The sequence below is a fragment of the Syngnathus acus genome, chromosome 19 (genome assembly GCF_901709675.1).
Source record: "Syngnathus acus chromosome 19, fSynAcu1.2, whole genome shotgun sequence".
Taxonomy (NCBI): Eukaryota; Metazoa; Chordata; class Actinopteri; order Syngnathiformes; family Syngnathidae; genus Syngnathus; species Syngnathus acus.
In genome coordinates, this window is record NC_051103.1 from 3,615,439 (window position 1) to 3,735,783 (window position 120,345).

The window sequence follows — 120,345 nt, forward strand, 5'->3', positions numbered from 1 at the left end:
TTGATAGCTTATTTTATTGTTAGATTACGTTTGTACATTTTAAATGTCAGGGATACAACTTTTAAAGCGGAATAAAGCACATCAGAGAAAGGGAAAAACATTGAAAAATGTCAGATATTCACTTATTCAACAAGTGAATGGGGTTAACATTGATTAGAAATAAAAATCAGCCAGCCCAAGTTGGTCAGATAAGCTAAGTGTTAGCTCATTTATCGTCCTTCAGCATTAGCAATGGCGTTTAAACTCCAAAGAGGTGACACATGAAATGTCACCACGCTTGAGGAAGTCCACTCACTCTCCATGAATCGCCTTCTTGTTCCACAACAGCACCCCCTGCCCCTCCACCAACTGCACCAAATGACCTCTGCACGGTGAAGTTTTACGCAGCTGCCCTTTGACTCTCACGTCTCCGCATTTACGCGTGAGAAACTAGCGAAATTATGACTACTTAACATTGGTCGCCATGCGTCTGGGGCTTTTGGCCAATGACGCCCCCATAATGAACCCTTTCACACGGGCCCGTTGTTACACAATAAAAAGCATATAGTGACAACATTGAAACTGATTCCAAGGTTATGCTTCAGTCGATCTGTCGAAAAATGCAAATAGAGTTATCAGACTTGGTAATGGAGTCAAGGCTTTAAGGCCTGCGGAGGTCAAGCTGTAGCTAAAGCTGGACCCCTGGTGGACAATGTATGAAAGACACTTCAAGCTGGGGTGTAATGAAATCTGCAATGTCACGTGTTTAGTAATATTTTACCTTCTGATGCAGCCTTCTTCAAAATTAGGTGTGGGCTAAAAACGAAGCCTTCAGATGCAACCCGCTGACCCTGACAAATGCCACCTTCGAATGCGTGCTGACTTGACAAGAGATTTGTTGGTCAAAGCTTGCCACTGACACAGCGTGACCAAAAACGGGGGGAACAATTAATTTGACAAATGAACTGTGATGCAAATGTACGACGCCTTTGAAGACGAGGACAGAAACGGTCCTTTTTTGATCCTGTGACCCTTAAGACCTCACCTGTCAATTCTGTCAAACTTTTGCCTCATGCATACATAAAATCAGAGCCTTCTTTTCTTACGAGGATTTTGCACTCTATTATCCACGGACAAGAGCCTTTATACCTTCGTTCTTTGTTGTTCCCAGCTGTTCCGATGCTGTCAATGCAAAGGGGGTTGTGGGGGCCTTCCACCCTTGATCCTCAAGTCTAATGACGCCCCGGAGGCAGTGGGCCAAGAGGGCAGTATGGTGGAGAGGGAGGGAAGGGTGGGGTATAGGTCGCCCCATCCCTCTGATGATGACTTCACTTCATCTTCCACCAGAAGCTGAACAGGAATGACTTGTAAGGAATGACTGAGAACTTTGTGGTTCAGACGGTGGGAGCTCGTTGGCCGAGACTAATGATTATAAATTATTTTGAACTGCTGGCTTTCTATCTCAACTACCCATGAAAATGGGAATGGATATGGTATGATGGGGGGGTGATATGGAAAAAAAAAAAAGTGAAGCGTATAAAATAATCTGCATCAAAAATGTAGCATTCAATGATACTATACTGACCTCTAGTGGACTTGATGAAATTACAATAGATTATTGCGTGGGCGTGTGACTACTGACAATCAGGTATTTAGAAAATTTAGAAATATTTAGAAATTCCAATAATGTTCAAGATCAGAAGATGATTGATTTTCCATCCACCAAATAAAGACCAATAATTTTGAGGAATCAGAACTGAAAATGTTGCTCGAAGCTACACAACAAACCTTCACAATGTATTCCTGCTTGTCGCACGATTTCTTATCACATGGGGAAGTCTGGTGGTGAAACTTTGACTGACAGCCCGCGGCGGGTTCCGGACGGATGTCAAAGGTCGGTGGCGTTGGCTATGTGGCTGGCTGTCCATCTGGCTCACGTGGCGTGAACGCTGGCTGATGTTGGGCGTTAAAGGTTGAAGCAGGCTTTTCAATTTCTGTGTGACTGCGCGAAAACGAGAAAAATTAGAAGATTGTGCTGAACGGATAAAACCCCACAGTCACTCACTTTCTTCTGTAGTCACGTGCTTTGACTTGGCAGAGGTGGAGGGAGGGTTCAGTTTGGGCGGTGGCATTTTGATCGAAGCAGAACTCGCCTCGTACGCCGGCTCCTCGTAATCCCAGAAAACCTTGGCAAACTGGTAGAGCTTCACACAGCTCGTCGCGTTGACTAAAATGCTAAAGCAGAAGAAGACTTCAAAATAGTGTTTACAACCTACGTGATGGTCAGTGAGGCTGAGGTTAACTTGTTCTCGCAGAAGTGCAGCGAAAGCATGCGACCGGTGGTCTCGGCCTCCACCACGATGGTCCTCAGGCAGTCTCCTGTCAGAAAGTTGAAGATGCGGATCTTTCCGTCCACGCAGCCCGTGACCACTCGAAGATAAGCCAGGGTCAGAGATTTGACCTCCCTGTAGAAATCGCCAATCAATCACAGGAGTTTCAAATCGTAATATTAGTTTGAAAACTTCTGCCTGGTCAGATCTTACTTTGGATGACTGACAGTCATAAGGCATCCTTTGGTTTCACATCGGCTGCTCCAGGCCATCACCTGACCGTTGGTGTCGGCGGACAGGAGGTGCCACTCGTCCACAAACATACATCGGACGGCGCTGCTGTGGGCGTCGATCACCTAACACCCAGCGCAAATTAGCACGAACGAGTTTCAGAAAGTTCAGAAGAAGACTCTCACCCTGAGCAGCGAAGCATTCTCAGCGTCCCATAGTTTGACGACGCCTCGGTCGCAGCTACTGAACACGGCGGTGGCGTTGATCTTCACGCAGCGCACAGAACTGCGGTGCTTGAAGTTAAAGTCCTCCAAGTGCTTCTCTGTCTGGAGACTCCACACTGGGAGGGTGAACAAGGAATTTATCCGTTTTTTCCAAAGTGCATTTGACTCAAGGGCTATACAGACTGAACAAAAGGGGTCGAAGGATTGACCCTTGAGGGACTCCACATCATGGCTATTTGATCACATTCATCCAGACTATCTACCTTTGGCCGTGCAATCCTTGGCACCTGACACAAGTCTATCGGCATGGATGTCAAGGCAGTTGATCATACTGGAGTGACCATAAAACACCAACACACATTGGTCCGTCCTTACGCTCCAACACCTACAACACATCAATGGTAAATGACATTGATTGACATGAGCGGACATCTTCTCGCCTACCTGATGCTGGTGTCGCAACTGGCCGTGATGACCCATTGGCGCTCAGGGCATAGCAGGACAACACGGATGCTGCCCACGTGGCCCTTCATCAGCCCCACCTGCTTGGTCGTGGCCCCTACGTACAACAGTCGCACGGCGCGGTCCTTGGACGCCGTGCTTAGCATGGGCCCGCCCTTGTAATCTACCACACGGTGGGGATCTTCGCTGAAAACGTCAACACACCATCGTGACATGGTCAGGTGGTCAAAATAAAGTTCATCTGTTAGATACTTACGTGTCGATCAGCACAGACGTGAAATACGGGCCGCAGTAAATGTTGCGCTCCTCCATCCGCACCGTCTTGGTTCGGATGTTGGCGTAGGCCGATTCAAAGGGCCACATCTACAAAAACACAAATTTATTTGGATTCCTGCCAACGCACAAGCCGACCGATCGGCCTTACGTGTGTTGACTTCACTTCCCCGCTCTCATGTTCCTCGGCCGGCACCGCGACGTCCACCATCCTCGCGTAGGAAGGATTGACCATTTGAACACCTTTGTAGCGCTAAAAACAAACCCCTGTCCCGTCAACAACACCAAAAAATGTATGATCATCAGCAGCGCCAACCTCACCAACCTTCATCATGGCCTCCACCTGGTCCTGGTAGAGTTTCCTGAAGCGTATCTCATCCATGGTCTCCCCTGCCCGTTGCTTCCAGGTCTTGCATACCCTCATGCAGCGCTTTAGCATCGTCTCGTCGAGCAGCCCTGACTCCACATACAACATCCACATATAATCCAATCTGACTTTAGGTGAGACACCACACCCATCTGGAGTCTATTTACAATCTTCCTCACCAATGATGATGATGATGATGGCACAGCAAGTGCTCTGTGAACGCTACTTAGCAACAAGTGACACAACAAAATTGTGCCCCATGACCTCTAACAAGTGAAGAAACAAATTGCTTAGCAACAAGTGACCAAACAAACGGCACTTTGTAAACTCCGCCTAGCAACCACTAAGAAAAATGATAATCGTCATTTTCCAAAGAAATTAATTGCAAATGTGTTATTATGATTAAATGCAAAGATACTTTTCTAGATGAAGCTGAGCATATTGAGGACAAATCAAAACATAAAAGGGTGCTATTTGTGAACGTACCCAAAATCCTCTTGGACAAATCAGAGGGAAGTTTGCTGATGAAGTCTTGGTTTCTGTTGAGCCCTGACAAAAACCTTGAGATTGCAGGTAGGACCGGAAGGACGGGAAAAAATGCATCTTTTTTGGACTCATCTCTGCTGGCTGGGATTTGTTGTGTACTTGTGCAACTCTGCTCTGTAAAACACACCAGAAAAACAGTAACTGAATTGTCTTCTGTGAAGCAGCATGTGGCTTTTGCTGATTTTATTAAAGTATCTACTGCAAAATGTCATTTAGGTATTTGTGCCTCGAGTACTGTTATCGGCAACCTCGACAAGTACTCAATACTCAGGTAATACTAGGTCATATATTTTTTTAAATATTACCGTCCAGCTCTCGCCTGGTCACCGCCACATTGATGAGATTCTTGGCCATACTTAGCAGTTCCGGATCGCACCGTAGCAGCAACAGGCAAAGGTAGCGTGTCTGGACCCATTCCGGACTTTCGTTGAACCATTCCCAGATCTCCCGGATCAAGGGCGCCGGGCGCGTCTTGCGGTCTAGCCGCGCGTAAAGCTCCGGCAAAGTATTGCCCTTGCTGGGCGCGTAGCTAAGCAAGTTCCAGGAGGTGAGGCGCAGCGAGTTTTGGATGTTCTCCAGCACAGGCACGCTCCTGCACCGCAACAGCATCCCCACAATAAAACTCCGGCGGGACTCGTCAGAGATCTTCCACAGGTTCAGCGAGCTGGGCGAGGACTCGCTTGTTCTGGAGACGAGAAAGAGGCAGGACGGGCACATTCCACACGGCTCGTCCGCATTGTCACACGCCGGCTGTCGGGCTGGCGAGCTCGGAGACTCGGACATTTGGACTGGCTTGTTTGGGCTGTCAGCGTAGTTACCAGGCAATGCTCGTTACTACCACACATGATTACCTCACAGTGTGCGGTGCATATTTGGAATGCATTTTAAATGAATAAATTAAAGTTTAACGCTTTAACAATTACGTTTAGTATGTGCGTTAGTAGCGTCTTGATGATGGATTGCGCACACGCAGTCGCGACACAGAAGACGACACGCTTCAAAGATGACGATTCTGCAGAACATTTTTGGGTGGGTGGGGGTTGTGGTGGGTAGCGAGAATAGAGTTAAAAGTTAATGTTATGGGGATTTTTAAACATGTCAAATGCATGTCTAAAATGTAGATAAAAAACGATCAATAAAAGTGTAGGTAAAAATAAAAAACGTGCGCCGCCCGGGAATCGAACCCGGGTCGCAAGAATGGGAATCTTGCATGATACCACTACACCAGCGGCGCTGACGGTATTTGTAGTTGAATATTTTGTATATATAGATATTTACATTAAGTTGAATAAAATTAGGCCAAGCATTTTTTTAGCTGTTCAAACGTTCTTGCGAACCTCACCCAATTGTTTATCACCTTTTATAACAAAAATTCATCTATCGAACATTCGAAAACGATTGTTGTATTCCGGACGTCTTCGAGCTTCGTAGCTGTAAAAACTTTGTCTTATTCTTTGAGTCAATAATAGTTAACAATGTGAGCAACAGGTAGTAAATATAGGTTAAAACGTCAATTTAAAAAAAGTATATCTACAAAAGTCGCAGCCGTGTAATTTGTCTAAACGGAGTTTCCGTCAAATTTAAAATCAGTTGTAATGTTCGCATAATGGCCACAAGGTGGCGGTATTGTAATGTAAATAAACAAAAGCCCTCTTAACCGAGCCTTTCCGGAGTGCCTGACTGCACAAATGAAAAAATACCGTAATTAAAATCATTACTTTCCCCACTCAAGCTCCATCTTAGCTCATCAATTAGCTCTCTTATTATTGCTTATGGCCCAAAAAGGTTCAATCAAAGCAACTGGACTATTCCTGTTTGTAGAAAACTTTTAATTTTATTTTTATATTTATTTTTCCATAAGGCTTCTTCAGTCCTAAAATTTAGGCATGGAGTCTCAATATTTATACCTTGGAGGGTTTGTTCAACTATAAATTCATGGTCACTCAGTTTAGGGTCAAAGGTGCCTTTCGGATTGTGAATAGATGCATTATTGCTTTTAAGCAGCTGCAGGCTTCCTGTGCAATCAATCCCAACTTTATTACATGGGGAGCAGCATCAAAATTTAATGTGATCGAGATGAGGCGACCAAGTTATTTAGGGGTTGACTAGCTCAATTGTCCTCAGTTCAGAGGCCAGACGCTTCCAAAAGGTCACACATTTGAAGGGTTAATGGATGTCGCGGCGCAAAAAGTCAAGTCGTGCATTTGTGGAATCGACGTGCAGATGTTGTTTTGATTTGCTAGAAACACTGCATTTTGCAAATGTGTTGCCGTGATGCAACTTAAATTGCTCAACGGAGGCACTCAAGCTTAATGAAGTGTTTATTTTAACATGAATTATGCAAAGTTTGCATTTATTGTCAGGGCAAGGAAATGGAGTGGTGAAATCACAAGAAAAAACAAAAGGGGACCTATGATTATTCTTTTTTTTCAACATTTATAACAATAAGATGGAAGATTAGCCAAACGGACAAATATCTATGAATTTCAAAATAGCTTTTATTATAAATGACATTGCAAAATTGGTAGAGAGAAGAGTTAAAATGGCAACTGGTCAAGCAAGTGAATAAAATGGCGGAATCAAGGATACATTACTTGTAATATAAATCTTATCAATAATTCAGTCAACTTCATTATTACACTCATTTTTTTCATATTGTTACTTTGTCTTTGCAAATGAGTGATTTGAACTTTAATCCTCGCGTTGTTTCCGACATAATTGGATCAGCTTTTCTCGGAAAGTATAATTACTTCTTTTGTGCCGCTTGTTTTTTTTATTCCCTAGTGAGCGAGCTGCACGCAACAATAGTCACTTGTGTTGTATTTATATATAAAATGTGTCCTGAGACACACAAGGACTTGGTGTGTCTTCTTTAAATGTTAGCAGATTGATATTGGCGACATCCTCTGAAATATACATATTCTGTTCATCCTTCTTTTCTATTATTATTTCTAATATACTGTTGCGAAAGAAAGGCACAACAGATGGTTGATGGGAGATTATCACGACAGGAAGAAGCGCCATGAGGCCAATTAGAGAAGCGGATAGATGGCAGGAGGACCAATGAGAATTCTTCTTCCTTAGCTACTGGACATATTTTGGACTTTTCATTTCATTTAGTGATGAATAACATGCTAGTTCGTATCGGGAGGTAAACCTATGCTACACATAATAACCAAAATATTAGAAACTAGCATGGGGGGAGGGTCGCTCACTCGGAAAACGTGAAAGGACTGTTTCCTCTCATTAAGAAGATTTCCCACTCCTCATGTGGCCCATCACGGCGGTGTCATGTGGAGGAATTTTTGATGTCTTTTAATCACCTTTGAACTCTTGCAAGTTCTCAAAAGAAAAGAGATGGAGAGGATTCCAGCGCCGCCTAATAAATTAATCAACGGTAGAGAGTTTGAATTGAAACAAAGGGAAAGGATCTCCAGTGGAGATGTGGAGGAGCAACAAGATGACGTTAAGAGGATTATGTTCATGAAACATGACAATTTTCTGCCGTTTTTCCGACGGAATATGTGATGGGAGGCTGACAGAAAAGGTGGAATAATTTGGACCCTCAAGACGTTCGGCTGTCAGACTTCACTTCCTGTAGGACGAAGTAAAAAGTTGCCCTCAAAAATCACTCGTGGGGAAAAGAAAAAAGTGTGACTGATGTTAAGTAGCCAACCACTTGGTACTACTGCATGTTATGATTGACAGTCAAGAGGGCGGGACCGAAAGATAGTCTACACTAATTGGCCAATTTGAAGTGTGAACCTCGGACCATGAAAAAGTTCAATTCATTTGCATATTGAGCTGTCAATCATCCCACAGTCGGGACCGAGCACATCCCACATGGGCTTTCCCAGTCCGAGGCCTAAATTAGCATAAAAAAAAGTAAAACACACCAATCAGTGCATTTCATTCTTTTACTCTGGTCAGCCGTGCAGGGAAGAACTGAAGAAAAAAAAGACCAAACAAATGGTGGCATTAGGCTACACTTAATTCAATTAGCCTGAAGGAATAACGGAGAGTTTGTGCGAGTGTATGTGCGAGGCAATCTAGATATTCCCCCCAGTAATATTATGGTTAATAATGTGTCATTGGTGATTGATGGTGCACAAACTAATTCGCATTTTTACGTCGGTGCGTGTTTGTTTGTCACGGTTCCGTTGTGTGTGCATGTTCCTCGTGTCATGTTTACACATATTTTTTTGTACTATATATTTAATCATGGAAGTGAATATAAAAGTAACGTAAAAGAAATTGTGACTCAAAAGGCAAAAAAAAAAAAAAGGTTGCGATCTTGCTGGCTAATTTACAGTCGTGGCGAGAATCGAAAAACTGCAAGATACCTGGAGGAGCCATTTTTTGATTGATGTCACACTTGGCCTGAATGTGTTCATCTCTCTTCCCTTTTGTCCTTTACGTTGTGTCACGCTGGGCGTGTTTGCACGTGTGCGTGTCATATTCACCGTGTTTTGCCGTCTCAAATCAATCTGGTCGTGAATGAGAGAAAAAAAAAAAAAATGGCAACCCGGTAAAGGTTGAGCTGCTTTCGTTTGGATTATTAGATTTTTGAACAGTTGGGCAACTCCTTTTCCGAAAGCTTCAGGTACTATCCTGAGCGTAATCATCGTTAGTGTCATTACGGGGCAGAATCTTTCCTGCCCCTGGGGCCGCCGTTCCATCATTGCGACCGGCGGTAAGAACCGCAAATGACAGCTGTGATTCATAAGCGCTGCTTTTTGCCTTTCGTCTCTGCAAAAGACAGAATTTAGTTGACATTGAGCATTTTTTTTTTTTTGTAATAATAATCAAATGTCGCAATCGCTGCGATGACTCAAGAGTGGGTTTTTTAAAAATCATTCTTCAAACGCCATGAAGCGCTTTAAAAAGTCCTCGGTGGATATTTAGTTCAAGTGAGGGCTTATAAAAATAACTTCAAAGTATCTTTGATGGGATTGTGTGAGGTCAAAGTTCAAACTAATATTAGTTTTCATATTACCTGCATTGAATTACATTTTTTGAACCCGTCTCCAGGGTAGACCCGGGTTCGGGATTGCGGTTAAGGAAAGGGACAACATCTCCAACATATTTGACCTTCATTATCCAAGCTGACGGATGGCAGCATTGTGAGGGACCACCAACGATATTTTTTATTTCTTCCTCTTCATCACACCCAACGTTTGGGTGATGACATCATCAAACGATGGAGAGCGGTCGCCCTTGGTTTTTTTTCCTCGGACCTAGTCACTCATCACTTTGTTGTGACAAGTGGCATAATGGAAGGAGGAAGAGGAAGAGGAAGAGGAGGGAACGTGCCTTCATGCCACTTAACCCCTCCCACCATCAAGGCCGCCGTACGTTCCTGTTGGTCGCAACATTAGGTACATTTACACCATCCAGGAAGATCAAATCTCAATTGATAATTCAAATTTCATAAAACAATAAGTCACTTGATGACATGCCTTCCAATTGACCTCATTTGCATGGAAACAACAAATGTGTCCTCAAAGCGTCTCCACCGAGTTCTTTGTTGTTGAAAAAGGGGGTCAATGACACAATATTTCATGTTTTGTTCCCTTGCTGTTGTTTTATGGCAGTGTAACACGTGCCAATGACGTGAGGCTATCATGATCGTCAAACTGGGGTTTGTCCCATCAGGGAGTATTGATGGCGATGATCTTGAAGATGACATTTATCGCTTCCATTTGACACGCAAGAGGACAAAGAGGAGGGTCCGACGCATTTAGTGACGTTCGCCCTCATTCCGCAGAGGTCAGGCTATTTCACCGTGTCTTTTCATTTCATGTATTGCCATTGGGAAAAAATTTAGGGTGTGGCGACGGTTAGGTTTTTCCGTTAGGATTCAATATCTAAGGTTAGGTCATAGGATTGGATTGGGGTTAGGATTATAGGTTTAGGATTGGGGTTAGGGTTAGGTTTGGGGTTAGGACTATAGGTTCAGGATTGGGTTAGGGTTATAGGTTCAAATTGGGGTTAGGATTATAGGTTCAGGATTGTGGTTAGGATTATAGGGTCAGGATTGTGGTTAGGATTATAGGTCAGGATTGGGGCTAGGAATATAAATCAGGATTGGGGCTAGGATTCTAGGTTTAGGATTGGGATTCTAGGTTTAGGAGTGGGGTTAGGTTTATAGGTATAGGATTGCGGTTAGGACTATAGGTTCAGGATTGGGTTAGGGTTATAGGTTCAAATTGGGGTTAGGATTATAGGTTCAGGATTGTGGTTAGGATTATAGGTCAGGATTGGGGCTAGGATTATAGGTCAGGATTGGGGCTAGGATTCTAGGTTTAGGATTGGGATTCTAGGTTTAGGAGTGGGGTTAGGATTATAGGTATAGGATTGTGGTTAGGATTATAGGTCAGGATTGGGGATAGGATTATAGGTTCAGGATTGTGGTTAGGATTATAGGTGCAGGATTGGAGTTTGTTACTGGTGAGGGTGCAAATGAGGTTGCAAAAATTAGTGCTGAGACGCTGCACGCACGTCTCAGGGTGTCGTCACTATTGCATTGTTATTTATTCATGCTGATTTTATACCGTAGGTCGGAGCTGAGTTGGGAGTGCGTGCATGTGTAATTGTGATGCGGCATTTAATACTCTTTAATTCAGCGTAATCACATCAGGAGCTGCTCCTCTCGTTTCAGAAGCGCGCCGACCGGTTTCAAGCGGCAAATCCCACGGGCCCCCACGTTCAATTATCCGTTTGTGCTTCAAATCACAAAAAAATACGGTTGTTTGAACACGATGTTCTGGATGAGTTACACTTTTAGATGTTTTTTGCACAGGTGGAATTGGGACGCATTTACTGTCACACAGGTTGTGTGTAAAAGGATGCCCGCGAGGGTTTCAGAGGTCACGGACAAATTGAAGGTGTGCAAACTGTCACCGATTCTTTTAATGACTTTACGCTCCACATCCTTTGCCCATCTCTCTTGCCCTGCAACCTCGAAAACATAAAATGAAAACCGCAACAGCTGCCAAATGAACATGATTGTGAACTCTGCCCTAAGGAAATACTACGTATGTGGGCAACAAGGAATCTTGCTTTGACATTTCTCTCATTTCAGGTCTTCTAAGAAATATTCCTTGTATAGAGACTATTGGGAATGATAAATATTAAATATTAGAATTTAGGTTGTAAATGTAGGTCAGTGCTTCTGGTTGTGTTTAGGCTGGCAGAAAACAAAGTTAATTTTCACCATTTCATTTTGAATTGGTGCCACTGGATTTATTCAACCAGAAGAGTCAAAGAGTCACATTTACGTTTGGATAGCATCTTTCACGTAAAATTCCCAAATTGGTAATTCTTTGTTTCCGCCGGTAAGGTGTGTGTTTCATCGAAAAAGCAACAGCATGTGTAGCCTCTGGCTAAATGACCTGATTTAGCATCTGGACCAGTGAGTGAGACAGAAGGAGGACGAGGAGATGGACATGAATTCAATGAGTCCACAGAAACTCTCTCTAGAGGGGTTGCTTTTGTCTTGGAAATTGATTATCAGGATTATGTAAAGTAAAGGATTAAACTGATAAACAATCAGGATAAATGTCACTTGATTTGCGAATCCGGCAGGTTTTGGAATCGTCTCCCCAAAGTTCTAATAGCCGCTGTCGTCTTTTTGATTTCCTCTGAGAAGCTAACGGAAATGGAGTTGGCTCTTCCATTTCATGAAGTTCTGTCCGTATCACCTCCAAGTAACATCTACACATAAAAATAGCCCGGAGAAAAGCAAAATTTGGACTTACCCATGTTTACGTTTCGGCGATGTAGAATCTTTTGGCTTGACGAACGAAAAAGCACAAAGTTGTGATGTCACTCGTACAAAAACTTTGATATGGTAATTAAGATGCTGTCTCATTAAGTCACTTACCCTGTCTTTAAATCGGTGACAGACACAATTCCCCGCCAAAGGCTCCATTATCCATCATCACCCCGGCTATTTTGGAGATTACAAATGAGATTTAATATTTAAAATCGCACGACGGGGGCGGGAGAATGTTTCTCTGGATTCCATCTTTATTGTTCCGCTTATTCGATTACATTCTTTCCACCACCCCCGTACCTTGAAATTGGGTTTGAATAGGAGGCAGGGCTTGGTTTCCGGGCCCGTCTGAATGGGCCAAGCGGCGGGGAGATGGGAACGATTGTATCGGAATTGTGCCTGAAGATTGGGCTCGTAATTAACGTTCCTGCTAGCCGGCAGATCCAATCGTCTCGGATTGGGAGACAAGCTGCGGCCCGAGCCAGACACACACACACACTTTAGTGTTTTCACAGTGATAAAGCCTTGATCGTACCTCAAACGCGTGTTTGGGTGTCCAGATTTGTTAACCTTTGACCCCTACCCAACTTTTCCGAGAATACTAACCCTTTACCCGAACCGAAAAATGTTATCAACTCAAATAATTGTCAGATTATACTTTGAAGACTTCGTCGCAACGATGAAACGGGCTGCGGTGGACGTCACATGGTAACTTTCATCTTCTTTGATGAACGAGGTTTCCAGACACCTTTGGAGGGATTTCCGCTCAAACGTCTCCCACTTTTTCCTCAGTATTCTCTCATTAACACCCCTTGTCTCGCAACTACAGAAATAGATCTCGCGCTCACTTCCCCACCTGTTCTCATATATACCCCCCCCGTCCCCCTATCTCTGCATGGCTCGCTGTTATCTCCCCCACTCAAAGTCACCCTCAACATCTCCCCCATTCTTGTGCTTTTTGATCTAAAGGTAAAAAAACTTCCTTATCTTGACAACACGAATCAAGATGTAAAAGGCTATTCATAAAAATAGACACACATTTGTAGTCATCCAAAAAGGCTCTTTAATTGGTCTAAGTGATTAATTACAGGGTGAGGGCGATTGGTAATATAGATAGTATAATAGCTTTCAATCACCTCATTTAAAAATTGATTATTAAGCAATTAAAAGTGGCGCGAGGGAAGCGGGGGGGAGGATGACGAGGGAATACAAAAGAGTGGAAAAGAGAGAGCGATGAAAATCCTAATAGGCAAACTGAGCACGTATATTAGTAACAAATATGCTATCTTGACACAATGTGCCAGAAACGTGAATAGAAAATTTGTGAGTGACTATAAATTCCTATTGTAAGTCGATTACATGAATGACACTGAAATAACATCTTAGCAATATAACATTTTGGAATAAATATTCGAAGTATTGTGAGGCCCTTGTGTAATTTCTGTGCTGTATTGTGGCCCTACAAGGAGCACATGGTTGGAATGAATAAGACACCTCGTGCTGGTCAGTGCTGTCCGGATCGTACCACCCTCGTGTTCATGTGGACTGCGTTCACGTTTTTTTTCCGAGACTCGTATGGCACCCACCTGCAAAGTTTAGCGGCAAGCCGTTTTGTCTACTCCTGCTAGCAAACGAGCTAGCTTCCAAACAAACGCTATCGAAACATCTAACAAGAAGCTTAAAGCTTACTGATCCACACGATTCTTCTTCTCTGACAATAATAAGCTACAGTAGTACGTTGTTATAAAAATAGATAGCCGCTTTGAAGAAGTTACCTGATGTCTGTTCGCAGATGTCTCAAACCGATATCATCCTAGCATAGCGCTGCCCTGTCAAAATTTCCTCAACTCTTCACATTCTTTCATGATGCGTTTGTGTTTCTTTTTGTTTTTATGGTGACAGATGTGATCCTTTAATCCCCGTCGCTATCTCTTCACAGTTGGCGACATGACACCAGAGTTTGGATCCCATCCACGGTAAAATATGTACACCACAAACCACGAATCACAGCATGAAAATTCCGGTTATACTTCCATCACAAAGCGACACCATGGACAATTTAGTGCACAAAACGCACAAGCGAGAGGATCCCCATCTTCAGTGCATATGTTCACAATCGTTGAAGGTCTCCCCAAAAATTAGCCAACCTTCTCCACAGTGGTCAGTTGTAAATTCTCCTTGGTCTTTATGGTTCAAACCTCCGACTCCAAACTGGACACCCGTTTCCAGGGTCGGAGCACGTAGGGGCTCCCCGCTGCCAGGCCAACTCCTCCCTGACTGCCTTGCTTCTCCGATCCATTCTGGGAGCTCTGATAAATCCCGTACAGGCTGTCCTGGTACAGCAAGGATCGCTGTCCCCCGCATCGCCCCCCACCGCAGGCCAGGAGCTGGCATACGGGACTGGCTACTGGGTGACTGCCTGGGGTCTGGTTGTGGTTTTGAAGGTCAAGGGGGGAGTGGTAGAGCGGTAGCCCGGGATAGGAGTTCAGGTAGTGGGCGTACTGTCTGCTGAGCAGGCTGGTGGCTCTCCGTACCATCCCCCGCCCTAAGCCGGCACCGTACCGCACCGCCTCACCGTATGTCGGGAGATGGGTGGACTGGGAATACCTCAGCCGTTGGCCTTTACGACCAGCGGGCCTCCTGTGATCCTCCCGTATGTGGAGGTACGCCTGGTTCCGCGGGAGGCACAGGTTGTTCCGGAGGTGGGCGGGGTTGTTGGCCTTTGCAGCCATGGTTGGCGTGAGGATGCACGGGAACAGGTCAGGAAGCGTGGAGGGCGACTGACTGGAAAGAGATGATTGGGACTCGTCGAGCTGGTGGATCTGCTCGCTGCCCCATGTTGCTTTCAGGAATGAGGGGCGGCGGCGCCGACGTCTTCCCCTCAACATGAGATCCTCCGGAGGCCAGGATCTGTAGTTCTCCACCGGAGGACACGTCCCCTCCACCGAGTAGATGCTCTCCATGCTGGGGGCAGAGATGTGTTTGCACTGGAGGTTGTTGGCTTTGAGCTCGCTGAGGGTGAGCTTGTTCTTCTCGTGATCCTTGTACTTCCTTCTCTCTGTGTCGCCATCCCCAGACTGGAAGCTTTTGGATCTTCGTTTCCTCTGGTGGATGCCTCCCTCCGTGTTCTGGTTTTGGACCACGGGGACAGGATGGGAGGTATAGATGTCAGGCAGCTGCAGGTCTGTGTATGAGATGAACCTCGAGTGCGGGTGGGTGTCTACATATAGTCTTCCGGTGGTCTGGTAATGGCGGGGATGCTGATGGGGGAGAGTTTCGCTGACCGCCAGGTGCGGGCTGCTGAGGCTGGACACGGGAAGCGGGCGCTCGTATAGACACGAAGTGGAATGGGTCGGAAGCGTGTAGCGCAGTGGCGTGGGCCTGCTGACACACCTCTGCGGCGAGATAGATTGCTGCGGGAAGGACACGTGGTTCTCCATGACATACGCAAAGCCTCCAGGTACCGTCTCGGCAGCCACATGGGGGACACGGACCGGCAAGCCGCTCCCGCTGTGCCGGCTAAAGTGCTCAATGGTCTTGGTGGCATTGTCAAGGGAACTCTCAACATTGGCGGTGGATACCAGGTCCTTAGCGGTGCGCAGCATCTTCAGCATGTTGGCTTGGGCGTAGTTGGATGTCAGGTCAGGTTTGGCCAGACCGGATGAACGGCCATGATCTTCCACACCCTTGAAGCAACTGTAGATACCCTGAAAAGGAAAGAAAACCGAATAAATAGCTCGTGATTGATGCTAATTGCAAACAAGCATTAATGTTTCTTTTTGTGGGCCTCACCCGACTGATGGCCAACAGGAAGTCGAGTTTGTGGGACTTGTGGAGCGAGTGACGCAGCTTCCAGTAGAGCAGATGCTCCCAGGCGAACACCAGCAGGCTGAGGCCCATGGCCACCAACAGCATGTAAAAGACACCCGCCATGTTGTCAATGTCCAGCTTGCTGCTCATCACCTCGTTCTTCTCATTCTGGCAGATGCCTGAGAGCCACACTGTCTCCAGGCGTTGTGTATCACCTGGAATGGTAGAATACATTGGGAAAAAAACATGGCTGCCGCATGGGGGCGGGGGTTTATCACTTGGTTGTCCATACGCATTATCATAGCTTCATGGAAAGCATAAAAGAATATGTGTATGGATAAGTGTTGAGACTTAAAGCCCTCCGTGAAGGTATGAATATTAACTCCAGCAGCTTTCATGGTTTGTTTATGATGCTGTATACAGTGTGCGTGTGTTTGTATAATGTATTGTAGATAATCGCACACGCTCCATTCCCATGGATTTCATTCTTCACGAAATGCCTGCTTCCATTCTGCAAAATGAATTGCTGAATAGAAATAGCGGTACGCCATATATTTTCTTTTAACCGAGTAGGCCCAGGATGTAAGGCAGGGGTGTCAAACTCAAATTTGGCCCGCAGTGTAATTATATTTGGCCCGCCAAGACAAAATTTGCGTCAATACTAAAATTGCAAATTGTCTTCACTTTTAAAAGATGTTTCTAGATGTTTTTATTACCATTCATCTTAGTGCTTACTAATCGTCATATTTTGAGATACGCCTTCGTGTCGGATGTCATAACAACGGGTAAATTGTCGCAGAGTTTGTTAAAAACGTTCATCTTTGATTTTTATCCAACTCTGCCATCTTGCTCATTCTCAAGTGGTAAAATTGTCCTTTGAGTTAACAACGGCACACATTGACATTTGCCTCGAGAGCACAGACAAAGCAAAGCAGGGGTCCGCGTTTTCTCTCCACGCTTGACACAATGGCGTTACGCAAGCTTTTTGATCGCTCGCCCACCGTCGCCGAGGAACTGCAACAGCGCCAGGTCGATGAGCCTCTTCCAGCGTGAGTCTTTCTGCAAGGCGATGCCGTAGCCGGTGGTGGCGAAGACTTTGCCGCTGCCGATGGTGACCAGCTTGCAACCTTCGTCCTTGCCCGCCATGTAGTTGAGCACGGCCGCGTCGTAGATGAAGGCATCCAGCTTTCTGCAAACAATTCCACATTTCTTACACAGTGACCATGACGTCAATCTGTCTTTTGTACTCTTCCAAATATAAACCACCCCCCCCCCCCCAAAAAGACAGCACTTTGAAATACAAATGAAGCATTTTTAATCTAAAAATATATCCAGCACGTTCCTGAAATATGCGCGACTAAAAAAAAAAAGTGTCATCAAACGAAGTAGCAAGAGGGCGAGTTAAAAATAAGTCTTTTGTGCAAAAAAAAAAAGACCGTACCCGGTTTTGAGGCTGTCGAGTGCCTCCTCCACACCCTTTTGGTTGTACTTCATCATATGCGTGTGCATGTCGGGATAGTTGCTTCGGATGTTGCGCTCCGTGCTGCCGTTCGGGACCGTCCCGAAGCGGAAGGGGGGGTAGTGCTCGTGCGGCTTCTGGAACTGCGGGGAAACCAAGGAGACTTGATGACGGGATGAGAGGAAAGAAAAGGGACTGACGGGAGGGAGGGAAAGTGGGGGAAAAAGAATAAGGAATACGTGAGTAGTAAAAAGACATTTAAATGAGGAAAAAGGGGGGGGGGCGAGGACTCCGAAGAAGAATGGAGGTGAAGACGAAGGGAGGAGGGGGAACGGATGAGGCACTTCTCCCTTAAATCCAATTTTAAAAGCATATTTTCTTGGCCGTCAAATCAGCCGCAAGATTCCACGAGCGCCGAAACGTGTCGCTTTGTTGCGCTGGCCTCGCGCATAGCTAGGAAAACTGGATAAATGTGTTAAGATGCTTTCTTATTGACTACATTTAGCGACGTGTTTTTCTTGAAGCGGGGGGTGAGGAATGCGAGCACACGGCGCTGGAATATTGATGGACAAACACTCTGATCAAAGTCACTTATTGATTGGTTTGAGGAAATCGTCGGAGAAGCTCTCACCTTCTTGTCGGAGAGGCCGGAGACGGTGTCGATGTACTGCTCCTGGATCATGAAGGCGGCCAGGTTGGCGGTGTACGACGCCAGGAAGATGACGGCGAAGAAGGCCCAGATCAGCACCATGATCTTGCTGGTGGTACCTTTGGGGTTCTCGATGGGCACCGAGTTGTTGAACACGATGCCCCATAGCAGCCAAACCGACTTGCCGATGGTGAAGGTGGGGCCGCCCGGAGCTGCACACCGAAAATGGAGGAAACGGGCAATTTCCATTACGGCACAAGCTGAGCGGGCTCCGACATCCATCTTAGCTTCGATTACCGCGCTGACGAACGCTAATTAAAAAAAACGAGAAAGTGACCTTTCGGACTCGTGCAACCGGGGACGCTCTGTCAGAAGTGCATGGCGGGATTGATTAGCTGCAGCCCGGGAAGCCGACACGAGTTCACGCATGCCGACGGAGGTTAGTTGGAACGTACTGGGTTGTTTTCTCCAAAACGTACCTTTGGCGCTCACTAGGCTGCGGTTGTACCCGACCGGACTGAAGTACTCGAACACAAACACCGTCACGGCCACCACCGTCAAGCACATAACGAACATCATGACCCACACGGCCGGACTGTACGGCTCTGCGGGAGGAAACAAGCGTCAGTGGGTATGAATCTGTTTCGCATTTTGTTGTTTGGAAGAGGACATGAGGGATTTAGTTGTAGGCTCCAGCTAGCGGCGGAATAAAAGCTTAACAGAAAGTTTTCCTGGGGAGGCGGCGGAGGCAGGCACTTTTTAAAAGTAGGCCATCCCGGGAGAAAGCGGGAGGAGCCATTAACGTCCTCACCGAGGAAGGCGGACGGGGAGACGGTGCCGTTGCTGCGGGCGACCATGACGCTGATTCCCGTTTCCACAAACGGCACAGAGAAGTCGATGATCTCCGAGCGCTCCTCGTTGATGGTGAGCGAGCCGATGGCCATGTCGGCGCGTCGGTACACAACCTGGAAACACACGTTCGACACTTACTCATTATATGTCGATCGGTAAATTGTCACATACATCATTTTATCGCATATACATGTGCGTATGTATAAATATAAATACATATAAAAATTAAAATGATATAAATATATCATTTAAATTTATATATATATAAATTTAAATTATATATATAAATATAAATACATGATAATTTATAAATACAAATATAAATACATCACAATAAATATAAATATTATAACAATAAATACAAATATATAAATATACATACATATATACATATAAACATTGGGAGCAGATGCACATGCAAGGCTCCTCTCTAGAAAAACACCTGCTCACGCCGCCTTACTCTATCATGCAGCTGTTTGACGCGGTCCATATGCATGTGTGTGTTTGTGTGTGTGTGTGTGTGTGGCAGTATGTGCGTGCGTATGCACACTGTCACACCACTGACCCACTTTAGAGTCCATCAAAGAGTCGACACTGTAGCGAGGCAGGTGTCTGTTGGGAGCCTTTCAGCGCTAATAGCGTGGAGGAAGACGACATAACGCATATATTAGAAGTTTATTATCGATTGGTTCCAGCCCCAAAGTGTGAAAAGCTTCATTCGTCGTGCCTTAGTTTGTACTGGTGTACAATTTGAACTGCAGCAGCAGGATAAAGAAAATCTTGTCGGTCAATGTCTTGATGAATTGAAAAACCCCATTTATCATTTCATTGCAGTTTACAAAATTGGGACGCACAAGGTTTCAAATGGTGACCGTCTATTGCAGACGATAATAATACAGAGGCCTATAAAAGGTCATTTATTCGGTATTAAAACTGGTAAACGCTTTTGGATGACAAAAAGCTGGTTTGTCACTTCAAAGAATTTGAAAGTTCCCCCTGAACGGCAGCTCTGCTCTCGACAGTAACTTGTGACTGCAAGCAAATTTAAAGCTACAAATGCTTGTTGTGCCTGCAGGTGAAACAACACTCAAGGAACCTGCGGCATATGTTTTTGTTTGTGGAACTTACGGGAAAAACTTTTCTCTGTCCTTCTTTGATGCCACCTCCGCTTACCTCACCAATCATACCGTTCCAAGTGCCGCGCACCAGTTTGCCGTGCTTGCCGTTGGTGACCAGGTAGAGGTCGTACGAGAATTTGATGGTGCGGGAAAGTTTCTTCAGGATGTCAATGCAGAAGCCCTTGCAGCACAGCTTTGTGTACGACTCAGAGTGGCCGATGATGCTGAGAAAAAATAAATAAATACAATTTATTTTAATTATTATCTTTTTTAATTTTATTATGTTGATGATTTATATTATAATAATAAATAAAAGTTATTTTCGTTATTATTTTTATTTTATTTTAATCTATTTTAATTATTTTTTTATTTTATTTTGTTGATTATTTATATTATAATAATAAATAAAATTTATTTTAATGATTATTTTTTAAATTTTATTTCGTTGATTATTTTATATTATAATAAAATTAGTTTAGCTTGCTTTTTTTTTTGTTGCCAGAGTACAATCTGACTACCTGATTGATGGAGGGATGTGTGGGATTAATTATGATGAATTATTTTATTTGTCATTTCATTTCTAGCTAAACCCATACATCCTTTTTTGACCCGACTTGCGTTGTTACATAAAAAAAAATATCTGGCATACTGACTGCTAAAAGGCAGAAGTTCTCCAAACAGGAGCTCAGTGCATGTCATTTGCATAAAATTGCCAAATTTAGATTCGGCTCGCGAGCTTTTTGATCAGTGAAACAAACAAGTCAGCTCGACGGCTCGCTCTTGACCTTGCAAACAAACAAAATATAATCTCATCCCGGCGTCTGGTGACACGCTTTCGGAAAGGAGCCTAGACGTCTGCATGTACCTTTCAGAGTGATTGGACTGGCGCCTGCAGGGCACCGTGTTGCGGACGCATGTGCCCGTACCGGGGTCCACGTTTTCAACTATGACGAAGGGGCGCTCCTCAAGCGTGGCCACAGTTAAGTGGCGGTCATCTGTCACATGTTCCAGAAAGTTGCCGTAGCGCGGCCACACCGGGTAACGCACCTGCAGGATGCCCCGACCGTAGGTGCCCACCTAGGGAGGGAGTAGGTGGGGCACAATCATCTCTGCCCCTCTGATAGGAACATTAACCTGATCAGTATGTCAGATTCCTTAAAATTTTGGTTCAGGTAGAAGATGCGGGGCAAAATAATCAAAGTTGTAAAATTCATGATGAAAAGGAGGAAATGGCACATACATGTTCATATATACGCACATACTAGTCGACAGCAGGTCTAGCTAGTCTTGTGGCAGTGATGAATGAGGTTGCCTCCAAAGCGGAAATAAATGATTTTTTTTTTTTTTTTTACGTCGAGAGCGTTTCAGTACACCCATCAAATAATTACAAAAAATGATGAACTTCTTAGATAGCATCAGGCTAACATTAGCCCGTCATCTTCCAAACAAACAAAACAATGTTGTTTTGCACTCATTTCCGCTCCTTTTTTTTTGTGATTTTTGTCAGATGAATAATATGTTAAAGTAACATAATGCACATTAGCGGAACCAACCATCTGCGGCGATAATGTCTCGTCAGGAAGTTGCGAGATTTACGAGGGGGGGGGGAACAAATTTCCGCCTCGCCCGTACCTTATCCCACACCCGTTCTCTATCCAGGGCGATGACAACCATAGAAGGGTTGGAGAGGAAGCCTCTGCTGTTGAATGACAGGTCCCTCCTTTCCCAGGTTACATTCAGCATGTGCCTGCAAAAAAAAAAAAGTCATCCTTATTTCCAATCAGGAAAATTCTTACCACATCACAAGAGAGGAATTTGCATATTCATTTGTACGCTTGCAATCATCACTTTCTAATTAAACCTGCAGCTTCCCCAGGAGGCTTCAATCTAATGCCGGGTAAGTCATTAGGGGATAATAGGAGGCCATTTCTGCTGTTTGTTATACGGCGTACGTACCATGCGATACGGCCATGACAGATTGGCTTCTGAATAATAAATCAAGGTTAATTTGCATGTTTGGCCACAGGCAAGAAGGACAGAGTGACTCATGAATCAAGGGTTAAAAAAACACACATAAAGAAAGAAAATGGGTAGCAATTAAATCTGGTTTGGTTAAGTTGGGTCGTAAAATTTTCCAATTATGGTGTTTTGCAAGTACAATATTGTTTTGAGTTACTCGGGACAGGGAATCTAAAAATAACCTTAGGCGATGAGCCATACGCTGCTTCACCGAGTCTCAAGACATGAAGAACTTTGCAGACTTGGAAAGTAGCTGTCAAAATGGTTGAGCGGGGGAATTGCAAAGCGTACCTGAAAAGCGTGTTGTTGCCCGAGTGCTTTGCGGGTTTGCTGCAGTCGCCGTGTCCTTCGGGGATGAAGCCGAGCTGCTTCTTGAAGCTCTCGGCGCCTTTGGCCACGATGGCGACGCCTTCGCGTACCCGCTGCCGCAAGCTCTTGCGCCACTGCTCCGTGATGACGCCGATGACGCCCACGGGGAAAATGGCCGGCGGTGACACCTCGGGGTTGCCCACAGCTGAGCTGGGCAGGATCCAGATGTAGCCCGGCCCCACCAGACCCACCTCAAAGGCTTGGCGGAAAAGGAAATGCGCCTCCTCAAAGGAGCAATACACCAGAAGGACCTGCGAGTCCACCTGACGATAACACACGCTTCAAGTTAGCAAAGAAATTGTAGGATCAGTTTTAATATGTATATTAAATATTGGACCTGTTGCAGAATGCGCCGGGTCCGCATGTCGTTGGCCCCGACGGACATCTCCATGGTCAGGACATCCTGGAGATCCCACATAAAGTAGGACGTATCCGTGTAGGCCTGAACGATGTCCACGAAGGTGTCGTATCCCGGCAGCAAGCTAGTGATGATTGCAAACTCGCCCCAGTCGTACTCCTCCATGATCTAAAATTGAAAGTGACAATCAAGTACCGGTAAGTACCGGTAATCAAAATGATTCCTATCCAAACCTCAAATTATTTTTCTGGTGGACAAAAAACTTGAGCAACATACCTTGAACATGCAGAGGACCTGCTGCTCCAGAGACGCTCCCATCTGCAGGAATGACGAACCTTCCGACTGCCATAGTGACACAAAAGTATGCCAATTAATGACAAACTTTAAAGATTTAAAAACATAATAATTTGGTACACAATTTAAGATTTTATTTTGAATTGACTACATTTTGAATGTCTCGAACCGTGTGCTCTTTCGTCATATTTATATTTGAAACATTTAAATCAACAAATGCATAAAAAAGCTCTTTTCTAATAAAGCAATAATATTTCTTTGCACATGACATTTAAATTGAACAAAAACATCAAATGGTCCTTCTTGCACACGTCTTTTTGTAGGAACTCTCGCGGAACACAATGACGTTTGACATTTTATGTATGCTCATTAAGTTTCTGTGTTTGCTCTCAAGTGTGTGAACCAGCTGTTCCCTTTCTGTCACGACGTTGCATGTGTGTTAGCATTCGTTAGCATATCATCTGTGCGCGTGTGTGTGTGTTAGCATACATTAGCATATCTACTCACACAAGATAGGATGTGATCTTTCGAACCGACATAGGGACTGACTTTGTTACATTTGTGTCATCCGATGTTACATAATGAGGTACATAAGCATAAAAAAAATACATTCTGATTTGTTTTGTCATATTTGGGAGATTTGAAGGAGCTTGTGATGTAAGCAGGTGCAAGAAAGACAGCTTTTAATGCAAAATATTTGATAGCTCCTGCAAGAAGGCACCGGAATGAAGTACAGTATTTATTTTAAGAGCGGCACTACAGGCGCTACATCGACATCACGTCTTCTCGCACACGTTCGCCGATAAAAAGTAGTGAGGGCGGGAACACGTAGTGTTAAACTGTCAAAGTGCCTTTTGGGATCTGACTCTCCGGGCCTCGTCTCCGAGGGCGTAGAGCTGTCACCCCCCCCCTACTCTTGAGAGCTGTGAGCCTGAGGAATCGCAAAAGAGTATCACAGCCAGACTCGCCGTCATTCAATTTAATCTCAGTCTGGGGTTGCTCGGGCTTCGCCCCGGGAGGGTGCGGTGCCGCCGCGACACGGAGCCGGGCCTTAAAAATAGCGCACAAGCAAGTCCGCCTATCACTGGGGGGAAAAAATAAATAAAAAATCACAATGGGGATTTAGTTCTTGATAGTGACAAGGTGCATCACTTTAAGAAGTAGCGTTAACCTCCAAATAGGATGTCACCTTAAACTTAACTCAACGAACGAGCTAACTGTAAAAACTCCAACATCCAATTGGCAAAACACAAACAAAAAAGCAAAACATGACACCTTGCGGTCCACTTTCTGTCGCCATGACCTTGGTGTGGTCACAAATACGTAATTAGCAATCCTACGGGAGCGTATGCTAACATAGCAGCGCACCTGCGCCGTGTCGCAAACGAAACAAATAAAACGACTCAAGCCCGTGATTGATGTTTGCAGCCAAGAGACTTTTACACGTAGAAGCATTTGTCACAATTTGAGGCCACCGGCACGTTTGCTGCACTCTTGGACCAGAAGTGGCCCAATAAGTCTCACCGGATCACACCGCCGTTTCTTTTTTCGGATCAATTCATGTATTTTTAACAGGACAGTTTGACCCGCTTTCTCCGTTTGTTTTTCTGATCGCTCACTTCTGGCCTCTTCCGAAAAGGAGGTCAACCAACCCCGAAGCGCAGCGGTATTCCAATCGTGGAAGAGTTTTTTTGTTTTTTTTTCTCGCCAGGAATGAAACTTAATTAATACCAGCTCGCCTTCAAGTCGTTGGCTTGATAATTTATGAGGAGCGGTGAAACTAGCATGGGTGACACGGAACTTTAACCCATGGTTGACCCTCCGATTTTAAACTGAACTAACTTTATATACAGCTCTTAAATTGAACCTATTCGACTGCTCAGGCGTGTCTAGTAAATCTTCAAGTCGCAAATGGAAATGACGCATCTGAATGCAATCCATACACACAAAGGCCATAACCCGCTCTCATAGGACTTCCTCCCCCGCCTTCCGTCTTTGTTGTTAAGCGACCCAGTTGGGTGTGTATGGGGGGGCGGATGGAAGGGCCGGGGCGAGGCTGCCGCTTCTTCTTCCGACACCATCAAAGACGTTCGTCATAGCGGGTATTGATAATCAACCGCCATTGAGGCGAGAAGAATCAGCCTCTCCACCTGCACTATTGTGTCTGACAGTCTCTTTTTCCCATTCGGTGCTAAAAAAGACATTTTAATACTGAATAGATGCAAATAAGGGATGGGGAGGGGGGGCGTTTTGGGGTGACGGATAAGATCAACGAGGGAGCCAAAGCCTCCTGAAGCGTCTCATTAAGGCTTTTAATGGTGTCCTGCAGCTCGGGGGCGAGCAGACGCTTCCTTAATTGAATTCAACACTTGAGAGGCATTTACATGTGGGCAAGAAAGGAATTACGTAAGGGGGGAGCTCGGCGGTACGTACGCCGTTAAATAAATATCATACGATAGAGATCTAGAGATTATTAAATGCCATGTATGGTAAATATCATATGAGCTAATCAAGAGCATTATTCCTGGGTGGATTTAGAGCCCTACTCTTAAAACCCTAATCCTAATTTGAAACCAAAACTGGCTCCAAAACTGGCGACTCCTTCTCCCACTGTATGCTATTATTGTGTGCGCGAGTGTTGATGCGAGTCTACATGTGAGAGCGAACGCTAAAAATACAAGGTGTTGATAACGGCGCTTACACAAAGAAATGAAGATGTGTGAAGAGATGAAGACTTTTGTTCCCCCCCCTAAAAGCTGAGCAAGAACAATAAAAGACTTATGTCAGGTTTCTCTTCTTCACCCGCTTTAAAAACCATCGCATGCTCGAAGAAGGTTCCTTCGTTAATTTGCCCCCTCCCAGCACCTCCTCCTCCTTCTTCAAGATGAAAGAAGCTGAATGAGGTCAAAGGCTGCCATCAAATGATTAAAATATTTCAATACCTTATAGGGGATGACCACCGCCGATCCGCCGCTGATGCCCACGATAGGCAGAGCCGTCTGGGTCGACAGGAAGTCCAGGATTTGCGCCACCTCGGTCACCTGAAGACCACCCCGAATGATGTCAATGAATCTCGGCCGTGTATCAACGCCCTCAATGCCACTATCCTCCATAAAAATGGCTTTCCTCGGCTGATTGATGACAGCGCGGCAATAAAAGGCAGCGAACGGCGACGGTTTCGCATTTCAGTAAAACAGATGGTAAGAAGGACGCTTGAGGTGTTTCATTTCACAACATTGACTCTCACCTGTGTGGTGGCACCTGACCCGACATCGTCTTCAAACACAACACCGTGCAGCTTCTCCGTCGCCATGGTATCGCAAAGGCGGGTGAGCAGGTCGCGCGGATTGGTGTCGTTCACCAGCACCGTCACGGGGCTCACCACCACGGGCAGGTCCACAAAATTCTCGCCGCTCAGCCGCCCTCGCACCTCGCTCTGATAACTGGAGCCGCTGAACACCACCGCCACGTTGATGGACGAGTGCAAGAGGAGAGGCCGCCCGTGTAGAGGTCCCGGGGATGCGATGAGGAGAATGAGAAAAAGTGGGGACCAGGGAGAAGATGGGAACTTTCTCCTTGGAGTGGCCATGTTGGCACCCTACTTCCTGTGTAGACAGGACAGAACATTCTCAACTTCAAAAAATAATAACTTCATATATCACCTAAACGAGTACTGATACCTGAAGTACAGTAACAAAATATGTTTTGTTCATACCCGGTAAATGTGTCAGCGTGTGTTGGTGCATGTAATCCGCCTTAATCCTGCCCCTGGTGTCATGGTGGTAATCATCATTCCATCGCTACACGTCTACACGAGTGACAGACGAGCCAAGCGGCGGGTCGTCGATCCTCCATCGGTACGCGCCGCGTGACACCATTGTTAGCATTAAGCTAGCTGGCTTTTGTTGGGGCGTAATAATATATACCGTAATTTTCGGACTATAAACCACACAAATTGCGGTTTATAGTCCGAAATTTACGGTAGTTTATTTTCATGTGTGTCTGCTGACGAGCACCTATAATCATATTTTGTCCGCAAAAGTCTGAAACCGGTACGGGGTTTATAATTCTCTGAAGCATCTGCCGAATCGTCCTTTTGATGCTAAGTTCAGGTGCAGCAGACATTCGGCCCAGCTGAGCCATTCAGTGATGTTCAATGGTTAATTTATTCAGGATCACGTGTTCATATTACTCTACGGGTTTACCAACCTACAGCGACGATACAACACCGTGCAAATCAACTGTCAAAACATCCAAATGTGAAACGGTTACTTAAGAATCCGAAGACGTTTTCTCCCGGACCTTTGACTTGACACTCGCTATACAGGACAGGGCGGCTAATTAAATATTCAGAAGGTCAACGTTGGGTCGCGGACAGGCCAATCGAGTGGTGCGTTCCTCATGAATGTTAACGATACCGACCAAGCTGACATGAAAGGACTCCCGGGGAAAGAATGGCTAGCGGAACAAATCAACCTTAACGAGCCCCCGGCTAAACGTTTAAGGTCGGTAGTGTTACGTTCTCACCTTGCTTGTTATACAGACGGACATGGGACAAGTTATCGTTGTTCTCGTTCAGGAAGTGACCCGTCTTTATCTACTAATTGACACACTTGGCAGTTTAGCTCTGACCTTTTGTTAGCTTGCCACCAACCTTGGTAGCAAAAAAGTGAACCGTGCTGAGCAGTGGTTTGAACATCTGCCTCACTGGTGTTCAAAACCTGAATGGAAATAAATCCTCATGCTCTTGGTGGCTACTGGTCACGTGACACCATCAACATTTGCATGCTCTTGAATCGAAAGTCTTTTGAAGATCTTTCCTTCACGGATCAATAGCTTTGATAGAACGCGGCTCTTTAATATCGTGCAGGTGGGCCATAACCAATAAAGACTTGGGCGTCTTTGATAGGCCACCAAAGTGTCTGAAACGTCCGCGGCCATCAGAGACCTCTGGGATAATTAACAACACATGCCCCGCTTTGATTCAAAGCAACAGCCGAGCGGGTTAAGCGCGTCCTCGCTACTCTTGGCGGGCTATCAATCATTCATCTTAATAAGGTTTTGATGCTCGCGGTCTTTGAGGTGCACGGCGCGAAAACAAAGCGGCGGTTATTAGCTGCCGAGATCAGCCCTGAGGGGTCACGCTTTGGAAAGATGGAAGAGGAAGGCGCCTCTTGTTTTGGTTTTGCGCTCGATATAATTTGGATGCTACTTCTTTTGTCGGTTCTCTAATTTGATTTAATTGGTCTGAAAAATGATTTCCTATACAATTTTTTTTTTTTTTTAGGTCAGCGATGTACAGTGAAGGCAATTGAACGCTAGATGGCAGAAATTTATAATAATCTGAGATTTTAGGAAATCGGATTAATGACATTACCATTCATTTCAATGGGGAACTATTCTTTGAGATACAAACGTTTTGTGTTTTCAGCGTCAGCACGGAATATCGTAGGCAGCATTCCCGGTATCTGCTCTTCACAACTGCTCTTTTTTTTCCGTGTGGGATGAATTACAAGTCAAGTCTCGGTATTTGGCAGTTTAATAAGAATAAGCGAATAAATGGGGGAGGCAAGGGGATAGAGTGTTCCTTTAACAGTTTAATCTCTGCTAGATGATGCAGATTACTGCCGCGTGTGTGCGTATGCGTGCTTGTCAAAGGCCTTCGATGGATAAGCGGAACGGTAACAGAGAGATTGCGACATACAAAGGATATTGTGTTTAATCTGGTGCAAACAAAGCACGAGTTGACCTTTATTTAAATCTAAAAATGCTTGAAAAGACATGAAGCTATTTCGGTTAGGGGCGACTATTTTATGATCTATTTAACAGGAGACAAACTTTTTTGTAATTCACCTCCACCGAGTCTACGTGGCCTTTCCAGCCTATGCGGTGACAACCTGTTGGAGGGAAATGCCGGCAGACGTGTTCGGTAAGCGCCTGGCGGGGATACACACACACCGCACGCCGCCGCGCTACACAGCAGTCAAGTCGTTTACGCGCTAAGCTGCGATGGGATGGAGTCCTCATGCTGAGTCCCCGGAAGGTAGGCAGAGGAATGAGCAGAGAGGATCTACTTGACGGGATGAGCGCCACCATTACCATCGTCACCAGAGATATGGTTTGTGAACTGTGCCTTGGTAGAAAAATGGTAGAACTTCACCATGTCTTTCCATACCGTGACGATAGTCATTAAGGTTAATGTTCAAATTGGCCTCCCAGTTTCGTCAGTAACGTCCTAAGGGAATTCTGGTAATGGGAAGTACGGAGAGGTTGACATATGTCCTTCCTAAATTGGCTCAACCGCTTAACGACTAAGGAGATGAAAGAGGGACTCGCGTATGCATCGAAGAATTCATATGCATACTACAATATTCCACATGACGGCAACTGGAGAAATATTTTTGTTCCATGACAGTCACAGTGTTCCATGGAAGTATACAAATAAAAAATTTCCATTTAAGGATCCATTGTCAAAATTCAAGACAGTTAACCAGGTATTATGATGAGTGAATATTCCTTGAACAAATTGATGACAACCCACTGGTTAGCAATAGCGGCTAAATTGTCTCAAAATTTGAATATGCACGACACACGTCTGCTGCCATACGCATTTATCACAATTAGGATTTAAGCGGCTGCCGCGGTATAAACACCCCCCACCCTTCTCTGCATGGGGTGGGGGTGCCGCCCGTAAGCATTTGACAGCTGTACAGGAAATCGTTGGCGGATGCGCAAGATGAGTGACTTTGAGGGGACAATTGGTTTTCTGACACTCAAAAGAAAATTGACAGTAAGAGTACAGCTGTCATAGTTAGACATATAAATCTCACGGGGATATATGTAAATATCGCAAATTGTGGTGTTGAAATTAATGGCGGCTGTAAGATATGAAAGTGGATATATATTTCAATGAGAATATATATCTGATCATTCCAACCTTGAAGTCTGAATAGTAGAAATGACAAATTTGGTAGGCAAAACAAAAAAGTCAAGAGGCCATTTTGGGTCATTCTGAACAGCTCGACAAACCAAATCAGTTTGATGAACTTTCAGCACTAAACTATGTGACCCCAAGACTCAAAAATGATATGTTAGCTCCACTCAGATGTTCTTTCCAAAGATTAAAAGCTTGTTCTTGGCCCAGTGGTTACACTGTGTATGAATGTGTGCAAGCACTCACCTGGGCTTCGTGCAGCCATCCAGCACTAACCCCCACCACGCCATCCCAGGCATCGATCCCTTCCCAGACGGAGTGATGTTGGATCTCGCCGTAGCTATCAAACTTCAGCGTCCTTGCAAGTGTGTGTGGTCACTTGCTATGTGTGGAATTCTTAACTCGGGGTCCGCAGGATGCAGAAAGGAAATCAGCTTGTGTGTATCCCAAGTTGAGGAAAGGTACGGCAGGAGATAGAATACAGCTAGGAAGCCTCCAAGTTAACAACTTCCTTGCTTTCCTTCCATCTCAGCTCTCCCCCAGCTGCAAATAAGCTCCATGGGGTTTGGGTCTAGGAAAAAGTTTTCCATCTTGTACTCCGCAGGGACAAAAGCAAAACTGGTCCTGATGTTGGAGTGAAAAGTGCAGGGTACTAGCAGGTCTTCATCCTGTTGATTTCTTCTTTTTTTTTTTATTATTTGGGGAGGGTTGGAGAGTTTTGCTTACGCCGTAATACCGCCCGCTTCACCTTTTCATTTTGTCTCCGTGTGCTTCGTCAGAGGAGGGGGCTTCATGTGAGTTGGGATAATAATAGTGTGAGGATTTATCCCGCTTGCTCCTCCTCCTCTCCCTCCTCCCTCCGCCACCGCTCACTACACTCCGCATTTCCTCAGTAATATTCACCTCTTCTCATCATTTCAACACATCCCAAGTTTCTGCTCAATCACCTTTGTTTCCTGTGCCATCAACAGGTCTGAAACCAATGCCATTAATAGGAATGTGCCCACTGCACCCCAACACACACACATATATGTACAAAAATATACACATATATATATATATACGTATTGCACACACACATATATGTACAAAAATATACACATATATATATATATATATATATATATATATATATATATATATATATATATATATATAAAATATATATAAATAAATATATATAAATATATACACACACAAATTAAAAATAAAATAAAAAAATAAATAAATAAAAAAAAAAAAATATATATATATATATATATATATATATATAAATAAGTATATATATATATAATATATATATATAAATGTACATATATATATATAAATAAGTATATATATATATATATACTATATATATATACACACACATACTGGATGCGCATACGCACACAATCGCGGCGATGGGGGGGGGAAAACTCAAGTGTGTCTTCTTCACAGTTAGACGTCACGTTTACCTTAGTCGTGCCTGTCACGCTCACACCATCCGACGGGCTTTTTTTTTTGAAGGTTTTTGAAAAGTCGCTTCTGCTGATGAAAGCCGAGCGCCGTGGTCAGGTGACAAGCCTTTTTAGCTATAAATACGCACATGCCAGTTAAAATAGAGCATTTGAGTTTGGTTGACTCAAGCTCACAGACGTGTTCATTTAAGTCATTATTATTCAATCAACGATATCTGTCATTGGCGTTTTCACTGATGCTGTGATGCCTTATAACACATTTTTGACGAATATTTCTGTTCTAATTAATTAATTTAAAGGGTGTCAGAGGAGGAGTTGATGTCAGCACTATCATCAGCAACTTCATAAACGCTCCAAGCTAAAAACAGCAACTCTGCCTTCCCAAATGGCATCCATGCCTGTTTCGACGAAAAGCTAGCCACTAGCTAAAAGACAGCAAGTTCATCTTAAAAGTCATTAAAGTCATGCATAGGCAAATTTTTTACTTTGTAAGTTTAAGCGGGGGTCAGTCACAAATGCGTTTATGTGTGAATTTGAATCCTGGAGTGACCGAGAGGGGTCAGGACTCAACCAAAGTAGAATCCATCAACGTGCCAAGATCAGAGATATTGGTTTTTGCCGTCTTGCCCAAATAAAACATAAAAAAATAAAATAAAATACATTATCTGAAGTGGCACGGGCACGTTCCCAAGAGAACAATTCATGCAAGCCATCCTGAACTAAAAACAAAATTGCTTTCGACCGTTGTGCTGGTCTGATCTGTAACTACACAACAGGAAACATTTTATTGGTTATTGCTGTCAAAGTTGGCTCGACCAGTTATTAAATCCAAAGGTTCACATTCTTTTTCCTCTGTCATGTAAGTGATTGTTTTAGAAACTGACCAGTTTTACAAACAAACAACGAGACGGCTTGCCAATTGTTTAGCGAGAACGGAACCGGCAACGGAAAAAACTTAGTACTCTGTACTTTCAGTAGCGTCTGGTCCACTGACCTGAGGAAGCACAATAATCATTAAGGGAGGCTGTCTGATGCATAGCGGCAATTTAATCCACAGTTTTGAAGCGGAAACCGAGAAGGCGCGATCACCTCTGAGTTTGCGGCGGGCCTTCGGGACAACTAAAAGCATTCGGTCCGTTGACTTGGGAAAACCGAATGGAGTCTAAGATTGGTGCATGTCTAATGGAGGCAGGTGCAAGGCCATGTCAGGTTTTAAAAACAAATAAAAGGATTTTAAAATGGACACAGGCAGACAGAACTTGAGCTCTCGTTTATGGGACCCAGTTAAAAATTGAGCAGTAACTGTACAAAGAGTCAATCCAAGTTGGGATAGACGCATGGATTACTGTTTCAAGGTCAGGAGATGATAAAAACAGTCGAACTTTTAACAACTGAGTTGGAAGAAACTTGGTTTAAGAATTGTACTAATTTGGTGCTTCAGTTTGGAGGGTCTATTTTAAATGCTAAGTGAGTGACCATGACAGTTTCTATTCAAAATCCCACAAAGTCATTTAATGGCAATGAATCTTTCTGTTTATAAAAGAACATACATTTGGTAATCGTCCACATAGGAGTGGAATGAAATGCCATGTTGATCTAAAAACAACAAGGGACCAAGAATTGAGCCCTGCGGAACTCCCTTGGTGAGACGATTTAAAAAATCACCAATGCTTTCATTGCCGGGAATTATCTGGGAATTCAAAGCAGTGGGGACCTGAACAGGAGTAGAAGGGTTAATAACTGGACTAGGTCACAAGGGGAGCTGATCTAAGTTAAACACCAAAACATGAGCAAAGTGTGCCATCTGATGGTCATTGACGAGCGGTGACACAGACCCTGCTATTCTTCTTGGTTTTCACTTAGTAAGTTTTGATCTGAGCTGGTTAATTATTTACTCAACAATAACTGTGCCAATGGCATGACATTTGACCCTTATAGTTGATGGTTTCTAAACACAATTAATTGTCTCTAAATACATATTTTCGATATGTTGGGTTGTCTGTATATTTTTTAAATCAGAACTGAAGTTAGCTAAGCACCTGCCGATCCAGAGTTTTTTGTAAACTGGGTCAATAAGGCCATCTGCTGGATTTCAAGAGATACTGTGCCTCCACTGTTCCTACTTTCACTGCTGCTTTTACTTTCATTTGCCTTCAGAGCCTTACCAACAATGATACATTTGTGTAATTTAAAGGCTGCTTGATGCTAAGTCATCTGAACCCCGGCAGATTGTTTCATGACCTGATGGATGTGTGCATGCGTGTGCATGCGTGTGTGTACTTCTATGTCCTTTACGTCACAGCCGCTGTGAGTCAGCTCCCCTCTACCTTTCCTGAGTCACTCATCCAGCGGTTGCTTGGTTACCTGCGAGCGGGGAAAGTTTCCGATTGCGTATTTGTTTCCGTAGATAGACGGGGGGGCACTGATATTTATTCAGGAACAATAATGCATGTGTTTGTGTATCATCTAATGGACAAAAAGCTGACAAGTCAGTATTAGGACAATCTGTTGTTTAGCACGGTGTGTGTATTAGTAAATGATTATATTGTGCTTTATTAACAATGAGCAAGATTTGGGAGTTTATTCTTAATTTGAAAGAAAGCCAGAGTAAACGAAGCTTCATATTTGCTTCATGAACCTGTTTTATTTTTTTGACTCCTTTAGATGGGACTGTTGGTTTAAAGGGTTAGGGTTAGGGTTTCAGATCAGGGGTTGAATAGAGAGTGGCATTTTTAGGAGTCAAAAAATAACAACTGGTTCATGAAGCAATTTTGAAGCTTCATTTTCCTATTACTACTGAAAGCCACTATAGGGATCCAAGAAGAAGTCATGTGGGACTTCTGGCTAATATAGATATAAGGTGAGGGTGGAAAACATTTAGGCAAATGTTAGATCAACTGAATTCACAGGCTGCAGGCTTTTGACCTATTTTAAAAACTAACTGTGTGGTTTCGCTTGCAGGTTCACCATGGAATGAGCACGTCTGACCCGAGCAACCATTTTGACGATTTCATCACAACAAACTTTTCTGCAGCAACACACAAAAACCGGATTCACTCCAGAGTGTTTCATTAGGTCCACCAAATCTATTACAACCTTGAGCTGGGAGATAACAAGAAGGTACATGGCGCTTAGGCCCGACGTGACATCCACACTTGTTTTCCTTTTCAACCCGCGGCCTCGGCCTGATGGAAAAAGTGACAAGCAGTCTAGATCTTGACCCCCCCCCCAATTCGACTCCCCGCCTCCTTGCTTTTTCACGATGAGTCAGGGGCGTCTCCGCACTGTGAATGGATTCAAGGCACCTGTTGTCCGTGACGTCACAAGTGTGTCAAGTAGTGGGAATGACACGATCGCCCGCTGCCCGTTGATTACACAGTCGCTTGCGTAAGAGCTGCTGGTAGCTTTCCAGTAGCACGCCGCAGCCAACGTTACTTTTGAATGCCAACTTCTATCCTTGGAGCTAAGCTAACTAAAAATTGTCTTTATTATAGTAAATGTGTTGTTTTTTTCCCCTTTTCTTAAGTGCAGAGGCCAATGTTTGCTTGCCTCATTACTGAAGTGTATTCAGCTCCGAATTTATCAAGGCGGTGGTGACTGAATAAACAGTGCAAAGCCTTCGGGGCCTACCAAGTTAGAAACTGAACAAACTCAAACTAGAAGATAATGTTTCCACACAGCCAGCATCAGCGAGTTTGGGTTGATTAGATACCTGGCAGGACCAGTCTAACACACACATACACGGTTACAATTTACTCAAGGACGGAATACATTATTCCTGTTAATCTCATGTTTCCGTTGAGCTAAGCCGAATTGACTCATAGACCACTAAAAAAAATTTTTGTTTTGCCCATTAGTGTGAATTAAAGCTCCTTGTTTTACAATGAAGTTACTGCATGTCCCATGAGTGTGTGTTTGGAGGGAGGAACGGAAGGTCGGGGGCGGAGCTTTTGTTTGTGAGACGAACAATGATTGGCCGAGGAGAGCTACGTGTACCTCATTCTGCTCCGGGTCCCTCGTATGTGAGCCTGCCACCTGCACGGTCATGCACCGTGGCTTTCCCCACGACCTGCTCATCCACGTATGATGGTACGTCCAAAAACTGACTGCAAGATTTTTCTGTGAACCATCAGGAAAAAGAAAAGTTGAATTAAAAAGGTAAGGCACTGTATTTTTATTTATTGCATTTATTTATAAGAAGTTCAATGTAAAAAGTGATGAAACAACATTTTTTTTTTTTTTATAAAGTGGTTTTGGGGGTTTAAATGGGGGCAATTCTATTTCAACATGAACATCCAAATCAATAGTGCAATGGTTGAATTAGTCATTTGTTTGAGTGGCGTTTGTGAGTCTAACCTTGAAATTGACATTATCTCGGGGGCAAGGCGGATAAGCCTCAGGCCAACATCGTGGAGTTTTCACACTGCAACAGACTGATTAGATGCATGGCTGGAGACTAGTTCTGGGAAAAAAGAAAGTAGAATTCCCGATAGGAGATCATACTTGTGCATTATTGATCCTGGTAATGTGATTTGATGTCGTTAAAACTCATCTGTCACTTTGTCCTCAAAGCCCACAGGCACATATTTGGAGCGGGGGAAAAAAAAAAACAGGATGAAGTCCAAGGGGAAAGCTATAAAAGCATCCAGAAGAACCTGGTCTGACCCAGAGCCAGAACTTGAACCAGACACAGAAGCGGAACCGGGCTCCAGTGAGCAAGAAGACTCGGAGGCCTCGGTGAGGATCGGCTGCTCCTGGAGAGGTTCCTTGAGGAGCAGGGAGGGTAAGCGGCAAGGAGGGGGCGGAGGTCGTCGGCGACACAGCTCCACCACCAAGGAGCGCAGCGTCCGGCGCTTGGAGAGCAACGAGAGGGAACGCCAGCGCATGCACAAACTCAACAACGCCTTCCAAGCGTTACGCGAGGCCATCCCGCACGTGAAGACGGACAAAAAACTCTCCAAGATTGAGACGCTGACACTGGCAAAGAACTACATCAAGGCCTTGACTTCCATCATCCTGGACATGTCGGGGGCCTGCAGCGAGGACCCGTCGGAGGCCAGTGCCGCCAAACTGCTTGAGTGCTACCAGAAACATCTTGAGGAGGAAGGCGAGGAGGGGCTCACCCAGTATCTCACCCACATGCACAGTTTAAGCCAACACAGCTAGCAGAGCAAGCTAGTAGACTTTGGGGGGGATGAAATCAAGTTCCTGCAGGTGCACTGCTTGAGGGATCCATTCAGGAAGGGAGCCCAGTTGACTTTATACTGCAGCGCTTGAACACTTAAGTGGGCTGCTCTTCAAGCAAAACGAAGGGTGAACTTAATTTGGCAAGATCTTCAGACTCTCTTTTTAACGTCTTAGTTGGGAATTCTTACTCTCCTTTTGTAACTGAGTGATCTTCCTGCTTTTTTTTTGTCAGTTGTGGGGGGGGGGGGGGACTGCCAAGCATCGCCTTCAGTCAAAAAGTCAAGGAAGAGAGCACATGCATTTAAATGAAGTGTTTGCTTATCTGCTCATGGTGATGATGATCGCCCTAAGAACACAACTGACTTGTCTGACTTGTCTGCAGAGATGTTCGTTTTTTTTTGGAATGTCCCATGATGGGACATTGTACTGAAGATGAGCTATCAATAAATGTGTGTATTTATTGACTGCTCTTTTATCATGCATTTACACGATAGCAAATAGATATAATTTAATGACCAGGGGCGGAGCTAAGATGTTTTTCTTGGGGGGGGACAGGGGGAGCAAGGATATTCTCAAGGTGGTCTGCAAAACATTTTTTTTTTTTTACATGCCCCACAAAACTGTCCAGAAAACACTTCTAAAGAGTCAATATTGGTTACCTTGTGGAAATATGGAAAATAAATTCTGGGGGGGAAAAAAATGGAATATACCCAAAATATTATTGGCTGTCCAATAATCCTATTTTTTCCCAAAAATGTTCTGAACATTTTTAAACACAGTAACAGTCATTTAATAAAAAAGTAATATTTTAGAGATTTGTTACATTTTCTTTTTCCAGCAAGCCTGAGATAGTTTTCTCCTTTTCCATTGCACATGCTCAGTAGTGGTCTAACAACATTCGACATCAGTTTGTTGAGAGGCAAAAAGTAACCACCAGGTTCATGAGAACCTCGTAAAGCAAATAATTAGGAGGGTGGTGCCGAGAGACCCGCCCCAGTAGATCCTCTTGACTAAATTCTAGTCGTTTATTTGACTCTTTACACAACTAAAACACAAAGTTTATTGAAATCGCCGCTTAAGGGTGTTTGTCTTGACTTTAAAGGTGTCCCATTTAAACTTGGTGGTTGCTTCTGACACAACTTGTTTTCCTGTCACTTTACAGCACTCGAATTTAGACGAGGAAAAATATTACGGGTAAATACGTGAAAATAAATGAAGCATTTCGGATTGTTTTCCACAGAATACTATCATCTCTAGAATGTTACCACAATACAGTAAACGTTGAAATGTTCTATGAAGGAAATGACGCGACCCGAGGCTCTGCAAGGGCAGAGAGACAGAAATGAGGGGGCTCCATGGTATTCCCTCGAACTGAAATGTGGTCCCACCCACCCTAGAAGGCAAAAAGGAAAGCAGGAATCACCTTAAGGCGTTTCATATCTACTTGATTTATTTACAGCCATGTCATTCTGATAAATGGCTTACCCCAATGCCATAATCCCACGACTGTCCTTTAGGTTCCAAAGGATGGATTCCGAGTCGGTGGCACACTGTCCCGCGACTCAGACTGTGACTTCCCTGTACTTTATCAGCGATGATCCAAACCTAAAAATCAGACTTATAACATGAGCTATTTTATCAACAAGTTATTTGCGGTATGCTGGTACCGACCTGATCAAAAGGCCCGACAGTAACTTTGCGCACATTATTAGAAACATACTCCCACGAGGAGCCCTGAGGATAACTGGGGGTCAAACCTTTCCGGTACCACAAATGACCTGACCGGGGGCAAATCAAGTGTAAAATTAGAAATATGACATATCTGGTAACTATGACGACAAAAAGCCTCACCGTTATCATCGACGACGAAGACTGACGTCCTTCCGACAGACACCTCTTTCAGTTTCTGTTTGGTTGGGGATGGGATGTGGTACCAACACTCTCCTGCAGAGGGAGACAAAAAAGCACAAGTTATGGCGTCGTTATAAAAGTCAGCCCAATCCCTCCACCAACCTGCAGGGGTCTGAGGAAACACCGATCCCCTGAAGAAAGCCGAACCGTCCCTGGCGATAGCCCACAACTGCCTTGCGGCCCCGATGGAAATAGATTTAAAGGGCTGGTCGGTCCCAACGTGAAGCCATGACGTTCCCTTGGCGACAAAAGCGATTCAATATTATTATTTACGTCATTTGGGAAATGAAAAGCCGCCTTCCTTACAGCAGGAGTGAGTGCGGTGACTCCCAGCCGGCAGAGCACGTCTCCCTTGTCGCTGATGGCCCACACTGGGATCACATCGTTGTCGGGCCCGCACGGCATGATGGACACGTCACTCAGTTGAATGGGCGGGACTTCCTGCCAGGGACCCGTCGTCGTCAGTTTGCACTTCCTGCCCGAGAGAAAAGATTTATTACTAACCAGTGGCCACAAAAATTGTTTTTAAAAACTACCTGGCCCATCGTCTGCGTCGCACAAAGTCCTTCATGGTTTTATAGCCATGATACCACCTGGATGGAAAGTTGAGATTAGATCTCTTGGCCTTGTTTGGTTGAACTTAAGACCGAAACCCACGCTGGGAAATCAGCAGCGTACTGCCAGCCCTCTCGGTCCGTCCCCCCGGAGACGCCGTAGTCGATGGCCCACTCAGACACCTAAAGACAACCGATAATTATTTTTTTATGTTGGTGTTACTTCATTTGCGTTGACTTACCCATGCCCACTGAGGGGACGGAGGTTTGGTGCTTGTTTTGGTGCGCTCGTGCAAACCGGAAGCATCGCTCCACATGTAGCGGTCAGTAGGAAGCCCTCTAAAAAAAAGGAGTGCTTAGACGCCAAACATTAATGAATACAATAACACTAAGTGAGGAATTTACCGATTGGTGTAGCCCGTGACGGGGTTCCATCTTTGGTTCTCGTAGATGTAGACGCTCTTGACGTCAGTCTGCGTGTAACCGTGCTCAGTACCTCCGCCGTAGACCCAAGCCGTGTGGTCGTACCCGATCCCCCACACGATCCCGACGCTGTTAGACTCCACGACGCGGAGGTGACCTCCGATCTGACGCCAGAACCTGCGGAGTCCTCACGTGAGTTACAAAGAAAGCAATGGCGGCAAAAATGGCGTGTTTACATCTGGTCGCAGGGAGTCGGGTACGGCATCGCCTCAAGGCTCGGGGTGGGCTCGCTGACAAAGATGTCGCCTTTACAGGTGATGGACCAGATGGCTTGTTTGGAAGGAGGACCGCGAATGCCTCTGGCGTCGCAGCATGACGCACTCAATAGCGCCAGCTAGAGGTGAACAAAATAAATTGCTCCTGGAATATTTCAGACTTTAGGAATCTTACCCAGTCATGCATTTCTTCTTCTGTTGCAGCCGCGACTCGAATCGGCCACCTCTTTTGGACCCGCTCGGGCGTGTAGATGGCAAAAGTATGTTTGGCGTCGTTGAGCACGGGCACCAGGATTGTCACCTCGGTGATGAAGGCATGAAGATACTGGAAAGAAACCAGAGGAACTGTGTATTACTAAATGGTAAGTCACATCATCGTCCCTTCTCACCTTCTTCTCCTCATAGTAGTTATAATAGACAAAAAGGATGCCATCTTTGTTGCCCTCAGGTCCTGAGAACTGCTCCAGTGCAAAGTGAACGTCGACCCATTTGTGCGGCTTCCAGTCCCTCCACCACTGCATGGTCCCCTTCTTCACCCACACGCACTTTTAAGGAAACAAATATAAGATATGGGCAAAATCTCTCTTGCGTCAATTTACTCACCTGCTCGACGGCTTGTTCATAATGTCGGAATTCATCCACCTCTCTTTTCGTCCTCTCACCGAGTTGCTCGAAGATTCGCTTCCGCCAGGTGGCCATTTGGGCTGAAGTGAAAGACAGGCTCAAGGACTGGACCGACTGGGCCAACACTGGAGGGAGAGATTTTAAAATCATAAAAGAGATGAAATTCTTCAATCAGGTCTGCTGTTTAACCTACATGACGTGTTCATGGTGCTGTGGAACCAGTTCAGTTGGGAATGACTGTCCACGGAGCAGCCTCCTCCGCTGACCCACGCCCATAGAGGATGCCCATCTACCCCGTAAGGGTCCTCCATAGATAATGCGGCCAGTGACGACAGGCTGCAGGTGTCCACGTTGTCTGGCGGTACCTCCAAATCCACATTACTCCACTGGGGGTCAACGGTTTGAACCACGTCAAGGCTCTTATCTCCTTCCTCGGGGATGCTCTCCTCTTGGGGGTCAACAGCACAAACTGGATCTCTGTCAGAAACCAGCTGAGAGATGAAGCTGTCACTTGTGACCTTTGGAATATGACCTTTGGGGGTGTCGATGTTGACTTCTTCCGTTTTTTCTGTATCAGACTCCACGCCAGATGGAGGATGCGACTCACTGAAGTAACATCCGGCACTGTGGCGAGTGAGCAAATAAATGACATTGTTGTTGCACATATATGATTTGGATTACCGTATTTTCCGGACTATAAGGCGCACCTAAAAACCTCAAATTTTCTCAAAAGCCGACAGTGCGCCTTATAGTCCGGTGCGCCTTATATATGGAACAAATTCCTAAATTTAAACTGGCCCGAAGCATTGTGTCATGAAATCAATCATAAGTGGCCCGCTGAAAACTATGAATCATGAATCAAAAAGACTATGGATCATTATTTTGTGATTATAAAGTAATTTGTTGCGTCTGAAGTTGAAATAAAAAAGATAAAATGGAGAATGATTAAAAATCTGACATGATGCATTAATGGTGCGCCTTATAGTCCGGTGCGCCTTATATAAGGACGCAGTTTTAAAATGGGCCATTCATTGAAGGTGCGCCTTATAGTCCGGTGCGCCTTATAGTCCGGAAAATACGGTACTTAAAAAAAAAAAAAAAAAAAAAAGTTACCTTTGCTGACTGCTGGCACTGGAATGAGATCGATCTCCATCTCGGAGAACAGCGATGGCTTTCCAGGTTTTCCCGCTTAGCTCACTCGCCGTGACACCCTGCCGGAAGTACACGGCTCGGTCCTCGCTACCAATCGCCCATACCTGTGCAATTTTAGTACATTTTAAAAAAGACACACCAGGAAAAGCTTTTACAGTGATGCGGACCTGATCATTAAGTCCGACGTTGATCATGAGCATTTCTCCAACCATGCTGATCCAGCCTGAGCCTCGCGGGTTATGGGGGTTAACACCGCGCCGGAACCACACCTGAGAAAGCAAAACGTTATAATTCAAACTAAAAATACATTTTGCAATCTACAGACTTACTTTGTTATCTTTGGTCAAAGCCCAGACAACGTTGACTCCTACCGCCACATGCATGACTGCTACATCAGGATCGGGAGAGTCCACCATAGACCAAGAGCTACCTGAAAGGAAGAAAACAATCCCAATAACAGAATCCAAAGAAAACAGACTCCTGATATCAGTACCTCGGGGATCATCTCGACTGACGCCCTCCCTCACAATCATCTGGCCCTCCCACAGCACAGCCCAGACCAGGTCCCCGGGGCCGCAGCTGATCTGGACCACCTCTCCAGGGAGGGTGATGTCTTGCCACGTAGATCCCTCAGGATTGTGATGGTGAATACCTTCTCTGTACCACACCTGCACAGCGAGCATATCTTTATGCTCTTACATAACTACAAAATGGCAAGAAGTTGTACCTTCCCCTGGAGCGACACAGCCCACAATGAAAGTAGGCCACGGGGTTCCTCGGTTATCTCCCATCCACCACAGCTGATGTCACTGAAGGGATCTGGTAGGGAAGTCTCCTGGGAGGGGATCTAGCAAGAAAAGAGATGAAAAGAGAAGTAGCATACTGGAGAAAAAGATGAGGACTCACCTCAGCCCATGAATCCATGGCTTTGTATCTCCTGTGACGGAGCCATCGCCTGCGACGGACACAGGAGTTCCATTTTTTGTCCTTGGTGTAAAAAGCTGGAAAGTCAACGGAGTAAGTCCATCCCTACGGAACATATTGATCGTTAAAAAAAAAGGGAGTTGGGGAAAAAATTTGATAAACTCACCTCTTTCTCTGTGGGTTCGCCTTCAAAGTTCTCATCCACATACCAGTCACCTTCCCACTCCCAACTGCTGGATGGGAGCTGGAAATGTGAAGGTGGCTGGTGCTGCAAACCTGTGACATCACTCCACTGCCAGCGGTCGCTTGGCAACAAGCGCTCGGAAAAACCATCCACGGGATTCCATCGCTGACAAAAAAGATAAAAATGAGACTTGACAAATCGTCCACTCGGCGCAGACTTTTGACAACACCCACTTGATTCTCGTAAGTCTCCTCCTGGAAACGAATGTGCACGTCAGACGCGTGGACGTTCAGGTAGATCTTGTTGTCACAAGCGATGCCCCAGCAGCACTGCTGAGCGGCGGTCACACGTTTAAACACCGTCTGAGCGTCATGGCATCGCTCCCACTGCTGGCCCGCTGTGGACAGGCTGTAGACACATCCGTGCACATCCACTGCCCAAAGCCTGGAGGTGGGCATGCCTGCACCTGGGACCACCGGCTGGACCTTTGAGAGAGGATCAAAATGAAATAAGATTTGGGAGAAGGCTGATCATTTGATTTAATAGTGATTAAAGACTTCTTCCACAAAGTTTGAAGCATTCCCATTGATGTGTATACAAATCAAACATTAAACAACAACCTGACATTTAAATGGCTAATCGCTATGCTAACACATGCACCTAAGAACTCGACAAACTCGTCAGATCATTTTACAGAGATGTTGCAAAATCGGTTCTAACATAAACATCTTGAAACAATCATGTAAATTATATTCGGTGCTGGATTACAAGCCTCCTCAGATAGCAAATGCATGCACGTACCTCGAAATTCCTTTCATTAACTGACACGTTAGACGTCCTCGTTTCGAGTTCCTAGAAGAGATAATATTTAAAAACGCAGGAGAGCCTTTGTTTATAGTTTGGGATTTAAATGACAGACGCTTTCAGGCTACGCAAACCCGGAAGCGCCGTTCGGTGCTTCCTTCTCATTGGCTGCTTCCGTTGTGCGCCTGCATGTGACGGTAGAATCCGCTAGAGGTCGCTGTTGCTATGTGTTTCACAGCCTAGGCCTCTATTTCCATTTCTTTTCGTTCAACTTTTAGTCATATTCAAGTTATTTCTGTGACCATTGTTTTTTTTCTTTGAAAGAGTGGTACCAAAAATTTTATCCAGATTTGGAAATAATTGTACACATACAAACCTGATATTAAATATGTAGACTTTGTTTTATTAAAGAAAAAAGGCTACATTGTGAACACAACGGCAAGGTACACTGAAGGAGGCACTGAGGAATAACAGTATATCATTTGTCCATCATACAGTACACATTCTGTAATTCAAATACGGGTCCAAAAAAAATGATCTCCTCACAAAATCTACGTTATATATTTCAAAACTGTGACCCTGACATATTAAGGGATAACGTAAATGTCAACTAGTGATGAACGACATTAGCATATTGCATAATTTGCACGCCTGCCAAAATCACTAAGCATGAAAACTATTCCCTTCATCCAAATGGTCTCCATTTAATACACTGGCAGTCAAACCAAAAACTTGGTTTGAGCACATGGTGAACATATGTTGAACTATTTATTTAAATATCTCTTACAAATATCCTGCTTATGAATACAACATTTTATTTCAGATGATGACATACTTCATTGCTGGCTCTCAAATGACAAATCCTTTTTTTTAAGCAACACAGCACGCTCCCTTCATTCTCACAATCTCCGCATAACATCGCAGCGCTTTTAAAAATAGACAACTCAATACAATAAAAAATAGAAATGTAAATGCTTTCTTTTATATGCGTCTTTCGTTTTCTGTAAGTCAGGAAGTCAGCCCGGTTGCATTCTAGTCAGGTACATGACAAAAATAATGCATTTATCAATTGAATATTATTTGGAATTACATGAGATGGGATGTACGAGTCATAGATGCATTCATATATACTTTTATATGTCCATTCTGTTTTGTGTTTAGATGGCAGGTGCCGATCGATCATTGGTGAGAGTCGGTCTCAGCTTGACAGTAGCGAAGGGATTTCCTCCTCTGCGGCAAAAAAATAAATAAAAATAGAAATTATCGTGAGGTGTTTTGCTTGTTAATATTAGCAGCAACATTTTTGGATTGGAAGTAGTTGTGCGACATCACTCACCCTAGAAAAGGAACCTTTGCATTACCATTTTGTAACGAAACCTACAAAAGACAAAAAACTTAAGACACAATCCCTCCTAAATCCACACAAATTACTCCAGAAGTGGAGGCAGTGTTACCAAACTGGTCGGATTAGATTACACAACAATTGATGTGCAAATGTCAAAGCTCCCCGTTTGGAATCTAGCTAACCTAGAAACACCCAGTTGCTCCTCTTTTTCTCTTGTTTGAGCAAGATGATCATTTTCTGATGAGCAGAAGTTTTTTTTTTTTTTATCACATTAAACTTATTCAAAAACCAATCAAAGATTAAAAAGTGCCCGTTAGCCCTGCGCTAATAATAACAAGGTCCGACTTTGGTCTGACAGCCTCATAAACAAGATTTGAAAAGAGCATTTAGCTTTTTGACCTTTTCTTCAACACTGCACATTAAAAAATATATATCATAAAAAAAAAGTCGTAAAAGAAAATTAAGATCAATGGCATGTGGCTTGGAGACAGTGAAACCCTGAGGCAGCAGGAATAGAGAGGACATTGAGTACAGGAACAGGGACAAGAAAATGGAGGAGGGACGTGCCTGGACATGTATGCTGGTTGCTTGGATAAATTCTCGCTTTATCGTCAGACATATCGTCACCTTCTTGGCTTTTTATTTCCGTCTCTGTAATTAGTTACCGATTTGTACTCAAAACACATTTTTGTTTTAATATAGGACATTCTTATCAATCATAGATAAATATTGTGACGTGTAATATGACCGGCTGGAAGGATTTTTTTAGCCGTGCCTCATTCAAGGGCGTGGTTGATAAGAAACAATTAGTCAGAGTTGAAAACGTGCGTGTGGGCGTGATCATGAACTGCAATAAAGTAATTAAATGATCACTTCAGGAAATATTTCACATTGGGTCACCCACCTTCTCGAAAATGATAAGCAGGAATAGAATTCACATGTTCAGATAATTCAACTGACCGTATTCTGTGGCGATTGCGTTGACGGGATCGTCGTGCGTGATGGGAAATCATCCGAGTAGTCCGCCGGCGGTAGCAACAGCGACTCGAAATCATCCGGCTCGGGTAAACTGCTGATGCTCAGACTTTGCAGCGGTGACTCCAAATTGCTGCTGTGTAACATGCGACATTTAGACACATTAGCACAATTACGTTTTTATATTTACCACACAATGTACGTCTATTTACCTATTTGATATAATAGACTCCGAATAAGGTCTGCAGTAGGATGTTGGGAACCAACCACGCCTAATAAACAAAAACACAAGTGAACCACAATATTAGGCACACTACTTTCCATATGTTAATTAATGCATTGAAATGTATTCGCATGCAAAACAGCTTGTGGGATTTTCCTCTTATGGATCTGTGGGAATTTAGGCAGTCGTCGCTCAGGTTCTTTCACGTCAAATTCAACGAGGCATGATTTTTTTTTTTTTTGCCATGTGCACTGGGACTCAGCCAAGCATAGAAAAATGTTCCCATGACGGCAACTCCAGTATTTGTAGCACATACTGGTGTTGACTTTTTTTTTTTTTTGCACGTTGCAAACAGCTAGGCAAGTTACAGCTAGTCACCAGAAGAGGTATGCTAGCACAAACATACCTGACATAGTCTTGTGTTCCTACAGGCCGTAATAACACAACAAAATATAGAGACAAAGCACAAAGTTGCCACTGTGGAAAAATGTGACAGTTTGGCGGCACAATTGTTGGTATGAGCGCCGAAGTTGACAATGGCTGAGGGCGAAAAAGGACAACAAGACATTCACTAGCATGAAGGAGAATGTGCTTGTTTACAAAGATGGAACAGGTTATGTCACACTTAAAAGGTCACGGAAAAATAACTTGTGTAACAGCCTACAAAAACATTTTTGAAATGTCCAGAAAAAATGATATACTTACTGGCCAGTCTTTTCCATCTCGCCATAAAGCCAGCCGTCCTTTTCTTCCTTAATAAGTATAATGACGTCGCCCTCGTCAAAGCTGAGGAGGGTGTCGTTGTTTCCCGCCGAATGAGGAAAGATAGTCTTGACCCGAGGCTTTTTCCTCATGATGGGACCCGAAATCTGGGAGGTCGACCGGGATGGACTATCATCGCTGAGGATGCCCTGGTCTGGAAAAAAAAAAGACTCATTAAAATATGTACTGTAAAAAAGGGTTGAGGTCAGGCAGGGGCGGTGCTAGATTGTTATGCTTGGGGGGGCTGGGGGGTCAAAAGAAAGCAAAAAAGAAATTTCCGAACCAAAATAATTCTTCAAAAAATGCTGATAAACATTCAATATGTGTTTTTGATGGAGAATGAGAACAAAAGTTGAAATAAATCCAGAAAAAATATATTGTTAGAAATAGTTGATAATAATTAGTATCTGTACCTGAGTGATTCTCGAAAGAGGAAGTGATTGAAGATCTGGGCTCAGGGTTGAACATGTTTGCGAGTGGACTAGTGAGCGCTTTCAGTGGGGGCGCAGGGGGCGGCACCATTGACTCGACGCTGTTCTAAGGGGACAAAAGACAATCAAAATCTCATGAAAAAGACATTTTCAACTGATAACCATGCATGGGACAAAGTCCATGTTGAGTTATTGATGTCAAACATGATTATTATCTTATCTGCGTAGCAACACGAGAAGTGGCTCAAATGTTTACTAGGCTTTATCAGAGGGAAACAAAAGCCGGAAACTTCATGGTTGATAATCAACTCAAATCCACGCTTCACAAACATCTGACGCATCAGATGGTGCCGCCATTACGAGATAATGACACTTAAGCCACACAAAGTCATTGATGGTGAGATGTTATGTCGATTTCGATCAATTGTGACATCCAACAGATATGAATAAATTAATTTAATGAATAAAGAAAAAATACCCTGTAGCGGTTGGCAAGCAGAGATTGCTCTTGATTGATGTAAAGTCCGTCTATCATGTGCTTGACGGTGTCCGGCACCTTGCTGACGTTGCAGCATATCTCCTGCCAGCCGGGGATCTTCTCGCTCAGCATCACTTTTGCCTGAAGGCACAGATTGAACGCTTTTATGTAAAACCCAGGGGCTGGCTGGGTGGGATTATTTATGAATCCGTTCTTACTTTATCGTGGAAGTTGCTAATGTGATAAGAGAACATGCAGTGTTTGTCAGCCAGGAAACAGAAGCGTCGTTTTTCTTCCAGCAGAGCCTCTCTGCAGCCGTCGGCGATGAACTTTTGCATGTCCATCTGGCGCGAGGAGATGGTTTCCATGTACTGGGGGCACAAAATAAATTGCAAGGTCAGAAAAGGCATGGCAAAGACATGGGTGGCCAAAGTTTTGAAATGATCCTCCTGGTTAAAGTGTACAGATGGAAGACAATCCCTGAAAACATCAAAACACATCTCACCCTTATATTTTCCCCCTTCCTCACAAATCTTGCAGAGGTTGTCATGGTAACAATAAAAGCAATCTATTCCTCAGACCTCTAATTTCACTCCCTACAATAACCAGGCCTCACTTCACTCTTGCTAGAAATCCACTTGAGAGAAGGGAGGCTCACCGTTTCAGCTCAGTAGAGTCGCGTTGTCATGGTAACGCAGCCATGAGTTGTCATGTCACAATTCTCACCTCTTCTGGCGCACTGAACCAAGTTTATATATAATATAATATAATATAATATAATATAATATAATATAATATAATATAATATAATATATAATATATAATATAATATAATATAATATAATATAATACAACATAATATAACATAACATAACATAGCATAACATAACATAAACACAACCTAACACAACATAATATAATTTTCTAACACTAGTTCCGGAACTTTTGTGACACACCTCATGCGAGCGGCTGACAGTTCCTGACAAGACAATAGACAAATTCCCGTCTTGTAGTATTTTAAAGCCCACTTCAGCTAAGGTATTTGGGTTCATAAGATGATTGTGAGCGTCGTGTCATTTGTTTCTAGACGAGCTAGATTCCAGAAAGTCAGCTCCGAGTTTGGATAGTAGTTGTTTCATGCTCACCTCGTTCTCCTTCATCTCGTACTTTGACCCGTTCTTGCCTTGGCTTTTTCTCCTCAGCTTCTTCAAGTCAGTCTGCGAGCGGTCCAAGGAGTCTTGCTTGGACTTGTGTTCTGACTGGTAGCGCTTAAATGTAGCCTGAGCAAGGGGGGGGGAGCACTTTATATGTATATATACTTTAACTCTAAATAAAATAAACATGGACTTGCTTACATTCATATACTTCACATCCATTTCCGTCTTCTTTTCCAACTCCGGAGAGAACAATCTAGGTGGAATCTCTTGAACTGCAATAAAAGCGACAAAAATAAAACCTTATCGAAAACATCTGCCTCACGTGGCGGTATTATGACAAAAGGTCGTCATAATGGACTCACCGGTTAAACATTTCCTAATGTTATCTCTCTTTGCTACTTACATTTTGCTCCAGTTCAAAATGGACCTTTCTGTGGACATCTGCAATGTCCATCAGAACCATACCTAGAAAGAAATGGTACTTGTCAATCATTGTCAGAACAATCTGTATGGTTCTGGCATTGGACCGGGAGCAGATATAGAACTGTCTCCATTCAGAGTCAGGCTGCAGCACCGTACAATAGCAGTGAGTCAACACCGACAATTGTAAATAAGCAGGAGTGCTCCATCCATAACAATGGGGTGAAATCTAGACCGCTGGTTTACTGCCGGACGGTGATCCAGAGTAAACCTTTGCGTGGTTTCTAGGATCATATACGGTGGGTGGACATATGTAGCAATGAGTTAGCTAACATGACCAGAATTTTCTACGGGTTCAACAAAGTATGACATTTGACCTGACACCCCCCCCCCCCAATGCTATTTCCAACGTCCAGCTACAACAACATTGCCCTCTGAAGGTCAGCAGAAAGTACGAGTAAATGCTGCCTTTGTGCTTCCCGTACGACTGTTTGGACAAGCCACGTAACAGATCGCTGCGGCACGGGTCGCGAGATTAGTTGAGGAGTAGGCGGGGCCAAAGAGGCCAGCGTGCACCTGCAGGCTTTTAATAAGGTGTGAAAACTTGCTGAGGTTGCGGTGTGTTACTTGCAACAAAATACGTTCCACAGATACTCATTAGCCCAAAAGTGGGAGATCTCATAAAATATAATGACATCCAATATTGGACCTGCATCAAAAAATTTTGCTTTGTGCAGCAGCATGCTTTATGAATACAGCTCCAGTTCACCTTGCTGGAGAACTGCAATACATCATAGCATTTAATATTGTGGACATAAGGATTAGGAGCCATATTGTAGAACATTAGAAATGTCACTCTTGATAACATAACATAACATAACATAACATAACATAACATAACATATATTTCGGGGGATCCTAATTGTTGCAACAAATTTTTAACAAGGTGTGAAAACAATTCTGGACAGGATTGTGAATAGTCAACCTAGCCACCTACGACATTCTTATCACATGACATCATGCTCAAACGAATCAACCATTACCTATTTGGCATCCATTAATTGTGCAATATGAGTCAATGTTAGTGGCTTTATTTAGTTTGTTACCCTTGGCAGTCCTTTTGGTCATTCCGCCAAGTACAGAACACATATCAATGTGTTCTCTCTCGCAACTCTGCCTTCCAATGAAATGCATCACTGAGCTTGCCCGCACAAGCATTGTGTGACCACATCGTCTGTGCGTCACGCTCCAAAGGTTTTTTCGCCATCGTACGTGGAAGGGCAGTCCCGGAGACAGGTTGCCTCAGACGTGTTACGCCCAATGTGTTGTAAGAGTGATAAAAATTTAAAAAAATCGTGAAAACCATATTGACTCAGAGCACAACGAGAAGCTTGTGAGCTCACCTTTGTCATCTTTCTGTCGGCTATCGCACACTCGATGCAAGATCATATGAGGGAGACTGTGAAAATTATTATTAACAATTAAAAATAAGTCTTCCTGGGCACTCTTTGTGTCTTAAAAAAAACTCCTCAACTCACTTTCCATGGCAGTAAACCACATTTTTCCCCCGAATAAAACTCTTTCAGTCATGTCAACATAGTTCGTTCACACCAAGATGCCACAAGATGGCGCCAAAGTCATACTTTTATTGCTTTAACACAAACACAGCAAATAGTTGAGTTTTAAATTAAATTATAAAACCCAGGATCTTAGACATGCTAACTAAAAGACGTGGGCGGTTCAATCCAAAAAAAAAAAGATCAATTCGGCTCCACTGTGAGTCTCCCACAAACAGTTGGCGGATTAGGGTGAGTCAAACTAGGGAGTAAGCAAGGATCAGCAGTGAGAAGACATTCTTCTGTGCTCGTGTTTATTCAGCATGTTTGCCGTATGACGCCGGCAGCAGGCTGCAGGAGAATTCACACTCTCTCGATAAATAGTCCCCGCAGTCGGGAGTGACATCGCTCTGGGACGGTCGTTCTGATTGAAGAACTTAAGTGTCATCAAATCTTCAAGCGTCGGATATTAAATACACCCACTAGATGCAACTTTATGACCCGCAAGCAGTGTGAAAAATACTTCCCGCCAGCTCTGATGAAATGAATCTATTTTAGTCTAAAGCTAATTGTGGTTGTTTCAAAACAGGCGAAGGAGACTAACAATGTCATTTAATTATTCACATTGCTTCAAATTAATTGACGCGTTCACTTATTTTGTGTCTAATTAGAGCCGAGCGGTAAGTCGATGGAGCATAACAAAATGTATTATGATCCCTTTGAAAATTAAGAGCGGCTTAGCATTCTAGCACTTATACTGTAATGGAAGATAAGTCAGGTGATGGATGAAAACACGTGCTGTCAGAATGTTATTTTGATGTATTTCTCCAGCCAACTCAATTTTCCTGATTAGCGTGACTTACCAAGTTCCCTGGAAATTGGAGACATGGTAGCGTTTTCTCCAATTTTTGTGACGGCATCAAAGTAGGCCTTTCCTGCGAGGGTCATGGCTATGTGGGAAGATCACAAACTCAATTTGTGAGCAGAACTAAGCCAAGAAGTTCAAACATGCTAACTATTTTAAATAGTTGTCAACAAAACAATCAGGTGTGTTCTTACCTGTCACTGATTTCTCATAGCTCTTTCCTAGGTTGACCAGGTTCCTCAAGCTGGGGTTGTACTGGTCCATCACATTCTGGGAGAAATGTTCAGAACTGGAGTCAGAACTGTGATTTGCACGTGCTCAATTTCATGTTTCGATAAAAGAGGCTCTTTAAATGCAGCAGCAATAAAAGCTTCAATCTTTAACTTGACCTTGTGTGCATTCCTTACGCTTTCTTAGAGGAGCAAAGTCCTGCACAAAAGTGACCCCCCACCCACTCTATTGAAATGCCTGAGCAGTCCAGGGTTGGTCACCTCCCCGTCTTGCTCTCCTGGCACACCCCGAAAGTAACAATGAGGAGACAGGCGTGACTGTTAGAAACGTGCTGCAGAGTGAAGTTAAGAGAGCTTAAAAAAAAAAAAGGAAACAGGTTCCTTTCTCTCCTCCCTCCCAACCCATTTCGCTGAAACTAAGGCATGTCTGCCATCACAGACACATAAAAAATTCCGTTTTAGTATATTGAATTCATTCAAACTTCAAAATGGCCCTTGTATCTTATTTTTCTGCATGCCATGTATGTCCACTACTGGATTAGATTGAAATAGAAGCCAAATTAAAGTAATCACTGTTCTCAATTGTGCATAATCTACAGCAGGAGCAAACAAACAGTGATTGGCACACTTTCAAACAATCTGATGCACCAGAGTGTGACATTCTAGAACGGGCTTGTTGTTGAAAGCTTAATATTGCAGCGCTTCAGTCGAAATTGTTTTCAAACAACATGAAAACAATGGTTCGTCATATACGCGACGAGGGGGAATGAAAGCCCCGAAAAATATTCATGTTGTCTGCTTTGATGGAATTTAGAAGCCACAGCAAACTTTACGGGAAAAAACAAGTTTCCTATTTTAAATCATACAAACTATAATAACGTCGTTTATTATAAGCAAATATTTGCTAGACTCACTTTATAGGTTAGCTCGGTGAGCTTGCTCACGTCTTGCGGGGTCCCGGACATGTTGGTGCGTGGCTTCTCCCCCCCCAAAAAATAAAAATAAAATAAAAATAATGATAGATAATATTATAATCCAGTCGCTACCGTCGGTCCCACAGCAGGAGAATTACTCCGGGGCATGCCATGCACCTCTGGCGCAATGCACGCGTGCATAAAGCAAACCGGCTTGTTGTTGCACACTCCCTCACTCGCTGGGACGCTGTCAGATTTTACTCAGAGGGTGGGACTTTGACGTCACAAGGGTTGACTCAGCTGCTGAGTTAAAAGAAAAAGAAAAAGCATAATGGGACCTTCATATACGAGTTTAATTCGTTTTGCGGCCATGCTTGTAACACAATTATGTCCCCCTCTATAATATAATATATATCATATCATATAATATCATATAATATCATATAATATAGAATAAATACCGCTGACTTTCTTAAGAGCCATGGCTCTCTGCGGGGCATAAATACACGTACGTACACGAAAAAGAACATGTGGAATTGCTGGTGGAAGCATGTTTTGCATTGTACTGTCGCCCTCTCGTGGTTAAAATCTGAATCATGTGCTTAAACCATTATAATGTAATACAATATAATGAAATAAAGTAAAATAAATTAAAAGAACTAAATTATAAAAGAAATAATTATATATTCATATATACATATATATTCATCTATACATATATACATTATATATTATATTATATTATATGATATACATTATATATTATTTTACTATATTATATTTTATTATATTATTATTTAATTTTTTCATTTTATATTTTTATATTATTTTATAATTATATTAGTTATTTTAATTTATTTTACTTTATTTCATTATGTTGTATTACATTACATATAATGGTTTAAATGTGCTTCATACTTTAACCACGAGAGGGCGACAGTACAATGCAAAACGTGCTTCCATCATTAATTCCACGTTTTTTTTTCAGTTTTTTCAGCATGGCTCTTAAGAGTGCTGAGAAGAATGATAAAATAAAATAAAATAAAATAAAATAAAATAAAATAAAATAAAATAAAATAAAATAAAATAAAATAAAATAAAATAAAATAAAATAAAATAAAATTAAATTAAATTAAATTAAATTAAATTAAATTAAATTAAATTAAATTCTTTGAATTCATTCAAATATAAATATAAACTCTTTCACTTACCAAATGGATGAAAGCGAAGTTTTATGGGGTGGTTTGAGCCAATGGTCAGCATCCATCGCAATGAAAAGAAGACCAGGCTCAAAAGTAGGTTGTTGTTCTTTCAGGGGCACATGACTTAATTTCATGGTGGCAATTTCAAGCCTTCATCGACATGATGGGAATCTGAGAGGAGCTCACAAGTCCTCTGCACACATTGCTTCCTTTTCATCCTCTGGATTTTCCTGTTTATTTAGGTCCTCGAGGGGACCAGCAGAGCAAATACATGGACAGGTATGCTTTTATTCAAAAAGTTTTTATCTTTTGAACACTTCATTAACTTGATTATACATTTACAGAACACTAGTGTTGCTTTTCATCCTGGTTTCCCCGGGTGTGGCAGAGCCTGACGTTCCTCTGACAAATTTAGGTAGTCCAACATGATTTTCTACTTCTTTGCATGCAGCAATGACATGTCACCTTTCTTGAATCAGAAACTATCGCCGGGAAGTTGGTTTTCTACCAAACGGATGGCAACGCCACCTATCTGAGAGACACAGGAGAGCTGGCTTCAGACATCCCCACCGAGACCATGTTCCAACTTTCTGATCCCCAGCAGAATTTCAGCACGGCAAACTTCAGCTACACGTGGGATTTAGGAAATGGGTATGAGGATTGCCAATTTAAATGTTGAGAATTGTTTGTGCTGATCATTTTGTTTCCGGAAATGCAGACAGGTAATCCAAGGGATCGAGCCTGTTGTCCGCTACCATTACGCCTTGTCTGGAAACTACACACTCCGGTTGAAAATCGGAGTCAATATAACTGAATACACACCTCCATTAACTGGAATATACTCCAAGGATATTCAAGTGCTTGGTTTGTAGTGGGATGTCTGTTGGTAGATTCCAAATATCATTGTTTTGAGTAACAAGTGTGAAAATTGATTTACAGATGCCGTTAAAAGCATCAAGTTGACAGGGCCTTTCGATTATGAGGTGTCTCAAACAACCGGGCTGGCTTTTCACGTGGACGGCAGGTAAAAGGTTACATTTTGTTTTCTATTTTTGATTTGAAGCTGAGGTCATTGCGTCATTCAGCCCCCCCATGTGGGTGTGTTGGCGCTTTGTGGCCAACTGCGTACCCGACGCGACGGGGGGCTGCACGCTGACCATGTTGTACGGGAACACCTTGTGGCTCAACCACACCTTCACCACGGCCGGGGTTCACTGCTTGGACATCAGCGTTCGAAATGACATCAGCAAGCTACAGACCTCCTTCAATCTCTTTGTCAGGAAAAACAGTAAGTGGAATCTAAAATGCTAATTATTATTTTATTTTATTTATTTTATTTTATATTATGTTATGTTAGTTATGTTATGTTATGTTATGTTATGTTATGTTATGTTATGTTATGTTGTATTGTATTATATTATATTATATTATATTTTGTTATATTATATTTTGTTATATTATGTTATATTATTATTTTCTGTATCAGTTTATCTTCTATTGAAACAGTCACAGGGAAGCCGGATTAGATTTGAGACGTCTCACGAGGCGCATAAAATTTTCAATGTGCTGTTCAGCGTTAGTTCCACAGGTGACAAGAGGCCAGTCGAATCTAAGAAATGCGCTAACTTAGCTGCGCTTAATTGATTTGCTCTTGTTGCCATGCTACGATTATGCCCAAGCCTAGCATAACATTCTTTGTGGGAATATATTTGAGTCCAACTCGAAAGTAGTCTCACAATTGTCCACAATTTGTATTTCAGACAACACCAACATACTCTTCATCTTGTCTTCGGTTGCTATTTTTGTGGCAACCTTCACTTTCATCACAGTCATCGCCTGCCATCCTCGATATCAAAACAAAGCTCAGGTACAGTCTTGCTGGCCATTCTGCCACTTTTCTCATATTAAATAACCTTCAGTGTGATATAAAGTCTAAATTTTAGAGCAGTCATTATCCGGATTGAGTCATTTTTAAAAGTTTGGATCCGGATTTGTCTAATCCGATCCAAGGTGCTTTGATCAAGTAAAACGGATTACCGGAACGTGATCTTGGATAACCAAAAAAAAAATAAAAAATCTGGATAATTTTGACCTAGATTGTAACCAAACCATTCAGAAATAAAGGAAGGAGTGAGAGTTGACACACTTTTTTTCTTTCAATTCTTTTGCAGATGGCAACACCCAGCAACGCTTTATTTTTGAAGGGTCACGCTGGTGGCCAAATTGTTTTAAATCTGTTTCCTGCTCAGCGAGAAGAGAGACAACCGCTGTGGGTACAGGATTACACACCCTATTACTCTTAACCAATCATATTTATGAGTCCTTTTATGTGACTGCCGGAGATTTGGTATGTTATGAAAAAAAAAAAAAAGCAGTGTACATTGTTGAACTGGAGCAATTGTATTCCTGCCATGCTGTTTGAATGAATCATTTAGTTAGTTTGTTCACCAGGCTCGTAGGTCAGGAAGTACCTTTGTATTGCATCTTGTGAGGACGATCAATTAGTGACCCACAGCGCTGTAGCAAAACCCATCATGAATTATTAACGTTCATAAAGGTCATTTTATAGCACCCACTGTTCGTTTAGGCTCAATGGGAAGTACAGTGCATGTTTTTTTTATTTTTTTTATGTGTGCTTTCTTTTTGTGAATTACTTTACAGAAAAAAAAATATTTCTAGAAGTATTGCTTGATTTTTTTTTTTTTTTTACAAAATAAATACAGTGGACCTGGTTAAAAAAATAAATAAAAGGCTATTAATAATAAAGTGACGATGTCACTTGAGGACTTTTCCCCAGCTGTGATGAAAAACGGCGGAGTTAGTCAAGCGTCTTTCTAATGACAGTTTGTCCTTGTTCATTAATAATACTGACATTCCTAATGAATGTGTCCTGACACAGACACAGTTAGGGAGCTTGCGGTTGCTATGGTGATCTTCAACTTTGACCTCATCTTATCTTCATTTATTTTTTTTTTATTAGATCAATATTGGACAATATTGTAATGTAACATTTGATTTCTCTTATGTGTAAATGCTAAAACGTGTCACTGTTGACCTTTAGCTCGGTTAAGCGTTGCTAATGCCGCCCACGCTACCTGCTGTTGTCCTGAAGCCAAGCCAGCTCAGTCAAAATATCCCGCTCGGCTTACGCTATATGCTACTTATGTCACACCCACGTCCTTTATTGTACCTGACAGTTCCCACTAACTAATTCCGGTTTAATGTATCAGCACTGATACAAAAAAAAAAAGCTCAAACATTCATTTAGGCATGACCTCTTTTTATTTAATGGCATTTTCAGACATATAAAACAACTTTTTTTTTGGCACTTCAATCCCTATCAAGGCCACGCGAATATAAACACAAAAGCATTGCAGCACATTGTAAACCACTATACATACCACAAATTACAAAGTAGACATTCACAGTTAGAACAGTGCCAACAATGATGAATAAAATCCGCTGTAACTATACACAATAAAATAAATAAAAAAGTGTTTACAATCAAATCATGCCACCAATACAAAACACCATTCAACAGGTTTTTGTTCATATGGACAAGGCAAGGAGAGGAAAAAAAAAAAGCACGGTGATGAATCAAGGATACAACATGTGATTGATTTTGGCTCCAAGCCGATTTTCCCGTTAAGCAACAGACATAACATGAGCCAGACCTTGGAGTTAATCTTCTCTCCTACTTTCTCCCCAACGGCACGCAACAGCAGCTCACATGTGAACGCCATTCCGGGTCTTCTGCGTCTGGGATGCATCACCTCAAAGTCTCTCAAGGTGGCAAAGTTATAATAGGGAGACGGTAAATTTGACACCAGGCAGTAAAAAAATAGAACAGAGAAAACCTAATTTACACATTCAGCGCTATGTGGATCACTTATAATGTTTTTTTTCGCAACTGTCTGACAGTAATCATAAAAGATGTGATGAAATAGCAGCTAATTAGCAAAACAAGGCAGATGCTAAGTGCTTAGGTGAGTAAGGCAGACTCTCCAAGAACACATATCCAGGGCCTCATTGAAGGCTCCCTCCTATACCAAACAACCTCCACATTGCTCGCCAGCCACGAGATCACGTTACCCGGCAAGTACGACGTACAGTTGGCCATTGATTGGATTTCGGCTGGCTTCAGAACCCGGTCCCAGATATTGACTTGACTCAGTTCTCCCACGAAGGCCTGACCGGCATCAAAGCGGCCACCTACGACATCCTGGGAACGACAGGATCATCTTTGTAGATCATGACACATTATGACAAATTTGATAGTCGTACCTGCTCTTGACCCAGGATGATAACCCCTCCTGGTTTAATAGGGTGCCATGCTGCCAGGTTATCTCCTGCTCCTTGCTTCTCTCCATCTTGATAAGCTTCCCACTGACCATCCCTGGTGGTCCAGGAGATGCAAATATGGTGCCACTTCCCGTCACGAACTTCCAAGGGCAGCTTTGCAACCTTCACGGTCCAACTTTGTTAGATAATGACAGTTATTCAAAAAGTGCTGATGACTCACCTTGTCATTGATTAGCAACTCAATCGGGTTATTTCCCCATTCGATCAATACGATCTCATTGGCTTGTCCAGGCACGCCGTAGGAGAAGGGGGTTCCGATACCCGGAGTGGCGCTGGACTTGATCCACATGCAGAGTGTGAATGCGTACATCTCCGGGAGACTCTTGATGATGCGGCCATATAAGTAGTTTGTACGCTGCGGCAGGGAGATCTTGAACTGCTCGGGGGTTTTGAAATCTTCACCTCCTGTCCATTTTTTTTTTTTCAATATACATTTTATGAGAAAAAAAAAAATCCATCACATTTACCCGGGGTCACATTACCTTTCTCCAACTCACTTATCCTCTCCACCAGCGCGTTGAGCGTACTTTCCGTCTTGAGTCGGTACGCTGCGGTAGCGTTGGACAACATGCTCTTCTCCTCCTCCAGGTTGCTGACTTTCCTCAGGAGCTGTTTTTCCAGCTCGATCAGGCGACGCTGCAGTAAATCACGCAGCTCGCTGGGGAACGAGGCGCCGGATATGTTGGCCCGCATTTGCTGTTGCTAAAGATGGATGAGCAAGAAGTGCGCACAGGTGACCACGGACGGGTAGCAGCTTTTACGCACGTTAAAAACCGAACTTACCTCCAGGTTCTCCAGCCGGTCCTTGAGCCCCTGCATTGTTCTCCCGAGATTCTCCACAGTGTCATTTGGATCTCTGGGGACGTCTCCCATTGTGTTTTGCTTCACTTTTCCCCATTGAGCTCCCTTCTCGTACTTTCTATCATCAGTCGTTGATGCGCAGAGGGACAGCTTGGTTGTTAGCTCGTTGATTGTGCCGATTTGCTTGGAAAGTGTTTCTTTCTGCTGCAGAATTGTCTCTCGAAGCTGCATGACCGTGTTGCGGAGCTCCTCTTCCTGCCCACCGGCGTTGATTTCGGGTAATAAGGTCACCGGGCAGCTTGTGTCACCGACGAGGGGCACTGCTCGGCAAATGTAGCGCTTACCGTCGTCCGGTTGGCCGCCCGCGAGCTGCCGGTAGCCTAGCGCACAAAACATTACAAAACCGTAAAAAAGTGAAAACATACCTGCTGAGGATGCCTTCAGGTACGAGTAATAATATAAAGAAACTCTTTATGAAGCCATTCGGTCTGTGCGTAACTAGTTGCAATTTACGCACGGAAGTTGTATTTTTACAAAATGACTAAATTGATACATCGAACAGCGCAAACTAGAGTGAAAATCCGTTCAAGGCTGAGTTGTCTGTTCAAACCCGGTTAATGGGGCTCGTTTGCGGGATTATTCCTGGCGCAAACGACGCGGAGTGCGGGGTACTGATCGGACAGCTCCTCTTTAGGGAAAGAGGATTACCAAAAAAAGGTGTCTACAGAACGCCTGGGATTGGCTGTAGTAGGCTGACGTCAGCAGCCAGCTGGGTGACACATTTATTTATCTGTTGGAGCACTTCATTAAGCAATGACGAGGCGCCTATTGGAAAACAAGGGAGGAGGGATACACAATAACCTTGTTTAATTCATTCATTTAAATCAAGATTTTTTTATCAGCCGTTTTTCTTTCTGTCCATATAAATTAAATATGTGAATAATTTCTCATAGGCATATCAAGAATGACGATGCAATACGTAAACAATTAGCAGCAGCTAACTTCCTGGTCGTGAAAGGTCAATAAATCCCGGTGAGCAGACTGGAGACATACTGCTGAGCATTGAACTTGGCCTCCAAACGAAACAGCACAACCACAGTGAAAACAGTATATTGAAACATAAATTAATATACAGTAGCAGAACAGGAACAATCCAAAGTCCAAAGGCTCGATCCTGGCCTCTGAGTCTCCGTTTAGCCCTCGAGGCACCCGGCAGGTGCTTACAGGGCTGGAGGAGCTCGGAGAGGTAAGCTAGGGAGCAGTTTATTATGCAGACCATGAAAGAAGAACACGGCTTTAGATGCATGAATAGGTTTTCAGAGTATTGTCAGTCTACGGGAGAGTGCACTTCTCGCTACGTGTGATCCAGCTGCACTGAGAGGTCGTCAACAGGCATGAGAAAACACATCTAATGGACACATGAGTGGTCTTTTATAGATGGGGAGCTGCTGTTTTTTTTCTTTACCCCTTTATAAAAAAAAAAAAAAACCTTAATGAAACAAACAAGTCTTGCAATAAGCCTGTCACATATCTCTTCTAGCAGATAATTATTACCTGGGGAACACTGTGTGAAAGAAAAGCAAGCATTATCATCAACATTATGTGACATTTGTTGAAAGGGATATTGTGTTCTGAAGCCTCTTGCTATTAGGTTAACTGATAGACAACTGCTAATTAAAGCCCACCAGCGACACAAGGGGGAGGGGGGGTTGATAGGCCGATGTATTTAATGATAAATCAACACTGCTATTACAAAGGCAATTTGATCATTTTCCCCATTAGCCTGGCCAAGAGAACACCACCAGAATCAATCATTGAAATAACACCAGAAAAGCAAGAACATGAGGTGTCCAGGTTTTAAAAGCGGATCGTTTCAAAGATGAACTGAATAGAAAAGATGACTTGCATTTGGATACTGAACAGCTTTTCATTGCTGGTTATTAAACATTCACATTCATACCAATGGACAATGTGGAGCGTGGGTGTCAAACTCTTTTTTTTTGTTATCATTTGCTATATTATGACTGTGAATCTGAATATATCCCCCTATTAGCAACAGCAAGGTCAATTCCATTTTTTTTGTTGTATATTGAACACAATTGGGTTTCAGATCATGAGATGATATGAGACAAAAGTTAAGATTATTTCTTGTTATTTCTCTCTATACATCTTTTCAAAGTCCAATGTTGCATGAGTCAAGATGATTTTATTGAGTACTTTTATGTTTGTTCTGTGTAAGAGCTACCTTGAGTCAGTAAAGGCTTGGTAGCACGAAACCTTTAGTATACTGCCATCTTGTGGGAGAAAAATACCACGTTTTTTTAATATTGTACCATGATATTTACATAAAGGCTTTTAAAAATTGCGATGATGCAAATATGGATTGCGTATGGAGGACTTTTATGCTCACTCAGTCATTTACCTTACGCATTTGACCCCAGAAAATAATGCCGTATAAATAAGTTTCAAAGCTATAATAAATTGAATATGGTGGGGAAAATTTGTAGTGAACTATTTTGTGCACTCAATACTAGGAACAGCTCCGTAGTAGTTCCGTATTTAGAGCTTTATTAACATTAAAGGCGGAATAGGATTTCGCGCATACAGAATTAAGTCCTTTTGCGGCCACCATACAGTCGCGACAAAACCATCGAAAACGATGGTCTTATCCCACCCGCCTTTAGGACTATATCCTTCCATTTGCACTAGAATATCATATGTTATAGAATACCTCTAACATTGTTTGAAAAAACTGGATACAAATAATAAAAATGTATTGTTAAATCACAAATAAACTATAAATTTGTTGCCAATATATGTAAAATATCTGCATTCTGAACGTGATGTGCGGAGGGATATCATTCACATCCATGCTGCTCAGTGTGCTCAGAGGGGCAGCGCAGTGCTGTCTGCAGACTCGCTCTTTTTAAATCGGACAAGGTAAGATAATGTTTTCTCTGTTTTTGATAAACTTATGGGTAATTGTTTTTTCTTCTGCAACCAGTAGGGATTTTGGTTTTGGATGCTTGGGGTTCATATCTTTGTTGTAAAATATATATTTCTCCTAAACAGTTTAACAACGTCAAAGAGCTCTTTCTTCATCAAGCTAATTGGGGGCGAATGCTAATTTATGTTGCTCAATAAGTATTGCATTGTGATTGGAATAAAAAATACTTAAACGCCTACCCTGAAAGCACATTCGAATTTTGACGTGGGTATGGCAAGTATTTAATTCAAAAATTCTACTTGAGTGTGACAGAATTGTGCTAACCGGCGCGCGATGTGACGTCATCATTAAGCGCCTGTGTTTTGAATGCAAAATTGCTTACTGTTATTTCCGAAACTAATTGATTTCTTGAACTTTTTTGGTTTGGGGGAATCCTCACAGAAGACTAAAAAGGCTTTCATCTTTTTGGCGATGTTACAGGACCAGCGTGTTTAGATTTCTACCAGGTACTTTTAACCCCTCCTTTTCTTTTTTTTTCTTTCTGCAGGTCAACACAACATGAACAAAAACTGAGGTCCGTGCAGACTTTATAGTCTGTCACGTTCCCCTTCGGTGTCTCGCTGTCTGTTCCAACTTCCACTATGGCCTTTGGGCCAGCTCCCAGTCCCACCGTGGTGGACCAGACCACGCTGATGAAAAAGTACCTGCAGTTTGTGGCGGCGCTCACTGACACAAACACACGTACGTTCATTGGTCTTAGCAGTTAATATAATAGATGGGCACATAAAAGGCACGCATGTTTGGCATGGGCAATGATGAGAGCGATACGCTTTAGTCCAGTCAAAGGTACATGTATGTGAGAGTGCATGTTTGTCCAAACGTGCGTGTGCGAGAGAGAGAGAGAGAGTGTGTGTACCTTTTTTTTGACCAAACTGGCAATGAAAGTTAAACTGATAAGATCTGAGAGCCCCCTGCTAAACCTATGGGGAAGGAAGGAGTATGAAATTGTAGTTAACGAATTGGATTAATTGTTTCTTATCTTCCAGCTGATGAGACCAAGCTCAAGATGATGCAGGAAGTCAGTGAGAACTTTGAGGTGAGTTTGACACATGGCAGGCAATTATTATTTATTTTTTTTCCCCCTAAATACATTATATTGTTATGTTTTGTCATTTCAGAATGTGACCTCCTCGCCTCAGTACTCCACCTTCCTGGAGCACATCATCCCGCGCTTCCTCACCTTTCTTCAGGATGGAGAGGTGCAGTTTCTACAAGAAAAGCCAACACAGGTATGGACATTCCCGGAACACTGTGTGGCATTTTATTACGTGACACTGTTTTGTCGCTGTAGCAATTAAGGAAGCTGGTGCTGGAAATCATCCACCGCATTCCCACAAACGAACACCTTCGACCGCACACCAAGAACATCCTGTCCGTTATGTTTCGCTTCTTGGAAGTAAGGCTGCTTTTAAATTCTTTAGAAACTCTTTGCATCATGTGTCTTTAATCTAAAACAAATTGCATAACGCTTGCTCTTATTTTACATCAGCTTGAATATGAATTTTTTGTCACTTTTTTTCTGTTTTTAGATTGAAAGTGAGGAAAATGTGCTGATATGCCTTCGGATTATAATCGAGCTACACAAACAATTTCGTCCTCCAATCTCACAAGAGGTGAGTTTTATTTTTAGCACAATTTCTTAGATTTATTTCTGGGGGATTATTTAGTAGGCATCTGGTTTGTAACTTTGTAATAGTAAAATAATTGAAAAAAATTGTACTATTTTACAGTGAAAAAAAAAAAAAAATAGATCTTTTTTTTTTTTTAATATCTTTTTAGATTCATCACTTCTTGGACTTTGTGAAGCAGATTTACAAAGACCTCCCAAAAGTCGTCGTGAGTATTTGCTTGATTTAATTACACCCATTTATACAGCGCACCGCCATTTATTATGTTGCGCTGCATCCACTAGGCCCGGTACTTTGAGAATCCTCAGGTGATTGCTGAGAACACGGTGCCCTCCCCGGAAATGGTCGGGATGATCACCTCCGTGTTAGTGAAGACAGCGCCCGAGAGAGAAGACAGTGAAACGCGAACGGTAATCGCAACGCTCATTCCCGGTTGAGTAGTTCACAACTACCGCTTCCAAGCGCTAGATGGCAGCAGTGCTCCACATCGGCAGCCTTTTGTAATTTAGATATATGAATCCTCATGTCTGAAGCTGACGTTTGGTTGATACCTGATGAATTTAACATTTTGTGTGGCTCATTTTGATTCAAATGATGAAGTCATTTCCACGCTCTGTTTGTAGCACACCATCATCCCAAGAGGATCGCTGTCTCTCAAAGTGCTTGCAGAACTGCCACTCATCGTAGTGCTGATGTATCAGGTGAGTGAAATGAAAACTTGGGTATTTTTTTCCTCCCCCGACGGGAGATAAAAAAAAAATAAAGTGCTATTTATTCAAGGATATTGAAGCTTGATTGAGTCATTTGCGTTTTTTGGGATAATTGGAGTCGGGAGAGGTGTGAGTGGATTGAAAATATTCATATCCTCCCCAAATGCTTGTTAATCCCTTGAATAAAATCACCTTATCTGTAATTGTGTGGCTGTATTATGATCATCTTTTTTTTTTTTTTCTTTCTTCACAGCTCTACAAGCTGAATATTCACAACGTGGTGTCAGAGTTTGTGCCCCTCATCATGAGCACCATCATGCTGCAGGTGTCTCCACAAGCCAGGTAACATCCATTTGCCCAAACAGAAATTCCAACACCCCCACTAACTAAATTAATTTTCATTTTATGGCCTTCTGAATGAGATTGCGGCACACTTAATAGAATGGTACCTCCCCCCTTCATCTCTTCTGCCTGGCAGAAGTTTTTTTTTTTTTTGATGGTGTCGCTAAATCCGTTTCCATTCCATTTAGGAAAGTTAAAATAGTGGAAATTGGCTTAGCGGGAGGTGAAATTTGAGCGTGAGAAGATGGGTTGCATTAGACGTCGGGAATAGGAAGGGAAATGGAGCAGAGTTAATTAAGGAACAACAAACCTCGGGAATCTGTGGCAGGTACGGAGAAAGTTTCTTTGGGAGCCGCAGTAACAGCTGCCACACAAATGAATAAGTCATGCATGTAGAATTGAATCCCATATGTAGATCCTCATTTTACCCGCCATTAATTGTCACCTACTGCAGGAGGTGTCGAGGAGGAGGAATTGACTTGTGTGTTTTTTTTTTTTTTTCTTTGCAGGCAACACAAGCTTTATAACAAGGAGCTGTACGCAGATTTTATCGCCGCACAGATCAAGACGCTCTCCTTCTTGGCTTACATCATTCGAATCTACCAGGTATTGATATTCATTCAGTTGTAAAAAATATATCCTTTTCATTTTAAAATGTGTGTTTCCAACTCGTCAGGAGCTGGTAGGGAAATATTCCCAGCAGATGGTGAAGGGCATGCTCCAGCTGCTCACCAACTGCCCCTCGGAGACGGCTCACCTCCGCAAGGAGCTGCTCATCGCCGCCAAACATATTCTCACCACCGAACTACGCAACCGTATGTGCCCTACGAAAACAAACACTTTGCAGTTAGCATGTGAAATTATTTTTTTGTCACTTGGTGGAAGGGTTGCCTGTAAGTTTTTTTTTTTTTTTTTTGCAGAGTTTATACCTTGCATGGATAAACTCTTTGATGAATCTATCCTCATTGGCTCGGGTTACACCGCCCGGGAAACTCTTCGGTAAGTTTCCCTCCCCCGAGTGCGCATCTATCACAATCATCTCCTTGTTTAGTGGACGATTGCTCTGACAGCTCCGAGTCCTTTGCATCTTAATGAGGCACATCTCTCAGAGCTCTGACCGCATCTGAGATCCGTCTGTCAGATTGTCATGTACACCCGCGGCTCCCGAGGGCCGACCCCCCCCACCACCACCACCACTCTTTGACCTGCCACCCCACCCTCGCCACTTCAGTGATCTGTCATTTCAAATTAGCAGTGCGCAAGAGCTGGCGGGAATATCATTGTCACTCATTAGCTCACCTTCTCGCTCTTTTTCCCGGACAGGGGCCATTTGCATAGTCTCCGTAACTGTCGTCGCCTTTCAGAAACAGCTCACTGCGTTCCGTTATCACTTGGCACGTTTCTCACAGCTCCTAAAATGAAATTCATTCCTGTATCATCATCACTTTTGTTTTCAGACCTTTGGCCTACAGCACACTCGCAGACCTCGTCCACCACGTCCGTCAGAACCTGCCCCTGACGGATCTGTCCTTGGCCGTGCAGCTGTTTGCCAAGAACATCGACGACGAGTCACTTCCGAGTAACATTCAGACCATGTCCTGCAAGCTTTTGCTCAACCTGGTGGACTGCATTCGCTCCAAGTCCGAGCAGGAGAACGGCAACGGGCGGGACATCCTCATGAGGATGCTGGAGGTAGCCGAGCTTGGTTTTCCCGCAGTGGCTTTTCTGAACGTTGAAAGTCATTTCTGCTTTATCAGGTGTTTGTGCTGAAATTTCACACCATCGCACGCTACCAGCTGGTTTCCATCTTCAAAAAGTGCAAACCTCAGTCGGAAATGGGCGTGGTGGAGCCGGGAGTACTACCAGGTGTACCGGCCACGCCCACTCCATCCATCACGCCCGCCATCCCGCCTCCCGCTCCTCCCACGCCCGTCGCCAGCGCACCGCAGCCCCCCGCGACCGCCTTCGACCGGCAAGGCGAGAAGGAGGACAAGCAGACGTTTCAAGTGTCAGACTGCCGCAGTTTAGTCAAGACTCTGGTGTGCGGCGTGAAAACCATCACGTGGGGCATCACCTCATGCAAGGCCCCTGGAGGTAAGGCGATGAAAATCAATCGTGATGATAAATTGTTAAACCTGTGGAATTTTTTTCTTTTCAAACAGAGGCGCAGTTCATACCAAACAAGCAGCTTCAGCCAAAGGAAACGCAGATCTACATAAAGTTGGTCAAGTACGCCATGCAGGCTTTGGACATCTATCAGGTATCACGAGAGAATTGCTGAATTTGGCAAGAACCTCCGTGCAGTTTTCTAGAAAGAAGGAAATGAATCCGTTTTTTTTTATATGCTCAGGTTCAGGTCGCCAATAACCAGCAAGCATACATCCGAGTGGCTAACTGCCAAGCGGTCCGCATGAAGGAAGAGAAGGAAGTTCTGGAGCACTTTGCTGGGGTCTTCACCATGATGAACCCACTTACTTTTAAGGAGATTTTCCAAACAACCGTTCCCTACATGGTGGAGAGGATTTCCAAGAATTATGCTCTCCAGGTACACACGGCAACTACACAACAAATCTTTCCCTTTGTATTTTATTTGTTCAATTGATCTGGTTCTTCCGCAGATTGTGGCCAACTCATTCCTGGCCAACTTGTCAACATCGGCTCTCTTCGCCACCATCTTAGTGGAGTACCTTCTGGAAAGACTACCCGAAATGGGCTCCAATGTGGAGCTCTCCAATCTCTACCTCAAGCTCTTTAAACTGGTCTTTGGATCCGTGTCGCTTTTTGCGGCCGAGAATGAACAGATGCTCAAAGTAAGTTGCCACACAATTGGTTCATATCTATATTTTGGTTTCACATAAGTCATCAAATACTTCCTTTTTCCTCAGCCGCACCTTCACAAGATAGTAAACAGCTCAATGGAACTGGCCCAGTCAGCGAAGGAGCCGTACAACTACTTCCTGTTCCTACGGGCACTCTTCCGCTCCATCGGTGGCGGAAGCCATGACCTTCTCTACCAAGAGTTCCTCCCGCTTCTACCCAATCTGCTCCAAGGTGCAACTCTCAAATCGAATCTCTGCCACGTTTCCGCAACTCACCCGTGTGGACTTTTCCCGCTTTAGGTCTGAACATGCTGCAGAGTGGCCTTCACAAGCAGCACATGAAGGACCTCTTTGTGGAGCTGTGCTTGACCGTGCCGGTGCGCCTGAGCTCTCTGCTGCCATATTTGCCCATGCTCATGGATCCACTGGTGTCAGCCCTGAATGGCTCTCAGACTTTAGTGAGCCAGGGTCTTCGTACTTTAGAGCTTTGCGTGGACAACCTCCAGCCGGACTTCTTGTATGACCATATTCAGCCTGTCAGGGCTGAGCTCATGCAGGTAGGCGCTTTTACAGAATAAACCGAATTTCAAAGGAGATGTTAAGCATTGCGTTTGTCTTCCAAGGCTTTGTGGCGGACCCTTCGGAACCCGGCCGAGACCATCTCCCACGTAGCCTACCGGGTCTTGGGGAAGTTTGGCGGCAGCAACAGGAAGATGCTGAAGGAGTCTCAGAGGCTGCATTACGTGGTGACCGAGGTTCAAGGGCCCAGCATCAAGGCCGAGTTCACCGACTGCAAAGCCTCCATTCAGCTCCCGATGGAGAAGGTAAGACCACGCTGCCAGCTACGGCTCCCATGATCGAATCTTTTTTGGGATTGATTATTCCATCGATTAATTGGGGCTGTTCAATTTTTGTGTGTGTGTGCCGTATTCCATTCCAGGCTATCGAGACAGCCCTCGACTGTCTTAAGAGTGCCAACACAGAGCCCTACTACCGACGACAGGCGTGGGAGGTCATCAAGTGCTTCCTGGTGGCCATGACCAGTCTGGACGATAACAAACACGCTCTGTACCAGCTTCTCTCTCATCCCAAGTAAGCATGTCGCAAGACGGGCGGACATGTCATGTTGATCCTCAACGCAGGCTCTCGTTGAAAACGAGCAGGAGCTCACAGACACCGAAGGGGTGCCGGTGGGATGGCTTAGTCACATTAGCGTCATTGATTCCGGGCAGGGGCTAATTGACTTTCTTCCGTCTGTTTATGCTACATCCTGGCCCTTTTGCTCTCCTTTCATTACAGGCGCACTTACGCTCACGCAGAAAGACAAGTGTGTCCGTGTGCACGCTCTGCCGGGGTAATGAAGTGTGTCAGTTATGATCGGGGGCGGGGGGACTGTCAGACATCTTGATTTGTCCTCCCTCGTGAACGATTCTCTCTGCTTTTCTTCTCCATTCATTTACGCTCATGAGATGACTTTAAATATAGCCTTTGTGAGAACACAGTAAGGTCGCCGTGGTAACCCGCCCGTGATTGACAAAAGGCCAATTGATCGGACGTTCTGGCAGTCGCCCGCCGCCACTTCCGCTTTTGTCCCCTTTGCTCACTAGACCCCCTTCCACCTCCGGTCGCAGCCTTTTAAATAACAATAATTAGATGAAGCGATCCATCAGGTCTACCCCGGCGTGCGGCGTTATAAAACACAAGCTCAAGCACGAGGAAAAACAGCTGCTCAATAACACGGCGGCATTGTTGCCTTGAGCTGTTGTAAATAACAAATACCAACAGAGCTGCGGAAAATAGGACAAAAATGCAAATCGAAAGCCTTTCATATAAAAATGTGCTTATTGACTTGACAATTTGCTAAACAAATAAAACGGTAAAATGCTCCTTTAATGGCAAATGTTTTATGATGATAATCCTACATTTGAGAACATCTTAATATCACAGTCAGCCCAGTAAATGGAGAGTGGAGTCAATCTTGTTTTTATTCCCTCCAGCTTTACCGAGAAGTGGATCCCCAACGTTATTATCTCTCACCGCTACAAGGCACAAGACACGCCTGCCCGCAGAACTTTTGAACAGGCCTTGACCGGAGCATTCATGTCGGCCGTGATAAAAGACCTGAGGCCCAGTGCGCTACCTTTTGTCGCCAGCTTGATTCGCCACTACACCATGGTTGCCGTGGCTCAGCAGTGTGGTGAGACAAATATTGCCTTTTTTTTTCCCCCCATTATTAGGATCATTTAAAATTCATTTGTGGATTTCCGTTTGACGCAGGTCCGTTCCTGCTGCCGTGCTACCAGCTCGGCAGTCAACCCAGCACGGCTATGTTCCACAGCGAAGAGAACGGGTCAAAGGGCATGGATCCACTGGTTCTGATCGACGCCATAGCCATCTGCATGGCCTACGAGGAAAAGGAACTGTGTAAAATCGGCGAGGTGGCCCTGGCCGTCATCTTTGACGTGGCCAGCATCATCCTTGGATCCAAGGAGAGGGTGAGTCCATTTTTCCAGGCGTCACGAAATCTAGTGACTAAATTTTGCTCCATTTGCAGGCATGTCAGCTTCCCTTGTTCTCATACATTGTGGAGCGTCTGTGCGCCTGCTGCTATGAGCAGGCTTGGTATGCCAAGCTCGGTGGCGTGGTGTCCATCAAGTTCCTGATGGAAAGGCTGCCTCTTATCTGGGTTCTACAAAACCAGCTTACTTTTCTCAAGGCCCTGCTTTTTGTAATGATGGACCTCACAGGAGAGGTGAGCTTCAATGAGTTTAGTTAGCCAATTCTGAATCGCTCAACTTTTTGAATCGGCCCTTTTGACCCAGGTGTCAAATGGCGCTGTCGCCATGGCAAAGACAACCCTGGAGCAGCTGCTGGTCCGCTGCGCCACTCCATTGAAGGATGAAGAAAAAAGCGAAGAACTCCTAACCGCCCAAGACAAATCTTTCCACATGGTGACGCACGACCTGGTTCGAGAAGTGACCTCCCCCAACTCCACTGTCAGAAAGCAGGCCATGCATTCACTGCAGGTGCTGGCCCAGGTCACTGGCAAGAGCGTCACTGTCATCATGGAGCCACACAAGGAGGTAAACGTTGGATGACCAATCAAATCCTGAGTTCAGATGCGAATCGTTGGTCGTTGGTTCTCATCAGGTTTTGCAAGATATGGTTCCACCCAAGAAGCATCTTCTGCGCCACCAACCTGCAAACGCCCAGATTGGCTTGATGGAAGGCAACACCTTCTGCACCACCCTGCAGCCACGCCTCTTCACCATGGACCTCAATGTCATGGAGCACAAGGTTTTCTATACCGAGGTATGCAACATGGCAGCGCTACACCTATTATTATTATTTTTTTTCGCTATACTTCAACCTTGTTTTGCTCTTCTGTCTTCAGCTGCTGAACTTGTGTGAGGCGGACGACGCGGCGCTGATGAAGCTGCCATGTTACAAGAGCCTCCGTCTCTGGTGCCGCTGCGCATTGCTGCTCTCAGTGAGTCATGTCCTCTTGAAGCGGGTTCAACCAATTAGCCGTCCAGTCGACCGGGCTGCAAAAAAGTTTGGAGGTCTATTTTTTTTTAATGCTCCCTTCTTAGATGCATTGGCTGCCTGCAACTACTTGCCGCAGTCCAGAGAAGATAATCGCCGCCTTGTTCAAGGCCTCAACTCTACCAACAGTGAGCTTCAGGAAGCAGGGGAGGCGTGCATGAGGAAGGTCAGTACAGAAAAAAAATCTCCGCCTCATTTGTCAGGATTATACGCTTTTAGTTTTTTTTTTTAGTCGCTCAAACCCTTATTGAATATAAACCTCCTTTAAAAGAAAAAACCTTGAGACCCTCACGCACAACATTGCTCGAGCTGTGAGGCGCTTTCATGTTTTTTTTAATGACTCAAGTAGGTTTCCCGCATCTCGATGATTCTTCTCCGTTGCGCGCTCATGACATTTCAAACGCGGGAGATCATTTATTAATCATCTGAACTTCCCTATGCTTTATCAGACTGAGCGAACCAGCCTGGCCTCTATTTATCAATCGATCCATCCCACGAAGACCCAATCCATTCACCTAGATGCTCTTTGTCCCCTTTTCCTTCAATTTCCGTGCCCTTCATTTTGTGTCTTTACCGCCATCGTCTTTATCCCGTGACCACCCCGCCGCCACCCGCCCCTTCCCCACTCGTTCTTTCATCTTTGCCCTGATAGCACTAATGAGCATTGCTGTGGCCCCGATCAATACAGGATGGAGTGTTTGTTCTCTCCACTGAGAGGAAAATGAATGGGCTTTCTCTCGTCTGTGTGTGTGTGTGTGTGTGTGTGTTGTGTGTTTCATCGATGTTGTTGTGTGCTTGTTTGCAACCGGGCCAGCCTACTTTTGTCCGGACAGTTAGAGAACCCGTCACACACTCCACGTATCTTATCGTACGGACTCGTGGAGTTCCCCGAAACGATAAATCCCGCCCTGTGTTTTTCTTTATAGTTCCTGGAGGGCGCCACCATCGAAGTGGACCAGATCCACACTCACTGCGGCCTCTGCTTATGATGCTGGGCGGACTACCGCAGCTCACGCTCAACGTGGTCAACCGGCTGACCTCTGTCACGCGACTCTTCCCCAACTCCTTCAATGACAAGTTCTGTGATCAAATGATGGTAAGGAACATTCTGTTTCTTACCGCACATTTTTATTCTCTTTATTCCATGTTGTCTTTCTGCTGCCCACGTCGTCTCATCTTTTTTGGTTTTTCCGTCTCGCCAGCAACACTGCGAGAAGTGGATGGAGGGGTTTGTAATAAACACAAGGGAGGCCAGCGCAGCGACGGAAGTGTGAGTATCGGCGCTCAAGTGACGCCACGTACACTGTAAAACAATTCCGCAGGCGCCCTGACGTGTTGATGTACCTCAGTTGAGATTCGGTTGGAATCCGTCGAAACTTAAGTCGCTTGTCGTAAAACATCCTCTGCGTGGCCGCCTCCCAGATGGGTGTGAGTGGCCATATTACAATCAATGATTAATTAGGCGCCAAGGCGGCGGGTAGGCACGGCGCGGCGCGGCGTCTCCTCTTATCATCCTGACAGATAGATAACCTTGTAAAGGCAAAGAAAAGGCGAGAGCATGTAAAAACAGTCGCCCTCTTATGGAAGTAAAACCATTTCGACCTTTTATTGCACAAGAGTTACAACTTCCCCACCTCAAAATGCTTTGCATAATCACATGCAAATTAGCCCTTTATCCCCACCCCCCCCCCCCCCCCCCCCCCCCCCCCCCCCCCCCCCCCCCCCCCCCCCCCCCCACCCCCCCCCCCCCCCCCCCCCCCCCCCCCCCCCCCCCCCCCCCCCCCCCCCCCCCCCCCCCCCCCCCCCCCCCCCCCCCCCCCCCCCCCCCCCCCCCCCCCCCCCTGGTGTCAGTTGACAGTGAGCTGTGAAGTCGCAGTAAAGCCAGGGGTCACGTGGGTCAATTAGCCGAGCCTGATAACACTCGAAGGGGATGAAATAGTTTAATTTGTGACCTTTTACCTCCAAATGTGGGTTTAGTTTGTGTGCTCCGCTCACTAAAAGTTGTTCCTAAGGTCGAATGTCAAGGTTGTAGCTGGCCAACCATTCATTTGACTATCAACTTGTCTTATCTGATCATTGTCTCCCGTTTTGGTACAGCCTGCATTGGAGGGCTTTGAGGTGAGATGCGACCTGGTAGCGCGCCCTCTGTTGGTGACGTTTTGAAGCTTCCTTGAGCCAATGTTGTGCTCGTGAAAGTTGCCCTTTTGTTGTTTCTTTGTTTTGTTTTTTTGTTCCATGTGTTTGTCATTGTCTGCAGACACTGTCATGTCAGCTCTTCTCACATTTTTGGTCTTTTTGAAAGCCTCACTGACAACTGCACCTCCCGAGATGCCGACGACAGTGGTTTTTAAAGAATCAATACACTCGATGTCCCTAAAGTGTTTGTTTGCCGTGGCTTTGTAATTCTGTAACTCATTTGACTGTCTGTCCCCGTCGAAGTTCTTTTACTAATTGACGCAAAATGCATTTTTCATTTGACTAAAATTCATCCTTGTATTTTTTTCCCCACAGTGGCTTCTCATCCGAAATAAATTCTTTCCTGAGCTGACATTTCCCCGATTCTTTGATTTACTCCCCTCTGCTTGTGTCTGACTTGTTTTTTTGTAGGAGATGAAGATCTGTTCTGCCATCATTAACCTTTTCCACCTGATCCCCGCCGCACCTCAGACGCTAGTCAAACCTCTGCTGGAGGTGGTCATGAAGACTGAGAGGGCCATGCTGATCGAAGTAAAACAGAAAATAAATAAATGAAAAAACTATAAATATGTTTGTGGGACTGAGTGAGTTAATCTTTCCCATCTCTTCCACCTTCCAGGCCGGCAGTCCATTCAGGGAGCCTTTGATAAAGTTCCTGACTCGCCACCCTTCCCAGACTGTGGAGCTGTTCATGATGGAGGCGACCCTTAATGACCCCCAGTGGAGCCGCATGTTCATGGTCAGACATTAGCCGCGCTAAGCGGTTATCCCTCTGCTGCTGGGTTCTTAGCGCTCCCACTAATAGGTCATAACGAGGATGCTGTTGGCTTTTCCGATACTTATCTTTCCATTTAGCGCCAAACTGTAATATTTGGGTACGAATCGACTGTATTTGGAGTTGATTAATGTGTATGTGTTTGTACGCAGAGTTTTTTGAAACACAAAGATGCCAAGCCACTAAGAGACGTACTGGCGTCCAATCCCAACCGCTTTGTCACCTTGCTGGTTCCCGCCGGCACGGCTGCCGCTGTCCGACCTGGATCTCCTTCCACCACCACAGCCAGACTGGACCTCCAGTTTCAAGCCATTAAGGTATTAGAGCCTCGAGAGTAAGACTTGGCATGTGTGTAACTTTTTTTTTCTTGCCTCCGTTTAGATCATCAGTATCATTGTGAAGAATGACGAAGGCTGGCTAGCAGGCCAACATTCGCTCGTCAATCAGCTCAGACGGGTGTGGGTCAGCGAGGCCTTTCAGGAGAGACATCGGAAAGACAACATGGCCGCCACCAACTGGAAGGAGCCCAAGCTGTTGGCTTATTGTCTTCTTAGCTACTGCAAGTATGTATTGTTGACAACATTTTCGACCGGTTAATATTAGCGTGTAATTGTTAGCCAAGAGGACTTGAATATTTTGACTAGTGCGCTGAACTTCCCGACCCCTTTGTCCCAATCAAAAGGCGCAACTACTCCGAGATAGAGTTGCTGTTCCAGTTGCTGCGGGCCTTCACGGGTCGCTTCTTGTGCAACATGACCTTCCTGAAGGAGTACATGGAGGAGGAAATTCCCAGGAACTACTCCATCCTCCAGAAGCGTGCCCTGTTTTTCCGCTTTGTCGAGTTCAATGACCCGCACTTCAACGATGAGCTCAAAGCCAAGGTAGGTTTGTCATCGACGGAGATAATTCCCTCCGCGCTTCTGACGTTTCTGTCAACTGGAAATTAGAATCGACTTCACTTTGACGTCAAAGCCCCGGCATACAACTTAAACAACAAATATGACCTCGTTTGCTGTTGTTAAGCAGCCATCCATTTTGTCCCTTCTAAAAATCGTCAATAATGCAACAAAAACGCGTGACAAATGTACCCTTTGTCTGGAGGGAAAAAGTTTGGCTTGGGCTTGAAACGTGTTTTTAACTGTTCTCCCCAGCGTCATAAATTATAAGGCATGAATTATGAGTTTGTCACCTCAGCCGACTTGCTTTGTTCCGGTGTGAGCATTGCCGACTTAGTTCTTTGATAGAGTCACAGAGGTCATGTTTTTTTGATACTGTTTTTCCAGACACAGGAGATGAATGCCTGCGTAGTCTCGACCTGACACGCCGCCCGCTAGCATTTAAATCCTTCTAGCTGCTTTTTTTTAATTGCACGCAAATACACTTGAGCAGCAATGCTGGCAGAGAGTAGCTCCAGCTTTTGCACGAAAACAGGTCAGTGGGGAAGGTTTGCCCCGGCACGCCGAAGCCAAATGACTGTTTGGCAAACATGGATCTGTACATATACTTAGAGCACACATGGGTAATTGCACTCAGACTCCCAATCCTGTGATAATTCCGCCGCCAACTCCCACCCGCTTATCCAATCCGAGTTTCTTTTTAACGGGTCCTCCTAGTGGAAATCTTCTTATGGTTAATTTGTTTTTTTTCCCCCCCATGCAGGCCATAAAGATGTTTTTTTTTTGGTAGTTGGGGTGTATATAAGTCAAGCAGACATGCGAGCAAAAGCGAGCATGAAGTTGATGAAGCACATTGTTTCACAGTGCGCGGCCATGTGGTTTTGTTTCCGAACATGCGGCGCAAGCAGAGTTTGTTTACAATTCAACTGCTGTTTTATGATCAGCGTGTGCTATAAATAATTAATGCTCCTTCCCACCCCCATCCTCTATACTATGATTTTTTATTTTGCCCCCTTTTAACGCCGCCTCTGCACCAGACTGCCCCTCAATGATGGCATTTTTGTTCCTAAGATTTTATTACAAATTTCGCATCTAATTTTTACATATTGCATTTTTTAAATAGCTATTCTCTGCTCTCCACATGCACAAAGAGCTTCTGCGTGTGTTTATATGCATCGAGTCGCCTGTAGGATCACTTGATCTAATTATACGTATCACCAAAATGTACTGTGATTGATGTCAGAGAGGCTAAGAAATGATGGGAACAGATGAGGCCGGAGAACCGACCGGCGCATTTTCTCGCCGTCTTCATTCCCGGCCGCGTGTCGCGCGTCCGCATTTGTATCCGTCACGGTTGCCGAATGTGCGTGAGTAATGACCTCACAGAGGAGGGGGAACATATGCCGGCGTGATCGTTCTTCAGCAAGCGTCGCCCCCGTCCTCCTCGATGATGGATGGAATCAGAGGGCTCATTAACAGATAGCAGCTTCTTTAATAAATGCAGTCGTTAGCTTTATTGTGGGCACCGTCTTGTGCCTTTCGCTGGCTAATCGAGCCAGCGCCGCCGTTTGCTTATTCTGGCATCAGCACTTCCCCGTAGTTTATCGTTTGGTTATTTTTATGATGTGGTAGGATTTGTATTTTCTGGCAAGTGTTCAATTTGTGTTGCCGCATTTTTCCTTCCATATACTTTACAATTAAAATGTGACTGAGAGCTGGAATATTAGCGATTAGCGCTGGCTTCCTTCTCAGAAATGTAATCTGTGAAATTATAATCTGGGGTTTTTCTCACCGAAAGGTGCTGCAGCATATCCTGAATCCAGCCTTCCTATACAGTTTTGAGAAGGGCGAAGGAGAGCAGCTCCTCGGCCCGCCAAATCCCGAAGGGGACAATCCGGAAAGCATTACCAGCGTCTTCATCACAAAGGTAAGTTGCGCAACACTTTGAAAGCAGTCCATCTTGATTGTCTTTGCTCCCTCCAGCGATCCCGCTGGTCCCATTTCATTTATCAGACCAAACTATAATTCCCGGTCTAAATGTCACAATGTTAAAGGTCGGTGAATTTTTTTTTTTTTTTGTGCAGCTGTAGATTCCGTCACTTACAAACACCTGCCATATGTTGGCTGCTTTTCTGGAGAGGTTTAAAATTAATTTCCCCTGACAGGGTGCGCTCTCATCTGAAAGACTCGACGGATACTGAATGCAATTAAAGTCAATTAATATTTGGATGAAAGGGGATTTACATTTATATTCCCATGATTGAACACCAATTTGAATATCAGTGTTGTGTACTTCCAAAAAAAATTCTGTCTTTAAGGTTCTAGATCCCGAGAAGCAGGCGGACCTGCTGGACTCTCTCCGAATATGCCTGCTGCAGTTTTCTACTCTGTTGGTGGAACACGCCCCCCACCACATTCACGACAACAACAAGTCCCGCAACAGCAAGCTGCGGCGACTCATGACCTTCGCCTGGCCATGCCTGCTGCCGAAAGCCTGCGTGGACCCCGCCTGTAAATACAGCGGACATCTACTTTTGGCACACATCATCGCAAAGTTCGCCATTCACAAGAAGATTGTACTTCAGGTATTCCATTTGGTCCGCGGCAGGAAGTCAAACTGCGGCCCTGCTGTTTGATCAGAATCAAAAATGTGGGGCTTGTTTTAGGTCTTCCACAGCCTTTTGAAGGCCCACACCATGGAGGCCCGTGCCATTGTCCGTCAGGCCATGGCCATCCTCACTCCAGCTGTGCCGGCCCGCATGGAAGATGGCCACCAAATGCTGACCCACTGGACGCGCAAAATCATCGTGGAGGAAGGCCACACGGTTCCGCAGCTGGTCCACATTCTGCACCTAATCGTGCAGCACTTCCGGGTGAGTAGATGTCCAAGAACGAAGCATTTCAGTTGTCTGCGCCATTTCCAACGCGTCCACTTAACCAACGGGAGATTTGTTTGTCAGCATATAAATCACATCGTTATCCCACTTTTAAAAGCCACTTTGAACTCGCACCCTATTGATGGAAGTTATTGACAGCGGGCGGGATAATGGTCCTCGGCTCCCTCGCGGCGACCATCTTCTGTCTGTAATCGCCTTTTAAAGCAGATACATTCAGAAAGCGTGACCCATGAAATAAGACCAGCAAAAGGCTCATTGACCCGTGTGTTAGCGCTCGTCTTAAAACTTGACGGACACTTGATGCCTCCTCATTTGATGTCCGTGGCTTCACAGGTTCAGGGAAAGTGTGTTTCTCTGCACAGCTTTGACATTTTTTGGCTCTTTCTCCCTGACAGGTTGCTCTCATTGGGCCAGATGACTAATCTAATGTAATCACATCAGCATAATTGCACTGGGGGAGATAATGACAGGCAGATGAGAGACTTTTTGAGTATGTGCACATGTGATGGACAGGGCTTAGCCTCTCTGTCGTTAAGTCCTACCCCATCGACTATAATTACCCTCAAAGTGAGAAGCGTGAATATCCTTTGTCACTAGCGGCAGCCTCCTCCTCGATCGACGTTTCATGTCTTGCTCTTTTTTGGCTGGATGCTCGAGAGTCCTAGTTAGGAAGCTTTCTGTGATTCGGGCATTACGGTGATTGCGCAACGCCTCGAACTCAGCGTTACCGGAGTGTGAAAATAAATCAATGAAGAGCCAATTTTAATTTTGTAAATGAGCGGAAAATGAGCAAAATTATTGATGGTTACATCTGCAGGTGTACTACCCGGTTCGACACCACCTGGTGCAGCACATGATCAGCGCAATGCAGCGTCTGGGCTTCACCCCCACCGTGACCATTGAGCATCGGAAACTGGCCGTGGATCTGGCCGAGGTGGTCATCAAGTGGGAGCTGCAAAGAATCAAAGACCAACTGGTGCGTACATGCACGCTTGGAAATACTCGAAAGCAGTGATTTGTCAATCGGTGGTTCGCAGCCCTCTATTGGTCCGTGGCGATATTGCAGGTGGTCCGCGAAATTGGAAATGGAATTTTTTTTTAAAAATAAAATTGATTTATTATTTACACTTGGTTTATTTTCGAGATCATTTTGTGAATCATTTACCCATCCAAATGATGTCGAATGTAGCTGAAATTCCCAAAATAAACATATAGAGGCAAATAAATAGCCTGGATATGTTTAGCCTTCTTCGGTGGAAAATAAAATAATATCGCGCCAGAGCAGTGGTTAGTTCTCGGTTATAATGATGGTCCCAACTTTTTGTTCGGGTTCTTCCAGCCTGATTCCGAGGCAGACGGAGGATCCAGCGGTGAAGGGACGAGCGGTGCCGTGAAAAGCGGACTCTCTGCAGATGGCGCCACTCCTGGACAGGATGCAAAAAGATTCCGCCTAGCATCGGGAACGGCCTCTACTGTGAGCTAATTTCCATCTTATTATTTGTCGTTTCCACTTCCAACCGTGCAATGGTTGCCCTTGAGCTGTTTCCAAAAAAGTATTTGCAGAACACTTTGATCAAACAGCATCTCAAAACTTGCCAGGAGGCGACAGCATCATTTCTGTCATCTTTCATGTGTTTTCTCTTTTGTTTTTGCAATCGCAAACATAAGTATTTTCACTTTTCGGAACTAACTCGAGATGCTCCCAAGGGCAATTTCTGCCATCTAAATCAAATCAACTCTTCTTGTTTGTTTTTTAGGTGTTTGGTCGCAGTCAGTCCATGCCGGGCACTGAGACGATGCTCACTAAACCCGTCGACAAACAACATACGGACACCGTGGTCAATTTCCTCATCCGGATCGCATGCCAGGTAACACCTCCGACGCACACAAAGATCCTTGTAAGTGATTTGAAATTGTTTCGAATTTTCTCCCTGCTTTCTATTTCAACGCGTTGTACGATACGACATAAATCCAAAGCGAGACAGTCTTTCAGTTATTTGTTGCTTAATAACAGGCTATTGTGATACTACATCAAACCCAGCAGGAGAAAAATGTCAGGGGTAATGATCAAGCAGGAGTACACAAGACTCTCTTGCCGGCAGGGTTTTATTGTCCGTGCTCGGCCTTGAATCGGCACGCTGGCTGAATGATAGTTTCCATCGTGAAGTAGAGACTCTCCTACTTGTCACATGAATGAAATGCTGCCCGAGAGCAAGCGTTCTTCCTTCTCCAGTCTCTCTTCGACCTACGTGATTTCTCTCCGCCCCGGGAAGTCCAAGTGATATTAGAAGATGAAGACTCTTTGGCAATGGCGGTGATAAGTGTCTCAACCTTTTGTTATACTCCCCCCGCCCCTCCTCCCTGCATAGGTGAATGACAGCACCAACGTGGCCGGGTCTCCGGGGGAGCTGCTGTCTCGCCGCTGCGTCAGTCTGATGAAGACGGCCCTCAGACCTGACATGTGGCCTCGCGCCGAGCTCAAGCTGCAGTGGTTCGATAGGCTGCTCATGACTGTGGTGAGAAGGATTTTGCCAATTACTCGAGTCCATTGGACACCTTTTTCCATTTTGTTGCTTAATTGGTAGTCCACAAACACAATAATCAGAATGGGGGCTACATAAAACCTGTTGTAAAAAAATTTTGAGGACTTTTAAAAAAAATATATATTTTAATTTTTAAAAAATTTTATTATTTCATTTTTGAAAAAGAAATGTATATTTATTTGAATTTTTTTTATTTTGATGATTTCATTTTTGAAAAATTGCACCATGAACAGGAAGACAAATTTAATTATGATTACAGCAGCAGCAATATTCACACACAAATTATTAGTGTACTATATAATCACCAAGAAAGTTTTTCAACATGCACTATTCCCACTGCGGCCGCTTGCCTCTTCCCTAAGGACGGCAAATGTTTCCTCGTTCCAGCTTAGCTACTGTCTGGCTGCTTACGCAAATGCCCGAGTGCCCTGCTATCAGTTTTACTTGAAGTGAAGCGCCAACTGCCATAATGACAAAATAATGACAGTGGCGAGATAACAAGAGTCTCTCCGGTTTTGGCCTGCGACTTGTTTTTCAACTCCCCGTCCTCTTCATCTTAAACTCTCTGTCCTTGCCTGCAGTATCGCTAGCCGGTGCCCCCCCCCCTCTTCTCGGTCCCTCGCCGCAACCTTCTGTTGTCATCATCTCAGCCTCTGTTTTCACTTTGTCTCCCTTATCTGTCGCTCGCCTCCGTCTTTGCTCATCTCCCGCCGGTCTGATTCGCGAGCACAGACAAGACAAGGTTATCGGCGTACCCCTAGAGTTACCCCATATTTTCTTTGTACTCCTGCAGGGATCGTTGCATCAGCTCTACTTGTCGTCTCTGCCTGTGCTTGTTCTGTACCTGCCAAGTAGCCTCTCTGGATTTCATACGGACGGTGTGACAAATAAGGGTCCGCGTAGGTCTTCCGCAGACAATACTTGGGGTTTTTTGTCTCTCGGGGAGTGTGCAGCTCATGTCCATCGGGTTAATGAGCAATGCCCTACATCAGATTAGCTTTTATTATCTCATTGTATTGTCATGTCAGTGCTGGAAGGGGGTAATGTGAGAGGGCGGGTGGGACGAGCCGTGTACACAATTACAAGCGGGCATATTCCCCCGTGCGCATGTTGAGAGATACTCGCTTTTTCGTCATACGGCGCGAGATCAATAGTGCCGCTAATATCTAGCCAAAGCCTTATCACCGGGGGGGGGTTCACCTTGTTCATTAGTCAAGATTAGCGGCGTGGTTCTGTCTCCGATTATCCTCTTGGCCTCGTCATCTTTGTGCACCTTGATTACAAGTTAGAGCAAATTAGGCCTGTATGCGTGTCATCGATCTTTGCTTTAGCACAAATCACAGCGGCCTTGTTTCTTTTCTGAGAGTGATACCTCTGCGCGCACCGTATTGATTTTGAAGTCGTCTCGATTTTGGATTTAGAAAGGGGTAATTGGTGATAATGACGGACAAAAGTAGTCGGACCACCTGGCCGAGAAGTGGAAGCAATCAGTCAGCCTATTTGGAGATGTTTACTGCAAGTTTCTCGTGGGATAAGATCATCCTCGATATTGATTGCCGTGTCGTTTTTTTTTTCCCTTTTCAGGAGCAGCCAGCTCAGGCTAACATCTCCAACATCTGCACCGGATTGGAGATTCTCTGCTTCCTCCTGACTGTGCTCCAATCACCCGCTATCCTGGCCCACTTCAAGCCCCTCCAGAGAGGAATCGCCGCCTGTATGACCTGCGGCAACACCAAAGTCTTACGCGCCGTTCATTCTCTCCTCTCTCGCCTCATGAGCATCTTTCCCACTGAACCCAGTAAGGCGACCGACACTTAAAGTGGGGATTTAAGATTGAAAGGGAAACGTTTCCGCCTTATCTCATTCCAGGCACATCCAACGTGGCATCAAAGTACGAGGAGCTGGAGTGTTTGTATGCAGCCGTAGGCAAGGTCATCTATGAGGGACTTAACAACTATGAAAAAGCCACGAGCAAAACCAACCCCACACAGCTCTTTGGTAAGATAGACTCACTGACTTTTTTTTATTTTTTTTTTATTTCGCCTTTGCAGAAGCAAAAAAAAAAAAAAAAGCTATGGTGTCACATTTCCCCGAACTTGCAGTTGTGCGCAATAAAAAGCCTTTGGTCTCTTTATGTCACAGAGGTAGTGTAGTAATGCATCCATTTGGCCAGGAAGGCTGACATTCCAACATTTGCTCCAGGGAGCAGTAGCAACAGCGGCAGAATTGTTTGGGGGCGTCGGGCTTACTCATACCGTGTGACACCACGGAAGCATCGTGTTACAATAAAAAAATCAAGCCGAGGAGAAAAAAATGTAGCGAGTGTGTTGGTCTTTTGTTTGTATTGGAATTCACACCACTTGACTCATTGTTTGTTTTCCAGGCACGTTGATGATCCTCAAATCAGCCTGCAGTTACAACGCCAGCTACATCGATCGTCTCATCTCGGTGTTCATGCGCTCGCTGCAGAAGATGGTGCGTGAGCACCTGAGCCCCCAGCAAGCCAACCAAACAGCTACCGAAAACAGCACCGGTAAAACGACGACGACTTTGTCGAGCCTCGCCGTAGATTTGAGCTAACCGCTCGTGTTTTCACAGTGACGAGCGAGCTGGTCATGCTGAGCCTCGACCTGGTCAAGACGCGACTCTCCGTCATGAGCATGGAGATGAGGAAGAACTTCATTCAGGTTATTCTCACCTCGCTGATCGAGAAGTCGGCGGATCCAAAATTCTCCGTGCCGTGGTGAAGATTGTGGAAGATGGGTGAAATAATTCGCCTATGGCCGCCAATCAGGTAAGACACAGGAGTAAGAAAGACACAGATTGAGACAAAGTAAAAACACTGCCTCCTCCTTCTAGATGCCCAATATTCGCGAGAAGTCCATCTTGTTGGTTAAGATGATGACCTACATCGAGAAGCGTTTCCCCGATGAGCTGGAGTTAAACGGCCAGTTCCTGGACCTCGTTAATTACGTCTACAGGTAATTACCGCTATTCATCATATGGCCAAGTGGCCGTGCCACGGCTGCTCAGTCGCCCTTGCATCCGTCTCATCATAAAGGATGGAAGGTCGGGCAGGAAGAAAATGACACGAAGAACCGTGTTACCGCCAGAGCTCGCCATTTTATCCCGTTGCCGGACAGTCGTCAACTGTCATCTTTTGGCCGTGACTTGCGGCCATTAGGATTTTAATCAGGCAAATGCACCCCCTCGCCTTTTCCACCCCATCTGCTCTTCGTGTCAGGAGATTTAAAATGAGCGGTAAAAGCTATGATTGACAGCGAGTAATGATATTGGGATAATAAAGCAGCTGTGCCCGAACAATGTTGGATCAAGCGTGGAGCCTTGTCTGTTTTTTTTTGGGTTCCTTTTATCTGACTTTTTTTTTTCTCTCACACTCGTTACGCAACAAAATAATTGCAAAGTTTCTTTTTTGTAGTGCAAATGGCTCGATAATGGAAAGGCCCTTAGAGACAAGTCAACAAATTCATCAGTAAATATTTCATCCTTGTCGCCATCCAGGGATGAAACACTGTCAGGAAGTGACATCACTTCAAAGTTGGAGCCGGCGTTTCTCTCCGGACTTCGCTGCACTCAGCCGCTGATCCGAGCCAAATTCTTTGAGGTGTTTGATTCCTCCATGAAGCGACGAGTCTACGAGAGGCTCCTCTACATCTGTTGTTCTCAGAACTGGGAGGCAATGGGGAGCCACTTCTGGATCAAGCAATGTATCGAGGTAAGCCATCTTTCTCGGCAGCAAATCCCAAGGCGTTGCCGACTCAAATCGCAACCGTTCGTCGTCTCATTTGCATTTTCTCGTTAGCTGCTGCTAGCGGTGTGCGAACGCAACACCGTCATCGGCACCAGCTGCCAGGGATCCATGCTTCCGTCGATCACAAACGTCATCAACTTGGCCGACAGCCACGACCGCGCCGCTTTCGCCATGGCCACGCACGTCAAGCAGGAGCCGCGCGAGAGGGAGACGAGCGAGACCAAGGAGGAGGTGCGGCGCCGTCTCACATCAATTAGCACATTATCCCATTAGCCGCGTGCAACATACTCTCCTCCCGGGGAGATGGAAGCATCGCTTTTCTTCTCACATTCACGTCACACACATTAGTGTGAAGTGAACGCCTTTTCCATTTCCTCTCTTGCCAGGATGTGGAGATTGATATCGAGTTAGCGCCGGGTGACCAAACCGCTCTTCCAAAGACTAAAGACCAGACCGAGAGAGACGCCGGCAACCAGTTGCACATGCTAACCAATCGCCACGACAAGTTCCTCGACTCTTTACGGGAAGTCAAGGTAATGAGTAAGCAATAGTTTGGAAATGATGGAAGTATTTTGTTTGAATTTTTCATTTTTTGTTAGACCGGGGCGCTGCTGAATGCTCTTGTCCAACTGTGTCACATCGCCACTCCTTTGGCCGAGAGATCCTGGGTGCAACTCTTTCCTCGTCTTTGGAAGATTCTATCAGACAGGCAGCAGCATGTGAGTAGCTCCAAAATCCCAAAACGGTTACACAAATATGACCTTCCTTTTTTTGCCTTCTCAACTTAATGAGGGAGGATTCATTTCATTTAGTTCAAGTATGGAAATGAGAAGCTGGGGAAAGGGAAAGCTTTTGATGAGCTGAACTAATAACCAAATGAATCTGGAGTAGGGGTTGAAAGGCCTTGATTTGAAGTGATTGAGCTCTTCAGTTTCAGAGATGATGCGGTCGTGAGAATTTGAATGATGACACACTTCCAAGTCCGATGGCCGCGTTGGCTTCTTATCGCACGAGAGCAGAACGTGGAAGCGAGGGCTCTTTATCTGCCTTCGCATTTAGTGTCGCATTTGATCTTCATTATTACAATATTGTTTTAAGTGACCATCAATACTTTTTTGTGCGTGTTTTGTGGATGTTCATTTATCACATTTGCGACCCACATTTTTTATTGACCTCTGCAGGCATTATCTGGAGAAATGAGTCCCTTCCTGTGCAGCGGCAGCCACCAAGCCCAGCGAGATTGTCAGCCCAGTGCCTTGAACTGCTTTGTGGAGGCCATGTCTCAGTGCGTGCCCCCGATTCCCATCCGCCCTTGCGTGCTGAAGTACTTGGGCAAGACGCATAACCTGTGGCTGCGCTCCACTCTCATGCTGGAGCAGCAGGCCTTTGAAAAGGGTCTCAGTCTCCACACCAAACCCAAGCAAAGTGCCGAAGTTTATGAGCAGGAGAGCATCACGCCACCTCAACAGGTGAAGTGTTGATCGTGACGTGTCTTAAAAATCGGTTCTGAAATTATTAATTTTTTTATAGGAGATTTTGGACTCCCTGGCAGAACTGTACTCTCTCCTCCAAGAAGAGGACATGTGGGCGGGGTTGTGGCAGAAGCGATGCAAGTTCCCCGAAACCGCCACAGGCATTGCCTACGAGCAACATGGCTTCTTTGAACAGGTGAGCTGAGGTGAAGGAGGCTGTTTTTTTTTTTCTAAACACATCTAAATGTGTCCGTAGGCTCAGGAAAGCTACGAGAAAGCGATGGAGAAAGCTCGAAAAGAGCACGAGAGGAGCAACGTGTCTCCCGCCATATTCCCCGAGTACCAGCTCTGGGAAGACCACTGGATACGGTAATTTGTTTCCCCCTAAGAGCAGTCAAGATAATCCACAATGAAGTTATTGCATTTTTTTTTTTTTTTTTTTTTGTGCGGCACGTTCCTTCACTTCTACTTCTGCACAATTTTCCTACAAAGTTGTATTACTGATGTCGGGGAAATGTCAGATTTTATGAGCCATCTCAGTGAAACGACTTCACGAAAATAGCTTGACACAGTCTAGTTCTCCCTGCTGAACCGAATGATTCTCCTCCACCAGATTGTTTTCTTTTTTATGACTATTTAACATTTTATTTGCATTGTGAGGCACAAAGTGTTTGGAGTCACCATTTTCTTTTGTTTGCTACCTCTCCAGCTGTTCGAAGGAATTGAACCAGTGGGAATCTTTGACAGAATACGGCCAATCTAAAGCCCATTCCAACCCTTATTTAGTGCTGGAGTGTGCTTGGAGGGTTTCCAATTGGGCTGCCATGAAGGAGGCTCTGGTGCAGGTGAGGAGAAAACACTTACCGTGTCAAATCCGCTCACTTGAGTCCGCACACCTTTGCATTCACACGCACAACGAGGCGCTCGCTTTTCAACTAAACTGAAAAAGCTTGACGGAAAACGGGCACGGCAAAGAAGCGTAATCAAAAGTCCCCACCAAGAACATCACAGATGGTGCGAAACCTTCCGGCTTGAACTCGCTGAACCAGAGACTCAATTATCATTTGATTCCCGGAATTGAGTGCAGTGTTTTATATCCCGCCAAGACCTCACGCCGACGCGGAGAAGCGACTTGATATTGGAGCGTCCGGCCGATCGCTTCGCAACCTCCAGGGCGTGTGAGAGAGAGCCGCCCGTAAAGCGGCGTTAATTTACCGGCGGCGTGTTTGCTAAGAGGAAGCACGGACGGATGGAAAGTGTGTGATAGCACCTGACATGTAACAAATAATCCTACTTTGCTCTTTCAAGGAGACTTGGAACCAATCCATTGAGCCGCCCGCCGTGTCCTAAGGCGACACCTAATTAAATTGTCTCGACGGCAACACCAAGTCCACTTCATCACCTTCTTCTCGCTCTGATCCTTCCGTCCCTCCGTTACCAATTTTAACTCGTTCAAGTAAAGACACTCGTTTGCCCATTTAGCCGCTCTTCTTCCTCCCTCGCTCCATTTGCCCCCTTCTAATATTTACGACATCTCGCCGTGTGAATAATTACCCCGGCATCTGGTGCGGGCTGATTTGTTTTACGGCGTGTAGCGAGGGAAGCTTTCCTCGCGAGCTCCGAAGCGGATTCCAAAATGTCCCGGCTTTCAATTAACCGGCTCTTGATAAGGCCGCGCCTGTCTCGGGGACATTCATCAAGCGTCGCCTCCGATAACCGCTCTGACCAATCACTGTAATTTTCTCAAGTGCCAATGCAAATACACAGCCGTGCTTCCTGCCCTTGTCCACCATTGGAGTTGTCTTCATATTCTTCTTTGGGTTTAAACACAGGTTGGACTTGAAGCCCCCCCCCCCCCTGGGGTTCCTGTTTGTTTTGCACTAATCAACTCAGCATTTTTTAATCAATAGCGGAGCCCGTTCTGCTGCCGGCATGTCAAACCCAGGTTGATTAGTTTGAAGTAAAAAAACTCCTGAGGCACAATATGAATTGGAAAACATGTTATTGTTTAGTAGAAAACGCTGAGTTAATTACTTTTTTCCTTGTTACGTTTAAAATTGTTTGTTCTGTTTTGCTTGATATGGCAATATAACTTTTTTTTTTTTCTTCCCCCCCACATGGAAAGAGAAAATTATATTCCAACTCTACTTCTAAGAATTCACCTGCTTCAATAAAAAAAAAAAAAAACCATAATAATTTAAAGGTTGTGCACATGAACGCATTCAAAGACTGTTTTCATATTCATCTTCAGGTGGAGTTGAGTTGTCCCAAGGAGATGGCCTGGAAGGTGAACATGCACCGCGGCTACCTGGCCATCTGCCACCCCGAGGAGCAGCAGCTCAACTTCATCGAGCGACTGGTGGAGATGGCGTCCAGCCTCGCCATCCGGGAGTGGCGAAGGTTGCCTCATATCGTTTCACACGTGCACACGCCGCTGCTCCAGGTATGTTTTTTTTTTTGGAGCAAATCATACCAGACCATCAGTAACGCCGATAAAGGCTTCTATCTCCTCTCCTCATTCCATTTTGCAAAATTGAGTTAGATGAATAGATGATGCGCAAAGGGGTGGCGGGGGGTGGGGGGGTTCTTTAAGCCTCTTTAGTTCCTCCACAAGAGATTAAAATAGACAGGAGAAAAGATGAAAAAGGGAGGATGGGCAAAGAAGAGAAAACAAGGTGATGGAGTTTAAGGACGACGAAACGCTGCGAGAGGTGAAAAGAAGAGTTAGTTTAGCCGTAATTACTTCCCTGCCTTAAGATAGCATTTGATTAAATACCTGCGGCAAAATTACATTTACATGATGAATAGCACAAGCCCCGATGAAGGTTAGAAGCGGGCCATCACTGATATCAACTGATAATTGTGAATAAATATTATATTACCCAATTTATTTTGCTCGACCGCTTAAAAGGTAATCTTTCAGCTCATCTCTTACTTGCTGCATTTGTCCTTACAAAATTGGAATGCAAATTGGGTGATTACCTTCTTTGTTGTTCTTTGCGCACACACCTGTGTGTGTGTGTGTGTGGTGTGTGTGTGTGTGTGTGTGTGTGTGTGTGTGTGTGTGTGTGTGTGTGTGTGGCACGTCCAGCTCGGAGAAAAACAAGCTATTCATTTCTCGGCAGGCATTCTAGCAGCCAGCTGTAAATCTCCATTCCAAACTTTATGTCCCACATCCAGTTTGGCTTGAGAAAGCCCGAGTCGGCAAATAACAGAAAGGCTCAAAAAGCAAGTTATCATCAAATCCAGCCTCCCAGTGGCGTCTGGCAATCAATGGATGATCACCAGCTCACATCGATCGGGAGAGCTGGCGCTAATATTGATTGATGCGTAGATATAATGGAATGATTGATTACACTTTCGCAAAGCAGCTTTGGGCCAATCAATGAGGCTTCTTTTCACAGAATGAGATACAATAGCTTACTTGTCATTTTTTAACCCCCCCCCCCCCCCCCCCTCCCATCTCTTTCTCTTTTTGGACCACGTCTCGCCAGGCGGCACAGCAGATTATAGAGTTACAAGAAGCGGCCCAAATTAACGCCGGGCTGCAGCCGACCAACCTGGGCCGCAACACCAGCCTCCATGACATGAAGACCGTGGTCAAAACGTGGAGGAACCGACTTCCAATTGTGTCTGATGACCTGTCGCACTGGAGCAGCATTTTCATGTGGCGCCAGCATCACTACCAAGGTACGATTATTCTTCTTTTTTTGGACACCCCGGTTATATCGGGTACACCTATGAAGCACTGCACTTGTCTCTAATGTAGCTCGTACATGAGTCCACTCATAAACTCCCCCCCCCCCCTCCCGCTTTGTCATCCTCTCTGGTTCTGCTCCACAGTGGCAATAAAATCCACTCCATTTGTACATGACAGCCTTGAAACTTCTGCTGTAGTGAAATTGAATTTTTTTGATAAAATCCATTGCCATGCCCCATTTGCTGTGCAATATTTTTATGTCCCCAGTGCATCGCGCTCCTCTTCAATGATGGCACCTGTATAATAAATACAGACAGCTTTTTTTTTTTATGATGGTTTTCTCGCTCTCTGTAGCCATAGTGACAGCCTACGAGACGAATACACAGCATGATCCAAACAACAACAATGCCATGTTGGGAGTTCACGCATCAGCATCTGCTATCATTCAGTACGGCAAGATTGGACGCAAACAGGTGAGTCATTTCTAAGCTTGGAAAAACTTTTTTTTTTTTGGGCATATTTCATTCATGTCATTTTTTACCTCTTCACAGGGTTTGGTGAATGTTGCTCTGGACATCCTAAGTCGTATCCACACCATCCCGACAGTGCCCATTGTGGACTGCTTCCAGAAGATCAGACAGCAGGTTAAATGCTATTTACAGCTAGCCGGCGTCATGGGCAAGAACGAATGCATGCAGGTGAGGATTTCAAATTTGTTCACTTGAATTGACATGCAAATTTATCTGCAGTAAATGCATTGTCATCCTTATATGTGATTTTCTTTATATCGACATGATAATCTCTGAAAGCTTATTCCGGCAATGCAACGCTTGGTTTAACCTCAGAATTGTTTCTATATTCTAGAAGGAGGAAGATTACTTTATTGTCCCTCAGAGGGGAAAGTCAATTTACATGCACAGAAATACACACACGGAGCAGCATAGGACAGAAACTCCGGCAGCTGTCTCATGAAATATTTGATTGGAACAATATATGGTAATTATGTGCGATGAAAACACAGCAACCGGGTCCACTCTAATTTAAATCCTTCAAATTGAATTTGGTTTAGCGCTCAGTTGCCGTTGAGCTGTCATTTGATCACATGGTAAATTTACCGCTCAAAGCAGCAACTGAACTGAATCATCTGTCAGGAAAATTACGAATATAGTTGTTTAATATCTCTCTCTATATATATACACACTTATAATATATATATATGTCGAATTTTGTTTTTGGCATTTTCTAGCCAATAGTCCAGAATTTGAATTAAAAAAAATATATATTTGCGGTAGCTTTTGCTGACATGTTATTACACCAAGATTTGAAGGCAAAGGTTTCTATCTCAAGGGATTACACTTAAGCCTACTGACTTAATAGCTCTGATTAATAGAAGTGGTTCAGTGCACCACAAGCTATTAAAAGTGGCAGAAGAACCCCTCCTCCTCTCTCTCTTTCTCCTCCTCCAAATCTTCTGGCTCGTACTTTCTCCTCCGCTCTCTGGCTACACGCCGTTTGTCACGGCGGCGCACTGGGGACAACTAATCAGACGCTCACGATAATGGAAGCTTGCGTTCCTTACGTCTTAATGATCACCTGCGAGATATATATTTTTTTTCTTGATATCTTTCAGGGTTTAGAGGTGATCGAGTCCACCAACCTGAAGTACTTCACGAAGGAGATGACAGCTGAGTTCTACGCCCTCAAGGGCATGTTCCTGGCTCAGATTAACAAGTACGGATGACACTTGGCAACTTTGGCGCCCATAGCACTCACCTTCACATTTCGCGTTAGCTACCACGTCATTTTTGACGTGACACGGTATCCTGAGGGGTGAAAGACAAATTGAGGAAACCTTATTAAATGGATACGCAGCTCAATAATTAACCCGGAGGCAATTTTCAAGAATCTCCGCCATCAGCAAAATTTGCCTCTACCTCAGCAGGGTTCATTGCAATCATGAAGTTTCGCTTAACTACGGGAGGATTAACAGCGGCGTGGCAGTTATGTGGGGAAAAATTCCACGTGGCGGGATGTGTTTACGTGCGTGCTAAAAGATTCGGGGATCATTCCATTTAACGGGTGTCAAAAATTTGACAGTCCGTCGGGTGCCGGTAGAAACATTGAATGTATTTTTAACGGGAGCAAAGTGGCAGAGGCAACTCCAATACGCATCGCTCGAGGGTCTTTGGCTCCGACTCCCAGAGCAATCAAGCTCCCGTTTCTTAATCACATGCCAAAATGTCTTTCATAAGAACACAATTAATGGATTGTCTTGGGAGACATTTTGTTGTATATAAGCGGGAAAGTACTTTGGAAGCTTTATTCACATCCTGCTCACCGAAGCTTTTTTTATTGACAGGCCTGTCTGTCTGTTGTGACGGCAGGGACGCGTGCCTTGTTTATTCATCAAACGTTGAATTGGGTATAAGTTATTCAGGCCGCATGCCAAGCGGTTAAAAGCTGCACGGTGTGACGCAAACCGCCGATGACTCAAAAATAAATTCCCCTGTCAGCGTAAATGGCACTGCTGCCACATTGCACCTGTCTTTGCCTTAAGTGTGCCACACTGAATTTGCAGGACTGGAAAGTGTGACTACTAGACTGAGAGCCAAGAGAAGAAAAAAGTGAAATCAGAATATGACATTTATGCATTTTTTTTGCAAACCACACATCTACTTGTCATTGCAGGTCAGAAGAAGCCAACAAGGCCTTTTCAGCCGCTGTCCAGATGCACGACGTGTTGGTGAAGGCGTGGGCCATGTGGGGTGACTATTTGGAGAACATCTTTGTGAAGGATCGGCAGCTCCACTTAGGAGTCTCCGCCATCACCTGCTACCTCCACGCTTGTCGCCACCAAAACGAGAGCAAATCTCGCAAATACCTGGCAAAGGTGAGAGCGCCCTCATTTTTATTATACATTCATATACATTTTTATTTATATTTTATACATTTTTTATTATCATATTTTATTTTTTTATGTATACTTGTATATTATTTATACATTATATATTTATATTTTATATATCATATTTATATTTATTAGGGCAATGCACATGAATTATTTCCTCTTCACTCGCGGAAAGAAGCAAATGTCATATATTAGCAGCCCGCACACGTGAATGATTATACTTCATTCATGGAGGCTGAGCTCTGATTTCCTCCTATGCTAGCCCGAGCCAGGAGTTTGTAGATTTACGAGTTGATATGAGCATGAGCAACCATGCCTGTGCACCTGCGGGAGCGCCTTTCTCCATTAGACCTTTTTTTCCCAAATAGGGTCATTGTTAATTCCCCCGTCTCTAAACCCCATCCAGCCCATACATTATTGGTTCTGATGGGCCCAAACACATTTTATTCCACCCTCAGCCTCAGTCGTAATTTGATTGCTCACAGTCCAAGCGGCAGTCGCTGTGGATGGGTTCCCACGGCAGATCAATGGTGGAGTGGAATCCTCTTACACGGACGCCGACGGTCTAATGGCCTCCCCTGACACTCCAATCTCCCCCCCACATTCCTGCACGGGCAGACCTTTTTCAAAGAGTCAGACTAATGCTATCGCACTCGCCAGTCGAGCGAACCCTACGCGGGAGGTAATGAGACGGACTCCTCGCTAACAAGCATCGCGCCGACTTATACAGACACACCTCAGCACGTTCATCGCAGCTCCTTCACAATTGCTTCTATATGAATAGACGCTACTTTGAATTAAATAGCATTATCGTCGCTGCTACTAGCTTGATATGCTATTACGATGCGGTTGCGGCGGCACCACCTTCGCTGATGGATGCAGCCAGTTGACCGCTCATTACCAGCAATTATGTGCAATCTGTAACCTGGTCGGAAATACGGGGGGGGGGGGGCGGTAATATCTTCCTCATAATGAGGCACGGCACAGAAATGGCCTCCTACGTCGTCTCATCATTTACGGCTGTAACGGTCAGCCAGAAGGATCTTTGCCTCGCTCTGCAAACTTCCCTCCTGCTGTGCAGAGCCAGTCTGACTGATGATCCAAAGACCACCCTGATTGCGTTATATAAAATATTATTTGCAAAAAAAAAAAATAGACTCTCCATCTATTATCAAATTTCACAGCCTTCTTGTCATTTCTTTGTAGGTATTGTGGCTTCTCAGTTTTGATGATAAGGACACTCTGGCAAACGCGGTGGACAAGTACTGCATCGGAGTCCCGCCCATCCAGTGGTTGGCATGGATACCGCAGCTGCTGACCTGCTTGGTTGGATCTGAAGGCAAACCGTTGCTCAATCTAATAAGCCAGGTGTTTATATTCTCTTTCAAAGTCGTTGATTGATAATAACAGGAATGAATGATGTTCAGCGGTCGCGACAACATTTTGTCCAAATGTGGGCCGATGCCACTGATGAACTATTTTGGTGTTCTTGCTTCATTCCATTCATCCAGTCCAGCACATCTGGCTCATGCATTTCAGTTTTCATCGGCGACTTGCTAATAGCGATGAATTAACCGCATTCAAGCTCAAGCGATCTCTTTCTAGACTGCATTCTATTTAGCAAATTAAGCATTTAGCCCCCCCCCCCCCCCACTCCTCCACTTTGACACCCCATTTATTGGCTCCCACTCGACCCCAGCGAATTGGATTTTAAATTATTTGCACATGAAATGATTACAAAATTGTACGCATCCACATTGCAGGAGCAGAGTAATTAATGCAAGGACTAATTTGCGTATGGTTAATGGAGTTTTTTTTTTTTTTATTCTGCGCGAGGACAATCTTCAAAGAGTAGACGGCAGGGATATTGTTTCAAAAAAAAGATGAGGGTTTGTTACTTTTGAACCGACTTCATGCCAGTGACATAATTCCCCTATAGATCCATTTTGTAATGATCGATTCGTAAAAGGTGAGCATGGTTCACTTCAGAGTGAATCTTGTTTTAATGCATGGCGGGGGCTTTACAGCGGTCATTTTCCCTGAATTATTTAGAATTTTTTTCTTAGCGGCGGGATGTTTGAAAAACGTATGTTGAAAAATTGATGAAGGTGAGGCAGAACGCGCCTGGGGCTAGGTGGCGAGATGAATCAGAAGTTAAGAGCGAATTTCGGCAGCCCCGCTCGTACACCCTCCCAACCTTTTTTCTTGTTAAGCCTTCTGCCCTTCTGCCACGTAGAAGAAGTCTTAACTTCCCATTTGCGTGCTGATCTGTCGTTCCGTCCTTTGCCCGTCTGTCTGGCTTTCTCTCTTTCATCTTTAATGCTGCTTTTAGATGCCACCTCCATTTTCCTCTTCCTCTGTCTGCTTCGTCGCCTCCTTGCTATTTCCGTCCTTGTTCTCTTTTCGATTATACGTTTTTTTTATTTCTGCCGACACCAAAACAATCTTTTATAGCCTTTAAAAAAAACATTTTAATCAATTATTTTGACAAACTACAAATAATCGGTAAAAATCGATGAATCGCTCAGCGGTTCAGGATTTCGCTTTACCCAATGTTGTCAGTGATTTTTTTTTTTTGGTCAAGGGAAAAGGTCAATTTCATCATCACTCGCATTCAGTTTTGCATTCCAACTCCCTTGACACACCGCTTCAAAGACTCTCTCTGTTACAGCAGGGGCAGGCTGGCTTTATCAGTGTGATCTCGCTCCTGGCACACACACACACACACACTCCCCCCACCTCTGTCTGCCTCCCTTTGGGTGTGTGTGTGTGTGTGGGGGGGGGGGGGGGGGGTCCTTGAAATGTAATATGTGACCCTCCCTTTTTATCCGGCAGGTGGGACGAGTCTACCCTCAGGCTGTCTACTTCCCCATCCGCACCCTTTACCTGACGCTCAAGATCGAGCAAAGGGAGCGCTACAAAAGTGGTAAGAACACAACGTGGTGGAAATGAGATGATTGTCTTCATTTGATTTGATATGTTGTAATAAAAATAGTTGCATCCTTAGACGCTTCAGGGCAACAGCAGCCTGCTTCGGTGGGGTCCCAGTCTCACTCGGGGGCCTCGGACCCTGGACCCATTAGGGCCACGGCCCCAATGTGGCGCTGCAGCCGAATCATGCACATGCAGCGTGAGCTCCACCCCACCCTCCTGTCCTCCCTGGAGGGAATCGTGGACCAGATGGTGTGGTTCAGGGAGAACTGGCATGAAGAGGTGAGAACAAAAATATTTGTTTATACTGTATTTTTTTTGGGGGGGTGTGAACACGGGTTCCTTTGGTCTATGCAGGTTTTGAGGCAGCTCCAACAAGGCCTGGCCAAGTGCTACTCGGTGGCCTTCGAGAAGAGCGGCGCCGTGTCCGATGCCAAGATCACACCGCACACGCTCAACTTTGTCAAGAAACTAGTCAGCACCTTTGGCGTGGGCTTGGAGAACGTTTCCAACGTGTCCACCATGTTCTCCAGCGCCGCCTCGGAGTCGCTGGCCCGCCGCGCCCAAGCTACGGCCCAGGACCCGGTTTTCCAGAAGATGAAGGGCCAGTTCACGACAGGTCGGTTACATACCGTTGTTTGTCTCGCGCGGCGGCGGCGACCGAACGAGCAACGCAAACGCCGCCGCTAAATCTCGCCAGCTGTGCTCACGCAGCCAGACATCATCCCGCCTCGCCGCCAGCCGGCCCGTCCACCACAGCTACCCAGCTGTCCCCACGGCCGAGCCCGAGCCTTCGCCAAAGCGGAACAAAAAGGGTTTACAGAACGGCTGAGCCGCCAAGCTCCCCGCGCCGTGCTAGTGGCTCACTTGCTTTTCACCGGGTTTGTGGGCCGGAAAATATGGGTTTATGTGAGCATATATAACATCTGGCAGCAGGGAGGCATTCAAATCCAATTACGGCAAACGTTATTTGCATGAGTTGCTGTTTTAGTCAGGGATCTGAACGGCAGACTTTTGTCACAGCCGCTTTTCTGGGATGGGGGGGAATTGCGTAATATTTCGGTTTATTCCAATTCTGTGTGTTCTGCCGTGCAAATGTCTTTTCGGGTAGGATAAGCGTTACGCCGCATATTGGTTTTGCACCTGCTACTGACAGCACACTAATGTGTCTGGCTTCTATGACGATTTCATTTCCCTCCGGGGTACCAATTGTCGGCTTTACTAACTTTTTACATGTTTGGTGCCACACCGACCCCCCCCCCCCCTCGGAGTGAACATGCATATGATGGATGTTGGCGTCAGATGGGCAGATGGAACCAGAATTGGCTTAAGAACACGGGTCATAGAGCAAGCTGTCCAACTTTCTCGCCCTTGCCACTTTCGCAGCCTCCCGGGGAGTCTGCTGCTGCTGCTTGTTAGAGGAGTCAACTTAAGTGCTCGCTCTGTATCCGGCCTGAGATTGAATATTTACTGCGTTGCTTTGGAGCTGCTATTTGAGAGCAATAAATTGTAGCAATTTCTCTGCACCGTCGCAATTTTACCGCTCAGGGGAATTGCCGGCAACAAAATGGGCCAATGCTAAAAGAACATTTTCATCTCCAATTTTATAAAGGCTCATTTAAAAAGTATTAGGTGTTCTCACTTTGACAGAGAATGAACTGATTTTGAAATGGCACGGCTTTGCGGTTGTCATGGATTTGTTCGAACCGGCAAAGCCTCAAATAGGGAAGCTATACGTAGCGCGCATCTTCACCTCCCATCCAGAAGGGCTTTGCAAGTCTTTGCTTCGCCTCCTTCTTCATTGTCGCTGATTATAGCTCATCAAAACATGCTGCATGCAGTTTAATACTTTAACACTCTTATTTTTTTTTTGTAGCTCTGATTTAATGATGTCTCAACCTCCTGAAGGGGATTTTAAGTCAATGAAATACTTGTGCTGCCTGCCAGGCTTACTGTAATGTTTCCTTAATTATTATTATAAATTAATATAAATTATTATTAATTATAAATAAAATTCTAGATTATTTTTATTATTTATTTGATTTATTTTTATTAATGTGGAAGAGGGCTTATGTTTTTAGTAACTGCTCGGGGGGTACGCAGCTCCGGGGAAGGTTAACGGTCACACATGCACAAGCACACGTGGGAGCTGCCCACTCGTGTTCCAGCCGTGTACTTTTGGCAGCTGAGATCAGCTCCAATGGAGCAGTCCGGAAGGTTTGCATTTCTCAAGGTCACCGAGGCCTCGTGCTCACAGTTTGGTGTTAGGAAGCCTCTGGGTAAACACATCAGTTGTTGTTTGTTGTCTCACTTGAGGGTTTTTGTTTGTCTTCCGCTCCCACCAGACTTTGACTTTAGCGTGCCAGGCTCCATGAAACTCCACAATCTGATCTCCAAGCTCAAGAAATGGATCAAGATCCTGGAGGCTAAGACCAAGCAGCTGCCCAAGTTCTTCCTCATTGAGGAGAAATGCCGCTTCCTCAGCAATTTCTCCGCTCAGACTGCAGAGGTGGAGATCCCCGGGGAGTTCCTCATGCCCAAACCGACGCACTACTACATCAAAATTGCCAGGTGACTAGCACTGGAAAATTCCACTCCACATTTGATTTTCCAGATACCGTAATTTTCGGACTATAAGTCGCGGTTTTTTTCATAGTTTGGGTGGGGGGGGGCGACTTATACTCAGGAGCGACTTATATACATATATATGTTTTTTTTCCACTTTTTTGGGCATTTTATGGCTGGTGCGACTTATACTCCGGTGCGACTTATAGTCCGAAAATTACGGTATATAGAAATATGGGATTTGCTCACGGTTCCTCTCCTCAGGTTCATGCCGAGAGTGGAGATTGTCCAGAAGCACAATACGGCAGCACGGCGCCTTTACATTCGCGGGCACAACGGCAAGATCTACCCTTACCTGGTGATGAACGACGCCTGCCTGACCGAATCCCGACGCGAGGAGAGGGTTCTGCAGCTCCTTCGACTCCTCAACCCTTGTCTGGAGAAGAGAAAGGAGACCACCAAAAGGCACCTCTTCTTTACTGGTAGGACCACGGAAAAAAGGGTCGCAAAGTTCGGATCATGAATTAGCTTTGTGCTAATAAGCAATGACAAATGCCATAGACATGCTAAGAAAAATAAGCTTTGCTATCGTGGTCATTGTAAGTCAACACTTTTGGATATCGGGAACACTGCACTCCACTCTTTTCTTTTTCTGGCCGTCTGCCTCAAGCACAGCACACACAATTTCATTTCCGTCTCAAGCCCGCTCTGTCCTCCCACACCGTCCGCCCCCCTGTGGTTCGCCTCCGCTCAGATGTTTGCCTACTCTCCATTTATGCTCTTGATTGGTTTATTTAAGGGGCAAGTAAGGATACGGAATTCAGCCGTGGGTTCCAAGCCAATTCCTTCAATCAGGCACGGCCAGTGTTGTAAATGTTTAGGTTTGTTTTGACTGCGCGGTTAAACCCGCAGCCTTCTCGATTTAGACTGACGTGATGCCTCCTTCCTCTGCCCCTCATCTCTCTCTTTTTTTTTTTTCTAGTGCCGAGAGTGGTGGCGGTGTCCCCTCAGATGCGGCTCGTGGAGGACAACCCTTCGTCTCTGTCACTGGTAGAAATCTACAAGCAGCGTTGTGCCAAGAAGGGGATCGAACACGACAACCCTATTTCCAGATATTACGATCGCTTGGCCACCGTGCAAGCCAGAGGGACGCAGGCCAGCCATCAGGTATGGAAGGAGAATCACGCTAGGTCTCCTCTCGACTGTGCGTAACCTTTGTTGACCCACCAGGTCCTACGAGACATCCTGAAGGAGGTCCAGGGCAACATGGTGCCACGCAGCATGCTCAAGGAGTGGGCCCTCCACACTTTCCCCAACGCCACCGACTACTGGACCTTCCGCAAAATGTTCACCATCCAGTTGGCTCTCATCGGCCTGGCTGAGTTCATGCTCCACTTGAATCGGCTCAACCCGGAGATGCTGCAGATAGCTCAGGTATTATGACCAAATGAAGCTTCCCCCCCTTTCAGGGATTTGCGTCAGTTCTCAGTAATATTCACAAATGAATCAGTGAAATTGATGAGTCACCCACTCCAACTTGTTTCAAGGGCATGCAGGCTCCATGCACCTTAATTTAATAGACAGCCGCACGTTTGTGTAGATGCGCCGAGATGACCATTAGCCTCCTCTGTATCCGTCTTCATGACTCATCCGTCTCCCCCCTGCGACATTCACATTAACGTCGATCAGTCAACAGCCGCTATAAATGCGGCGGATGTTTTGACAGAACGTTCAACGCAGTCCCTCCGCGCGCCAACGCTCGGAAGATGTTTCAATTTGAAGAGGCTGCGTTTGTGTGTGTGTGTGTGTGTGTGTGTGTGTGAGAGCGCATCTGCTTCTCAGTCCTCACTCAAGGTCCTCAGCTAGCTTTTTCCCCCTAAGTCATTATTAAAGATGATTGTGTCAGTCAGCCGCCCCGCCCCTCTCATCCTAATCGCCCTTTGCTGACAGGCGTTCCTTCGGGCAGCTAAGCGCCGGTATTAAGCCCCTACTCTGCCTGTTCCATTCGGCAGATCCCATTAGACACACGGGGGGATTACGGTGCGGAGTGTGCGCCAAGCTGGAGTTTGCAAGGACAGGACATCAGCGCCATATATTTATGCCCCGCCCTTGTGGAGTTCATGAATGCATGAATGCCATCGCTTTTGTCAGCGAGACTTAATTGACATATTGCAGGGATCCAGACTGTTTTTTTTGTTTTTTTTAGGTCAAGGAACTATGAGCACTTTTCAGGCCTGTATCGCATTTCCCAGTAGGCCCTTCAAATGAAACCAATGCTGATTTAGTCTTCTGATCACTGTCTGCAGTCTGACCAGAGCACGCTGCAGGGGGGGGTTGCGGCTTTCTCTGCCCACCGCCCCGAGGCTCGCCCCGGGGGCCCGGCTGAGCAGACGGCACGAGCTGTAGGGAATTGCTTGGCCGTAAAGCTGTCAGAGCTGCTCGCCCCTTCATATAAGGGAGCTTCTGAGCGGAATGGCGGCTTCTCGCTCATGAATGATGCAAACTCGGCCTGTATGTATCGAAGTCCGAGCGGGAAGGCAGTGAGAGCGAAAATGAGGATTATAGATGTTCAACTGCTGATAGTTTGACGTGTGACTGTGTCTGAGAGGACTGATCAATAACAGCTCGCAGCCTGTTTTTGTCAGCCACCCTTCCCTAAAGTGTTCTATCAGCTCAAGGTTGACGCGCAACTCACTCAATATCGACCCCGGGTTGCGCAACACGGCTGACGCCTCGCTCTCGCTCGCAGGACACCGGCAAGCTCAACGTCTCGTACTTCCGCTTCGACATCAACGACGCCACGGGTGACCTGGACGCCAACCGACCGGTTCCTTTCCGCCTGACGCCGAACATCTCCGAGTTCCTGACCACCATCGGCGTTTCTGGGCCGCTCACCGCCTCTATGATCGCTGTGGCGCGGTGCTTCGCGCAACCCAACTTTAAGGTCGGTGCCCCTCTATTTTTTTTGGTTTGCTATTTTATGCCTTTTATAGTCCACCCAAATGCTTCTCCAGCACCTTTAGAGTCTTGACAAAATGTTTGTTTTAAACAACGTCAGCGCAATGAATAAGCAGCAGGCTGCGTTTTACTTCACGTAACCCAGCGGGGCGGTAACGACGGCCATGTGGTGGTTTTGCCGAAGCTTACGGAGGGAAGCGGAGAGCTTCACATGCTAACACACAGGAACACAAGCACGCAGACTCGTCAAGGCTCCCGCCGTCTCCGGGGATGTGGCAGTCATCACAACCGGCCAGATAAACAAGCTTAGCAACCAAGCGGAAGCATAAGCGAACAGTGTGTGTATTGTGTACCTAGTTAGGTGATGATTATTGCTGTTGTGGTCCCGCGGTGGTTGAACTGGTTGTGTATTTTAAGTCTTGGTCACCATAATGAGCTGCTAACGGCGCACGCAGCTCTCCCCACCCTAAATTGGAGTCTGCTTTATGTGTTTGTTTGACATTGGCTTTAGACAAACAGTCTTTTTTTAAAATGTTGTTTTCATCTTAAAACACACAGCCAAGGGAAACGTTTCAATCCAGATTGGCACATTGTGCCCACGTAAACAGCATTCTCAGACACATAATGACGACTTTAAGATAAACCCACACGGTTATCGAATTAACTCGGAATCCGGCTGTAATGTGAGCAGCTCGCAGCCACACTTATGGTAACGCCTCAAAACATTCATACTGTAGTCTAATTTTGAGAGACTTAAAAGACACTGAAAATGTGCCACGGTCAGCTAGAGGTCATTGGTTCTCTAAACAGGATCAAGATCCAAATCAAACAAGTCAAACCACTAAAGAATGGTTGGAAATATTCTGTCGGCCTTTACAAGTAAACAATTGTTTGTTTTTTTCTCAAAGCTGACGTCTTTGCTTTCTGCCAGGTGGATGGTATCCTGAAAGCTGTCCTGCGCGATGAAATCATCGCTTGGCACAAGAAAACCCAGGAGGACACGTCCATGCCACTGTCGCCGGCTGGCCAGCCAGAGAACATGGACTCCCAGCAGCTGGTGTCGCTGGTCCAGAAAGCCGTCACTGCCATCATGACCCGCCTGCACAACCTGGCGCAGTTCGAGGGAGGCGAGAGTAAAGTCAACACTTTAGTGGCTGCCGCAAACAGCCTGGACAATTTATGTCGCATGGACCCTGCGTGGCATCCTTGGCTCTAAAACAAACAAAAAAAAAAAAGACGACGTGCCAGTCTTTTACTTAGGTTGAAAAAAGGTTTGGGTATTTATTCGATATCCATCTTGAATAAATGCAAAAGTGACTTTTTATTATCATGCTGAATGGGCCACTTTGTATGATCCTTTGTGTATTTATTTTTGTATCGGAATCATTTTGTTACAGATTTTCAACTATAACATGGTTTTAAGGAAAAACAGTTATAAACAATTACAAATTTCATTTACTGTCAAGCTTTTATTTTTGTTACAGAAGCCCATCGCGCCGCTCTTGTAGGTAAGCATTTTGTTGGAATAAAATGCTATTTTTTAATTCTACTCTCTCCTTTTCCATTTTGTTCCATCTCCAACACCCGACTGTACCCGTTCTGATCATAAAAAAAAAACTTTGATGCAATTAGTTCTCTTCCTAGTTTCTTGAAGTTGGGTTATAAAAGAGCAATAATAACTGGTAATCGCCATCTGTGCCTCAATCCTCCCGTCATAATCGCCCTGAAGGACACACTCCTGGATGTTATTGTGATCATAACTCACACTGTGAAATGACTGCACACAAAACCGGTCCCCAACATTTCCGAAGTTGATTGCCGTCATCCCGCAGCCCGTCGACGACGGTTATGGAGAGGCGTTTCGGAGCAGCGGTGTTGCACTCATCGCTACAATAACCTTGGGGGTCATTGCCTCCCCCTGCTTAGAAAGCCCTGTCGAAGTGCGTTGAGGCTTTTTTCCCTCCTCCCCTGCTGCCTGATGAATGTTCGCCTTTAGATCTCTCAGCAGGCCGCCCTCACTTGACTTACACGGACTGTCAGATGGCCCGCCTGCGCCCATAAACACAACTTAGGTCTCCAGCACACACACTTGCATCCTTTTGCTTGAACATATTTACATCAGCGAACATTACTTTTCTCTGATCCACAAGCTATTAAGGTCTCAGTTCCACTTGGGAGCAATTTCTAACATTGTAGCCATTTTTTAGACTTGACAGATTCAATTATAAGGTGAAAAGCCTGTTGTTATTATAGACAAATTAAAAAAAGTCACTGAAGTAGGTCAGAAGTGGGATAAGTCAAAAATAACTAATAAAAAATTTCAATAAAAAGCAGGTAGTGCATGAAAAGGAGGGACATATGGGGCGCGTTTGGGAATATTGTTCCGAACGAGCCGTTGATTCAATCTTATCGTTCGTAAAGATTCAAGATTAAAGAATTTAAAAAAAGAAAACAGCGTTGCTCAAATTTACCGTTCCGGTATTAAGAGTGCACCAAAAACGGAGTGCGGGTGCACTTATTTGCGCCGCACAGTGCGCAAGTGCTGGACGCGTGCGGGAATTGATCCAAGCGGAGCAACGGAGTTAACTTTCGAACGCGCCCTTGAAACACCTGTGCGACCAGGGTGAGCAGCGTGGCTAATTGGGTGGCTAGCTTTAGCCGACGGGCAAAATGTAAAAATAAGTAAAAAATAAAGTTAAAAAAAAAATGGTGCTAACAGTACTTATACTTCACACTTTTAATAAATCTCTCCTCCTTCAATCAAGCCCTGAATAAAAACGTTTCACCATTCTTCAACCGTAAGTACCATAGGAATCGTTTTCTATTAGTGAGTGGGATTATTACCAAATTGTTCCGTGTCATTTCTTTGTACCTTTTTTTTCATGTGTTTTCGAGATTTCAAATCTGTTATTGCAGAATATAGCCAAGGCTTGTATGTTTTTCCCTTCTTTCTTTCAGCCACACTAATTGCACCCAGCAATTTTTCATCTATGACAAAGGTTGTAAGTATGAAAAGAAATACATGCAAAATGTGCTATTTCATTTTTAAGAATAAATTTCACCATTCATGTAATATCAAGCCTACAACCATGGTTTGAAAAATAAAAAACTTTTTGTAAATATTTCTTTTTGCTTTTTCCTTCCATTACAAAGGGCTAGCTCTCATGAATAAAAATTGCCTTTCAAGGACGACACAAAATGGCTGAACATCAAACCAACAGTAAGTGCAAGAACACATTTTGTGCCTTTTTTTTTTCCTCCCACAAAAATCAACTCACAAAGAATTTTAACGTTTGTCCTGCATGTCATTCCAAATCTGTAAAAAAAAAAAAAAAAGGGCTACTTGAGCTATATAATGTTTTTATTCCAATAATTCAATCATCTGACTCTTCAGTCGTCACAGCCGGCATCCGACGATTTATTGTTTTAGGCCTTGTTGCGCAGTGGGAGGCGTGCACAATTCTGTTTGGTGTCCTCGTGTAAACAAACCGTATTAATCAAATGACAACGATGTGTTTATCTGCATTCCAGGAAGAGGGCTCGTCTCATATCTAAAAGCGGAAGATTGGTTTTGTCGCTTGCCAATGGAGTCCCATTAGGATTTCTAATGACATTTTCACTTGGAGTGCAGCGCGTTGGCTTTGTGTCTCAAATCTGCTATTCCAATTTTTAATTGCCCAAGTGGGATGCAGCAATCAAAGTCACTTTATGTCTCAGTAGCAGCCCCGCTGGAAAAAAAAAAGTGCAATTTGTTCTCGAGGCTTTTAAATGGATCGAGAAAGTTATGGAAATTTGTATTCACGTAGCAGCCGAACATTTCATACTCCTCTACTCAACTATTTAACGACAATAAACTAGCTACTTAGAATAGATGGAGTAATTATTTCCACATTTTCTTCATTTAAATGAATCAAACAGAAGTCCCTTTCCAATTAAAGTGACACTTTTCTACTTCTGTGAAGCAGGATGCTGGTTTTTTTTTTCCTCTGTGCTGCTTATATGTACTTATTCATTTAGTTATTTATTTTCCGAATATATTTTTAAAAGCAAGCCCTGTAGTGAGCCAGGATGCTAATTAAAACCTGTTTTCAGTCATTTGATTCATTAAGAGCATTTTATTTGCTTGCCCGGTGATCTTGCTAATCAGTCCCGCTTATGTCGCAAATTGTTGACGGTATTTTTTTGTTCCTGAACTTTTTCCTTAAGTATTTTAAAGCAATTTGTTAACTTCCTCCCATCTCCCATAGCGACATTGAGTTCTCTCGACTGCTGCCAGTTGGCATCGTCAGCTGTGCTAAAGTATGGCGGAGAACGGCTCGATTAATTATGGAGGCCACGTTGTGCTGACACGGCGCTAAAGTAAGTGTGCGTAAACTGTCACTTATGTGTTTCCTCATTGTTTAGACAGGAAGCATATGCTCGGTGCAAGCGGCCATTAAATTTCAACGCGTCCGTGATGATCACGATGGTCTTAAAATAGCAAGACAGGTGAAACGGGGATGGTCGTTTTTGTTTTTGCTTCCCGTGACTATAATTCTCTGCCAATCCTCCCCATTTCTTTCACTTTTGCTTTCAATGTTGCCTTCTCCAGTTAAATGCGGTCCAAAATGATGTGCATCGATAATTGCCTGATGTCAACATTCACCAATTGATGTGGTGCGGCTGGGAAAGTGCCATCTGCTCATTGACAGATTTGAATGAATAGGGTATTGTTTCAGAAGGATGTGCTGATACTGTTCAAATGAGTCATTTCTTAGTTGTTAGCCATTTGAAAAAAAGCTTTACACAACACTGTTGGAATGTTGTTGTTTTTTTAGATCGCTAAGAAAAACGATCTGCAAGAGCCACACAATCAAGATTTTATTTCAGAGTTGCTAATAATTCAATTTTATTTTACGGCACAAACAAGCATGGAATATTTGTATTATATAGTTTTTCATTTAATTTTTTTTAAACAAGTTCACTCAATCAACACTGAGATGTAACAGTAAGAAAACCCCAACATTAAATTAATGTTAATGTTTTATCTTTTTCTTTTTAAACATTTCAATAGTGCCGGCAAAATGTCTATGCAGTACTTTTAGAGTCACAAGATGGATTTCCATAAATTCTGATTTGATTTCAGAACAGCAAAGTATGTACTGACTAATATACTATTACGTGTTGATTTTTTGTTTTTTTTTTGTTTTTTTTGGGTGGGGGCCATCTGTGAGCATTCTGAAGTCTCAGCAAAGAAGTCCCAAAATGCTGACCTGCATGTTGGTTCTGTTTATCAGGCACTTCATATGTAGCAGGGTCACAATGGCGTGTTCACAGCTGTGCAACCGAGCGATCTTAATGCCTCCCCGTCGCTTATGTCCTGATCGGACCGCACACGCGTCGAAAGCTGCCGAGCCTGGTTGACAACAATAACCCGCCGCTCGACCCCCGGAGCTCCTTGCCCTCCTCAATGAGCATCCTCGGCACGACCTCTCTCCCCCTCTCCCTCCCCGCTCGCCTGCATCCAAGAACGTGATTTAATTAGTTTGGTAATATCGGGATTGGCACGTTCAGCCCAGCTTCACTCCAAAGTGAAATTGGACAAGGGCATTGGAGGCTCGCTGTGTAAAAGTGCCTCACCTTGACAGCTGCTTGAGCGGATTGTGGAGAGAATGAAGGATGTATCACAGAGGGAGGGGGCGAGTCAGTCAGACGCCGACACGCTCGTCTTTTTCTCACCTCGCTTGGGAGTTGGCGGCGAGACGTGCGGCTTTCAAGGCCCAAGCTCAATTTAAAGTGGAGACAAAGCACCAGGTGCAACTAGGGGACCCATCTGCTCCACAACAACATGCTGGAACTTGTCCAGTATGTCCAATTAGTTTCCAAGGAGACTTTTTTTTTTTTCCATACAGCTCGTCTTTGTCAGGAGATTGATCTAATTGCAATTACATTTTTGACAGCACAGATCTTCAATGGAATCGAATCACACGAGAGATTTTTTTATTTTCATGTTCACCTGAAACATAAAGCACCACTTCAGCAAAGAGGTGTCGCACTCCCTTGGCTCGATCCCCGAGTCTCAACAGTGCGAGAAAGAAATAAAAAGGAATAGTAGTCCAAATGCTTTAAGCAAAAACCTTAGTAATGATACAATTTGAAATGTATTTATCATGAAAGGTAACCTAACAGGTTGTGAAGATTAATTGCAAACTCAACTTGAAAGTTAAATACAACTGAATTCTTCTTGGGCAGCAATTCTGTTTTGTACCACTAGAGGCAGCACATGTTTTCCCCTACAGCCGTATTAGTTAAGACTGTAAAGTCCAATTTTATCTCTGCTAAACAGTAAACTCTGATAGTGCAAACATGCTGATGCAGCAAAGCAAGATGTTAATCGTGTGTTTTTTTTTCCCCTGTATCCTCTCCAAAACTTCAGTGTCGACAGGTGGCTATCAATTGTGATGGCACCACTCTGCCAAGGCTTCTCTTGTTTCTGATAAGTCCCGCTGGCTTGATGGACAGTGATGAAGCGAGATGGAGGAAAAAAAAAAAAGCAAGTCCTTGACTGTTACGCTGACTCTGCTCCACTTGTCGTCTCTGATCAACCCCTGAGAAAGAATCACAGGTAATTGCATTCAATAAAATTGCATCCCAATCGATCATCTATTTATTTTTTGCGTCTTGACTGAGGTGCACGCGCTTGTCAAGCGGTTCCATCCTTGGATTGCGGTCTGTGGAACCGCAGAGAGTAGAGTGAATGTGAGGCGGGCTTCATTTCCACCTCCAGTGGAGGGAGACCACCTATTTAGTGGGGAGGCCACTTGGATGATAGCGGATCACACCCCATCAGCCGCGAAGGGGTGGGGGGGTGGGGGGTTGTCTCGCATCTAACTGATGCCTTTGAGAGGCTGCATCTCGCCAGCTTACAGCTTCAATTTCCATATCATTAGGCTTGTCTGCGAATCTCGTCGCCACTCTCCATTAATCCACGCCGTTGCGTGCAAAAACCGGTTGTCGTCAAAGCGCTGTATAAGTGCTCATCCAAGCGTGGTTCAATGTTGTTGTTTTTTTGCCCCCCCCGCCCGTCGCCGCGTTCAGTTCTTTGCATCCACCGGACAAACAGGAGAAAATGTGATGTGCCTTTTTTTTTTTTGTCTGGGGGGGTCTCAGCTCAATTCTGCGTCTCCTCACCTCATTACCCGTACCTGGATGGGACTGCAGGGGGATCCTAATTTAAGTCGCTTGTTAACAACGCCCTAATGCGTCCTGACAGCAACAAGAAGAAGGGATGAAGGAGAGCTTGAAAGGATGAGTGCAGGGGCTCCAAGGCATGAAAATTGTCTTAAACGAGACCATTGTCTGCTTCCATTTGAGATGACTTTATCATAAATCATCCAAGCCTCCATTTGTGCACACGCCATTAGCCTCCTTTGCTAATGTTAATAAACTAATGGGCACAAAGATTGTTTTGCGATGCGCCACGTGAAACAAATAAAACGTCAAATAGATTTTTGTTTTGGTTCAATGTGCCCGAGGGTCAATTGTGTGCTGTGCGGCAATTGCAAGCAAGTCAACACATGGGCCTGCTGCTTAATGACAACGGGAAATGAAGAATTTTTATTCTTGTAACTTTGGGGTGTTTGAGATGGTAAATTTGCACCTCCCAATGTGCAAGATTTGACAAAATCAACTAACAACTAGAGACCTTTTTTTTTGCTATTAATTACATTCAGCAGGAATGACCTTTTTTGAAATATATTAAAAATGGCTCCTTGTGGCTGTGTAAAGCACATCAATATATGTGCTAATGTCTTCAGCCAAATTCAAACTGATTTATTTTGGACTGAGAGTAGATACCATCTTACCTTCCAGAATGAGATATGTTTTTGTTTTTTTTTGCCAAGTCTATATCCAAAGGGAAATTGCAACTTTATTTTGTGGCATTATTGTAGGAAAACGCTCAGCATTGGCTCAACAGAAGTCTGTGGATGGCATGGAATTGCAGTAGCTTCAAAGGAGGAGGAGAAAGTTCTTTTTAAAAGCTTTATCTGACTTGCAGAGCTGAAGTGAAAGCTTCAGCACCAGCCCACACGATTTTGGGCAAAGCAGATTATGAATATGCAATATTTGTTCTTGTCCTTGCTGCAGCCTCCTGTGATGGTAATGCAACCCCACTGTTTATGCTAAGTTATTCTCCTCCTGATTGGAAAAGTAGTTGTGGGGAGCCTGGAGCACGTAGATATGACTTTTAATTTGCTTTGCCCATGCATTCGCCGCTATAAACAAGGAAGATGGCGGCGTGATCTCAGACATGCAGAGATGAATTTCCTGCTTGCTTTTTTTGTGGGCGTGGCACCTTGTAACATGCAGGTAATGAGATTCTTAAGTGGGGATGAAATTTGAAATATATATTTGCTAGCTAACAGAACATGAGAATGTCTTGGAGGTAGACTGCAACCAATTGTAGATTTTGTTCAAACCTGGAAAAACGTTTGTTACTATATGTTGAGGGTGAGACCCAAAATATTAGAAACACGGGTCAGAATGCAAGTACAGCAAAAAAAAAATAATTATCAGTCAAAAGTGAGCATTATTACCATCAAACAAACAAAAGCGTTGTGCTGGATATCGCAATCCTGAAAACAATTAAAATGGATTTGCCAATAAAAGCAATAGACACCTTTCGCAAAGAAAATTGCTTGTTAATAAGCTGCACCACAAAGTAGAAAAAGGATGAGGAAAAGTTTAGAGATCAATTTGGCAATTGGATTTTTGGACTTCATTATATGAAGTCTTTTTTTTTATTTTTTTTTATAGCTGTGCAAAAAAGTCTCCCGAATTTTCAGACTCCAAAACAGCTTTTATTGCTTTCCAATGCAATTTAACTTTAGGTCAACCCCACCAGCACCTCCCGACCTTTAGCTTCTCTAGTAGTGACGGTATCTTAGTCGGAGGACTTGTAAGGTTGGCCGAAGAATTAAACGGCTGTTCCCGTGAAGCAGGTCAATGTCAAAGGATCCCCGCAAACGTTCTCCTTATCTGCTTTTTATCTGCCGCCGCGTAACGGGCCGCTCCTCAAATGAATCAAAGTTTAAGCGTTTTTTGCGGCAGCAAATAACCTCATTACATTTTGTGGGAGGATTGAGAGATGACTCCCGTCGACTCCTCCCTCGTTAATAATTAAAAACAGCGACGCTCTTGTCACTTTCCATAAATCACATTTGAACACTTAAGGCTTTGTGTGTCGCCGTGTCACGCTTTGAGCGCCAGCACGCCGTGGGAGGTTTAAAACTGCAGGTAGCTGACTTTGCGAGGTGACCTCCACCGTGCGATGATGGATTGCCGTCTTTGCCGAAGTATTTTGATGAGTTGCCGACAGTTATTTGCCGCACAGACTGTTTTAGTGAGTGCTTGATAAATAGATCAAGTCTACACACCCCCAGTTCAAATACCAGGTTTTTATGTGATTAAAAAAATGAGAACAAATAAAAAAGTAATATGGTTGCATAAATGTGCACACCCTCTTAAGAATAGCGATGTAGCTGTAGCAATGTTTCTAATATTTTGTCTCTCTCATTCAAATTCATCTAAAAGAGGAGTCACACATGTCACTTTTTAAAGTGCCTCTAATGTACTGAATTGAGCTTTTCCTGACATCCCGCAGCTAAAGGCATGGTCTGCATAGAATTTCTATGAACGGAAATGAAATGCAGCTTGTAATCGAAAAACAAATCATTTTTCCGAAGCGGTTTGCTGAGTCACCTAAGCATTCGCCTCTGTGTTTCTTCCTTGACTTGCTCTTATCACCAAGGACAGAGGAAGTAATGCACGCTGTTCTTCTCGACATTTTTGGGGGCCCCGTGCGTTGGCGTTTTTGTTTTTTTGTTTTTCTTGTTCGCCTGGCGGGACCTCAGTTATAAATTGTTGACAACCTGCAGTAATTACTGATGTGCGCTCCGATAGCCCGAGCCTCCGAGTCCAAGGAGGATAAGCAGATAAAGCCGATAGTTTTCAATCTCACACTTTTGTCATATATAATAATGAGATTGTTCCTTCACACATCAGTCGGCAATGTTTGAACATACGTCAACGATGATTCCCTTTCGAAACATTTTCAGCGCGTCTCCTTGCTGCGTTGTTATGGCGATTGTAAATAGCTGCAAGTAATGAATTGCCGCCGCACATCCTGACATGTGAAAGGGCCGGATGACATTTAGATCACATTTGTCTCTCTCTGCGGGTGAACCGTGTCAAAGAGCAAATCCCCTTTTCATCTCGCCCCATCTCTAATTACTGTGCAGCGAGTCGTGTTATTTTTCCGCTATTGATATCATCTCCCTGGCTCATTCGCTCTCTCTCTCAAACACATTCAATGGTAGAAAGATTCGGGAATCGAGTAAATTGCGTCAAAGTAGTCAAAAGTCTTTCTTGTAGCATCTGTTCATATTGTGAGGCTTTTTTTTTTTTTTATTCATTTTGGCATGCGCACAAACCTTTTGCTTCGTCATTTCACACCAAGTATTGATTGGTAGTTTGGAAGAAAAGCCATTTTTTAGAATGCCATTTGGCCTTTAGTGGTAAAATCGTCAACAACACGACACCAAGAATGAATGACAATTGAGCCGAGCTGTTGTTATAATGCGTTTCCATAAATAGCAACTTTGCTAGGCTCTGTAAGAGCTTTTGAAGAACAGCATATTTTGTTTGGTTGACTCTTGTCCTTCTGTTAAATACTTCCCACTTTAAATTTCTAATCCCCATCATGTGCTATAATTAGTTTAATTTGCTTGATTGCTTCATTTGATTGATTTTTAGATTGTTTGACTGTTTCCTAATTACCGAAAGTGTGAATGTACCGACACGCATGATAAGCAAAACAAAACTCTAACGCTTGTTTAATGTCTGCGTGTCAATTGTGTGCGTTAACGCTTAACTTTGACTCTTTGACTTTTGCGGAGAGGAAAAGAAAAAAAAAAAAAAAGACGAAATGGGCTACTTATGGCTTTTGATGTGTTAGTCAAAGTCAAAGTCAAAGTCAAAGTCAGCTTTATTGTCAATCCCTTCATACGTCAAGACACACAAAGAAACCGAAATTCCGTTTCCTCCATCCCACGGTGACGAGACATACAAGTAGGCGACACAAAACAAAAACAAGTAGGCACAAACCATAAATAATAAATAATAAATAAAATAAAATGAGCGATGAATAAAAACAGACCAATAACCCATTGAATATGAGGGGCAAAACCGAGCCAGTGAGCATACAGCAAGAACAGGACGCTACGCTGAAAGGGGGAGCGAGTTCAGGATCCTAACAGCCTGGAGTACGAAGCTGTTGGAAAGTCTGGTGGTGCGGGAGCGCAGGCTCCTGTACCGCCTCCCAGAGGGCAGAAGTTCAAACAAAGGGTGAGCGGGGTGACTCACATCACTCACAATCTTGGTCGCCTTGCGGGTGAGATGGGAGGTGTAAATGTCCTTCAAGGAGGGGAGAGAAGCACCAATAGTCTTACTAGCCGTTTTCACAATGCGCTGCAGGGCCTTCAAGTCTTGGTCAGTGCAGCTGCCACCCCAGACAGCAATACAGCTGGAGAGGACGCTCTCAATGGTGCCGCGGTAAAACGTAGTCATGACGGCCGGAGGAGTCCCCGCTCGCCTGAGTTTCCGAAGGAAGTACAGGCGGCGCCGGGCCTTCTTCGCCAGCGACGCGGTGTTGGTGGACCAGGAGAGATCCTCACTGATGTGCACCCCCAGGAACTTGGCGCTGCTCACTCTCTCCACCACAGCACCGTCGATGGTCAGCGGCAGGTGTTGGGCGTGACCCTTCCGGAAGTCAACGACAATCTCCTTGGTCTTGTCGACGTTCAGCAGGAGGTTGTTGTCCCTGCACCACGCGGTCAGAAGGTCAACCTCCAGCCTGTATTGAGTCTCGTCTCCCTTGGTGATGAGACCCACCAGAGTCGTGTCGTCAGCAAACTTCACTATGCGGTTGCCGCTGCAGGTGGCAGCGCAGTCATGCGTCAGGAGGGTGAAGAGCAGCGGACTGAGCACGCAGCCTTGGGGGGCCCCTGTGCTCAGCGTGATGCTGGCGGAGATCTTGTCGCCAACACGTACCACCTGTGGCCTCTGACAGAGGAAGTCCAGTAGCCAGTTGCAGAGGCCGGTACTGAGGCCCAGCTTGTCAAGTTTGCCGATGAGACGCTGCGGCACAATGGTGTTGAAGGCAGAACTGAAGTCCACAAACAGCAACCTCACATACGAGTCCTTCCCCTCCAGGTGGGTGAGGGCCGAGTGGAGGGCAGAGCAGATGGCATCCTCAGAGGACCGTTTGGCTCGGTAGTTTGGCTTGTTAGTGTGAAAAGTAAAATATTAGCCTGATTCTTGGTGTATGCATTGAATGGGGGAAGAATAGGAATAATGCCTTCATAAAATAAGTGATGTCGCCTCTCAATAGAAAGGGGCCTCCATTTTAATAAATCCTATTATCAAAATGCTGAGGTAGCCGTTACACGACAGAGATGTGCGAGCGAGCGAATGACAAAGAGGACAAAGGTTGGCGAAGAGAGCCAGCGCGATGTAAAATTGCGTCAAAGGGAAACAAAAGAGGGCAGGCCGGCGCTGGAGGGTCGAGAAGGTGGGGGGGAGGGGAAGTGGGGGCGCCATCATGCATTCACTTCACAGTCCAACCAATTTCCAGTCTTAACCTCATCCACGCCGGGTGATGATTAAGAACGGGGTCACCTTGCTCCAAAAACCGGGAACGCTTATGGATTCATGACATGCGTACAGTCGCTTTGAATTATGTGCCAATATAACAACTGGAGCGCTCGGAATTAGAAAGTGAGACTCGCCAAGATACTTCTCGACCAAGAAGGCCGATGACGAGCGCTTCGATTCAAATCTCTAAAATAACATCTAGTTCACCAAAGCGATGGGAGATGAGAATAAATCTTCGACGCCGAAGAAATTACACTTTGCTCCAATTTTAAGAGTGTAAATGGATTTTGTGAGTACACCCCGAAATGAAAATGTCCCAACAATAAAAAAAAAAAAGCTGATTTGTAACATTTTGCATGCATACAAATAAAACGAGTCGCAAAGTAGGGGGAAAGAAAATAGCATTGAAAAGTTAGAATTTTTTTTTAAGCCATCTATTCATTCGCGTTAAAGACGCTTTCCAAGACGCGAGGGAGCAAAGCGAAGCTCGCGGGGGAACATTTAAATCTTATGTAGAGAAGAAATGAGAAAGGCATCCGAGTCGCTCCGTCAACAAGACCCGCATCAACCTTTTGCAAAACGCTGTTTGCCTCACCGGCACCCCAACATGACCCGTGGGCTGTGGTTGTGAATATTTATCGAGACAGCGCAGAGGGGGAAGAAGCTTTGCTCAACATGATCCCAGTGAGAAATGCAGCTCGCCTGCAACAAATGCTTTACAAAGCATATTCCCCCCCTCCCTCCCCCCCCCCCCCCCAACTGTAAAATCCACTTCTCCGATTATCCCATCTTTTCACCTTGAATGTTTGACATGACTTATGGGACTTTAACTTGAATGTCACGCCACATTAGATGTCCTCCACGATGCTGTACCTGACTTGTGATGAGTCACCCTCAGGCAGATGCGCAGCTATTGATAAAACGCAGCAGCTTACATTCAGCCGCTCGGTCACTCGGGTCGTCGTTATTTCAGTTTGCAAAAGCCCAGCGACATTTTTATCTGAGATGGCTTGAAGTTTCCCTCAACATATCCTTGCGACTGATTTCGGAAAAAAAAACAAATCCCCTCTGTGACAGAAAATAAATTATACCAGCTAACATAAAAGGTGTGAATAATTAACCTTGAATGCAAGTTACTGAGTATCTTGCCCAAAGTGTTTATCGGATTCACACATTTTCTGGTCCGTGCAAAGGCGTCCTCGTTAACAAAATATGATGGCACGCATCAACTCAGCCAGCCTGATAAATGCAATTCCTTAATGATTCCTTCTTATCGCACGTTTTTGACTTTGTTACCTGTCAAAATGTCTTTGAAAATGTAAAAATAAAATGCACATCATCGTGGCAGTTTTTTGGTGATAGCAAAGCAATCGATCAAGTTGTCGCCCCCGCTATTCGTCTTCACTGCTGTTGGAATTTGAATCTGCAGAGTCAGCAGAAAAGCTCGAAAATAGTTAGTATTGTCTCGTGGAAGTTTTTTTTCACACCACTAAAATCAAGGCTTTAAAATGTACTTCATTCAATATGAAAATATAATCCGTGCCATGTTAACCACCCATTAGCATTAGCACCAATGCGATTTGTATGAAATTCTCATTTTGACCAAAATATTTGTTAATTACCGTAATTTTCGGACTATAAGTCGCGGTTTTTTTCATAGTTTGGGTGGGGGGGCGACTTATACTCAGGAGCGACTTATATACATATATATGTTTTTTTTCACTTTTTTGGGCATTTTATGGCTGGTGCGACTTATACTCCGGTGCGACTTATAGTCCGAAAATTACGGTAACAAATTTAGCTCCGCTCATTTCGATTTTACTTTAGTGGCATTCTAATATTTTGCCTGCTGCTAAATGCTGGCAAAGCAACGCTCTTGTTTTGCTTGTGAGGCACTTTAATAATGCCGCTAACAAGGGCTGACAGAGAATTAATACAAATTAAATTGGACCTAAACGTGCCTGCAAACTTGTTTTCATTAACGGGAAAGTGACAGATATGATTTTTTTTTTTAAAGGGGGGGTCTTCTTGCCAAGAGGCACACGCAGTAAGCTGACATGAATTATTTCATCGTATTGAGCTTAATTAGCTTTTGATAAATCTATACGAGGGCGACGTCAATGAAGGAAGTGTAAAATAAAACACCTTTGACTGACTGATGGCCTCCGGCGAGGGTTTCATATGTTCTCCTCCGAATTAGGTTATAATCATTTACACAGGGGCTATCTATTGCAAGAGAGATGACGAGCGCTCCGCCGCCGTTTATCTCCCCACGCCGAAGCCATTCGTCATGTAGTAGCGCCACGGCGTATTGATTATACATTTCGAAAACGTAGAGGGCCTAAAAGCTGCTCTAAATGAGTTAAAGGCAGCTCAGCGAGAGCCGCCGGAGAATTAGAAAGGAAAGCATGGCCCCGGAGGAGCTCGTTTGAAGTATCGGTCAGATCATATTATGAATGGAGGAGATCTACATCCAGGTCGGCCATTTTGTTTCCTAACACAGCTGCTGGAGATGTACTCAACAATGAATGACCATGCAAAAATGACCTAATGGAGCATTTGATCATTAAAAAATCGCCAACATGTAAAATTCCTTGAATTAGAACATAATTCAGATATCCATTTGTATCTGGCGATTCCAAAATGGCTTCCGAGGCTTCATGGTTTTGGATTGTCATTTTGAATCCTGCCCGTGAAATCTAATGCAACTTGTGACATTGGCGAGAAGCAATGAATCACTTTTTTTTTTTTCTCCCCTACCTATTGTACAGGGTGTGCCATTGCGTAGAAGTGTTAGAAAATTATTTTCCAAGGTACACCGTGTCTCTCTTCCACTATGAAATGTGACTCAGGGAATGTCTACTCAAATCTTCAAATTAATACTTGGCAAAAGTTTGCCATGCATTGGTGGTAATATTATCGCTCATATATTTGTATTTAAATGCAGGGATATGTCATAATTTTATTTGTGTGTTTTCTGCTTAGCTTCCATTTCATTTCGGGCACTATTATTCCACATAATTTTTGCCTATCAAAAAGTGGGCAAGGAACAAGCATACACAAGCTGTCGTGATGCTGATATGACTTCAGACCACCTTGCTTTCTTCTTGGTGTCACTTCCTGGTTAGCACGTTGGACAGCAAGATGAATGTGTTGCCGTGCATATTTGGGTGCCGTTTATTACAACGTCTTGTTTGTGCTGAGTATGCCGAATCGGCGCGTGTCCTCCACCTTGTCCGGTGCGTGGGAATAACGAAAGCGCCAGTCATCAGTCTTTGTTCAACGCTGCTATACAGTGGAGGCAAAGATGAATGCACTTAATAGACTGTGACACGGCCATTAAAGACAGCTGTAATAGAAGCCCCCCCCACAAACTGAGCCATGCGACGGTAAATGTTTGAAGACCAGTTGGCGTTAAGACTCCTGTCTCTTCTTCTTTCATTCCCATCATGCTTTGCTTTCATCTGCTCATTGTTTTTTTTCATCCACCCCACCCCGCCCCCTCCCAATTGTTCCCTCAAGCTTGTCCTTGAAACTCCATGAGCCTCAAACCCAACAGAAAAGCAATCCCTTTTAATGTGCTTACATAATGGAAGTACAAGCATATTATATATAAATAATCAAAATTATTTTCCTAAACCAGGACTAAAATATAGATATGTAAAAAATATTTTTATTAATCTAAATTATTCTATATTATTTTCTTCTACCAGGAATAAAAGTAAGATGTGTATAAAATATTTTTATTCATCTAAATTCTTTTCTTCTACCAGGAATAAAAGTAAGATGTGTATAAAATATTTTTATTCATCTAAATTATTTTCTTCTACCAGGAATAAAAGTAAGATGTGTATAAAATATTTCTATTCATCTAAATTCTTTTCTTCTTGTGTAAAAAAATATTTTAAAATACAGTAAGAAAGGAGGCCCATAAGTAACCAACTGTCCATTTTCAGATGCTCTCAGCTTTTGTTGTGTGTAAAAAATGGCTGCCTCACACACACACACACACACACACACACACACACACACACACACACACACACACACACACACACACACACACACTCACACAACTCCTTCATCCATTCCCGTATGGGATTACCCTATTGATTGGCCAAATCGTCGTTTACGGTCCAGCTCTTGAGTTTCAGATGCTAATGGAGGTTCTGATATATAAAATCTTAGACAGCAAATCATTATGAAATGGAGAATGGTTGTATTTTGCCCGGATTTTTCTTTTTGTCCATTTAAGAGCACTGGGAAGAATCATAGCAAATGTGGCCGTGCTGCGTTAAAAGATATGTCTGATGCCCAAACCCCTTTTTAATATAAAACCGGTTTTCTTATTTTGCAGGAGTACGACTTATTGAACCACTTCCACCTTAGGGACACAATTGCTAAAACGTGGGATTGTTGTCATTTGGCTTGGACACGCTTGACCGGATGCCACCTGCGGTCACCGCGGGACACAAAATGAAGGTAAAGACTTTGGGATTTCTTTTAACGACACGGCATTGTTGTTGTTGTTGTTGCACAAACTATACGTCGCTTTATGACTTACTTAAAATGACCTCCACTAATTTATGTGAAATGTAGGATGCTATGTTAGCTAAATATCCATCAAATTAAAACTGACCCTAAATATTGTTGTTAAACGTTTGCAACCTATGACCAAGTACGACCATTTTCTTTTTTCCCCCCTGTTACCATGGCGACCATCGTCCTTCCACACTATTGGCAAGGTTATCTGAATCGCTTCTCTGACTGAAGTGGCCCGAGTCATTTTGAACCTGATACCGCTTTTCCCACCTTTCTGCATCAAACCAATCGATTCAGACTAAACATTCGCAATTGCCTGACTTTTGGGCCTCTCGCATCTATCCGGTGCTGCAAAATCAATTCGAGGGCTCATCTTCTGCAGATATCGATGTTTCTCGGTGTAATAAGAGCTGTTTCTAACCACTGACCACCCACCATCTCAGTGCCTAATGTCAACTTATATGAAAAAATATATTAAAAAAATAATAATAATACTGCTGATATCATGCGGGCCTTGGTGTTTGGTACAAAAATAACATGCATCGTGTTACATTATGGGAAGACACATGATGCCGCCTGTGACCTAAGTAGTTATATGGCGGAATTTTGCTGTCAAGATGAAAGTGTTTTTTTTTTTAGACAAAAGTAGTCCTTTGCCACCATCTTGGTATAAAGGATGCAGCTTTATTTAGTCGACTGGCGAGCGGTGGCATCCGTGATGCACGCACAGACATCCTCAAGGCCTTGCTCATTTTTCATTCATGTGTGCTTTTTGTTTTTGCCAATGCGGGAAAAAAAATCCTTTATTAATCATTAAAAAAAAAACTCCTGAATAGGCGCTATGCGAATGTTCCGGAGCAAACAGTACATTGAATAACGGCGCAACCTTTACTCTCCTCTGCAGAATATAAATCAGAAGATTTCTCGTGTATCCACAGAGCTGTTAGCTTTTACCCTGCTAGGTGTACACAAAAGAACGGTCGGGTTCACCTTGCCGTGTGCTCTGCGTAGGAAACGTAAATGCGTCGCTCGGCTCCCGGAGGCGGCGGCGGCGGCGTCCCGCTGCGATCAAAGCACAGCCGCGCTTTCTCCCCCCCTGCAACGCTGTGCTCTGAACAATGCTGGATGCATGTATTTTAATTGCTGCCTTCGCATGTCTCTGTCTGTCTACGTGCTGCTTTTAAGTTCCGTGCCGCCTTTATCATTTGAAATATAAATGCCCACAAGCTCATCGGCTGTTTTTACAAGGGTCGGTCGTGCGGTTGCTTTCATCGTTGCCTTTCCTCTGCTTCTCGTTTCATTTCTTTGTTCAGCATCTTCTTTTCTTTCATTCGTACAGTAAAATATTAGTAGCTACCGTCAGTTGATCAATTCAGCAGCTTGTTGCTTAGCAACGATAACAACATCAAGGTCTTGGCTGACGTGAAATGTCAATATTAACGCAACATATTAGCTCAATTAATGTCCCAAAGTGTTCTAGTCCCCAATAATCGTGAGAATCCAAAGTGCCTCGAAGATGGTCAAACAATTTTCAAGACCAGCAACTTTGAAGTGTATAAAAATTGATCTGTTTGTCATGAGAGCAGAGCCATTTGGGATTCGTCAAGCGTGAAATCTTCACGAAATGAGTGTATCAATCGGGAAAAAAAAACTGAGATTGAAAGATGATGACGGAGAGGGACGTGAGTGAGATGAGCCAAATGCTAAAAAAAAAAAAGGGCAGTATTTTCATGAAAGTCATCTGCTGAGCTCTCGCTTAGCACTCTCGTCTCTTCTTCTGCAGAATGCGGCCGCAGATATGACAAGCAGATCACGTTACCGACACAAGTGCGTCCTATCTTGTATCACTATGCCCCTAATAACATCAGATAAATGCTTTTGTATCACCCCGTATTGTGGCACAGCAAAATTGAAAAACGGCAGCAAGCGCCGGGGCCCTTTTTGCTTCCATCGGTCTCGCACGCCGCTCGCGACAGCAATTGAGTCAAAGTGATAACGTCGCCACCTTTATTGAGACAATATTCAAGACGTACGTTCCAGCTGCTAAGTGTGAATGTTGCCACTCCATCCAATTTGAGGATTGAAGTAATGACAGTAGTTCTAGTCCGTGGTGGCGCCGTCAACAACTGCAGCTTGGCTCCACTTCCTCCATTTCTCATTGGTGTGGGATTGAGA

At 44.5% G+C, this 120,345-nt stretch overlaps 8 protein-coding genes, 1 long non-coding RNA gene and 1 other non-coding gene across 14 annotated transcripts; 4 read left to right on the forward strand and 6 right to left on the reverse strand.

Annotated features, from left to right (window-relative positions):
- Window positions 1-1,467: 1,467 nt before the first annotated feature.
- fbxw10 (F-box and WD repeat domain containing 10) lies at window positions 1,468-5,237 on the reverse strand. Its single transcript, XM_037278423.1, has 13 exons — window positions 4,718-5,237; window positions 4,211-4,526; window positions 4,015-4,091; window positions 3,825-3,955; window positions 3,651-3,752; window positions 3,483-3,589; window positions 3,209-3,412; window positions 3,028-3,149; window positions 2,726-2,880; window positions 2,523-2,665; window positions 2,283-2,444; window positions 2,045-2,214; window positions 1,468-1,981 (listed from the first exon to the last, which is right to left on the reverse strand). The coding sequence occupies exons 1-13, from the start codon at window positions 5,193-5,195 to the stop codon at window positions 1,770-1,772; spliced, it is 2,379 nt and encodes a 792-aa protein (XP_037134318.1). The 5' UTR covers window positions 5,196-5,237; the 3' UTR covers window positions 1,468-1,769.
- A 338-nt stretch (window positions 5,238-5,575) lies between these two features.
- On the reverse strand, window positions 5,576-5,646 carry trnag-ccc. Its single transcript has one exon. It is a non-coding gene; the product is annotated as a tRNA-Gly (tRNA).
- Window positions 5,647-14,084: 8,438 nt separating this feature from the next.
- LOC119138055 (glutamate receptor ionotropic, NMDA 2C-like) lies at window positions 14,085-30,837 on the reverse strand. The gene is made up of 16 exons (XM_037277762.1): window positions 30,298-30,837; window positions 26,365-26,722; window positions 26,060-26,158; window positions 23,100-23,165; window positions 22,803-22,991; window positions 22,388-22,728; window positions 21,710-21,824; window positions 20,943-21,154; window positions 20,133-20,301; window positions 18,919-19,072; window positions 18,587-18,712; window positions 18,090-18,319; window positions 17,441-17,601; window positions 17,001-17,188; window positions 15,982-16,214; window positions 14,085-15,896 (listed from the first exon to the last, which is right to left on the reverse strand). The coding sequence occupies exons 2-16, from the start codon at window positions 26,704-26,706 to the stop codon at window positions 14,382-14,384; spliced, it is 4,140 nt and encodes a 1,379-aa protein (XP_037133657.1). The 5' UTR covers window positions 26,707-26,722; window positions 30,298-30,837; the 3' UTR covers window positions 14,085-14,381.
- Window positions 30,838-35,496: 4,659 nt separating this feature from the next.
- On the forward strand, window positions 35,497-36,927 carry bhlha15 (basic helix-loop-helix family, member a15). 3 transcript variants are annotated; one of them, XM_037277989.1, is made up of 2 exons: window positions 35,497-35,662; window positions 36,078-36,927. In XM_037277989.1, exon 2 carries the CDS (start codon window positions 36,126-36,128, stop codon window positions 36,675-36,677), a length of 552 nt encoding a protein of 183 aa, XP_037133884.1. In that variant the 5' UTR covers window positions 35,497-35,662; window positions 36,078-36,125; the 3' UTR covers window positions 36,678-36,927. The 3 variants fall into 3 exon arrangements, with proteins under 3 accessions (XP_037133884.1, XP_037133883.1, XP_037133882.1); XM_037277988.1 differs by having other exon boundaries at window positions 35,498-35,669; window positions 36,084-36,927; XM_037277987.1 differs by lacking the exon at window positions 35,497-35,662 and adding an exon at window positions 35,731-35,988 and having other exon boundaries at window positions 36,084-36,927.
- A 28-nt stretch (window positions 36,928-36,955) lies between these two features.
- tecpr1a (tectonin beta-propeller repeat containing 1a) lies at window positions 36,956-43,705 on the reverse strand. Of its 2 annotated transcripts, none has more exons than XM_037277783.1 (24): window positions 43,547-43,705; window positions 42,979-43,224; window positions 42,728-42,910; window positions 42,544-42,666; window positions 42,365-42,484; window positions 42,131-42,305; window positions 41,967-42,067; window positions 41,805-41,906; window positions 41,599-41,741; window positions 40,679-41,109; window positions 40,465-40,610; window positions 40,251-40,406; window positions 40,037-40,186; window positions 39,823-39,980; window positions 39,569-39,763; window positions 39,406-39,502; window positions 39,267-39,346; window positions 39,146-39,202; window positions 38,916-39,084; window positions 38,712-38,847; window positions 38,550-38,642; window positions 38,370-38,476; window positions 38,184-38,303; window positions 36,956-38,091 (listed from the first exon to the last, which is right to left on the reverse strand). In XM_037277783.1, the coding sequence occupies exons 2-24, from the start codon at window positions 43,201-43,203 to the stop codon at window positions 37,990-37,992; spliced, it is 3,369 nt and encodes a 1,122-aa protein (XP_037133678.1). In that variant the 5' UTR covers window positions 43,204-43,224; window positions 43,547-43,705; the 3' UTR covers window positions 36,956-37,989. The 2 variants fall into 2 exon arrangements, with proteins under 2 accessions (XP_037133678.1, XP_037133676.1); XM_037277781.1 differs by having other exon boundaries at window positions 42,979-43,230.
- Window positions 43,706-43,939: 234 nt separating this feature from the next.
- On the reverse strand, window positions 43,940-53,143 carry baiap2l1a (BAR/IMD domain containing adaptor protein 2 like 1a). Its single transcript, XM_037277868.1, is given in 15 exon segments — window positions 43,940-44,779; window positions 44,886-44,926; window positions 45,855-46,005; window positions 46,082-46,141; window positions 46,798-47,008; window positions 47,268-47,391; window positions 47,764-47,904; window positions 47,982-48,134; window positions 48,909-49,043; window positions 49,119-49,169; window positions 49,172-49,192; window positions 49,324-49,385; window positions 51,760-51,846; window positions 51,956-52,031; window positions 52,906-53,143. Coding segments are annotated over 15 exon segments (1,437 nt in total). The 5' UTR covers window positions 52,957-53,143; the 3' UTR covers window positions 43,940-44,706.
- A 1,074-nt stretch (window positions 53,144-54,217) lies between these two features.
- tmem130 (transmembrane protein 130) lies at window positions 54,218-56,478 on the forward strand. The gene is made up of 8 exons (XM_037277949.1): window positions 54,218-54,386; window positions 54,452-54,522; window positions 54,587-54,758; window positions 54,826-54,971; window positions 55,047-55,131; window positions 55,193-55,395; window positions 55,868-55,974; window positions 56,279-56,478. The coding sequence occupies exons 1-8, from the start codon at window positions 54,379-54,381 to the stop codon at window positions 56,408-56,410; spliced, it is 924 nt and encodes a 307-aa protein (XP_037133844.1). The 5' UTR covers window positions 54,218-54,378; the 3' UTR covers window positions 56,411-56,478.
- Window positions 56,479-57,370: 892 nt separating this feature from the next.
- On the reverse strand, window positions 57,371-59,958 carry nptx2b (neuronal pentraxin IIb). 2 transcript variants are annotated; one of them, XM_037277876.1, is made up of 5 exons: window positions 59,253-59,958; window positions 58,967-59,171; window positions 58,630-58,874; window positions 58,392-58,571; window positions 57,371-58,329 (listed from the first exon to the last, which is right to left on the reverse strand). In XM_037277876.1, exons 1-5 carry the CDS (start codon window positions 59,691-59,693, stop codon window positions 58,090-58,092), a joined length of 1,311 nt encoding a protein of 436 aa, XP_037133771.1. In that variant the 5' UTR covers window positions 59,694-59,958; the 3' UTR covers window positions 57,371-58,089. The 2 variants fall into 2 exon arrangements, with proteins under 2 accessions (XP_037133771.1, XP_037133769.1); XM_037277874.1 differs by having other exon boundaries at window positions 58,952-59,171.
- Window positions 59,959-62,127: 2,169 nt separating this feature from the next.
- Window positions 62,128-102,151, forward strand: LOC119138047 (transformation/transcription domain-associated protein). Its single transcript, XM_037277746.1, is given in 76 exon segments — window positions 62,128-62,210; window positions 62,765-62,958; window positions 63,264-63,313; window positions 63,396-63,506; window positions 63,569-63,673; window positions 63,807-63,890; window positions 64,057-64,113; window positions 64,190-64,315; window positions 64,529-64,606; window positions 64,869-64,957; window positions 65,467-65,563; window positions 65,634-65,772; window positions 65,878-65,956; window positions 66,415-66,649; window positions 66,715-67,051; window positions 67,120-67,217; window positions 67,308-67,502; window positions 67,576-67,767; window positions 67,843-68,008; window positions 68,077-68,333; window positions 68,400-68,600; window positions 68,717-68,868; window positions 69,774-69,973; window positions 70,054-70,271; window positions 70,331-70,528; window positions 70,599-70,859; window positions 70,927-71,088; window positions 71,171-71,228; window positions 71,231-71,266; window positions 71,370-71,488; window positions 72,249-72,291; window positions 72,294-72,418; window positions 72,525-72,558; window positions 72,561-72,592; window positions 73,930-74,049; window positions 74,138-74,257; window positions 74,446-74,610; window positions 74,675-74,856; window positions 74,976-75,174; window positions 76,988-77,116; window positions 77,508-77,774; window positions 77,856-78,062; window positions 78,904-79,062; window positions 79,426-79,560; window positions 79,844-79,954; window positions 80,456-80,602; window positions 82,214-82,427; window positions 82,499-82,627; window positions 83,013-83,162; window positions 83,228-83,350; window positions 83,353-83,423; window positions 83,489-83,610; window positions 84,152-84,365; window positions 84,453-84,632; window positions 84,788-84,934; window positions 85,001-85,120; window positions 85,583-85,870; window positions 85,932-86,069; window positions 86,130-86,242; window positions 86,583-86,718; window positions 88,125-88,316; window positions 89,368-89,563; window positions 89,928-90,046; window positions 90,125-90,271; window positions 91,204-91,304; window positions 92,262-92,463; window positions 93,688-93,849; window positions 95,317-95,407; window positions 95,489-95,694; window positions 95,770-96,031; window positions 97,758-97,983; window positions 98,242-98,459; window positions 98,960-99,144; window positions 99,208-99,411; window positions 100,727-100,921; window positions 101,867-102,151. Coding segments are annotated over 75 exon segments (11,511 nt in total). The 5' UTR covers window positions 62,128-62,210; window positions 62,765-62,858.
- Window positions 102,152-103,562: 1,411 nt separating this feature from the next.
- On the forward strand, window positions 103,563-105,288 carry LOC119138200. The gene is made up of 4 exons (XR_005101095.1): window positions 103,563-103,733; window positions 103,894-103,937; window positions 104,089-104,155; window positions 105,183-105,288. It is a non-coding gene; the product is annotated as an uncharacterized LOC119138200 (long non-coding RNA).
- Window positions 105,289-120,345: the final 15,057 nt, after the last annotated feature.

What these genes read in the sequence shown, in the direction of transcription:
- fbxw10 (XM_037278423.1), bottom strand. Translation starts at nt 5,195, where the DNA reads ATGTCCGAGTCTCCGAGCTCGCCAGCCCGACAGCCGGCGTGTGACAAT. An exon ending in GACCAGGCGAGAGCTGGACG is followed by an intron (nt 4,527 to 4,717) that starts GTAATATTTAAA and finishes TGTGTTTTACAG; the next exon opens with AGCAGAGTTGCACAAGTACA. An exon ending in AGAATGCTTCGCTGCTCAGG is followed by an intron (nt 2,666 to 2,725) that starts GTGAGAGTCTTC and finishes GCTGGGTGTTAG; the next exon opens with GTGATCGACGCCCACAGCAG.
- LOC119138055 (XM_037277762.1), bottom strand. Translation starts at nt 26,706, where the DNA reads ATGGCCACTCCAAGGAGAAAGTTCCCATCTTCTCCCTGGTCCCCACTT. An exon ending in GTTGCAGTTCCTCGGCGACG is followed by an intron (nt 16,215 to 17,000) that starts GTGGGCGAGCGA and finishes CTACCATTCCAG; the next exon opens with GTGATACACAACGCCTGGAG. An exon ending in TCCTGTTGGCCATCAGTCGG is followed by an intron (nt 15,897 to 15,981) that starts GTGAGGCCCACA and finishes TTTCCTTTTCAG; the next exon opens with GGTATCTACAGTTGCTTCAA.
- bhlha15 (XM_037277987.1), top strand. Translation starts at nt 35,953, where the DNA reads ATGCATGGCTGGAGACTAGTTCTGGGAAAAAAGAAA. An exon ending in TAGTTCTGGGAAAAAAGAAA is followed by an intron (nt 35,989 to 36,083) that starts GTAGAATTCCCG and finishes TTGTCCTCAAAG; the next exon opens with CCCACAGGCACATATTTGGA.
- tecpr1a (XM_037277783.1), bottom strand. Translation starts at nt 43,203, where the DNA reads ATGCCCACCTCCAGGCTTTGGGCAGTGGATGTGCACGGATGTGTCTAC. An exon ending in CAGCACCATGAACACGTCAT is followed by an intron (nt 40,611 to 40,678) that starts GTAGGTTAAACA and finishes CTCTCCCTCCAG; the next exon opens with TGTTGGCCCAGTCGGTCCAG. An exon ending in AAGAAGAAATGCATGACTGG is followed by an intron (nt 39,981 to 40,036) that starts GTAAGATTCCTA and finishes GTTCACCTCTAG; the next exon opens with CTGGCGCTATTGAGTGCGTC.
- tmem130 (XM_037277949.1), top strand. An exon ending in CAAGGATATTCAAGTGCTTG is followed by an intron (nt 54,972 to 55,046) that starts GTTTGTAGTGGG and finishes ATTGATTTACAG; the next exon opens with ATGCCGTTAAAAGCATCAAG. An exon ending in GCTTTTCACGTGGACGGCAG is followed by an intron (nt 55,132 to 55,192) that starts GTAAAAGGTTAC and finishes TGCGTCATTCAG; the next exon opens with CCCCCCCATGTGGGTGTGTT.
- nptx2b (XM_037277874.1), bottom strand. Translation starts at nt 59,693, where the DNA reads ATGTTTTCACTTTTTTACGGTTTTGTAATGTTTTGTGCGCTAGGCTAC. An exon ending in AGTTGCTAATCAATGACAAG is followed by an intron (nt 58,572 to 58,629) that starts GTGAGTCATCAG and finishes TGGACCGTGAAG; the next exon opens with GTTGCAAAGCTGCCCTTGGA. An exon ending in TCATCCTGGGTCAAGAGCAG is followed by an intron (nt 58,330 to 58,391) that starts GTACGACTATCA and finishes TGTCGTTCCCAG; the next exon opens with GATGTCGTAGGTGGCCGCTT.